The 144,179-nt window shown below is 39.2% G+C and overlaps 8 protein-coding genes and 7 pseudogenes across 11 annotated transcripts; 3 read left to right on the top strand and 12 right to left on the bottom strand.

Moving 5' to 3' along the window:
- The first annotated feature begins 17,035 nt into the window (after positions 1 to 17,035).
- LOC139446432 (uncharacterized) lies at positions 17,036 to 17,545 on the top strand. Its single transcript, XM_071227756.1, has one exon. It carries the CDS (start codon positions 17,036 to 17,038, stop codon positions 17,543 to 17,545), a length of 510 nt encoding a protein of 169 aa, XP_071083857.1.
- A 13,125-nt stretch (positions 17,546 to 30,670) lies between these two features.
- LOC139446095 (lactosylceramide 1,3-N-acetyl-beta-D-glucosaminyltransferase A-like) lies at positions 30,671 to 32,110 on the top strand (annotated as a pseudogene).
- A 2,328-nt stretch (positions 32,111 to 34,438) lies between these two features.
- LOC139446431 (uncharacterized) lies at positions 34,439 to 35,605 on the bottom strand. The gene is made up of 2 exons (XM_071227755.1): positions 34,904 to 35,605; positions 34,439 to 34,822 (listed from the first exon to the last, which is right to left on the bottom strand). Exons 1-2 carry the CDS (start codon positions 35,603 to 35,605, stop codon positions 34,439 to 34,441), a joined length of 1,086 nt encoding a protein of 361 aa, XP_071083856.1.
- Positions 35,606 to 38,031: 2,426 nt separating this feature from the next.
- LOC139445652 (beta-1,3-galactosyltransferase 5-like) lies at positions 38,032 to 43,700 on the top strand. The gene is made up of 2 exons (XM_071226841.1): positions 38,032 to 38,140; positions 42,128 to 43,700. Exon 2 carries the CDS (start codon positions 42,194 to 42,196, stop codon positions 43,370 to 43,372), a length of 1,179 nt encoding a protein of 392 aa, XP_071082942.1. The 5' UTR covers positions 38,032 to 38,140; positions 42,128 to 42,193; the 3' UTR covers positions 43,373 to 43,700.
- Positions 43,701 to 52,360: 8,660 nt separating this feature from the next.
- On the bottom strand, positions 52,361 to 54,381 carry LOC139446216 (uncharacterized). The gene is made up of 3 exons (XM_071227541.1): positions 54,348 to 54,381; positions 53,620 to 53,693; positions 52,361 to 52,558 (listed from the first exon to the last, which is right to left on the bottom strand). The coding sequence occupies exons 1-3, from the start codon at positions 54,379 to 54,381 to the stop codon at positions 52,361 to 52,363; spliced, it is 306 nt and encodes a 101-aa protein (XP_071083642.1).
- A 12,171-nt stretch (positions 54,382 to 66,552) lies between these two features.
- Positions 66,553 to 68,038, bottom strand: LOC139445937 (uncharacterized). The gene is made up of 3 exons (XM_071227187.1): positions 67,846 to 68,038; positions 67,127 to 67,200; positions 66,553 to 66,750 (listed from the first exon to the last, which is right to left on the bottom strand). Exons 1-3 carry the CDS (start codon positions 68,012 to 68,014, stop codon positions 66,553 to 66,555), a joined length of 441 nt encoding a protein of 146 aa, XP_071083288.1. The 5' UTR covers positions 68,015 to 68,038.
- A 4,901-nt stretch (positions 68,039 to 72,939) lies between these two features.
- On the bottom strand, positions 72,940 to 75,490 carry LOC139446173 (uncharacterized). The gene is made up of 3 exons (XM_071227476.1): positions 75,298 to 75,490; positions 74,603 to 74,676; positions 72,940 to 73,137 (listed from the first exon to the last, which is right to left on the bottom strand). Exons 1-3 carry the CDS (start codon positions 75,464 to 75,466, stop codon positions 72,940 to 72,942), a joined length of 441 nt encoding a protein of 146 aa, XP_071083577.1. The 5' UTR covers positions 75,467 to 75,490.
- Positions 75,491 to 94,127: 18,637 nt separating this feature from the next.
- Positions 94,128 to 98,135, bottom strand: LOC139445936 (uncharacterized). Of its 3 annotated transcripts, XM_071227185.1 has the most exons (3): positions 97,500 to 97,533; positions 96,747 to 96,820; positions 95,237 to 95,440 (listed from the first exon to the last, which is right to left on the bottom strand). In XM_071227185.1, the coding sequence occupies exons 1-3, from the start codon at positions 97,531 to 97,533 to the stop codon at positions 95,237 to 95,239; spliced, it is 312 nt and encodes a 103-aa protein (XP_071083286.1). The 3 variants fall into 3 exon arrangements, 1 of the variants encoding a protein (XP_071083286.1); XR_011651897.1 differs by lacking the exons at positions 95,237 to 95,440; positions 96,747 to 96,820 and adding an exon at positions 94,128 to 94,213 and having other exon boundaries at positions 97,500 to 97,572; XR_011651896.1 differs by lacking the exons at positions 95,237 to 95,440; positions 96,747 to 96,820; positions 97,500 to 97,533 and adding exons at positions 94,148 to 94,213; positions 97,951 to 98,135.
- Positions 98,136 to 102,434: 4,299 nt separating this feature from the next.
- On the bottom strand, positions 102,435 to 105,361 carry LOC139446158 (uncharacterized). 2 transcript variants are annotated; one of them, XM_071227457.1, is made up of 3 exons: positions 105,154 to 105,361; positions 104,412 to 104,485; positions 103,133 to 103,336 (listed from the first exon to the last, which is right to left on the bottom strand). In XM_071227457.1, exons 1-3 carry the CDS (start codon positions 105,359 to 105,361, stop codon positions 103,133 to 103,135), a joined length of 486 nt encoding a protein of 161 aa, XP_071083558.1. The 2 variants fall into 2 exon arrangements, 1 of the variants encoding a protein (XP_071083558.1); XR_011651920.1 differs by lacking the exons at positions 103,133 to 103,336; positions 104,412 to 104,485 and adding an exon at positions 102,435 to 102,511 and having other exon boundaries at positions 105,154 to 105,242.
- A 5,498-nt stretch (positions 105,362 to 110,859) lies between these two features.
- Positions 110,860 to 112,951, bottom strand: LOC139446133 (uncharacterized; annotated as a pseudogene).
- A 4,339-nt stretch (positions 112,952 to 117,290) lies between these two features.
- LOC139446010 (uncharacterized) lies at positions 117,291 to 119,500 on the bottom strand (annotated as a pseudogene).
- A 4,332-nt stretch (positions 119,501 to 123,832) lies between these two features.
- On the bottom strand, positions 123,833 to 126,042 carry LOC139446030 (uncharacterized; annotated as a pseudogene).
- Positions 126,043 to 130,360: 4,318 nt separating this feature from the next.
- On the bottom strand, positions 130,361 to 132,570 carry LOC139446014 (uncharacterized; annotated as a pseudogene).
- A 4,297-nt stretch (positions 132,571 to 136,867) lies between these two features.
- LOC139446023 (uncharacterized) lies at positions 136,868 to 139,077 on the bottom strand (annotated as a pseudogene).
- Positions 139,078 to 143,395: 4,318 nt separating this feature from the next.
- The window catches only part of LOC139446018 (uncharacterized), a 2,210-nt pseudogene continuing 1,426 nt past the window's right edge, over positions 143,396 to 144,179 (bottom strand).

Below are 144,179 nucleotides of genomic sequence, written 5' to 3'. Positions count from 1 at the left end.
ACCAGTCCTTGATTTAGCCCCTTAATGCCAAGCAAGAGAGGGTAACAACAAGTACCATCTTTTAACGTATTTTGGTATGACGCGGCAAGGTTTCGAAGCCCGGACCTTCCGCTAACGGGGGTGAAGCTCTCCCTGAATGAGTGAGTGAGTTAACACGACTGTAAGTCTTCTTATATAAAAACACGAAGCACGCATTGTTGGTTTTAATGTATCCTTTTCACGCACATATTTCTCTTCATCCATTAAACAACCCGTGGATATCCGGGGTAGAATAGGTCTTCGGCAACCCATGCTTGCTGTAAGAGACGATTATGCTAGTTGTGAGAGGCGACTAACGGGATCGGGTGATCAGACTCACTGCCTTGCTTGATGCATGTCATCGTATCCCAAATGCATGGATCTTTGCTCATAATATCAATCACTGGGTGGTGGCCTGGTCCAGACTCGATTATTTACAGACCGCCGTCATATAGCTGGAATATTGCTGAGTGCGGTGTTAAACAAAAAAAACAAGTGAACAAACAAAACCATAAAGTAATACAATATCAAAATGATCTCATATAGTCCAGGTACATTGAATGATGACTTCTGTGTCAGGTTAAATTTTTATCCTTGTTTCAAATATGAGAAGAAAAAAATAAAGACATCTAATTCATTTTGTTTTTATTTTTTTATGACAAGCTTAGAAATGTTCTATTACATAACGTCTACGCCATACCAATTTTCGCATTGGTATTCCCTGATTTTAAGTAGCAATGCAGAGTTTAAGGTCGATGCAAAGTTTAATTTATAGCAGGGCAAACGTATATACATGTACTAAGAACGGGAGGAATTCTACGAATTGTTTTACTATATTTCTCTCCTCCTCTTTGATTTCCCTATTCTTCCATGTTGTCCGAACATACTGTACATATATTCGTAGAGGGTCTAGTTTATCATGATGCATTTCATATAATCGTAGAGGGTCTAGTTTATCGTGATGCATTTCATAAAATCGTAGAGGGTCTAGTTTATCGAGATGCATTTCATATAATCGTAGAGGGTCTAGTTCATCGTGATGCATTTCATCATTGAAAACACTGTGGAATCATTGGAGGGACGTTGTCGCGTTTATATTACATATTCAATAGGTAATCTTTTCCTTTAAAGCACAATTCCCATACTGAAACTCAACCGACCTTTGCATTTTCTCGAATCTATACTCGTATTCTAATTACTTACCTTTTTACTATGACCGGTCCTGCTTGGTGCTTCTAGTCGCCTTCAGCGCACGGTGGTACTTACACAAATATGTCTGTGGTCAGAGATGCAGCATGTAATACCGTGTCACCTATAAACTCTCAGATCAGGATTAGTAAACACATGATGAATGGATGGTCCATTGGCTAAACTGACTCAAACTGAATTTGAATAGTAAGAAGATCCATTGTGTAAAAACAATATCAGGGCAACGATTTCACAATGTTGAAACTACAAGAAAGGGAGCTATAACAGCCGAACAGGTGTTCACAACTGGTTATTGTTCTGAACACTATTCTATCCTTGACAAAGGAATCATAAGCCATTCAGAAAGTGATACGCTTTTATTATTTAACTTTATTCATTAGTCATGTAATGCTGATTGAAATACGGCAAACAAATATATAATTCACACAGTAACCACACTATGAAGTACCAGTAATGTGATGGATGAGTCACGGAAGAGTTAACATGTGTGACAGGATCCTAATGTACACATGGGACAGCGGCCTATCGATGGCAGAATTGTCGATGTTTGTGATAGTTTTATGATAAATCTATATGCTGACAATTTGCGGACATCAGATGTTTCCTGTTCAAGTTATTCAGACCATCGCCAGAGATATAATTCTAAAGACTTGATTTTGAAGATTTCTTGCCCCTCAGTAGGAAACCATTGGAGCTGTTTGTTTGTTTGTTTGTTTGTTTTATTTCGTGTTTCTTGTTTAACGCCGCACTCAGCAATATTCCAGCTAAATGACAGCGGTCTGCAAATGATCGATTCTGGACCAGACAATCCAGTCATTATTATCATAAGCATCGATCCACGCAACTGGGATACGATGACAAGCACTCTGACCGCCCGATCCCAATTAGATTTGACCTCTTAAACAAATTGGGTCATCATCAAGATTGGAAAATTTCAGCTTCACTGCATCATTTCTGTCTCGGGTGATGATGCAAAAATATAATATAAAACGTAAACCACAAGAGAATATTATCTGACAAAAACAGATTCTATTGGGCATAAAAGGCCAAATAGCAGTGAAAACTATAGGAATGGATCACCGAAAATCAGTGGTCATGCCAGGTGTTCGCGAAAAGGGCATTTTTTTCAGAGAATGCATTTGCAAAGAATTTAGGAGTATGGTCCAAATATAGGATAATTCAAGTTCACAAAATAAACTTTGCAAAACATTCTCTTAATTATCATGTCTCATTGAAAGCTTGATTGGTTCAGTGATGTCTTAGGAGAAGATGTCAGACCAGATGGGCTAATCATGTCATAGAGCATCGATCTACGCGTACATTATTGGGATACGATGACATGCATCTACTAAGACAGCAAGCCTGACAAACTGATCCCGTTAGTCGCCTCTTACGACAAGCATGGGTTGCTGAAGACCAATTACAACGACGATCGTCACTGGTTTATTGGGAATGTGTTGTTGAAAGAAATCAAATGACGCCAGTCACATTTGCTGATGAATGGGTCTACAAAGAGTCAGAGACTACAGTATCGACTACTAAGTATAGTCCTTGATACTGCTTTCAAAAAATAAATGGCCAAACCAGAAATAGACTGCACTTAAACTACCTTAAACTAAAGTAACATTCTCAAACAACATTCATTTCCCTAAATGTCCCTCAATATTTCAAATTTTAAGAACCACCAACTGTTCATTTTTCTATACGAAAACTATTTCTAACTAAAACTATTAGGAAAACGTTGCAGAACGTGGACTTGGCAGCTCCATGATACTGCCACCAACCTGTTGGTCACATAATAACAAGTGACTTCTCTGACAATAACAACCTTCGTCAGTTTATGAAAATCTGGACCAGAATATCGTGAACCACTTGCAGCTAATTGGGATCACCATCATTAGTTATGCAGTGCAAGCGTTTGCAAAAACAGGGCCAATAGAGAAGATACATTTTTGAATGGGTCGGTTAAGTCAGTGTGTGTTGTCGTCTCTGGTAGAATGCGATGAAAAGTGAAAACAGAATTTGTAATAAACCCATTCTGTATCTGTCGGTTAAATTTAAGGCCAGGCTGTCCAACAGGAAAGATCTTTTGTAGTTGTTCCCACTGACATGGACAAAATAACATAACAATTATATGTAAGCATCACGACATCATTGTTTGAAAAATAAAAATAAATGGTATAAGTGACCTATCAAATATTGCAACAACATATAAAATATTGCCACATATAAGGCCGATTTGTTAACTGAGGAAAAATAAAAACACGGGCATTAGTACCATCAACTTTTGGCTTGACCATAAATCCTGTACAAAGTTCAATTAATATAGTAGTACAAAAAGAAAGAAATACATTACTTGATCCAGCAATTGCTCCACCAAATCCCTGTCTCAAAGGTTAACCACAATCCTAAATACAATCAGGTGAGGACTTGGGGATGGGCATTCTCAAAAACTCAAATGATTTGCTTTAGTTATTACAATCTCAGAAAAAAAAACAAGTTTAGTTATGTCAAACCATTTTATTTTTTAAACTTTGCACACCATTATCTCAGACGACAAACTTGGAGGAAAACTTCATTCCTTGACCCATGAGGCTTTTGTTACTAAACGCGGTGACTATAGATATAGTTCCATCTTCAAAGATTCAGGATAATTTGTCAATAGCAATGCCATGGGCACCATTACCACTTGTGATCTTCACCTTTTAATTCGAGTTAAATCCATACAGCTCCAGCCTTTTGTGGAGGAGATCAGACAACCCTCTTACACTGGTACAGGTCACTGATCTGCTCTAAACTTGAGTACGGATCCATCGTCTATGGTGGAGCCTGTAAAAGTAATTTACAAAAAGCTTAATACTATCCACCATCGACTTTTTTGTCTGTTCATAGTCTATATGTGGAGTCGAGTGAGCCTTCCCTTAAACAACGCCGTCTGAAATATCATTACAATACATCACTAAACTATATTCTAATCCGTCAAATTAAGCTTTTGATTGCGTATTTAATCCTCTACGAAGATATTTACAATAAGAACATCTCTTGTTCCACCGCTCGATATCAGAATGAAATTTGCTATTTCTGCAGCTAAAATTAACCTTCAAGATCTAACTTCTTCCATCCATCTTTTGTCATAACGTCATTGGCAGGCCTCACAAATGTAGACCTCACATTAATTGAACTTAAAAAAACAAGACACAAACCCACTAATTTATCAACAAGAATGTAATCAATTAAAAAACGCAGATGGCACTTATAAATCTATATTTACAGATGGATCCAAGGATGATGGCGCAGTTGCTAGTGTCACTGTCACTGGATCCAGAACAGTAACTTCAGGATTACCAGATAACAGCTCCATATTCACAGCAAGAGCAAACACCATTTTTACAGTCCAAAAATGTTTGAATAACAAATATAAACATAGAAAATTTATATTTTTTCAGATTCCCTTTTTAAATTTATCATTTAAGTGTCCACATTTACTCGAAATTGTTGAACCACTGGCCAATACGACATCGTATTTTGTTGGCTATTCAGCCATGCTCATTGGTAACACACTGACCATGGTCAACAAAACTCTCATCACTCCTTATGCCACACTCTAATTATAAACCTGTTTATTACAAGTTAAAGATCAAAGATCTAATTTTAAAGAAGTAGGACACCCAAATAGGTATCAATAAGTAACATGAAAAATGTAATTAATTTGTTTTGTTAAAAAGATGTCGATTAAAGATTGGTAGATTAAATTAGCAACTGAGATTGTCAGTGGCGTTATCATTGAAAGGGGTTAAGGTACTGTAAAAAAAATGTCCCCCATAAGACAACGTAAGTTCCACATGTTTCAAAATAAATTTAGAAATATCGAAAAAAATTAATTGTAAAATATGTGTTGTTTTTATGTTAGGCTAACTTTGTCGATAATCGCCAGCACTTTGAGGTATGGTTTAAATCCTGCTGAGGTTCATGCAGGTTGAAAACTTACTGTAAGTTCCCTTGGTCTGCCTTCAGTCGCTGGCGATCAATAGCCCGTTTTTATCATGTTTTGTTATGTTTAGTGCTATCCTTTTTATGATTACATACTAGTTTTAAATCTTTTTCTGTGATATGTCTAGTTATTTTACTGTTATTTTTTATATAATCTAAATGTATTTATTATGTATAACTCTTGATAGTCACGATATGGTTCAAATATTGCTAATGTGACTTTGAATTTTAACTTACTCACTCACTCACTCACTCAGTCTTTTGTGTCTACATTTCACAACTTTATAGGTAAACTTTTAAAAGAAGATTTCAAAGAGCGTCATACGAACCTTGCTGTCAGATGTTGTGTGATCAGGGTCACAACATTCAAGGAATTGACAAAACTTCAAAAGTTATTCTGGTGGACATGTGAAGGACATTTACAAATCTGACGCATCAGTGACAAAAATGACGTCCGATGCAGTTCCATGATTTGACTTCAGCCCTATGTTCCCGTGTTTTTACGGGTAAACAATTGACTTGCCTTGACATGTTTTTATGACAGGAACCACCAATGGGGCAGGATACCCTCACCTTTTCGCGAAAACCTGGTATCATCACAATTTGATAGTAGTTCATAAACACTTGCTTATGATAAAGTTTGAAACGTACTATGGACTCCACTGGGCAGTGATTTCTCATAGTTATGAGAGGGGTTTCGTCACGTTTATGTCCACACCGGGACGGTCTCAATATCTGTCCATTTACTGGTGACCACAGATATCAACTTTAAAGTGTGACCTGTGGTAAATAGACATTCCCATCTACATTTGTTGAAACATGTTAATTGTTCAAACAGATACAAACTTTATTGAAAGACGCTCTATACGTAATTACTCGTAACGCAAACAAGCCGATAAGAATATTTTTATTCATATACCATCAACAATGGGTAAAACTTTATACATGTATCATCAGCATATTGGTGTAAGGACATCTATGTAGCATCAGCATATGGGTATACAATCATACATGTACCGTCAGCATACTGGTGTAAGGACATTTATGTACCATCAGCATATGGGTATACATTCATACATGTACCATCAGCATATTGATGTAAGGACATCTATGTACCATCAGCATATAGGTATACATTCATACATGTACCATCAGCATATTGGTGTAAGGACATTTATGTACCATCAGCATATGGGTATACATTCATACATGTACCATCAGCATACTGGTGTAAGGACATCTATGTACCATCAGCATATGGGTATACATTCATACATGTACCCACAGCATACTGGTGTAAGGACATCTATGTACCATCAGCATATGGGTATACATTCATACATGTACCATCAGCATATGGGTATACATTCATACATGTACCATCAGCATATGGGTATACATTCATACATGTACCATCAGCATACTGGTGTAAGGACATTTATGTACCATCAGCATATGGGTATACATTCATACATGTACCATCAGCATACTGGTGTAAGGACATTTATGTACCATCAGCATATGGGTATACAATCATACATGTACCATCAGCATATTGGTGTAAGGACATCTATGTACCATCAGCAAATAGGTATACATTCATACATGTACCATCAGCATATGGGTATACATTCATACATGTACCATCAGCATGTAGGTATACATTCATACATGTACCATCAGCATATGGGTATACATTCATACATGTACCATCAGCATATGGGTATATATTCATACATGTACCATCAACATACTGGTGTAAGGACATTTATGTACCATCAGCATATGGGTATACATTCATACATGTACCATCAGCATATTGGTGTAAGGACATCTATGTACCATCAGCAAATAGGTATACATTCATACATGTACCATCAGCATATGGGTATACATTCATACATGTTCCATCAGCATATGGGTATACATTCATACATGTACCATCAGCATACTGGTGTAAGGACATTTATGTACCATCAGCATATGGGTATACAATCATACATGTACCATCAGCATATTGGTGTAAGGACATCTATGTACCATCAGCAAATAGGTATACATTCATACATGTACCATCAGCATATGGGTATACATTCATACACGTACCATCAGCATATGGGTATACATTCATACATGTACCATCAGCATATTGGTGTAAGGGCATTTATGTACCATCAGCATATGGGTATACATTCATACATGTACCATCAGCATACTGGTGTAAGGACATTTATGTACCATCAGCATATGGGTATACATTCATACATGTACCATCAGCATATTGATGTAAGGACATCTATGTACCATCAGCATATAGGTATACATTCATACATGTACCATCAGCATATGGGTATACATTCATACATGTACCATCAGCATATTGATGTAAGGACATCTATGTACCATCAGCATATAGGTATACATTCATACATGTACCATCAGCATATGGGTATACATTCATACATGTACCATCAGCATACTGGTGTAAGGACATATATGTGCCATCAACATATGGGTATAAGTAAATACATGTACCATCAGCATATGAGTATAAGTACATACATGTAGCATCAGTATATGGGTATAACTTCATACTTGAACAAACATGTGTAAGAATGTAGCTCACATAGACCTTGACTCTTCGTGAACACTATTTACGAACAAGTGGAATGTAGTGATACATTTAGGATCAGTTTAGGTCCGCTTTGTGCATTCAACAGTGTGGTGTTTCAACTCAAAAGAGAAGTGACAATGGCACATCCGTACATCCACTTTGTCAATTACATCTCTCTAGAATTCAGCCATGTGTAGGGCTGGTGTAGGTCATCGTGGTTATATCGTTCTCGGGTGACAAACCTGAGCTTGATTGCACACATGGGCGCCGTGTGTAAGACCATTAGATAATGCTAGAATGTTGCTAAAAGTTTAGTCTAGTGATTAAAGCGTTCTGTCGTCACGCCGAAGACCCGGGTTCCATTCCCCACATGGGTACAATATGTGGAGCCCATTTCTGGTGTTTCGGCCGTGATATTGCTGGAATATTGCTAAAAGCGGCGTGAAACCAAACTCTCTTTCTCATTGCTAAAAGCATTGTAAAACCCCATCGTTTACTCGAAACACGTTAGTCTGATACAGCGATAGAATCTCTTTGTCCACTCTTTTTCTTTGTCTGATTATTCAAATTAAATGATAGAGAAAAATGTAACATTAACAGGTAAGAGCCTGACAAGACAATAAGCTCTTAACTAAATTTCTACAAGATTGTATGTTAGAAGGAAACATAGACAATCTGTGGATACGAGTGTTTTAGCCACTTACATCGTATACCTAATCATACGTTATGCCTGTAAAGGGTCGGGGTAGGATAGGTCTTCATCAACCATGCTTGCCGTAACAGGCATAAACGCTTGTAGTAAGAGGCGACAAAAGGATCGGGTGATCAGGCTCGCTGACTTGGTTGATACATGTCATCGTATCCCGATTGTGTAGATCGATGCTCATGATGTCAATCACTGGCTAGTCGGGTCCATACACGATTATTTACAGACCGTGGCATGTAGCTGGAATAGTGCTTGGTGCGGCGTTAAACAACAACCAAACAAACAAACAAAAATAATTATACGTTATGTAAAACAAGGGGAAATGTCAACCTGTTTGTATACTTTGTAGAGACCGCCTCCGTGGTCTTGTGGTAGAGCGTCCGCCCGCGTCATACCAAAAGACGTTTAAAGATGATACTTGCTGTTACCCTGTCTGGCGCTCGGCATTAAGGGGCTAAAACAAGGCCTGGTCGGCTCGGAGTCAGTATACTTGTAGTCAGCAAGGACGCCATGTTCAACCCCATTTCACTTCACCTCACTCATCGTCAGATAATTATGCCTCATTTATGCCTCGCTTCCTCACTTGAAAGCCCTTTCTGTTCGTCTTAGAAATCCACGTTCGTAAGAGCACATACGGACATGATTGATTTAATAACCAGTTGATTCACATTTGGAGCAAGGCAAATTTGTCGATGTAAAGTTAAGGATATCACAACACCACACACACACACACACACACACACACACACACACACACACACACACACACACACACACACACACACACACACACACACACACACACTATAGAGAGAAATACAATTCGTGAAAGTATTCAGCTGGGCCACCTTGCTCGTCACACCGAAGACCCGGCTTTGATTTCTCAAATGGGTAACGGGGCGGTCGGGTAGCCTCGTGGTTAAAGCGTTCGCTCGTCACGCCGAAGACCTGGGTTCGTTTCCTGACATGGGTACAATATGTGAAGCCCATTTCTGGTGTCCCCCGCCGTGATATTGCTGGAATATTGCTAAAAGCGGCGTAAAATCAAACTCAGTCACACTCAACCAAATGGGTAACAATGTGTGAAGCACATATGTGGTGTCTCCCGCCGTGATATTACTGGAATATTGCTAAAAGCGGCGTCAAACTATCCTCACTCACTCACTCTAATTTTAGAAACAATGACACTTGAGGGTTCATTAATACGCGAAGGTTCCGTTATAGAAGTTTTTAACCACCCACATAACTTTCTTTAGGGTTCCTCGTTTGTTAATGAACCCTGACAGCATTTTTAGATTAGATTATTAAGGGACTCTGATTTGTCCTTTTAATGAATGGTACAAAATTGCTTTATATAAGGAATCGCCCACGTTTGAAAGGAGTGTTTACAGCATAAAATATCTTTTATGTCGAAACATTTGAATGATAAATGATCAAAACAATGGAAAGGAGGCCTGCCTGAATGGTTAGTCCCGCAAAACATCGCCATGCATCATGGCGCGCACACACGTTGGAGATGTGGACAATTCGTCAACGAACAGGTGTTACACAAGGTCAGACTGTTCCAGCTACCGATCAATAAAATATTCAGCTTAAATGGGTTTTTTGCCAATTTGCTGGCAAATGCAGACAAAGAGACTAATCGGCTAATGTAAGCCAGTTGAACCAGACAAAATGGATCGTTGTCAAACTGGAGTAACTCGGTATGTATTATTACACAACAAATCGACTACAACCGGTCTTTTTTCGGCTCCACTGCTCTTCTGTTGGTTGATAACACTCTACCTTCATATAAGAGGCCGTCTAACTCGATGGAAAGTGAAGGCGAACTGAATTGGTTAAATGACCCCAACAGTATAAGACACCTTAGTGGTTAGACATATACGCAAAAGGTCCACTGTCTTGGTGTGTGTGCAAATCACCTTAGAGCAACGCATAAAGGTTTGAGAGAGATAAATTCTTGAAACCGAATCCAGTCACATTTAACATTTAGCTCAGTTTTCAAAATATGAAGCTATGAACCAATTGATCTTGCATGTCTTAAAATTACATATATTATTGTCTTGGAAACGCAAAATCTCAAAATTAAAAATATTATGAAAAAGGCATGCACCAGTCAAGTTTATATCTAATTTTGTTTACGTTTCACATAAAGACTGAAGTCACATGAGTTTTATGATGTCATTAAAGAGCCCTTACTTGATGGATAAGAATCTAATGTTCTCAAACATCACTCTTGACATGAAATGGTCCCAGATCTCCAGGTCCAGATCTCGGAAATATCAAAGTACAGATTGACCATGGCGGAATGCTGGTAGGTGTTCAAGTTAAACAAGAACAAGAACATATCGGACATTTCTGTAATACGGTGGGGTTTTTTTATTTTTGCAACTAACGACGAGAATCTTTTACAAAAATGAATTGTTATACCAAGAGACATTTAGCCCGTATTCTGATGAATTGGACGGACGGTCGTTAACTCGTTACGTCCCTCTTTACTGCATTTCCTAGCTGGGCAACTTCTAAATTAGATCCTAGTCAGCTGGTATCATCTCCCCAATAGTGAAAAAAAGTGTTGTGCATGAAAAATCTTCAGGTCTCTATCCCAATAGTGTACATAACAGAGTACTCTGATAAACATTCCAAGAACTCTTCTCATGTGAAAACTCTCACCGATTGGGTGAGATATATTGGGAACCGCAATATATATATTAAAATGTTTACTACCCAAGGACGAGTAAACTTTCATTTATACAGTCACATTTGTGTTTGAGCTTGCCAGGTGACAGAAGTTACTGAAACGTTCATAACATCCTCACAACAAACGTACAGTTTCCACAGCTTGTCGCCTTAACCCAACTGTCGGAGTCAGCAATCTTGATATCGATTTCCAGATGGGACACGTTTTAGATTTTCTTGTTTTCTTTTTAATTCACTCCAGGTGTTAAAATCCTTTTACCTTTGATAAAAATTATCAATTCTAATATAAACACTCAAATACAGCTCGCTTCGGTGGCCCAACACGTTGAAACACCATTAAAAGTTCCCGTGGAGACCCAGGCCAGCAAAGGCCCAGGCATTCTGTTGTTTGGGTGACCAATGTGTGAGGAGTGGTACGGCTTGGCTGACTGCGTGTCATCGCACCCAAGGGGCATACATGTACACTTCTCATAATGTCAGTCAGTAGTTAGTACACACCACAAAATAATAATTATCAGCAGAATAAATACGTTTCTTCTGCTGACGTCACTTCCTGTTGGTGCATTCTGGTGACGTTGTATTACGGGAATAAAGGCTATAACGATTATTTTAGTTTTGTGGTGTGTTGATAACGTGGGTTTCAGTAAACAGTTAATATTGCTTTACAAATTCTAACTTTTAATCTCATTACAGTGCAATGGAAGTATCTCTCTTTGATCCAAAATTGTACATCAATTACCTACCTGGTTGATGCATGCCATCGATCCCAATGTCTGGTCCAGACTCGATTATTCATAGACCGCCGTCATATAGCTGGAATATAGCTGAGTTTGACGCTAAACAATAAACCAACCAACCAACCAATAACCTACAGGATCGAAACCTACGAAGAGTTTCCGTAAATTTAGAATATCCTTTCATAACTTTAAGGTAAATAGGTCAAGACAATGTAAAATGTCCGATACTCTATGAACACATTTTAATTTAATAATTTTGTAATTAGGTATTTACCCCATTCTAGTTTTACAAGAACTCAGTCAATGGTAAATTTGCTAAATACTAGGAATATAAATCTCGTTAAATCTGTTGCTCTGTTCATAAAACATGGTTTTTTTCAATTATGGACTCTAACGTTACCACTTATATTGTCACGTTAAACTGTACTTTAGCCCACGTGACCATACTACTGAATAAAGTACTAATACTTATATTGCTCCGAGCGGCGTCAAACAAAATATCGACCCGTGTAGGAAGACCAACATGTAACCATGCGTGCTGTTTGCACGTGCAAAACTAGCACCCCGCCCTTGTGCAAAGTAAAACACATGATTAGTCACGCCTGTCCTGATGTTCGTCTGGATGATAAACCCTAGTTGTTAAAGTCCAGTGACAAGAAACGGTTTTAGTCATTACACAAAGTAATTATGGTTTAGGCCAAGCCTGAACATGAATTTGGTTTGTTTGATGTTTAACGCCACACTCACCAATATTCCAGTTCTACATAGTAGGTAGGTATACTTGTTGTTGTACATTGTCACATCCAGTTAATTCAAAGAATGTGTGGGTATGGTTTTATCACGACGGGGCACACCAGAAATGGGCTTCACACATTGTACCCATGTCGGGAACCGAACACGGGTTTTCGGCGTGACGAGCGAACGCTTTAACCACTAGGCTACCCGACCGCCCCTTATACTAAGAGAAAAAAAACATCAGTGGTACATGGGCATTTACATATATCTATATGAAAATACAAACAATATCAACAATTCTTTCTCATTAACTTGCATACACATGCAATGATTAATGGGTGATTAAATATTTAGCTAAAAGTAGTATTTTATTGAAATATACAGAGTTCTTTGTCGGAGAAGAGCATAGCATCTTAAATGATAGTGAAACTCATCTCCTACTGAAAGTTTCGTTGTTGTTTTTGTTGTTTAACACCAACACTCAGCAATATTCTATCTGTATGACGGCGGTCTGTAAATTGACGAGTCAGGACCAGACAATCCAGCGTTTGATATCATGAGCATCGACCTATTAGGATACGATGACATGCATCAACCAAGTCAGCGAGCCTGACCACCCGATCCCGTTAGTCGCCACTCACGACAAGCATGTGGTTGCTGAAGAGCTCTTCTAACCCGGATCTTCACGGGTCTCCTACTGAAATTCAATCACTGAATTGAGAGAGTCTCCCTTCTCTTAGTACTCTGCCATCGGCCAGTCTCAGTTATATTTTGAAGTACGAACAATTAATATCAGCATGTTCTTGCTTTTAGGGAGTAACAGATAATTTTCAATAGTGTTTATAGTAGATACCCTTCGGTATCCTGATCCTTAAATCTGTTCTACCGTTGACAGTAGCCATATTTGTACCGCATATGTATGGTTTATGAAATATTTTTCAGTTGATGTAACATCACTTAAATAGTATCTTTTGAACACACACCGTCCAGGGACAATTAGTTTTGTTTTCAGCTGGCTTCGAGATGATGTAACGGTACAAAGTCTCCGTTTCCCCAAAAAGACCTTACCCTCTGCATGGTGTACATTTCTCAGAGGCAGCACGGACTCGAACAACTCATGACTTGTGATCCTTCTGGACAATTTCACCGTGGCCGAATTCGATTTCAAAACGTCTGCAATTCTATTAATACACATCCGGGTTGGAAAAAGTGGCCTAAGGGGTTTTCAAGGACTAAAGTTCAATCCAACAATGTGTGTGTGTCTGCTATTTCAACTATTAGCAGCGATTGATGCAAAGGCCTGCTACCAGAGAGAAGCTTTGCGTAACATGTAGTTAGCTTTGTGTAACATGTAACTAGCCTTGTGCAACATGTAACTGGCCTTGTGTAACATGTAGCTAGCCTTGTGTAACATGTAACTAGCCTTGTGTAACATGTAACTAGCCTTTTGTAACATGTAACTAGATTTGTGTAACATGTAACTAGCCTTTTGTAACATGTAACTAGCCTTGTGTAACATGAAACTAGCCTTTTGTAACATGTAGCTAGCCGTGTGTAACATGTAACTAGCCGTGTTCAACATGTAACTATCCTTGTGTAACATGTAACTAGCCTTGTGCAACATGAAACTGGCCTTGTGTAACATGTAGCTAGCCTTGTGCAACATGAAACTAGCCTTGTGCAACATGTAGCTAGCCTTTAGTAACATGTAGCTAGCCTTGTGTAACATGAAACTAGCCTTGTGTAACATGTAACTAGCCTTTTGTAACATGTAACTAGCCTTGTGTAACATGTAGCTAGCCGTGTGTAACATTTAACTAGCCATGTTCAACATTTAACTAGCCTAGGGTAACATGTAACTAGCCTTGTGCAAAATGAAACTAGCCTAGGGTAACATGTAACTAGCCTTGTGTAACATGTAGCTAAGCTTGTGCAGCATGTAACTTGCCTTGTACAACGAATATCTAGCCTTGTGGTCGACTGCTGGACATAAGGCTATAATGAGTGAGTGAGTGAGTTTGGTTTTACGCCGCTTTTAGAAGTTTTCCAACAATATCAGGGCGGGGAATACCAGAAATTGGACTGGCCCATTGTACCCATGTAGCCCAGGTTTTTGGTGTGATGAGCGAAAGCTTCAACCATGTATTCACGGGATGTGGACGTGTACACTTGAAGTATTGACGTTTCACTCATTCACTCATAACTAGAGCAAATATGATTTTCATCATTTGTATTTCCAGCTTATAGATGCCTTTGGCACATAACAACATTGATTATACAAGGCATACATCTATCTTTTGTGATAATATAGTTAATTGATAAATGCCGTATTTACGAACTGCGCGCGATGTTACCAAAAGAGGTTTGCATACCGGTAATCGTATATGGCTCTGAGAGGTCCTATCATGTCTGCATCTCAACGGAATCCCATCGACCCCTAATGTTAACAAATATACGCAAACCGCTCCTCTTCTTTGGGCTAGAATCAACATCTGACAGAACCCATTGATTTGGTAGACGTTTGTGAAGGTGAAAAGACAATGAGGTTAATTGTCTTGCCCGCTTTGAAGAAAACATAATTAACCATATTATTTCCTTAGTAACCACTAGTTACATGGGCAGACTCCCTGTGAACCAACAAGCGCTATAGTAATGCAACACTACACAAACCGTGTTGGTTAGTGAGGTATCAGTTCATCATTAAAGTCAAGGAGAAAAATCAATGTTTGCCATTTGTTGACGTTCCAAATATTTTTGTTTGACGGACGTCTATTGAAGTGTACATGATCAAATCAATTACACCGTGGTAAATGTCTGTGTTAAACAGGCTTCTTCTTTTTCGTTTGAGCTGAAATGTGAAACCATGTTTTCAAATCAATGTGGTAATACCGATCTGGCCGATGTCTATTGTGTGATGGATTTGATGATGATCGTAAGGGTAACCACGGTAACAAAGACTCACGAAGGCAACCCCCGAAGTGGCAGTTTAACATTTACATTGGATGTGCCTAAACTCTATGTGCATAATGTTCCCCATGATGGCATTGTGTCAAGGTTCATTGGTTGTCGTTAGTTGTCTCTTGTTTCTAAGTGCTGAAACATACACAAAACATACAGTTACAATGGCGGTGGTGACAGCGTCTCCAGCTGTTCTGTCTCCAGTGATTGTGTCTTTAATGCTTGTGTTCCCAGTAACTGTGTTTCTAGTGTTAGTGTCTCTGGTAATTGTGTCTATTGATTGTTTCCTTTCCTTGGTATTTTGGTGTCTGCTGACTGTGTCTCAAGTTATTGTTTCCTTGGTAAGTGTGTGTCTGCTGACTGTGTCTCAAGTTATTGTTTCCTTGGTAAGTGTGTGTCTACTGACTGTGTCTCAAGTTATTGTTTCCTTGGTAAGTGTGTGTCTACTGACTGTGTCTCAAGTTATTGTTTCCTTGGTAAGTGCGTGTCTGCTGACTGTGTCTCAAGTCAGTGTTGCCTTGGTAATTGTGTGTCTGCTGACTGTGTCTCAAGTCATTGTTTCCTTATAATTGTGTGTCTACTGACTGTCTTTCAAGTCATTGTTTCCTTGGTAATTGTGTGTCAACTGACTGTGTTTCAAGTCATTGTTTCCTTGGTAATTGTGTGTCAACTGACTGTGTCTCAAGTCATTGTTTCCTTGGTAATTGTGTGTCAGTTATCAAGTCATAGTCGCTGTAGTAATGTATCCAGTGATATAGTTTTTATCTGGTGGTATTTTCTTTCTAACGACACAGGTTGGTAATGACATAAACGACACAGCTTATTAGTGATTAACGACACTGTTTGATAGAGGCTCCAACGACACTGCTTGTCAGTGACTCTAACAACACTGCTTGTTACTGACACTAACGACACTGTTTGCTAGTGACCCTAACGACAATGCTTGTTAGTGACTCTAACGACACTGTTTGGTAGTGACTCTCACGACACTGTTTGGTAGTGACTCTCACGACACTGTTTGGTAGTGACTCTAACGACAATGCTTGTTAGTGACTCTAACGACACTGTTTGGTAGTGACTCTCACGACACTGTTTGGTAGTGACTCTAACGACACTGCTTAATGGTGACTAACGACACTGCTTGTTAGTGACTCTAACGACACTGTTTGTTAGTGACTCTAACGGCATTGCTTGTTAGTGTCTCTAATGACACGGCTTGTTAATGGCCTAACGACACTGTGAGCAAAAGTCGTTTGTTCCAGGAAAAAACATGTACATGCCTCAAGTTCAGCTACAAAACGTAATCGCTGGGTATGCTGGTAGCCGGGTTGTGAAACTAAATGTTTGCCTCCTCCTCATACAGAAGCAATGCCAGCATTAGGGCCAAAGACCAAGTCATACCCACTCCCAGTAACCCTCACAGACCAACCCACCACCAGCAATCCCCACAGACCCAAGCACCCCTACCCCCAGCAACCCCAACAGACCCAAGCACCCCTACCCCCAGCAACCCTCACAGACCCAAGCACCCCTACTCCCAGGAACCCCGACAGACCCAAGCACCCCTACCCCCAGCAACCCTCACAGACCCAAGCATCCCTACCCCCAGGAACCCCGACAGACCCAAGCACCCCTACCCCCAGCAACCCTCACAGACCCAAGCATCCCTACCCCCAGCAACCCCCACAGACCCAAGCACCTCTACCCCCAGCAACCACCACAGACCCAAGCACCCCTTCCCCCAGCACCCCCAACAGACCCAAGCACCCCTACCCCAAGGAACCCCGACAGACCCAAGCATCCCTACCCCCAGCAACCACCACAGACCCAAGCAGCCTCCCCCCGGGCAACCCCCACAGACCAATCCACCCCTATTAACTGCTGGGTCCCTTTGTGTCTGTCACAAAGACGTTTGTGAGGGCAATTAGTAGTATAACAACGAGGCAAAATCATTAAGAAGATATTGATATTTACAAACAATTTGAAACAGTCAGTGATATTCAGTTGTGTGTATTCCAACTCAATATGGTTGTTAGTTATAAAGGCATTCAGTTCATCAGTTCATAAGTGCAAGTCATCGTGATCCGGTCGTTTCTTCTGCTTTCAGTTAAAACAATTATCGATACAACCATATATAGGGTCTCTACCAAACTGAAAGATATGGGTCTTGGCCATACATGTTAAATGGACTCTGATCATGAAAGCCGTCTGTTAATAAGAGCAACGAAAGAAGCAGTTTTTCAAGAGCATGAGAGGGGACAGGTAAACAAACTGACGGCTGGTACTGCAGGACGAGGAATGGAAGAAATAAACTACAGATATATAGGCTGTATAAACACGACTATATTAGAGTTTTTTAGTCAGTGTGTTAAGAAATTGGCGAACTTTTATAAAACTATGCACATGTTTATATGTTTATCGTCCAACCAAGACCTTCCCTGTTACGCTTCCAACGCCTGCAATGACACTTTATCCAAAAGACGTCAACTCACATGTATATGTATTTAAGTATCGAAATTACGTTTTGTGGTTATTTATTTGGTATTTTTAATAGTATACTCTCTCTCGTAAATCGCTGGGCGATTGGTCATAGGTATTTCACTGTGTGTACAAATTATGTTATGCATGTATCCTACGAGTGATATTAAATTTGTTGTTTCTATGGAGTCTTTTGTACACGTGGGATTCCGGGTACGAAAAGATGAACTTTGTTATTTATTTAATTCTCACAAACCGATGGTATACTATATACTTAATTTTACTGAATATAATCTTAAAACATTTCATTATTATGAACACACGATAGATTACCACGGCCCGACACCAGGTGCGGTGATTGCATGCCATTATTCGTACATCGTTCGTCGGAAGGACAGAATGTCGCGAGAGGACGATCTGCAGCTCGTTCCACATGTGTTCGATAGGGTCGAGGTCTGGTGACCAGGCTGGCCACTCCATGCGGACAATGGTCTCCTGCTCCAAGCAGGCATCAACAACCCTGGCACGAGGTCGTGCGTTGTCGTCCATGAGGATGAAGTCTGGTCCGATTGCACCAGGATACGGTCTCGCGGACACATCAAGAATGTCATCCTGTCACTGTGCCCCGCTACAGGGCACGGAAATCAGTTCTTCCAGCTCTACTAATCCCATCCCAAATCATGACTGTGCCCTCTCCATATCGGTCATGTTCGGTAACTTTGAAATCCTTGTATACGCCACACTCGTGCACGACCATCCGTGAATTATAGACAGCATCTCGATTCATCAGTAAAAAGTAGCGGAGGCCAGTCCTTGGCCAATCAGTTTACCTGACATGCCTTCCTGTCATGTCAGGTCAGAGGGATGCGGATGCATGACCTTCGTGACCAGAGACCATCCTCGCGGAGACGATTACGCTTTGTCTGAGTAGAAACGTTAACGCCAGTGGTGGCAGTCAGGAAGTGTGTGTTGTGGAATGTTGTCCACCACCTGCATGTCGCTGGAATACACGCGACCTATTATTATAATGAAAATATTTTAGACAATAAATATCATGTTCAATCGTGTACAGTTTGAATTAATAATTTACTGCATAGATGTTAAAGTGAGGTTCACTTATTTGTTTTTAGGTGTTTAAAGAATTGTGTTTTTTTATGGGTGTAAGCGATTGCTTTTCTGCTACAATGGTAGTTTCACCCCTGATAGGGATTACCCAACCATTGTGTACCGGGATATTTCAAACATTATTTGTTGAATGATTTATGTCATCCAAACTTAATCTTTAGCAAATTCTGAGTAGTATATATCAAAATATTTTGAACTGATATCGCCACGCTGATAATTAAATTAAAAGTTTAAAGTTGTCTGGTGCAAAACGTATTGGCCAAGAGACCTCGGTCTGTCTGTAGTCTACATTGGCATGGCAAATGGATGTAGCTCGATTGTATTATGTCTGTAGTAGGTCTATGAAGACTAATACAGAATGCAAAGCGAATTTGAAGCGCGGGGTGTGCTTATTTAGTTTAATGAGGAGATTAATAAATAGAAGAAATCGCGTCATGTGACGTTTTATGTTTGACCGAGATCACGGTTATCCAATCAAAACGAAAAGAACGTCAACCTTGTTCGACACACGTGTGATTTAGCATCTCATCCCATGGTGGGTCACACGTGATAACCACCTGAGTTACCACCCTTTGACAATTTTACTGAGAGAAAAAATTAAATAGGTCATAAACTACTCGGAACATATTCCAACCCAGGGGGATCTCGAGACAAAGATATATCAATACTTTGGTTTACATTACATTATTTTGACGTATCAGTGAATCGTCTATAAGTTGCTTTACCAATCCTTTTGGTGAAATAGTGGTAGTGAAGAAAGCCGCCTTGCAAAGTAGATTATTTATACATGTAGCAATCACTTAGAGAATAACTTGGGAAGTTTACCAAGGTGGAATTGTTTTAAAATCATTAAACTATTTGCTGTGTCAGGTGGATCGTTTTCACTCAGCAGCTCGCTGTTATTTCCTAATGGACTGCCGCAATGAAATTATTCCACCAACAGTTGTATCCGAAAATCAATGGTGTCACATCGCCCGAATGCAACCGATCTATCATAACAATAGCGTGTTAACATGGCATTTACCTGATTTTGTCTTCAGAAAGTGGCGGTCGCTGGCGACTCTGGCTGGAGTATGGTACACCGTCCGAGCGACCGTTGGTTGGGAAGGTGAGTGACCTTTATTGTTTCAAACTGATAAAGGGGACACGTAGGTTGCGATGTTTGACGGATTTGAGGTTATAGTTCATTCAATCTGTGCGAGAGATTAGCAAGGAATCACTTATTGATGCAGTGAACGAGATGACGTGACGTTGAACGTATTCATTCCCAACCGACTGCCTTCGGGTCTCGATCCAGACCTTGCTGTGGGAAAATATACACACCCGTCAACGCTGACTTATAGACAGTTTGTGAAGAAGCCAGGGTGTATTTGTATTCAACTAGAAACTAGAACTAGAAAACTAACAGTGGACTGAAATACTTTTTCTTTCAAACTAAAAGTCTTCAAGTATTATATCAGAGAGAGAAATTCCGCCATCTCCTCCTCATCCTCCTCATCCTCATCCTCCTCCTCCTCCGAGAGAGAGAGAGAGGGGGGGGGGGGGGGGGGGGGGGGGTAAAGGAGGAGAGATCCGCAGTGCCTCATGACTGTCGGGGAAGCGGACTTCATAATGGATCGTTTAGTTAGTCTGAGGCTGAGTAATTTGTGTAAAAATAAAGTGGAATAATGAAGAATTAAAATTATTGAGTTTCAAGGGTAAGATTCCAGGATACCAATCAGCAGTTGTGTATTATGCGAGTTTAAAAAAATAACATTTTAAAAACTAATGTCATGTAGAAGTATTCTTTAAGAACTAACAAAGTCCTAGTACAGTTGTTTTTTTAGATATTCAGATATTTTCAATTGAAAGTCAAACATATGATTAAATCAACTGAGCGGTATACTTTCTTTTGTCCATTTGTCTATATCAAAACGGCAACCTGTACAAGACACGTAATGTCTCCCGCCGTTGGGGTTCAATGACACGAAATCACTAAGTCACCCACCAAATACAGTTAGTCGCCTCTTACAACAAGCACACAGGACTTGTATAACATTGACTTACAACGCATGTGCAAGTTACGTGTACTCATATAGACCGGCCTGGTCCAGCAAGTGTTATACTGCACATATGTACTGATGTAGTCCGGCCTGGTCCAGCAAGTGTTATACTGCAAATATGTACTGATGTAGACCCACCTGGTCCAGCAAGTGTTATACTGCACATATGTAGACCCGCCTGGTCGAGCAAGTGTTATACTGCACATATGTACTGATGTAGACCGGCCTGGTCCAGCAAGTGATATACTGCACATATGTACTGATGTTGACTGGCCTGATCCAGCAAGTGATATACTGCACATATGTACTGAAGTAGACCGGCCTGATCCAGCAAGTGTTATACTGCAAATATGTAATGATGTAGACCGGCCTGGTCCAGCAAGTGATATACTGCACATATGTACTGATGTAGACCGAACTGGTCCAGCAAGTGTTATACTGCACATATGTACTGATGTAGACCCACCTGGTCCAGCAAGTGTTATACTGCACATATGTACTGATATAGACCGAAATGGTCCAGCAAGTGTTATACTGCACATATGTAGACCCGCCTGGTCCAGCAAGAGTTATATTGCACATATGTACTGATGTAGACCCGCCTGGTCCAGCAAGTGTTTTACTGCATATATGTACTGATGTAGACCGGCCTGGTCCAGCAAGTGTTATACTGCACATATGTACTGATATAGACCGAACTGGTCCAGCACGTGTTATACTGCACATATGTACTGATGTAGGCCGGCCTGGTCCAGCAAGTGTTATGCTGCACATATGTAGACGGGCCTTGTCCAGCAAGTGTTATACTGCACATATGTACTGATGTAGACCGGACAAGTCCAGCAAGTGTTATACTGCACGTTTGTAGACGGGTCTGTTCCAGCAAGTGTTATACTGCACATATGTACTGATGTAGACCGGCCTGGTCCAGCAAGTGTTATACTGCAAATATGTACTGATGTAGACCGAACTGGCCTAGCAAGTGTTATACTGCACATATGTACTGATGTAGACCGGCCTGGTCCAGCAAGTGTTATATTGCACATATGTACTGATGTAGACGGGCCTTGTCCAGCAAGTGTTTAACTGCATATATGTACTGATGTAGACGGGCCTGGTCCAGCAAGTGTTATACTGCACATATGTACTGATGTAGGCCGGCCTGGTCCAGCAAGTGTTATACTGCACATATGTAGACGGGCCTGATCCAGCAAGTGTTATATTGCACATATGTACTGATGTAGACGGGCCTTGTCCAGCAAGTGTTTAACTGCACATATGTACTGATGTAGACGGGCCTGGTCCAGCAAGTGTTACACTGCACATGTGTACTGATATAGACCGAACTGGTCCAGAAAGTGTTATACTGCTCATATATGTACTGATGTAGACTGGCCTGATCCAGCAAGTGTTATACTGCACATATGTACTGATGTAGACCGGCCTGGTCCAGCAAGTGATTAACTGCACATATGTACTGATGTAGACCGGCCTGGTCCAGCAAGTGTTATACTGCACATATGTAATGATGTAGACCGGCCTGATCCAGCAAGTGTTATACTGCACATATGTACTGATGTAGACCGGCCTGGTCCAGCAAGTGTTATACTGCACATATGTACTGATGTAGACCGGCCTGGTCCAGCAAGTGTTATACTGCACATATGTACTGCGTGGTGCCGTCAATGGAAAACCCACACGTGATAACGTACACTCACAAGCTTTCTGCATGAAAAGAAAAACGCTGACTTTGTTAATGTCATGGTATACGGGCTTCAAAGATCCATACAAATCAGAACTCTTTGTTAACTGTATCACTGAAAAGGCCTCAGCTTTACAAAATGTATTGCTTTTGCCCTTTGGATGCTCATTAAAAAGTCATATTCACTGCATGGGTGCATCTGCCAATTGAATGTATTCAAGTTGTATGCAAACGGTTTGAAAAGTAAAGTGTCCATGGCAGGGATAAAGTTATAGAAATCAGTTTTATTTGAATCATGAAAATACAAGTGATACTGGGACTTGATAGTTCAATCAGAATCGCGCAACGAAATCGATATCCGGTTCGTAAAATGCCGTGCAGATTTCGGTCGATTGAAAGATCTGTAAAACATGTGTACCGCCAACTCGGCGTCAGCAGATATTTTCCAAATCTTTTCATGTTTTGATGCACTTGGACACTTTGAAGTTAGACCCGTTTTATCACAATAAAGATTTAGATTACCTATCAAATTAAATCGTCTTGACTGGGCGACGCAATTTGTTTGAAGCAAATGCAAGTCATATATGAGAGGTGCAATCTTTTGATTGGTCAAAGGGAGCGACATAGAAGGGACGTAACTCGCAATAGCCCCTGGTGGCTCTACTATCGAGCTTAGACATTCCAGCCTAGTTCGGCAAGGGTGGAAACTGGACTTATGCACATATGATTTATGCCCATAACTTGACACGATTATACAGTGAGTAGCCAATCAACGGAGAGTAGGATCAAAACAATGTTCATAGGACCTGCCAATCAAGGCTAGAGGAGAGAAGAACTGCAACAGTCAGTCTCTAACGAACCGAAAGAAATATGTCCAGGAGACACCAGTTACCACCAGATTCAAACATTACTTCCCTGAAAACGGGTTGGAACAGTTGGAAAAATGCTAGTTAGAAATGAAACCCGCAGACATGAAAGTTGAACCGAGGCGTGCGGGATAAAAACAGGCGAGCGAGCCTGCACGTTTGCTGTTTCATTCCTTCTCGGCCTTCAGTTTCAAGAGGTAGGTTGGATAATGAATATGCATGAAAATCGCTAAAGGTCCTGTGCATGACGATACACGTGAGCAGAAAGGAATTCCCTCGACAGTAATATTGGGATTCCCCGACATTATTCCCCGACATTCCGCAGTGATAGAAGTTGTGCGCCTCGGTGGGCGTGGCTTAATTTTTTACATTCATTGGGAAATGAATGCAATAACACGTGACCAATTCAACTAATCAGAATGCAGGAATTCCAATGAACACAATGAAACTTTAATTATATAACTATAAACGTACTTTTTTCAAAAGTAAAGTGGACAAACAGTTGGAGAATGAACACCCTTAAGAGCCTAATGCACTGAATGATTCACAAAATAAACGTTGGTTCTTTTAAATGGAAAAGGGAGTGATCAGTCGTAATAAAAAGGAAGGGGGCAAACTGTATTATTTACAATTGTTATATAGGTCAAGGTGAAAGCAGTGACACAAGCGTATAGTTCAAGGTCATAATATAGGTCATAGAATAATATATAATAGCTAGCCAAAGGAAATATTAATCGTTGATTGAGTGAACAGTTAACTCCAGTGACCATTGAGCGTTATTGAGTATAACATAGACTAACATTTAGTCTCTGAAATCTTATATTACACAATATCCTTCTTGACTCTAAAAATAAAAAAGAATTCCCTATGCTGATGTCAGAGTTTGCTTTTGTACGCGTTTCTAGATTATTATATTTTCATAAAATAAATATATTCCACGGTCATGATGCAGGACTAAGTATAAAACAACGTTGCCTGCAAGAACCTACCTCACAGGAAACCGATTTTTGTTGTAAACATCCTTAAGAAATCCATTTTAAATTGAGTGTTACGATTGCCATCGCATGTTAAATTGTGTAGTACTGTTAAATGAGCTGTCTATAGGTGTGTATAATGTTGGCTTACAACCCGATCACCAGGATATGCCAAACCTCGCATCGCCTTTCAGGAGTCAGTCGACACGTTATCAAGTTCAATCAGGTTTTTCCCACTCAATGAATGCATTTTGTTTAATCAATACATGAAACCAAATAAGATCCACTTTGTGTGTTTTGGTTTCTCGGTAAAGATCCATTAATGTGTTTTCGAGCACTGCTATCTGTATCAGATAATCGATATCACTAAACAGGTATAACAGCGAGATAATTGCTCAACGATATGCATGGCTGAGAATTCCGTGTCGAATGCAGTCAATCAGCGCGAGCACGGTGTCATTGCTGGTTCACTGATGGTGCGTTGGACACACGGGGTCTGGGATAGACCACGAGACGATGTTAAAGGACGTCCAGATGCACGGGAGAAAGGCAGACTGACTACCATGTACAAGTGAGTGAATGTTGTTTAACGCCGTGCTTATTATTGTTCGAGCTTTATCACGGCCGCCTTAAGATAACGTAGACCACGGTGAGTGAGTGAGTGAGTGAGTGAGTGAGTGAGTTAGGTTGGATAAACGTCGCTATGAACAGTATTCCAGTTATATCACGGTATGTCAGCTCGATGTGGGAGGAAAGCCCGAAGTGATGCAGGCCTCAGACGTTTACCACTTTGGTGAAACCCACGAGCACGAGTATGGTGCTGTCAAACCTAGAAACGTAATCGGGGCGAACCGGGATTCCAACCCACAATCATCGGTTTCTTCCGTGTCCAAGGGACGCAACCCTGCACAGCGAGTTGCGGCGCCTTAGACGACAGAGCTACCAGTGTCCCAACCTTGGCTCAGAAACCAATGACTGAAAGCATGAGCAACGGTACACGGCGTTGGGTTGGGATGACACGCAGTCAAATAGTTAACAAGCTGACCATCCGATCCTCAATGTACCTTGTTCTCACGGGGCCAGAGGGGTCTATTCTTGCCTTGAATCCCGCGGTATTTAACAGGTACAAGAGCGGGTTTCAACCTGAACAATCCGGTTCTGCTCTCCACCGGTGTGGTACTGACTACTTATGTTGTATTTGTATTTTCATTGCTTTCAAGACATTTCCACATCAACACGCTGTAAGTCCAAACTTATAGAAACAAAACTCATTCACTTTGTCCGCCGTCCGCCGTCCGCCGTCCGCCGTCCGCCGTCCGTCATCGTCTTCGCGCGTAATTGGAAAGATTCACTTCATATGGACCACTAAAAATAATCAAGATGTTCCAACCCAGTTTTCAATACAACAGCAATCATTGTATATTATACAGATTTGGGATTCGTCCGCCGGTCCTCCCGTCAAGCCGACTTCAGTCAGGACAAGTGTTTTCCGAAACTGCTGTGCTACAAGAACGACAGTTGGCATACATATATATTTTGATCTAGTTCGAATTCCATCATCATAAATGCAGTTTTACAGAGTTATGGCACAGGACCCCCAATCGAAACAAGAAACCGGGCAAAAAAAACCACAGACCAATGTTGGTGGATAAAAATGAAACAAACAAAAAATGGTTATTCGAATGTGATGTATTTGATACGGGTATCATAATTGTATTTTAGACCCTTGGTTTCAGTGTTTCAGCGACGGTTTAAAGCGTTTTGTTGTTTGTTCAAATTCAAGTTTCAAGTGTATATTGTATTTCATGGCAGTTTACAAGAATGCTTCGGGGGCCTCGGGTGGCCCAGTCGCCTAAGGCGCCGCGATTCGCTATGCAGAGTTGCGTCCCTTGGGCACGCCAGAAAGCTATGATTTTGGGTTCGAATCTCGGTTCGCCCCGATTATGTTTCTAGGTTTGACAGCACCATACACGTGCTCGTGGGTTTCACCGACGTGGTAAACGTCTGAGACCTGCATGACTTCGGGTTTTCCTCCCACATTAAGCTGACACGCCCCGATATAACTGGAATACTGTTAAAAGCGGCGTTAAACCCAACTCACTCACTCACTACAAGGATGATTAAGTTTCAAACTCAGCTTCTTCTTTGTAAGTGTACGGAATATTGGCCATCGATTTTGTCTCTTTGCGAACTAATGCACGGTATAGATTTGTTTGAAAACCGCCATCGAAAATATATATTTTAACGTCCCAATTAAGTTCATACAAATGCGGCGAGAGTAGGGCGTTAAATATGTAACGCGCAGTTCAACGTGTGTGATTCCTTTATGTTTCTACCACAATAAAGTGACCGACACTATATATAATATCAGCAGTTAATAGCACCGGCCCTAGTGACCGGGCTAATAGGTGCTTCATTAATATTGGATTTGTGGGGGTATTGTTCATACATAGTAGGATTCTATACTAATTTAAATCTAAGGTCGTTCCGTTGGTAGATTTTTCTTGTACAACCTAATGTCGTCGATACCTAACGTCCACATGTATCAAATATTCATCATGGTAACCCACCGAAGACCTGCTTCCCGCGGCCTGAAGGGAAACTAGCCATGCGTTGCTAAAAGCCCACAAGACAGTCTGTAGTCAGTGTTTTGTGGTTAGCAGACACTGCAGTTCTGAAACATTTCGCCTGAGTTTGGTGGAAAATGATATCAGAGGTCAGTGAACGGTAAATGTCAAGGTCAATTAACGGGTTCATGTCAAGGTCAGTGAACGGTAAAGGTAAAGGTCAATGGACAATACAGACGGTTCGCTCTCTCGCAAAATGTACGATTCAAAGGTCGTTGAAAATGTTATTGCTATTAATTATTTGTTTCAGAAACGCAAAACACACCATATGCATTCACTAGCATCCTGGTAATGGTTTTAAAGAAACAAAACCTAACTTACAGTTTCCAACAGTTTTCCAATGTTTTGTTGACATTCATCATGTCTGGCGAACAATTACTGTTTTTGTTTTAAAAAAACCGGAGGTAAAACAAGCCCTTTGTGTAACAAAATATTTTTTTTAAAAAGAGCCCCAATGTGTTAAATAAATTACGGCAAGGCTATGGCACGTGTTTCACGAGAAATACTGCCGATCTAAGCTGAGCGCTCATTGGTCAGTGCGCGCGCTGGTTTGATTGACTTGAACCAGGCCAAGGTCGGATTCGATTGCACAGCTATATGACGGCGGCCTGTAAATAAATCGAGTCTGGATATCCAGTGATTGATATCATGAGCATCGCTCTACGCAATTGGGATACGATCACATGTGTCAACCAGTTCAGGGAGCCTGACCACCTTATGGCCTCTTAAGACAAGCATATGCCCTCTTACGGCAAGCATGGATTGCTGAACACCTTTTCTACCCCGGATCTCCACGGTTCTCCACAATTGTTTAGTGTTGGTGGCGATCGCTTCTAAACCTAGCCGACCACTCCACCAGCCTAACTGTGCAGTTATTCCGCGCCCTGGGCATGTGGAGGCTGCGGGTGTGCAGCTAAGGTTTCTCCAAATACACGCCCCTTACTATCTGCGAGCATTCGTATCTGAGTAAATGATCTGCTGTGTATTATTCCCCAGTAAGACAAGGGTACACATGGACACAGAAATGGAAAAGGACGAATACCGATGAGTCATCAAGTTTTTTACTTTAGAGAGAGGTACTCCCCAAGAAATTCCTGTCCGCATGCCACACATGTATAGAAACAAGTGTCCCAGCTAATCCACTGTTAAAATATTGGGGAGCTAGGTTTAAGGCTCAGAGAACAAGTCTAAGACATGGATCCATTGAAACTGTTATTCATGAACATTTACAGATGATAAGAATTCTGCTCGTTTGGTCCCAAAGTTCCTTAGTTCTGATCTTAAGGAAAAGAGAACTGACATTACCAGAGACCTAATTGAGGAAGATTTCGACAAATTCAAAAAGAGATTAGTAACGGGTGATGAAAAATGGGTCTACCACTATGATATGGGGTCAAAACGTCACCATTCCACTTCTCCGGCATCAATGGAACTCAAGTCTTCAGTGAAGAAGGTTATGACCACTGTATTCAGCAATGCAAAGACCCTTGTTGATTACTTAGAAACTCAAAAGACGATTACCAGTGCCTACTATACTGATTTGCTTCATCGCCTATAGATACTATCAAAGAAAAGCGGCGAGGAATGCTGACTGCTGGAGTTCTACTACTTCATGATAATCATAGTGCCGCTTCTCACACCTGACATGCAAAGGCTGCTATGCGTCAGTGTTGGTTAGAAGAGCTTTCCCACCCTCTATACTCGCCATACCTGGCACCAAGTGATTTCCACCTGTTTCCTAAACTGAAAGAACAACTTCGTGAGAAGCGCTATGACGACAACGATGACCTCAAAGGTGCCGTGAATGGGTTTTTAAGGGTGGCTTCAGAAAACATCTTCCTAACTCAGAGTAAAGGGTTAAATAATATTTGATGCTTGTTAGAGAATCTGTTGTCCTAGATTGTGATGGTTCTTGAAGCAAACACGAGACCCTTGGTCAGAATGGGTCTCCAGTACGCCATGCTTGTAAACACTGGCTAAAGTTGAGATTGCCTTCAGACATTGCTTTTCCTGTTTAAAGGGTTATCATTAACAGGAGGACGCGATAAGACTAATATATCTAGGGTGCGCAAGTGTATCCGTGTTCAGTAAAATTACTGTGCCAAACACGACAGAGGTACATCCCGTGTCTTCCATTCGTTCTGTAATGTCCGAATAATATCTCTCTTTATAAACCACTTGATTTTGCCAGGCTGATTCAGTGTCCCAGATACACAGTATCTAATCCATGTAACACGAATGGCTGTCACGGATTCTGCAAAGAGAATCGGGAGCAGTCATTTAATTGAAGGGGCGGGGGCGACACTATCTTTTAAAATGTGCATAAGTTAAGCTTCACTCGTCAGGATTGTCTCCCGGGTGCCTGATTGATAAAGATTTACGATGAACGATCCTGTGTCATAAGTAATTTATGTCATGCTGCAACTGGAGTGACAACGCTTGACTGCAGGCAACTTATAAGCGGGCGGTTCCACAGTGCGAGAAATCAGTTGCATGTGACTGTTCTCATGCGTCGATATATCAATAACTAATCATACTTCATGTCCATGATTAGTATTATTACCCTAGAGTAGCTGCGGCAGACACAAAAGAAACTGAATACGGCCATAGTTCGGTCATACCAATGTCTTTGTACAGGCCTTTCTTATAGAGAAAAGAGAATGTAGAAACATATTAAAAAAAGTGTTGCTTTGTACTGGATAAATGGGTTATGTATAATAGTGTGAAGAATTAGATTTGAGAGACCGTACCCCCTCGAAGCTCCCCAGCCTTCATAAACGATCAATAACCAATATCCATGCATATTGCATCAACTTTATCTTAAAAACGACATTGATCGACGGCATGAATATTCATCGGTCGTCACTCACCACCTGCTGCTGAATGTATAGGGTTAAATGATATTTGATGCTTGGTAGAGAATCTCTGTACTGGACTGTGATGGTCAGGACTGTTTAAGAAGAAGACATGAGACCCTTGGTCAGACTCGGTCCCCAGTACACTGAAAATGAGTTCGTTGTGTTTCCAGTGTGAATTTACAGGCATATTGTAACACAAATGCTTTACCATCAAGTACAATTCGTTCAGAATCTTTGCAGTGAAGTTGTCATTAATTTGTTGATATGTTTTCAGATCCTCCATGCCGACATCTCCTTACAGGCTTGTGTAAAAGCGAAGGTTTCTTGTCCGATGTTCCGTACTGGACACTGGGGTGTCGATAGGAACTACTGACCCATGCCGCATGTTTCAGCGTTCTCTGTGTGTAGCGGTAGAATGAAAAGGTGTTTGAAACTGATTGTGACAACTGTGCTTGTTCTCGCTGCTCGAGAGCTCTTTTATTATCGTAATGGTTTCCATAACAACGACGTGCGACATGGTGACCAGAGGCTCCACTCACAAGCATACGTAAGTCAGGGTACGAATCAGACGGAACAAATTTACAGGAGAGGTCATATAAACTATGCTCCTAAACTTGTGATTACCACAAACGTCAACCGCACATCATCGGTGGATGACCGTTTCATTCAGCGGAATAAATCAATGAATCTTCACGAAAACGACACATTAAATGGCGTGGCTGGAAATGTTACCAATACATCAGCAACGGAAAGAATGAACATCCGTATAAACAATTTTTTTCACATTGATAACGAATCTGAAAAAGATCCATTGCTTAATTTACATAAATTTGCATACGATATTGATTCAGCGGTATGCCAAAAGTACAAGCCAGACATTATTACCTTTATCCATTCGGCCACTAAGCACTATGAGAGACGGATGCTAGTGAGAAACACGTGGGGCAGGTCGACAGTCATTCGGGGTTTCGTGTTGTCACACGTGTTTATGGTCGCGCGGACAAATGATGCAACCATGCAGAAGAAAATAGACAAGGAGAATGAAACGTACGGAGACATAGTTCAAGGACAGTTTATGGACAGTTACAGGAATCTGACATATAAACATGTAATGGGAATTCATTGGGTGCTATCTAACTGCCCATCTGCCAAATTGATTGTCAAAGCTGACGATGATGTACTCATCAACGTCTTCAACCTCGTTGAATACATTTCCAAAAACGAGTTCCGTCAAAATTTCTTATACTGTGAAATTTATTATGAAGGACTTACACGGAGAGAGACATTAAACAAGTGGTATGTGAAGAGGAATGTTTATCCATTCGACAACTATCCGACATATTGTTCAGGAATGGCCTATTTAATGTCACCGGATGTTGCAAGGAAATTGTACAAAGCGTCTGAAACTACGCGATTCTATTGGGTGGATGACGTTTACGTCACCGGTATCCTTGCGCTGAAAGTAGTGCCGACGTTTCGGCCCATGGTGGAACATCACGGCTGGCGACAGATGAGGGTCTATTACAGGCGTCATATGAATCAGTTCATGTTTCTGCTAGGAACTCGTTTGTGGAAAATGCTTTGGAAAGCAACTTTGAACTTGACGCCAGAAAAGTGGAAAAGCGAAACGTAGATTTTCGAGGATTGCGTGTTTGCTTAACAGTGTTCAACATTGTGTTTTATTTTTGTTTTTTACATTGGTCGTGTGTTTTTATCTGTGGTCATGAAAGGTTTATAATGTTTAGAGTGATTATTTAATCTGCGGGTATGTCGAACTTGTTTTTTATAGTAGATGGCAATTTTCCAATAGGTAGTTTTATTTAAATGAAACGTTGATCAGTTTAGTTAATTCTTCTGATGATATAAATATTTTCAACAACATTTCTTAGAAATGTATTGTGATAAACGGGTTTATTTGTTATGCTATGACGGGGGTCTGTCAAAGGTTATCGCTTCCTACGACACGCATAGGAGAAAACAAGCAATCCCAACGGGACTTACTGTCAAGTACTATATTTTCTGAAAACAAGAAAATTTGAACGTTGACATGGCTACTTCACAAACATTTAATTAATAATGAAAATGATAATAATATGTGCATCGATAACAAGTAGATGCTCGCAGCGCTACACTACTATTACCCCGATCAATGGATAGGTGTGAACTCAGCTATTCTCAGCTCTCTGGCAGTATTCAAACCAAGCTGTCTGATAGGCGCTAGATTGTTACCAGCCACAATACCATCTCATCCTACCGGGTACCCATTCACCGCCGTCATATAGCTAGAATATTTCTGAGTGCGGCGTTAAACAACAAACAAAACATGTCATCCATCCGTATTACCTCTGAAATTAAACCGACGCATATGAACACGCCTACCTATTAAATTAATAAATTAATACTGATTCGTTTCATAGACCTATTTGTCAATATGTTAATGGCAACTTTACGAGCCGACGCTCCTGACTAGAGTAAGTCAATCCCTCAGTTATAATGCCAAGTTTTGGATAATTTCCTCTTATTTCTACACTGGACTAGTGTGTCCGTAGACAGATTAACCCCAGAAGGTTAATAAACTTTATGACATAAAGTTTTATGTCGTACCTTCATGCTACACAGAGAACTGTCAAGTGACAATGGCCATGTCATTATGAACATTAAGTATCAAGTATGTCAATACCTCAACAGCTCGGTTAACAGTTGCTCGGCTCGATGTGGTCATATACCAGATACATGTCAGGTGAAGGTCGCTGGTGGACGTTGGGGATGCTGTGGAGGTGGTTGGTGAGGTAAGTTACAAGGATGATGTCGACGTATTAGTTTTAATAGACGAGTTTCGGATTTTGAAGATGGGTAGTGTCGATCTATGTAGGGCCATGTGACTTGTATGAACAATGATACATGAAACAGCCAAAGCAGGTCTGTTACTGCACTGAGCATTACTGTCGAGTGGTGTATTGAATGAAGTGCTATACAGTAGAAGACTGCCACGCCATGTCTGCTACCAGCCTGAATCACACTGCGGTGCACTACGCTACACTATACTGCACTGCACCGCTTGACTCCTGGGAGTTTCTAGGGCTTCTTTCGTGCACCACACTGAAGCACATGTGATACACGTGGTGTCTCCTTAGTCAAGTGATTGATGGACATATGTGTCCATTCAGAGCTGTGTATGGTACCCGGTAGGATGAGACGGTAGTGTGATCGTTAACCGTCTAGAGCGCAACAGCCTAGGATATATCCTCCCCAGGTGACTCTGTTTGACACTCTCTACTCTACTGTCTAGTCGACCGAAAACATACAGTTCGACACTGTGTATTCTACTCCCTGCCTACATCAGTCTACATAGCCACGCTACACTACACAACGCTCGTTCTCCTTTATTGGCGGTGTGGCTTGCTACTCTTCTCGACACGTTCACATCAGTACCGTTATTCAGTCGATGAGCCAGATGGTACGTACCGCTATTCAAGGCCTGTGTTGTACACACGCCACCTCGGTCAACGACCTAACCATCGTATATCGTTATGTCGAAGACTTCCAGATACCATACCGCGTTACGGGGAATGTTATACGTACACAGACTCGAGCGATGTTTTGAGAAACACAACACAGTGGAAATCGCAAAATATCGATTATGTGCTTTCGACGCGAGTCTTTTACTGACGCTTCGCATGCTCTCTAATGATGACCGCGCGGTGTCGGCGGAGTGAGTGAGTTGGGCTTAACACCTCTGTGGACATAAGCACCACACAGATGAAACCCTCGAGCACCACATGAAACCCTTGAACACCAGACTAATGAAACCCTTCAACACCAGACTGATGAAACTCTTGAGCACCACACTGATGAAACCCTTCAACACCACACTGATGAAACCCTTGAACACTACACTGATGAAACCCTTGAACACCAAACTGTTGAAACCCTTGAACACCACACTGATTTAACCCTTCAACACCAAACTGATGAAACCCTGGAACACCACACTGACGAAAGCCTTGAACACCACACTGATGAAACCCTTGAACACCACACTAATGAAACCCTTCAACACCACAATGATGAAACCCTTCAACACCACACTGATGAAACCCTAGAACACCACACTGATGAAACCCTTCAACACCACACTGATGAAACCCTGGAACACCACACTGATGAAACCCTTCAACACCAAACTGATGAAACCCTTCAACACCACACTGATGAAACCCTTCAACACCTGGCTGATGAAATCCCTGAACACCACACTGATGAAACCCTTGAACACCAAACTGATGAAACCCTTGAACACCACAATGATGAAACCCATCAACACCAACATGATGAAACCCTTTAACACCACACTGATGCAACCCTTCAACACCACACTGATGAAACCCTTCAACACCACACTGATGAAACCCTTCAACACCACACTGATGAAACCCTTCAACACCACAATGATGAGACCCTTCAACACCACACTGATGAAACCCTTGAACACCAAACTGATGAAACCCTTGAACACCAGACTGATTTAACCCTTCAACACCACACTAATGAAACCCCTGAACACCACACTGATGAAACCCTGGAACACCACAATGATGAAACCCTTGAACACCACACTGATGCAACCCTTGAACACCACACTGATGAAACTCTTAAACACCACACTGATGAAACACTTCAACACCCGACTGATGAAATCCCTGAACACCAAACTGATGAAACCCTTGAACACCAACATGATGCAACCCTTGAACACCACACTGATGAAACCTTTGAACACCACACTGATGAAAGCCTTCAACACCAACATGATGAAACCCTTTAACACCACACTGATGCAACCCTTCAACACCACACTGATGAAACCCTTGAACACCACACTGATGAAACCCTTGAACACCATAATGATGAAACCCTTCAACACCACAATGATGAAACCCTTTAACACCACACTGATGAAACCCTGGAATACCATACTGATGAAATCCTGGAACACCACACTGATGAAACCCTTGAACACCACACTGATGAAACCCTTGAACACCACACTGATGAAACCCTTGAACACCACACTGATGAAACCCTTGAACACCACACTGATGAAACCTTTGAACACCACACCGATGAAACCCTTGAACACTACAAGAATGAAACCCCTGAACACCACACTGATGAAACCCTCAAACACCCTCGAGCACCAGACTGATGAAACCCTCCTCAAAGCAATCTTACTGCTAAGATGATCGTAACTCCAACACTTCAACATAGGGTTATGATAGTAGAAGTGCTTCGACGACCACTTTGTGGAACAGCCACCTGTCACGGTTCATGTAAGGCACTCAAAACCACTTTAATGTACTACTATATTTCCTGTACCGATCAATGTATCAGTTAACAATTACCCTAACTATACACACGCGCGCACGCACACGATATATATAGATATGTAATTTTGGATTTATATAGCGCTAGAATCCAGTAAACGAAAAAGTATATAAAACTGCTAAAAAAACTGCTCCAGTCTGAACGAGAACACATCCGAAACACGTATATGGACATCTTGACGTCTTCCTTCTTCTTCTGTGTCCTACATCTAGACAAGGTTCCTGTGCTGGGTCTCAGTCCATATAGGCACAGCTCTGTCCATGACGAGTCGACCTGGCATAACGTGATGGATGGTACTCAGTACAAGATCTGACATACCCTCTTCAAAAAAAAGAAACGCACAGGTAGTATGTCGTTCATTGAACCTGACTAGTAAACAAAAAACAGTATATGAATTGGATATATGTTATTGGAAAATGTTGGTGACCTGATATTCGACAAACGGTGCGTCAAAACGCAGCCATTGTCGATTTGAAATGACTTAAACGGCATTGCTATCAAACTTGTCATGGAGGAAAACAGTAAAGCAAAAACCACATGCAAGTTATGGCATTTGTAACTCGTGGTAGTGGTAGTTCCTTCGTTTTGCCCTAGCCGTCGAGATCTCCAGATCTCAACCCAATCGAACACCTCTGATATGAACTCGATCGACGTGTAAGTCAACGTAAGTTGATAATCTTGATCTGTCTAAATGAACCTGTTTTGGCTTTATGCTTTTTTTTAGTATTTGTACTCTTTCTGGATAACTCTTTTATATCACAAAGCGTATTTCTAATACTGTATTTCGGTATGTCTCGTCTATATCATAAAACCGTATGCATTCACGGCTAACCCATCGATTTGGGGCGCGAGGAACCAACAGTAGAATCTCGTTAACTGTCAATGCATACAATCTGTCAAACTTTGTGTTCGATGTCAGAATGTTGACAATTGTAAGTGTTGGGTTAATGAATACGTCTTCGAATATCTACAGGAACTGAGGGTAAGCTCAACAGTACACTTTGATATTGATTAATATTGACGTCTCGTGAGTATGTTGACGTTCAGATAAGTAGTAGCATTTCAGCATCATTACAAACATCAGCATCAGGACAGTCAAACATCAGCATCAGGACAGTCAAACATCAGCATCAGGAAAGTCAAATAACAACACAATCAAACATCAGCATCAGGAAAGTCAAACATCAGCATCAGGACAGTCAAATAACAACACAATCAAACATCTGCATCAGGACAGTCAAACATCAGCATCAGGACAGTCAAATAACAACACAATCAAACATCTGCATCTGGACAGTGAAACATCAGCATCAGAACAGTCAAATAAAAACACAATCAAACATCAGCATCAGGACAGTCAAACATCAGCATCAGGACAGTCAAGCATCAGCATCAGGACAGCCAAATAACAACACAATCAAACATCTGCATCAGGACAGTCAAACATCAGCATCAGGACAGTCAAACATCAGTATCAGCATAGTCAAAATTAAACATCAGCATCAGCACAGTCAAACATCAGCATCAGCGCAGTCAAAAATCAAACATCAGCATCAGTGCAGTCAAACATCAGCATTCAGGACAGTCGACACCTACCTACAATCACCCATGTACCTCTCGACATCTATCTACAATCAACCGTGTATAACTCGACATCTATCCACAGTCAACCGTGTATAACTCGACATCTATCTACAATCAGTCATGTATAACTCGACATCTATCTACAATCAGCCATGTATAACTCGACACCGATCTCGTCATTAATTAATATTTATATGTTCAAGCATGAACCTACAATACCCCCACTAGTACAAAAAAAGCAAAAACAATAGAATACAGCTGAAAACGTAACTGTATAGATTCATAGCTAGAAAACGGTTCGCAACAAAACATGTTAATCTCGGCCAAACTCGAAAGGTACCCCCGGATGGATTCCGGGTAGGAAAAGGTCCCCGATACCCCAAATACTGAAATGTAGGAGTTGGCACAATGTGTGATCAAGCTGAATGCATGGCTCAGTCTCAGTTATTAATGAAGGCCTATACAGCTGGCATGCGATGTAAAACAACAATCATTTATCAAGTTCACTCACTCATACATGACCAAATCCCACGTGTACATTAACACTTCATAGCTACACCTTCACAACCCCTCATGTCTCTCACTCCACTGTATGTATGTCGTATATACCATCGACCGTTACAGAATACATATCCTACATTCACAATCGATGTAGCTGCAAGCGAACAAATAAACGGACTTAGCCACATCTCGCCATCTGCAGTTATGTCGATACAGACTCTCGGCGGACAAGATTACATGTCACAGTTCTTCACCGGGTTTTCATGTCAGTGAATCGCCGGCGGTGTGTGAGAGCGCACGACGACCTGACTGCGACTGAAATACAGCACACGTAAGTACTCAAGGCTTGTATAATATCAAGGCACCGATGCCACCAAACCCGTGGGAACACAGGCTCAGAATACAGGTCAGAAGCAACGTATGTTTGTCACAAGAGGCGACTAAATAGACTAAAATGGCCTTGGTTGATGCATGTCATCGTATCCCAATTGCCTTGATCGATGCTCATGATGACAATCACTTGATTTTCTGGTCCAGACTCGATTATTTACAGACAGCCGTCATATAGGTAGAATAGCGCGGCGTTAAACAGCAAACAAAATAAACACTAACAATATCTAGAAGGGACATGGACCGCAGACTGCCGAGCATAGCCCGCTAAGTTCCGGAACCTGAACGGTTGATCGTAACAGTGGTCCGTATGTACGGCATGGTCCGTATGTACGTATGGTCCGTATGAATAGTAATCGACGTCGCACACCTATCTTCGCGTTGTTCTGCTTCGCGGTTCTTCTACATGTCAATGTGAAACGTGTTATTTAGTGTAGCAAATATTGACTAAAACCTCTTTTAAGATTAGTTGATTGATTTAGCAATATGCAGTAGGTTGAAGTGGAATTTCATCAGTCCGATATCACCTTGCTAAACAACCATTACATTACAAACGAAAGATAGCTCAAATACATGTAGTGAGTGTCATGGGTCTAACGCCGCTTTGAACAATACTCTAGTGACATCACGGCGTGTCAGCTTGATGTGGGATTATAGCAGATCAAATAGACTTACTGTTTAATCCGACTGTTTAACATTAAACCTAGGGACGTACAACTGTTTCGCGTGTTCTGCACTTTTTATTCCCCACAAAATAGGCCAAATAGTCACATGACAGTTTCGATAAAACACTTTCAACTGCTACATAATAAATTCAGCAGTTTTCGAGCTTTTATTTTTTTGGAGGAAAAAAAATAAGCAACCTGACAGTTTTCCCCACCGTATCGATGTTTGTTTATTGTTTGTCTCAACAAGATGTGTATTTTCAACACCAGACACCAGTTGCCAATTTCTGTTCTTTGCCATGCGCACCCATTTATAACATGCAGTACAACTAGACAGGCACCCAGTTGTAACATACAGTACAACTAGACAGGCACCCTCATGTAACATGCAGTACAACTAGACAGGTACCCAGTTGTAACATACAGTATAACTAGACAGGCACCCTAATGTAACATACAGTACAACTAGACAGGCACCCAGTTGTAACATACAGTACAACTAGACAGGCACCCTCATGTAACATACAGTACAACTAGACAGGCACCTCGTTGTAACATGCAGTACAACTAGACAGGCACCCAGTTGTAACATGCAGTACAACTAGACAGGCACCCATTTGTAACATGCAGTACAACTGGACAGGCACCCTCATGTAACATACAGTACAACTAGACAGGCACCCAGTTGTAACATACAGTACAACTAGACAGGCACCCTCATGTAACATGCAGTACAACTAGACAGGCACCCAGTTGTAACATACAGTACAACTAGACAGGCACCCTCATGTAACATGCAGTACAACTAGACAGGCACCCAGTTGTAACATGCAGTACAACTAGACAGGCACCCTCATGTATCATGCAGTACAACTAGACAGGCACCCAGTTGTAACATGCAGTACAACTAGACAGGCACCCTCATGTAACATGCAGTACAACTAGACAGGCACCCAGTTGTAACATACAGTACAACTAGACAGGCACCCAGTTATAACAGTTTTTATGTTTGTATGTTTGTATGAACTCTGGAAACATACAATGTAATGTAACCTCGTGAACTCGAAGTGATTCGTGGAATCCGGGACAGTAACGGTCCCCAATATCCAAGACGATTAAACTGAGCATCGGATCTTTGCAATGGCCAATAACCTACATGTCATTGTCCCCGGGTACTGTTTGGGTGGCTGGCAGTGAATGGCGCTGACAGTGGCCTAAAACAATATTCATACATTGGTTTCGATATTTGACAAGCAATTCATATGAAACAAATCACATAATAAACGTTACAATATGATTCGAAGTCAAGTGTTTTTTTGTGTGAATACATGCCTTCACATTCTCTCACACTAATTCCAGTGTATGTTTACAAATGAATGCCAAACTATATATTCAACTGGACAAAAGTTAAGCAAAGCAATCTACATTTGAAATTTATCTCATAAGTCCAAGATACCCCCGACACCTCTTGGGCAGGAGGTACAAGAACACAGTATGTTCCTCCAGGTGGTTGCAAGTACTGGGTCACACAATATGTTTTCAAAAGGAGAGGACAGTCAAACAATTATAACTGTTACAGAACATGTCTTTTGACAATCGAATTTGTTTTCAGTAAACTATTACAATACATACACTTTAGAAATATATATATAGATATATATATAGAATGAGGACCGCATTTTTTTCCATGTGTATATTAACACATACTTTGTTATACTAGCTGTGTAGAATATCATGTGATCTGTTTAAAAAATAAATTATGTGACGGCTTCAACAGCTGTCTTTTTAGGATGGTTAAGCTCTGAATTGTCATACATAGTAGTTACATTATGAGGGCGAAATAATAGACGACAGATGATGTCAAAACACGTTTCGATTCTTTTAAATGTTTGTTTTTCTTGTACAATGATTTCATTAGACTTACAATTTCATTACTATACATATCCAAACACATGCCCTTTCAACTGATTGTGCCCTGAATCCAACAAGTTGAATTCCAAGATATCAGCTCTCAACACCTACCTTGTTACATGTACGTTAACTGATAATTGTTCGGCTTTTGTAACTGTAGCTTTGACAACGCCGTTAGCGACGGCTTGTGGCAGCGTTATTACTAATCGTTTGTAACTATAACTTTGGCAAGGCCGTTAGCGACGGCTTGTGGCTGTGTTATTAATCGTTTGAGGATAGTAGTTAGGTTGTCTGTTTCAGCTGTTACACCATCGAGTCATACAATCAGACAACCCATATATCAAGCCTAACACACACTAAGGATTCAATATATGAGACAAAAGCACTGAATGTTTAGATCCATCGCCTCTTCCGACAAATCGACTCACCCGACGTTGTGTTCTGTGGAAACAAATATATTTCTCTATATTTCACTTTTGCTAATTTTCACTATTTTCGTAATCAGTGAAACCTAATATTATAAACTCCTTTTAACTCGATATATCGACGATTATCTTCACATTCCAGCAGTATCCATATCATCAGTATGGTTCTAAAATGGAGACTCTACTACTAGTAACTACGACTCTCCTAGTAACTCGACATATATATACAACGAGTAACTCGACATATATATATATTACTAGTAACTACGACTCTCCGAGTTACTCGACATATATATACAACTAGTAACTCGACATATATATATACTACTAGTAACTTGACATATATATACCACTAGTAACTCGACATATATATACTACTAGTAACTCGACATATATATACTACTAGTAACTACTACTCTCCAAGTAACTCGACATATATCTACAACTAGTAACTCGACATATATATACTACTAGTAACTCGACATATATATACTACTAGTAACTCGACATATATATACTGCTAGTAACTCGACATATATATACTACTAGTAACTCGACATATATATATACTAGTAACTCGACATATATATATACTTCTAGTTACTCGACATATATATACTACCAGTAACTCGACATATATATACTACTAGTAATTCCACATATATGTTATGATCCGGTTTTCCAGTTAACCAGGTATGAAAAACGTCTTTCAGTACCGATAGAAATATTTAAAAATTATTTTTTTTTTATAAAAAATATATTTTTCCAGTTTATTCAATTCATTTACAATGCCTTGGATTTATTTTATAAATATATTTGTTGACCAGAGACTGTTCTAGTTCAGGTCACATGGTAATTCCAGGTAACATCGTCTCTGTGCAGTAATATGTCGAATTACCTGTACTCCACACCATTTATCTATTTCAGCGATCTGCCCTGACAGATGACCATTGTTACACCGGAAGTCTGAATGCCTGTTAAAATATAGGCATAATGAACAGACGCACAATAAATATGTTCCCAAAGTTTCTCCTGAGAAGATGGCACATGTTCTTTTGGATGATAACAGCGACATCGGTTTTCTTCTGGGTTATTTTGCTGGCTAAACGACGTCATGAGACGCAGGTTGTCTTGAACAATGGCTTATATGGGCGGAAACTGAGAGACGAAGGCCATCAGCCTGGCAACCCTCATTTAAAGAAACCTTTGATGAAAATTGAGAATTCGGAACTTCACAAAACGATAATGAATGCCAGCAAATTGTTAACGAATCAACTTTTTGAAAATCTGCCTATGGATAAGATAGGATTGATATATAAAGACATTCTCAACTGGAGTCATATTGTCAGTGATGATGAATTGGACCCGCTGCTGAACCGTCATAAATTTGCCTACCATCTGACAACAAGCACGTGTAGAGATGGTTCCCCAGACATTCTAATATTTGTCCATTCGGGGTGTGATCATTTTGCCAAGCGACAGCTGGTGAGGAAAACATGGGGGTCGGTCAAGACGGTCAGAGGTCTGTCTTTTCGAACTGTCTTTATGCTCGGTGAAACTAGAAATCAAACTTTACAAAAGGTCATTGAAACCGAATCCTTACTCCGCGGTGATATAGTTCAAGGGAATTTTGCAGACACCTATAAAAACCTAACTTACAAGCATATAATGTCATTAGGTTGGATCCTGAAGGAATGCCCGGCAATAAAATTGATTGTAAAACTTGACGATGACACCATGCTGAATACATACAATCTGGTGGACTACTTTCATCTTCCTGGGGCAAAGGACAGACTGTTATACTGTTCTGTGTATTACCGACAAGGGCCGTTGAGGCACAACAGAACTAAATGGTACGTCAGCCCAAGCGAGTACCCTTTTCAGAAGTTCCCGAATTATTGTGAAGGATTTGGTTACGTCATGTCACCGGATGTCGCAAGATCACTGTACAAAGCGTCTGAAGATGCGCGATACTTCTGGGTGGACGATGTGTACGTCACTGGTATCCTTACGTTGAAAGTAGGCCTGACTTTGTCCGACTTCATCGGCGGTTTTTCGTATAAAAGGGATGCAACAAGTAACATGAATATCAAAAGAGCCATGTTTATGTCGGGAGTGAGGAACTGGGAGTCCATGTGGAATGACATCTTTCCGAATGTTACTTCTGTCTAGAAGCAATCCAGAAGAACGAATGCTAAATCTACGTATGCATTATCGGTGAGATTAACTGTGGGACATAAACTGCCCATGTTTGACGGTGGCTCAAAATGACTGTTTTCAGTTTTATAACGTTTGAAGCGTTTTGGTCAAGTCCAATTTTCAAGTGTATACTTTCTTTTGCCCAGCAGTTGTTTTTTTGTCTTCTGCAGACGTAAGCCGTCTATTGAAAGTCCCTCTCTAGATTCTGCTGAAGTAAAGTTGATTCTCGGTGATGAGCATATCAGGGACAGAACTACAAATATATATGTATGTATTGAATTGAAAGTGTCTGCGTTTCCATTTTGTTCTTACAACTTTCGATTTGGGAAATTATATTTATGGCATTTCAATGGGAAATAAAGCAAGTATTTTTTGTTACAAGAACCGTGTCATCTGGATGAAGGAAAATCTTCAACTTCTTGAAATTCAGCAAATGTTCAGTTAAGCTATTCTGCTCTTTTCTTGAACATGTGCTGAATGTATTCAATGTCTAAGTAGAGCACATTCTTCACCGACCCGCGAAGAGAATAGGTCTTCAGCAACCCATGCTTGTCCTAACAGGCGACTAACGGGATCGGGTTGTCAGGTTTGCGTGGATCGGTGCTCATAATGTCAATCACTCGATTGTTTGGTCCAGACTCGATTGGTTCCAGACCGCAGTCATATAGCTGGGATATTGCTGACTGCGGCGTTAAACAACAAACCAACATAGCAACAGAAGGGAGACACAGGTTCAGTCGTTTGAGTTGCCACAGTACGACAAATAAAAGATACCGAAATCATTAACGATTTCCAGGTCAATAATTATATGTACACAGTTATAATGAATATTGAACTATCATATCTAACCGATATGGAACAAAATGTTTAGCTAATTGAAGATATGGGTTTTATTTTAGACATTGTAACAGTTGTATTTTCATAAGTAAGTCGACGTGAACAGTGGATACATTATATACTGAAGCAAATTAAAAACTTCACAATCCTAAAAATTTAACATTATGACAGTTATCATTGTGGGTCCTTATTGTGTATTTAAACAGTAATGGCCACGTATTGTCTCCAGATAACAACCGTTTTTGTGCAGATGAATCGATCAAAATCATGTGCACAGCACTATAGTGGCAAAAGTGTTTTTTCACGTGCAACTGGTCACGTGGCCATACTACCGCACGTGTTTTCAGCCATACTTGTTAGCAGTCATTAACAAAAAAAGAAAAACACAAGAACACAAAAGTCTTTACGGCCATTTGCCATGCCACGCCTTTCAAATGTGCAACGTGAACGTGCCATCGGCATGTTGCAGACGGGAACGTCCGTAGCTGAAGTCGCAAGGACGATGGGTTGTAGTCGACGGACTGTTTATGATTTACAGACGCGTCTACAGCAAACGGGTACCACCGCTGATCGCCCTCGGCCAGGTCGACCACGTGTGACGTCACATGCAGAGGATCGTCAGATTGTCTAACGTCACCTCCGTAACTGATTTTTGAAGGCTACACCAACCAGAAATGAACTGTTTAGGGGTAGACTGAGTGCGCAAACTGTTCGAAACTGTCTGAGAACTGCTCACCTTCAAGCACGACGGCCATACTGCGGGCCGATTCTGACTCAATTACACAGACGTCAATGTCAGTTGTGGGCACAGCGACACTTACGATGGACGCAGAGGAATTGGAATCAAGTCGCCTTCAGTGATGAATCCCGATTTGATCTTCGATTTGCTGATGGTAGGGCGAGGCTGTGGAGGCGCCGTCATGAACGTTACGCCCAGTGTTGTGTACAGGAAGTTTACAGATTTCGAGGCGGAAGTGTCATGGTGTGGGGTGCTTTCTGTGGCAATGCACGTTCCAGGCTTCTTGTCATCCGTGGCAACCTCTACGCTGCTGCTTACCGCGACCAAGTACTGGCACCAGAACTTCTGCCTTTTATGGCAGCACATGGACCCGGTTTGATCTTCCAACACAACAATGTCAGACCCCACACGGCAATTTTGACAAGGAATTTGCTTCAGAATGCGGGAGTCAACGTCATGGACTGGCCGTCAAGGTCTCCCGACCTCAATCCCATCGAACACGTCTGGGATGCTCTTGGCAGAAGCCTGCGCACTCTCCAGAATCAACCACAGAATTTGCAAGATCTTGGCACCATTTTGCAGCAACAATGGCGTCGTCTTCCGAATCATGTGTTCACAAGCATCACAAGGTCCATGCGGAGGCGTTGTGTGGCAGTTGTCAACGCACATGGTGGCCATAAACGCTATTGAACTTGTGTGCCATCAGATTCTCGTGCTTGGGACTTATGATTTAAACTGTTGATGTTATTACCGAATACCGTAGGTGCTTGGAATAAATTATGGTTACCACCGTTATTTAATATCCTTCTTTAGACATTAATGATAAAAATTACCTTCTCTGATACATTTGTCCGTTGTATATCATATATGGGATTCCTTTTAAAAATGTAAGGTTTTTTAATTTGACTCAGTATATTATATTACATCACCTCAGTAAACTGTTTCTTCATATCCAATTCGCTTAAGTATGAGCAGATGTCAAAACCTTAGAAACTTCAGTAGTGTTATTATGGTTTCGTGGTGCAATTATTTAATTATGAGAATTGAACAATTGCGTTGAATTAATGATCGATGTGACAGTTTGGTTAAATGCCTCTTTGAGCAGTATTCCAGTTAAATCACGGCGTATCAGCTTAATGTGTGAGGAAAGCCCGAAATGATGCAGGTCTCAGACGTTTACCGCTTCGGTGAAACCCACGAGCACGGGTATGGTGCTGACAAACCTAGAAACATAATCGGAGCGGGTCTCGGATTCTAATCCACAATTATTGGTTTCTGGAGTGCCCAAGGGAAGCAACTCTGTACAGCGAGACGACTAGGCCACCCGTGCCCCCGCCTATGCTAGAGCATGCTCTTATCACCTTATTATTTCCTATGCGTGCTCAGATTATCGACATGGGTGTTCAGAGAATTCTGTGAGTTTAACCCTAATTGCGTGTCTACAAAGGTGAGGTCAGGTGAAATGGGGTTTTACGTCGCGTCCAAGATTATTGCACATATATATAGCGACGTGCATGTACGTGTGTGTGTGTGTGTGTGTGTGCTTGTACTCGTCTGGACAAATGTTGATTTTGTGAGATATCATGCCGCAGTTTAACATGGATACCCATTCAGACACAGTATACTGACTCCGAGCCGACCAGTCCTTGTTTTGTCCCCTCGATACTTAGCGCCAAGCAGGGTACTAGTACGATCTTTTAACGTGTTTTGGTATGACGCGCCCGGGGATCGAACCCCCGACCTTCTGCTCTCCGGTCAGACGCTCTACCACTGGGCCACGGAGGTCGGTTGGTTGGTTAGTTGTTTTACGCCGCACTCAGCAATATTCCAGCTATGTGACGGCGGTCTGTAAATAATCGAATCTGGACCAGACAATCCAGTGATTGATATCATGAGCATTGATCCATGCAATCAGGATCGATGGCTTGCTTCAACCACGTCAGCGAGCCTGACCACCCGATCCCGTTAGTCGCCTCTTACGACGAGCATAGTCACCTTTTACGGCAAGTATGGGTTGCTGAAGTTGCTATTCTACCCCGGATCTTCACGGGTCGGGACATGGAGGAGGTCGTGTCTATGAAGAGAAAAAGATCTCCGCACACTGCATTTAATACAACCTCTAGACCTTCAGATTGACGATTGTAAGCATTGGTTAAGAGGCCAAAGACACGCGAGTGTGATATCGAAATATATAGAGGGCCTTCAACAATCCGCAACTATCCGAGGCACATTTGACGCTACACATGCTCTGCAAATCCTGGACACAACAGTCGCCATGTTGTTTATGAAGCGATTGTCGATTTCCTTCCCTCGATTTTGATTGAACTATGTATAGACTCGTTACTCCAGCCAAAAGCTTAAGATAATTCCAGCCCAGGTTCGGCAGGTTGGGAACTGGGATTTTATTGTCAGTTAAGTCCCTTGCCTCGGGAGGATAACCAGTGTGAAATACTTGACCTAGGCTGGACAGGGGACCAGGCCATAAAGCATCTCGGTATGTTAATAACGGGGCTTAGTAACGACATTTCGAGTCGAATAAGTATTTGATTATAAATCAAACGTTCATAAACCAACATATTAGCGTGACGAAAACGACTTCAATCCGCTGGACAACGTGACGATATGCGACTTGACAACGTACAAACTACATTATATTTGTGGTGTTCTATAGATATAATAAAAAATAATCTTTCACATTTATATGTATTTTAGAATATGAGTATAAGATATCTTATTCATAATCAAATGAGACAATTCATCATTAGGCTTTGTCAGCAGTCCCCGGAACAATAATGATTTTACGTCCGCTTTGTACGCTGCGCGTTTCATGTTGTTGAACAATACATGATTGTTATTTTGTTTGTTGTTTGTCGTATTGCTGAGTGAGGCGTTAAAAAACAAACAAACACTCGTTTAAAGTCATTAACAAGATATTTTGCCTATCAAAGACGGTCGAATAAATCTAACTTAGTATGAATTAAAAAGATCAACCTTCTATTCAACAAAATCAACTTTTCAGAGTCCTTCCAGTTCACGTCAATAAATAGCATCTCTAAGCGTCATATTTTCACAAGATGGGGGATGGGGTCACAAAACTAAATTAATTTCGTTCTTATCCAACATCGAAAGTTTTGAACCGATCTCTATATCTTTGATTATTATGTTTATCAGTAGGCATGATTGAAGGAGAAAAACTGCAGCATGGAAACATGGAATTATTTGTTATTTGTTATGAGTCCCGACATTGTAACCATCTGATCCTCATTCTAATCGCCTCTTAAATAATGACTGGCCGGCTTCATCGACTGCTTTGCGTGGAGTCATTAGGCGGTGAGCTCGACCTTTTTGCCAAATTTGTTTTTTTTGTCTATTTCTGAAGAATACATAGCTGTAAATCTACAAGATATATATCAATGTATCTTTCTCCTTTGTTTGTTTGTTTTTTGTTGTTGTTTTTGGTGTTGTACCGTTGGGGTACGATGACCCGCAACTGATCAAGTCACAGAGTCGGACCACCCGATCCATTGTGTAGTCTCGGGCTGCCAGCCTAGGTTCCGCGGTTTGCTCTCAATTAAATGTGTAATATGTACCGAAAAGTAAATGAAAAAAAGGATATATTTTTTAATGTGAAATTTACACGATCATACGGTTTTTACATTGGGCGAGAGGTCAGTCACATGACCGCGAATTTGACGTTCATAAATTATGAACGACACAATTAGACGTTCATACGTTTTCCACTAGACTGTATTCTTGAAATGACGTAAACACTGACGGACTACTTCCACATTTCTGGGGGAACCCCAGGGGATTCCCTGGCACTAAAACATACAAAAGCGTTTGTATTTTTTATTTGGACCCTTTAATCTTGAACTCAGCGTTTAGCATACACTTGTCGTGAGAGGCTACTAGCGTGATCGGGTGGACTTGGTTGATGCATGTCATCGGTCCCAATTGCGTGGATCGATGCTCATGATGTCAATCACTGGATTGTCTGGTCCAGACTTGATTATTTTCAGACCGACACACACATTGCAACAATGTATCTTTGGTGGCAGACAGTTTCCAACAGTCTGAAGTATAATTCTTCACGAATTGTCTGAGACAAATTCTTTTTGGCGATAAAAATGGTCGTAGATGATACATCTATGAGGATGATACTATATTTTTTTATAAAGGGGATTACTTTAATAGTGTTAATTTAATTAAATGTTTGGGAGCATGTTGGCTGTTTTTTTCAACATGTCAAACTATTACCGCTAAAATAAAAAACACAAACTGCAGAATTGTACCTTCAGTGCTTTATAGGATGATGACGAGTATTGGTTTGATATAGGTTTATAGTTTGAGTGAGTCTCATCCATTCACTTCACGGTCTACCTCTTAACCCTATTTTCCGTCATGGAGAAATCACGAGGGTCAACATATTCCTCCAGCTTTAACCATGTTATGGTTGATATATAATTTCGCTAAAGTTTTGAATAATGATCTATAGCTGTTTATTTGTTTGTAGTTTGGAGAACATGTTGTGCTCTCCTATCTTTATTACGGTTGTAAGAGAGTGTGGCGTGTGTTTTTCTCCAGTAACTTGAAATGAAGATTTACTTTATACAATGTGTAGATAATACCTCAGTAAAGACGTGTCAGTGTAGAAAGTCAAACAAATGGGTCATTATTTATTAAGCCAGTGGTTATATATAACTGACCCGGAACTAGCGTTGATCACTCGAGAAAATATTGATACCTAGATGAAAGCAGTATCATCATCAGTATCATCTACGTAGATAATAGTATCTTCATACTAAGGCCTCGTGCGATTACACTGAGAATTTCTGCTAACTAATTATACGTGTAAACATGTTGACGTCTAATCGCTGTGGTCTGATATATGTGTAAGAACATTACTTGGAATATTTTTATGAAGAAAGAAACACGTATCCTACACGTATCTGCATGTGGTAAGAAAAGTTATATCATGTATTGAATTCAAACTTTTTCCAATTTTTCCAATTTTCATTACAACTATCAACTTGGTAGAATGTGTATTGATGATATTTCAATGGAAAATTGGCAAATATCTTTGTTAAATGAATACTGTAATAAAATGTCATCTTGATGTATTATTAATATAATACCGTATTAATGTGAACAGTATTCCTGAACTTGTGAAACATATTGTACCAACTGCTTATATACCAGCATGCTTTGGGGAAAATCTCCAACTTATTGAAATGAAGAATGGGCCAGTGGCCTTACATTACTGAAATACATCTATGTCTATGTCTGTGAAATCGTCAACCTCTTCAACTTCGGCAATGTTAAAGGTAAGCTTTTCAGCTCTTTCTTCACAAGAAGGGAGACACGGGTGACCCAGTTGTCTAAGGCGCCGCAGTTCACTGTGGAGAAATGCATACCAGAAACCCAACATCGTGGGCTCCAATCCCAGATTCGTTCTGATTATATTTCCAGGTTTGTCAGCACCACACCCCAATCTCATTAAAATCAGATCTTAGTTCTCGCTACTGCTAAACAAAGGTCTGGGGACATCCTATTGCGGGTCATAACAGAATGACCTTTCGAGAACTTTGACCAATAAAATGACTAACAAGTCGACATTAGCCATTTAGAAAGCCGCTTTCTCGAGCAAAACAGCGCTAGTTTCAAACGGACGACTACACTTTCAAAAATAGTTTGACAAAGTTCTCGATTCGAAATGTGAAAACTTAACAAAAGAACATACTGGACTGTCCAAAAGATGGCCTAGATTATATGGCACTACTTCCCACGGACAATGCAAAGTCTCTTCCGTTCAAATGTTCATCTCATTGAAGCTGGGTGTGTATATAGAGACCTCTTTGTATTGTTTCCCTGCATTGAATCGACAGATATACGATGTTCTTGACTGATTCAATCGTAAAGCCTGTAACTATCGTTCTGAATATCCCCTGTTTAGCATTTAGACTGGTCGATAATTTCTAGTGGATGAACTAAGAAAATAAATGGATGCTGCCACTAGTCATAAAGCTTGACAAAATATATACCAGAGCATGGAGACGAGATTTCGCGAAAATGTATCACAAAGATCTACAAGTAGCGAACGTCGAAATACAGAAGGATCACACAACAAGGAGATAAAGTTCAATAATGAGTTTATTAATTAATCACTGAACTGAAAAATCTGTACAAAGTATCGAGATCGCGAGACAAGATACCGGCTGTCAACTTTACTGGAAACATCAGTCGCTCGTCATTGTCCGTCACATCGTCGCTCTGGAATCCGGTACTTGTCTGTATCCCACCCTCCACTGACATTTCTGAACTGTTAAAATAATGAAATTGTACCAATTAACTTTGAAACTTCAAAATGTATAAAGTTGGCAGAAAACAGAACTGGATCCATATAATGTAATGAATACATCCCGGAAGTCGCGTGACCCAGAATGAATGCCGAGGACGCCACATCTCCTACAGCTGTCGAAGCGATATAAGTAATTAAAGCATGGGAATACTTAATAATCATATAGGATCGATTCTAGAACGATCCCTGTAGACATTGGTAGGTAAAAGCCCTTGACTGTGGCGGTCGGAATGACCTTGGGCCCACGGATTAAAAAATCTGTAAACTGTAATATTTTATAGGGACCACAAATCACTAAAGACTTGTGATAACTGTAACTTGTATACTTGAATCATTACAATCTTGGAATATTTTGGTGAGGTAACAAAACATAATTAATTCAGCTATATTCATTTTTTAACTGATGTTTTCCATCAATAATAGCTGTTCAGATTCACTCAGCAAGATTTTTGTTTACCAACAGGCATGATACGTGGGAGTTCAACGTTCACATTTCAACCTCCGGGCTCTGTAAGAGATAATTGCAGTATGGGATACATGAGTTATTTCAATTAGGAGTTCCGACAGTGTAACCATCCGATCCTCATTGTAATGATCTCTTAAATAACGAGTGCTTGGCGTGGAGTCTTTGGGCGGGAGCTCGACCTTTGATTTTTCTGTGCTGACATACTGAACAAATCCTTGAAAAATCAAACAACATTTCATCTACCCGATCCCCATTTTGACCAACTCTTAAAAAAACAATAGTTTAGTTGAAGCAACAATTTGACATGGACCGCCTATGAAGCCATCTCTCGCTTTCAGTTTTCATAACAAGGAATGCAGAAAACATGAATGTATAAGACAAATTCTTCAAGCAACAGAGTTTATCACATACATTTTAAGCAGAATATTATATAAATTTTAATTCATGTATGAAACAAAGTGTATGTTATCAAAAATAGTCCAAAATAGTCCAAATGGTTCATCCGAAAGGTCCTAAAACTAGTAGTTCACACAACACTGGCACAGAAAACAAGTCCAAGGTCTATCTCTCCGTGAAGAAACTTTGGAACATGTATTTCACACAGGACACAAGGACGGCCGAGCACGACTGGGGCTGCTTGGATTCTTCACCAAGATCTATCTCCACAACTTGAGGGCGGGCTCTGGGGTTGGGGAGGGAGGTCTGGGGGTCGGGCTGGGATGAGAGGGGGTTGACGGTGATCGTGAAGACACTGGAGCGCTTTTAGAGAGGAAATAGATTTCTTTAAATCATTGAAATTAGTATCAATCGACAGTTTAGCGTGTATGAAAAAAACATGAAAAGGTCGACCATTTTGCACCTACTTTATCTGGATATTTAAACAAATAGCAAGTGAAGTGTACCACCTACCGACTAACATAGAGAAATGTGACAAAAACATTTCTATAATCACAGAACATCTGTATTTGTACGCTTCCTAGAGTATCACGAGAGTCAGGGCACGATTTAGGAACTTGATATAGCTTGCACCTAGTGCAAGTTGACACCCCTACCATTTTTCACTAGACTAAACCGATTGCTTTCATAACAGAACCTATTACATAATAAAGAAAATATCATCCAAATCCCAGAATGAAATCAGTGTCGATAATGATATGAAATTTACAGTTCACTGACAAGATCACTTTGAATGGGATCACTTATACATTCGTTTGCATTCTTGCTTTTATCATAAGACTGACCTGATAAGATTCGTGGCATCAAGCCCAAAGGACAATATAAAATTACATACAACACTGGGAATGTGATGAAGTATGATACACAAAGTGTAGAGAATTCATAGATTTACGTGTAGAAACCTTATTTAGTAAGGCAGTAACGAAGTTGTACACATAATATTTTGACATGCACTGGTTGCATATAGAGATAAATAATAGGCTGCATTTTTCAATATCAGGTGGCACTTGTGCCTTTATTTTTGTTAAATCGAGCCCTGGTCATGAGCATGTGTTTTTCAATCACTAACAAATAGTGGTGATAACTGTTGTTTGTGAAAAGGTCATGTATCGGGAAACTTAAGTAGTTTTATCATATATATTACAGAATAAAGGAGTGGTAAAATAATGCAAGTCACCTTTCTTGTGTTGTTTGTTAGAAACGACTCCTGATTATTGAAAGCTTCATGAATATATAACATGTATAGTTGTCTAAATAACGTTTAACACAGATGACTTGTTTCAAACTATTGCCAGTTAAAATGGTTCTCGAATTGTTTTTCTAATAGGACACATTCAAACAACTTGAACCTAACGATGACCTACAGGATCAGGGACAAGAAGAGTCTTTTGGGAGGCGGGGGCCTGGTAGTTCCTAAACCTGTGGAGATCGTCCTGAGCTAAAATGGAAGAAATAAAATAAAAAAACAACATCATCATTGTGTAGACTTTAACATAGACTTTGTTTTTTTTATTGAAACATGATTCCTGTGTGTTTTTAAGGAGATTAAGCAAATTATGCCAACGTTGCAGGGTTCTGTGCCAGGAAGTCCGGTTTAGGTAAAATGGTCTCTGGACATTTTGGAACAAGAGAGACCTATTCTTTACAAGTCCCACCCCTTGACAACAAATATGAAAACCTACACAAATCATGTTTCACTTTGTGGATCCCATTGCCACGGGAAGGAAAGGGGAAACATAGAACTATTGTTACTTTGATCATATATCATGATACGTTGACAGTGATTAATATGATTTTACCATAGGAATTTAATTGTGCAATTCATATTAATAACACCCATACACATTCACTGCACAAAAGATCAATTGTAAAACACAGAGTACATAAACATATACGCGGGACCGGCGAAGTACATATGAAATGTCCCAGCTGTGAATGAGTCTGTTCGTCATTCTCTTTCACTTAAATGTTACCAAATGTTTACGACAGATTCAAGTCTGGGAATACAATCCGTCAAAAGGTATCAATCTGTAAGCTTTGAAATCAAGAAAAAAAACAAAAATAATTTAACACTGAGAGCTCTGCTAGATACCTTGATGATAAGCCAAAGCAACAGCGGCATACATCGTGCAGAACGTGAGATACGTGCGGGATAAAGAGCAAAATGCAAACACAGACGTGGAAACAAAGTGCAGGAGCAACAACCAAAATGGCGTCGTTTGTGAATAACGGAAGTAGCAACGGTCTCCAAGGAGATCTATCAGCGATCGCTGCCTCTCGCTGCTTTCCGTAAACAGACCCTTTCCGTAGCCTGCTTGTCCCGGAATTATTGTCACAAATGATATCCCTTTGATCACGACTGGGAAATCTGTTATACCCTGAATACATGGTGCATCGTGAGTTCTCACGCGATGATTCCATACACAGTTATTTTCTGTGTCGATACTAGACTGGGGTCCTGTCTACTGAAACTAGTATATCGTGCTAAGCTTGCATCGCGTACCAACAGTGGAACCAGTTTATATCGACACAAGACGATGCACTTCCTAAACTTACCACTCGTTTAATGAATCCAACTGTTTTGTCAGTTAAATATCGCAAAACGTGTTCAAGTTAGCGTTTCAAGTTCACTACTAAAATAGCGGCTTCGAACATGTGTTTTACCTTTTGAACCTGCCCGGTAATATTTCTAGTCAAGAGTTTTCTACGCGATTTGACTAAATATGGGTATCACATTCCGTATCTTATTGTGACCTAATATGTATCTAGATAGTATCGTATAGTGACCTTGCTGTATGACCCCTAGATCTATATTGTGGGTTCTACTGTACATTTCTGGCCACAAAACCGAGTGGTTTCCACACCACGATTATGACTAATGAGCAATAGCGATTTGTTTGATATGCATTACTTAGAAGTTGGCGGATGACAAGATAGACACAATTTTATGGATAACAACTTCTTTAATACTGTAAAAAGCGACGTTTCGGTAAAGATCCTTATATCGTTGTCAAGCAAGACTGAATTAGGGTTACTTACTTACTTATATTGGAGATTTAACGTGCGCTTTCGTACTGCAAGCGTATGTCGCACACGGGCCCGGCCAGGCCATTTAATGTGTTTCCAAAAACGGGAAAAGTGAGTTTGTGCAACCCAGGAGGGGGGCTTTAGGGGTTGGTTATATAGTAATTTTGAAATTTTGAGATTTGGAAAGAATGCCAAGAGTGGGTAGGGAACGAACTAAGGGAGCTGTGTGTGTTGGATGGTTATCAAATAAGGTAGTTTTGGTTTTAATATTTTATTTGGGGTTTAAATGCGGCTAATTAGTCCTGTTTTTATTAGGTATATGCCTAAGGCTTTGAATATTTCTAATTTATTCTGTGGATTTAGGATTGATTCTAGTGTAAGTCCGGTTTTAAGATTTAGGGTGGTCTGTAGTGTTGTTCGGTTTGTTTGGTAGTGTGTGCAGTGAATGAGTACGTGTTCTGGTGTTTCTTATTGTTTGCAATGTGGGCAGTTTCCTGTTGTGTGTAGATTAGCTATTTTACGGTGATTATTTAGTTTGGTATGGCCCGTTAGTAGTTTGGTAATTATTCTGTCGATTTTTTTGGATGGGTGTAGTATTTTTGGTTTATTTAGGTTTTTTTTGAGTACTTTCCTGATTTGGCTATTTGAGTTTTGGTATATATTTTGCCATTTTTTGTTGATTTTTTGTTTAGTGACACTTTTGATTTCTGATTTTGAGCTGGGTAAGTTTAAGCTTATTTCTGGGAGTTAAAGGGATAATTTTGCTGCTTTATCTGCCTTTCCATTTCCAAAGATTCCTACGTGGGCGGGGATCCAAATGAACTCTATTTGTTTACCTACCTTAGTTAAGTTGTTTGAGCTATTGAGTATTTGATTTATTAGTTTGGGGCGGTTTTTATTTTTTTTATTTTTGAGGGCTTGTAGTCCACTGAGGGAGTCGGTTTGGATGAGGATTTTTTGGTGTTTTTTGGATTGCTGATTGTGTAGTGCTGAGGCCATGCCCATTAGTTCGGCCGTGAATATGGATTGGTTGTTTGGGAGTCGGTAAGATTGTGTGTCTTTGGTTGGTTGTGCGATGTGGACTCCGAAACTTGTGTGTTTTGAGATCGGATCTGAGGATCCGTCTGTGTATATGTGACACCAATTTGGCCAATTTTCATGTATGTATGCTAGTGTGGTGGTTTTAGCGATGTTAGGATCGGTCTGTTTATTTAGTGTATCGGCTAGTGTTGTGTCTATTTTTGGTATTTTAAGTTTTGGAGTGAAGATATTGGATGATTTATTGTTTTGTTTAAGATTATTTATTTTGTGTTCATTTAGGTAATTGGTTATTCTTTGGGAAATTGGAGTAAGTAGTGGATGTTTCCGGGCTAGGGCTTGGTTTCTAGGGCTAATATTTTTTTTTATTAAGTTTTCGATTAGTGTGTTTGATTGGGACGCGGCCCAGAAGTTTAGGGTAAGTTGTTCCCTACGTAGTTTAAGTGGCATTTCTCCTGTTAAGGCCTGGAGTGAGGTGGAGGAGGTGCCATGTTGAGTTCGTGTGATTAGTTTTAGGGCCTGATACTGGATTGAGTCTAGCTTTTTAATGAGAGAGTTGTTTAAGGTGTCGTAAATGGCACTGCCATAGTCTAGTTTGGATCTAATTAGTGATATATAGAGTGAGAGGAGGGTGTTTTTGGAGGCCCCCCAGTTGGAGCCGGTTAGGCATCTTAACCTGTTTAGGTCTTTGCTGCATCTGGTTACAAGGTTTTTAATGTGAGCATCCCAGGTGAGATGTTCATCGAAGATTAATCCTAAGAATTTGGTTTGTTTTTGGAATTTGATTGGTTTGTTGTTTAGTTGGAGGTTTAGGGAGGCGGGTTGCATATTTTTGTGTTTAAATACTATACCTGTGGTTTTTTTTAGGGAGAAGTCCCATTTGTCAGCCCATTTTTGTATTTTATTTAGAGATTTTTGTAGTAAGTTTTGGGCCATTTTAATGCTTTTAGTGCGGATCCAGAGGGCTCCATCATTTTCACTAATTTTGATGTGTTTACTTTGGGGGATAGTCCCTCGAATAGATCGTTAATCATGATATTGAAGAGTGTTGGGCTTAGGATGCTGCCCTGGGGAGTGCCATTTTCTAGGTCCGATAGCGTTTGGTCTATGCCCACGGTGATTTTGCGGTTTGTTAGGAAACTTGGGATGTAGTTAATCATTTGACCTCTAAGACCTATTTTTTTTAGTTTTTGTATTAGCCCGTTATGCCAAACCATGTCGAATGCTTTGGAGAAGTCTAGAAAGATGCCTGTAGTATATTGTTTGTTAAGTTGGCCTGTTTTAATGTCCTGCTCTAGTCGGGCGAGGTTATCTAAGGTTGAGCGTCCAGGAGTGAAACTGCTGTGGTCTGGATTTATTATGTTGTTTTGTTTTAAGTAGTGTTGTAACCTGTTTTTTGCCATTGATTCCATTACTTTGCATAAGTTAGAAGTTAGGGAGATTGGTCTGTATGAATTAGCCTGGTCAGCTGGTTTATTGGGTTTGGGGATTGGTATGACCAGGGCTTGTTTCCAAGGTGATGGGACCTGTCCGTTTAGATATATGAGGTTATAGAGTTTCAGGAGAGTTTGGAGTAGTTTGGGTGGTAGTTGTTTAATTATCTGATATGAAGTAAGGTCTAAGCCTGGGGCTATGCCCTTTTTCCTATTTTGTAGGACGTGGAGTAGTTCTTCCATTGTGAAATGGAGATTAATTTCTAGGTTATGATCTTATGGCTCTTTGGTAAATTTGGTTTCTGATTTTAGTTGTTCCTGGAATTTTTGGTTGAAGTTGCTATTGCTACTGACGGCCGAGAAGTGATTTGCTAGGTTATTAGCTTTTTCAGTGGGGTTTGTTGAATTGTTTATGTTGGGAGTTTTTTTTATGACGTTTAATGCCCCTAATGGCGTGGATTTTGCGCCAAACTGTTCTGGCGTCTGTATGATGGTTAATTTCTTCGCAATTTTTTTTCCAATCTCTTATTTTAGCTGTTTTAACTAAGCTTTGTACTTTGTGATTTAGTTCATGTGCTATCTTAAGGTGTTTGAAGTCACGTTTGGCTTTATTGAATGCGGATTTGCGTTTACGCCTAGTTTGTGCTATCTCCTCGTTCCACCAAGGAACCGAGGGTTTGCCTATGCTGGTTGTTTTGAAAGGAATGGAGTTTTTAGCTGCGTTTATTATGTAGTCAGTGAGGTTTTTACAGTAGATTTCGGGGTCGTTACTTTCTAGGTCTGTTAGGTTAGCCTGGTTGCAAATTTCCTGAAATTTGTCCCAGTCGGCTTTCTGGTTTTGGGTTGGTGTTGGGATGTTTACGCCTCCTATAGTTATATTTATGGGGAAGTGGTCACTACCTAGTGGTACCCCGTGTACTTCCCATTGAATACTTTGGGCTAAATCTGGGGTACATATGGTTAAGTCGATAGCCGACATTTTGTGGTGTATTTTGTCGTATCTAGTAGGTTGGTTGTTATTCAGTAGTATTAGGTCATTTTGTTCTATCCATTCTGAGATGAGTTTTCCGTGTTTATCTATTTTATCTTCTATTCCTGGTAGGGTGGTGGGCATTAAAGTCTCCTAGGAAGATTGTAGATTTATTGCCTATTTGGAGGAGGGTGTTTAAATCCTCAGGTTTGACCTGTTTTTCTACCCAGTGGTATATATTTATGATATTAATTTTTTGATTGTTATTTGTTATTTGGATACCGTTTGCTTCTAGGTTTGGTGTGTTTATTTTTAGTTCTTTGTAGCTTAAATCTTCCCTGACGTATATGATTAGGCCGCCTCCGACTCTACCTGGGTTTGTTTTGGCTCGGTCAGTTCTTATTGAGTTATAGTTTGGTAGGGTAAATTTAGATCTGGTAGAGAATTTATTTAGTTTCCTGTATACAGACTATGTGTGGACCTTTGTCTCGTTTGAATTTAGCTTCCTGGCCGTGGGAGGCTAATCCGTTGGCGTTCCACTGAAATATATTTAGTCCTTCCATTTTGGGGGATGAGAGGTTATTAGTTTGTTTTGAGTTTTAGGTTTTGTTTAATTGGTAGCTTCCCTAAGTTGGGAGAGAAATAACTCAAGGGAGAGAGTTGTGAGTTTTAGTTTTTGCGCTACTGAGTGAAAAGCTTTAGTACTAGCATTTGGTGAGTTTTGCTTATGCATGTAGGCTAGGAGTAGTGTGAGGTTATTAAGAGTTTTAGTGCTAGTTAATTGAGGATTTTTGCGCCTGAAGTTTTTGTTGGTTCTAGGGACTGAGAAAGTGATTTCATTTATTTCCTCGGTGGAAGAATACTCGTCTTCGTCGGTTAGGTTGTTTTTTATTGTTTGAGTTTTCATTGGGGAGGCTTGTGGAGGTGTTTGTGGTGTGGGGTGTTGAGTTTGTGCTTGCGTGTTGGGTGTAGCTGTGGTTTCCTCAGTGTTTGAGTTTTTTTGTTGTGCTTGCTTGTGGGGAAGTGTTGTTGCCTTGTGGGCTGTAGAGTGTCTGGCTGAGGGTCGTTGTGTGTCTGTGGTTTTGCTGTTTGCTTTGCATGCGGGTGTTGATGTTATGGGGGAGTTGGTAGGTAGCTGTGTGAGGTGATGTGTGGAAGTGGTGGGTGCGGTTTCTATGTGGTTGCCCCAGATTGAATCCGAGAGTTGACCTGTTTGATGTATGGTTTAACTTCTAGTTTAGTGTGGGCACCGAAAGAGATGTGATTAGGGGCTTCAGGAAATTTAGCAGTTTTTTTTAAGTTTACAATAACGATTGATGTAGGGACCGTTTTGCCGTTTCTGTTTGTTGTTATCCTGCGGGTGCTGGTTATTTGGGGTTGAGGGTATTGTGTTTGCTTCTTCGGTGTAGAGTTCTAGGTCTTCGGCTGTTTCTCTAGGGTTTACTCTTATTACCCCTCGGGTGAATTGCTGCCAATTTGGAATTTGTTTTGTTACGGTTACGTGAAATATTTGTACTAATTTTTTTAGCTGCATTGAATGAATCTTGATTTGGGAAGATTATTTGGTAACTTTTATTTGCTTTTTTGATGTTGCTGTAATGGATTTTTTCGCGTTTAAACCTATCCTGTCTGCTGAGAGTTGTTTAGTTAGGATTGATGCTGAGCCTGCGGCGAAGAAGTATAGTGCGAAGGTGGTGATGAAGGAAGCCGGGGTTGGTTTGGGAGAAGGTGGTGGAGTCGAGCTTACGTTTTGGGGGGTTTGTGTATTGTGGAGGCGAGTTGGCTGGTTTGGTGGGGGTGGTATGTTCCATGTCTGAGCCATACTCGTCCGGAACAATGTTTTCGACTGTCCTCCCGGAGGTGTTGTGCACTTCCGCGGGTGTGGGTAAGTCAGGATCTGGGGTGTCTGCGTGTGAGATGATGCGTGTGTCTGTCATGTTTTGGGGTGTTTGGTTTGGGTGAGTTGAGATGTGTGGTGCCTGAACCCTTACTTACTTACTTACTTTGGAGATTTAACGTGCGCTTTCCGACTGATGCGTATTTCGCACACGGGCCCGGCCAGGCCATTTAATGTGTTTCCGAAAGGGGCGAAGGTGGCCTGTGCAACCCTAAGAGGGGGCTTTAGGGGTTGCTTATATATAATTTGGGAATTTTGAGATTTGGAATAGATGCCGATGGGGTTGGAGAGGAGAACTAAGGGAGCTGGGTATGGTGGATGTTTGTTTATGTGATTTTGATTTGGTAGGTTATTATGTTTTTAGATGCGTTTTATTAGTTCCGTTTTGATTAAGAATACGCCTAAGGCCTTGAAGTTTTCTAATTAGTGATATGTAGAGAGAGAGGAGAGTATCTTTGGAGGCTCCCCAGTTAGAGCCAGTTAGGCATCTTAGGGTGTTTAGGTCTTTACTGCATTTAGTTGTTAGGTTTTGGATGTGAGCATCCCAGGTGAGATAATAAGTCCTAAGAATTTGGTTTGTTTTTTAAATTTGATTGTTTGATTGTTTAGCTGGAGGATTGAGGAGGCGGGATTCATGTTTTTATCCCCTTATGTTTGAATACTATTCCTGTTGTTTTTTTCTGAGTTAAGGGAGAAGCCCCATTTGTCAGCCCATTGTTGTATTTTATTAAGAGATTTTTGGAGTAAATTTTGGGCCATTTTCATGCTTTTAGTGCGGATCCAGATGGCTCCATCATCCGCGAATTTTGATGTGTTTACTTTAGGGGATAGGCCCTCGAATAGATCGTTTTTTTGTCATTATATTGAAGAGGGTGGGTGTGTTGTTTTGTTTTTTAAAGATTTAGGGTTTTTGTGATTAATTTGGTGAGAGTGATAAGAGTATGTGAGTAAGGATGGAAGGATAACGTGATAATTACCGATGGTGGAGTTTCCTTGGCTGGCTATCAGGCAATGCTCTGTGCTGGCTTGGGAAGTGTTGCTCGCTTGAGGTACACACTGCAACTGATTGTCTGGCCAAGACTCGATTTTTTACAGACCGCTGTATTATAGCTGGAATATTGCTGGTTTCGGCGTTAAACAACAAACAAACAAACGGTGAGAGTGATTTTAAGAGTATGTGAATAAGGCTGAAAGGATAACGTGATAATTACCGATGGTGGAGTTTCCTGGGCTGGCTATCAGGCAATGCTCTGTGCTGGCTTGGGAGGTGTTGCTCGCTTGGAGTACAAACTGCAACTGAGAGACATAGTGCAGAATATATATAGCAAGTGGAGGATTAACAATAGAGGATTAACAGTAACAACAAGGGCATACATGAGTGGGATAACATAGGTAGGTGTGACAACAAGGATGATGCTATCACAACACGATGGACAGAAAACACATAGCTGGAAGCCAATGGGGCATGAAGCCAATAAACAGGTGATTATTGTTTGATGAGTTCATAGTAGGCGGATGGGATGAAATAGCCTTGATCTCTGTTGATTGATGGTTTGTGGCGGCGAATGTGGACAAAATGTGTTACAAAATGTACCTGGAACAAATACCTTGTTTGTGTATTTCTGTTGTAAGGCGTGCTGTGTTTAGCATCCCAGCACAATGACCGTGACCTTTTCCTGTCAAGGGCAGTTAATTCATATAGAGAGTCGAGTGGTTTCCCTTTGACTACGAGTACACAAGCTCCTTCCCAGCGCGTAACGCCTTCGTTACCCTCTCGGTAAAATCACTGCCCATTCATCGCCACTCGCACCTTTCCGTAACCTGCAATTCGGTTTGTCCCGGAATTACACGAGATGGTCTAGAATGATCACTGTAGTCAGTGTGGAAGCGGCCATTAAGTACAGCGATAAGTTGAGGTGAGATGAAATGGGGTTAAGGTCGCGTCCAAGATGACGTGTGTGTGTGGCTGCTTGTACTAGTCCTGACTCTATGCCGATTTATAGTACTAGCCCACTGAGATACCATACCGCACTTTAACATGAATACCCCATTCAGACACAGTATACTGACTTGGAGCCGACCAGTCCTTGTTTTAGCCCCTAAATACCGAGCGCCAGGCAGGGTAACAACAAGTACCATGTTTTAACGTCTTTTGGTACGACGCGGCCAGGGATCGAACCCTAGACCTTCGCTCACCGATAAGGAATATTACTTACAGTAATGACAAAGTGAGCTTTTCAAGAAATATACATTTTGTTGGCGATATCATTGAGTTTTGATCACGTGGATAATTCCTGATTTTGTCCACGCCTGGGATTTTGTATGGAGGCTGGGTATTTTTTCAGCTACAGCTGCAAAACCAAAACTTTTTTTAAAAGAAATCTATGAGCGTAAATATTTGGGGGTTTTAAAACACATCTTGGAACAATATATTTTTTGTGGCAGACAATTTCTTTCTTACCAAACAGTCTGAAATATGAATTTAAACGCATTTTCTGAGACAATTTCTTTATGACGTTAAAAAAGATCAGTGCCTTAGGTATGGAAGTGTATCAGCGCCACAGTCTAGAAAAGATTGACCATCTACGTAGGTCGTACTTTAGTCCCCGTATGTGATATTATAATCGAACGTATCGTTTCTCAGACAGTGATATTGTCCGATGAAGTTGCAATACCAGTTGGATACAAAAATTGGTATTTAAAATCAAGGTGATTACTTAAATACTGTTAATTCAATTCAATGTTTCGGAGGATGTTGGTTGTTGTTTTCAACGTGTCAAACTATTACCGCTAAAATAAAAAAAACACAAACTGCAGAATTGTACCTTCAGTGCTTTATAGCATGATGACGAGTATTGGTTTGATATAGGTTTATAGTTCTCACCCCTTCATTTTCACGTCTTACTTCTTAAACCTAATTTCCGTCATGGAGAAATCACAAGGATCAAAATATTCCCCCAGTTTTAACCATGTTATGGTTGATATATAATTTCGCTTAAATTTTGAATAATGGCCTATAGCTGTTTATTTGTTTGTAGTTTGGAGAACATGTTGTGCTCTCCTCTCTTAATTACGGTTGTAAAAGAGTCTGGCGTGTGTTATTCTCCAGTAACTTCGACATATTTACATGAAGATTTACTTTATACAATGTGTAGATAATACCTCAGTAAATACGGGTGAAACAAATGGGTCATTATTTATCAAATATTTATTATTTATTGATAAAGCCAGTGGTTATATAAAACTGACCCGGAACTAGCGTCGATTAGTCGAGAAAATATTGACACCTAGATGAAAGCAGTATCATCATCAGCATCATCTACGTAGATGATATTTTTTTTTAGACTGTTGCACTAATACCCTTCCATACTAAGGCCTTGTGCATTACAATGCAGAATTTCTGCTAACTAATTTTACGTGTAAACATGTTGACGTCTAATCTCTGTGGTCTGATATATATGTAATAACATTACTTAGAATATATTTATGAGAAAAGTAACACGTATACTACACGTATCTGCATGTGGTAAGAATAGTTATATTATGTATTGAATTCAAACTTTCTGAGATTCCAATTTTCATTAATGTGTATTGATGATATTTCAGTGGAAAATTAGCAAATATCTTTGTTAAATTAATACTGTAATAAGTTGTCATCTTGATGTATTATTAATAATAATACCGTATTAATGTGAAAAATATTCCTGAACTCGTGAAACATATTGTACCAACTGCTATTATACCAGCATGCTCGGAAAAAAACCTCCAACTTATGGAAATGAAGAATGGGCCAGTGGCCTTATATTACTGAAATACATCTATGTCTATGTCTATGAAATCGTCAACCTCTTCAACTTCAGCAATGTTAAGGGTAAACTTTTCAGCTCTTTCTACACAAGAAGGGAGACACAGGTGACCCAGTCGTCTAAGGCGCTGTGGAGAAATGCATACCAGAAACCCAACACAATGTGCTCCAATTCCAGATTCGTCCTGATTATATTTCCAGGTTTGTCAGCACCACACCCCAATCTCATTTAAATCTGATCTTAGTTCTCGCTACTGCTAAACAAAGGTCTGGGGACATCCTATTGCGGGTCGTAACAGAGCGACCTTTTACGAACTTTGATCAATGAAAGGACTAGCTTGAGCTATACGCCACTAGTTTCAAACGGATGACTACACTTTCAAAAATAGTTGACAAAGTTCTCGATTCGAAATGTGAAAACTTAACAAAAGAACATACTGAACTGTCTAAAAGATGGCCTAGATTATATGGCACTACTTCCCACGGACAATGCAAAGTCTCTTCCGTTCAAATGTTCATCTCATTGAAGCTGGGTGTGTATATAGAGACATCTTTGTATTGTTTCCCTGCATTGAATCGACAGATATACGATGTTCTTGACTGATTCAATCGTAAAGCCCGTAGCTATCGTTGGGAATATCCCGTGTTTAGCTTTTAGACTGGTCGATATTTTCTGGTGGTTTAACTAGGAAAATAAATGGATGCTGCCACTAGTTATAAAGTGTGACAAAATAAATACCAGAGCTTGGAGACGAGGTCTCGCGAAAATACATCACAAAGATCTACAAGTAGCGAACGTCGAAACTGTCGAAACACAGAAGGATCACACAACAAGGAGGTAAGGTTCAATAACGAGTTTATTAATTAATCACTGAACTGAAAAATCTTGTACAGTGTCTCGAGATCGCCAGACATGATACCGGCTGTCAACTGTCTTGGAAACATCAGTCGCTCGTCATTGTCTGTCACATCATGGCTCTGGAATCCGGTACTTGTCTGTATCCCTCCCACGATTGATATATCTGAACTGTTAAAATAATGAAATTGTACAATAAACTTTGAAACTTGAAAGTGTACGAAGTTGTCTGAAAACAGAACTGGATCCATGTAATGTAATGAATACATCCCGGAAGTCGCGTGACCCAGAATGAATGCCGAGGATGCCAGATCTCCCAGAGCTGTCGAAATGGGATATAAGTAATTAAAGCATGGGAATACTTAATAATCATATAGGATCGATTCTAGCACGATCCCTGTAGACATTGATAGGTAAAAGCCCTTGACTGTGACGGTCGGAATGACCTTGGACCCACGGATCAAGAAATCTGTAAACTGTAATATTTTAAAGGGACCACAAATCACAAAAGACTTGCGATAACTGTAACTTGTATACTTGAATCATTACAATCTTGGAATATTTTGCTGAGGTAACGAAACTAAATTAATAAGCTTTTATCCATTTTTTAACTGATATTTTCCATCAATAATAACTGTTCAGATTCACTCAGCAAGATTTTTGTTTACCAACAGACATGATACGTGGGAGTTCAACGTTCACATTTCAACCTCGGGCTCTGTAAGAGATAATTGCAGCATGGGAAACATGAGTTATATTAATTAGGAGTTCCGACCGTGTAACCATCCGATCTTCATTGTAATGATCCTTAAATAACGACTGCTTGGCTGCAGCAACTGCTTGGCATGGCGTCTTTGGGCGGAGCTCGACCTGCTTCGAGGTTTTGATGTTTTGATTTTTATGCGCTGACATACTGAACAAATCCTTAAAAAGTCAAGCAACATTTCATCTACCCGATCCCCATTTTGACCAACTCTTAAAATAACAATAGGTTAGTTAAAGCAACAATCTGGCATGGACCGCCTATGAAGCCATCTCTCGCTTTCAGTTTTCATAAAAAGGAATGCAGAAAACATGAATGTACAAGACAAATTCTTCAAGCAACAGTGTTTATGGCATATATTTTAAGCAGAATATTATATAAATTTTAATTCATGTATGACACAAAGTGTATGTTATAAAAAATAGTCCAAAATAGTCCAAATGGTTCATCCGAAAGGTCCTAAAACTAGTAGTTCACACAACATTGGCACAGAAAACAAGTCCAAAGTCTATCTCTCCGTGAAGAAACTCTGGAACATGTATTTCACACAGGACACAAGGACGGCCGAGCACGACTGGGGCTGCTTGGATTCTTCACCAAGATCTATCTCCACAACTTGAGGGTGGGCTCTGGGGGCGGGGAGGGATGTCTGGGGGTCGGGCTGGGATGAGAGGGGGTTGACGGTGATGGTGAAGACACTGGGGCGCTTATAGAGAGGAAATAGATGTCCTTAAATCATTGAAATCAGTATCAATCCAAAGTTTAGCGTGAATGAAAAAAACATGAAAAGGTTGACCATTTTGTACATACTTTATCTTGATAATTAAACAAATAGCAAGTGAAGATATACCGCCTACCGACTAACACAGAGAAATGCGACAAAAACATTTCTTTTATCACAGAAAATCTGTATTTGTACGATTCCTACAGTATCATTGAAAGCTTAGTGACTATATAACATGTATAGTTGTCTTAATAATGTTTAACACAGATGACTTGTTTCAAACTTTTGCCAGTTAAAATGGTTCTCGAATCTGTTTTTTAGGACACATTCAAACACTTTGAACCTAACGATGACCTACAGGATCAGGGACAGGAAGAGTCTTTTGGGAAACGGGGGCCTGGTAGTTCCTAAACCTGTGAAGATCATCATGAGCTGTAATGGAATAAAAAAAAAACATCATCCATCCTCATTGTGTAGACTATAACATAGACTTCGTTTTTTTATTGAAACATGATTCCTGTGTGTTTTTAAGGAGATTAAGCAAATTATGCCAACGTTGCAGGGTTCTGTACCAGGAAGTTCGGTTTAGGTAAAATGGTCTCTGGACATTTTGAGACAAGAGAGACCTATACTTTACAAGTCCTTCCCCTTGACACCACATACCACAAACCTACACAAATCATGTTTCACTTTGTGGATCCCATTGCCACGGGAAGGAAAGGGGAAACATAGATCTATTGTTACTTTGATCATATATCATGATACGTTGACAGTGATTAATATGATTTTACCATAGGAATTGAATTGATACAATTCATATTAATAACACCCACACACATTCACTGCAGAAAAGATCAATTGTAAAACACAAAGTACATAAACATATACGCGGGACCGGCGAAGTACATGAAATGTCCGAGGCTGTGAATGAGTCATTCTCTTTCACTTTTATTGTTACCAAATGTTTACGACAGATTCATGTCTGGGAATACAATCCGTCAAACGGTATCAATCCGTAAGCTTTGAAATCACGATAAAAGACAAAAATTATTTAACACTGAGAGCACTGCTAGATACCTTGATGATAAGCCAAAGCAACAGTGGCATACATCGTGCAGAACGTGAGATACGTGCGGGATAAAGAGCAAAATGCAAAAACAGACGTGGAAACAAAGTGCAGGAGCAACAACCAAAATGGCGTCGTTTGTGAATAACGGAAGTAGCAACGGTCTCCAAGGAGATCCATCAGCGATCGCTGCCTCTCGCTGCTTTCCGTAAACAGCCCTTTCCGTAGCCTGCTTGTCCCGGAATTATTGTCACAAATGATATCCCTTTGATCACGACTGGGAAATCTGTTATACCCTGAATACATGGTGCATCGTGAGTTCTCACGCGATGATTCCATACACAGTCATTTTCTGTGTCGAGACTAGACTGGGGTCCTGTCTACTGAAACTAGTATATCGTGCTAAGCTTGCATCGCGTACCAACAGTGGAACCAGTTTATATCGACACAAGACGATGCACTTCCTAAACTTACCACTCGTTTAATGAATCCAACTGTTTTATCAGTTAAATATCGCAAAACGTGTTCAAGTTAGCGTTTCAAGTTCACTACTAAAATAGCGGCTTCGAACATGTGTTTTACCTTTTGAACCTGCCCGGTAATATTTTTAGTCAAGAGGTTTCTACGCGATTTGACTAAATATGGGTATCACATTCCGTATCTTATTGTGACCTAATATGTATCTAGATAGTATCGTATAGTGACCTTGCTGTATGACCCCTAGATCTATATTGTGGGTTCTACTGTACATTTCTGGCCACAAAACCGAGTGGTTTCCACACCACGATTATGACTAATGAGCAATAGCGAGTTAACAACAGATGGGGGGGGGGGGGGGGGGGGGCGGTAACAATCATTCCATACAAAATGTACCTGGAACAAAATACCTTGTTTGTGTATTTCTGTTGTAAGGCGAGCTGTGTTTTAGCATCCCAGCACAATGACCGTGACCTTTTCCTGTCAAGGGCAGTTAATTCATATAGAGAGTCGAGTGGTTTCCCTTTGACTACGAGTACACAAGCTCCTTCCCAGCGCGTAACGCCTTCGTTACCCTCTCGGTAAAATCACTGCCCATTCATCGCCACTCGCACCTTTCCGTAACCTGCAATTCGGTTTGTCCCGGAATTACACGATATGGTCTAGAATGATCACTGTAGTCAGTGTGGAAGCGGCCATTACAAGAGCATTGAAATTTGGCCCCTAACCTCAAATGTAGTCGTTTATATTTTGGTTAATGTCTTTGGGAATGCCATCATAATGACTTTTGATATTATGACTGACTAGATTTCCCAGATGAATTTAACTCTAGGCTGCTTGTACTAGTCCTGACTCTATGCCGATTTATAGTACTAGCCCACTGAGATACCATACCGCACTTTAACATGAATACCCCATTCAGACACAGTATACTGACTTGGAGCCGACCAGTCCTTGTTTTAGCCCCTAAATACCGAGCGCCAGGCAGGGTAACAACAAGTACCATCTTTTAACGTCTTTTGGTATGACGCGTCCAGGGATCGAACCCTAGACCTTCGCTCACCGATAAGGAATATTACTTACAGTAATGACAAAGTGAGCTTTTCAAGACATATCCATTTTGTTGGCGATATCATTGAGTTTTGATCACGTGGATAATTCCTGATTTTGTCCACGCCTGGGATTGTGTATGGAGACTGGGTATCTTTTCAGCTACGGCTGCAAAACCAAAACTTTTTAAAAAGAAATCTATGAGCGTAAATATTTGGGGGTTTTAAAACAAATCTTGGAACAATATATTTTTTTGTGGCAGACAATTTCTTTCTTTCCAAACAGTCTGAAGTAGGATTTTAAACGCATTTTCTGAGACAATTTCTTTATGACGATAAAAACGATCAGTGCCCTAGGTATGGACGCGTATCAGCGCCACAGTCTAAACAGATTGATCATCTACGTAGGTCATACTTTCATCCCCGTATGTGGTATTATAATCGAGCGTATCGTTTCTCAGACAGTGATATTGCCTGGTGAAGTTGCAATACCAGTTCGATACAAACATATATATTTTAAATTAAGCTGATTACTTAAATACTGTTAATTTATTTAAATGTTTGGAAGCATGTTGGTTGTTGTTTTCAACGTGTCAAACTATTACCGCAAAAAGACAAAAAACACAAACTGTACAATTGTACCTTCAGTGCTTTAAAGGATAATGACGAGTATTGGTTTGATATAGGTTTATAGTTTGAGTGAGTCTCACCCCTTCATTTCACGGTTTACCTCTTAAACCCTATTTTCCGTCATGGAGAAATCACGAGGATCAAAATATTCCCCCAGTTTTAACCATATTATGGTTAATATATAATTTTGCTTAAATTTTGAACAGTGGCCTATAGCCTCTATTTATTACGGTTGTAAAAGAGTGTGGCGTGTGTTATTCTCTATGTAACTTCGACATATTGAAATAAAGATTTACTTTATACAATGAGTAGATAATACCTCAGTAAAGACGGGTGAAACAAATGGGTCTTTATTAATTAAATATTTATTATTTATTAATTAAGCCAGTGGTTATATATAACTGACCGCGTCGATTAGTCGAGAAAATATTGATACCTAGATGAAAGCAGTATCATCATCAGTATCATCTACGTAGATGATATTTTTGTTTAGACTGTGGCACTAATACCCTTCCATACTAAGGCCTTGTGCGATTACATTGCAAAATTTCTGCTAATTTTACGTGTAAACATGTTGACGTCTAATCACTATTGTCTGATATATGTGTAAGAACATTACTTGGAACATACTTATGAGGAGAGAAACACGTATCCTACACGTTTCTGCATGTGGTAAGAATAGTTATATTATGTATTGAATTCAAACTTTCTGAGATTCCAATTTTCATTAGAACTACATGTATCAACTTGATAGAATGTGTATTGATGATATTTCAATGGAAAATTGGCAATTATCTTTGTTAAATTAATACTGTAATAAGTTGTCCCCTCGATGTATTCTTAATAATAATACCGTATTAATGTGAACAGTATTCCTGAACTTGTGAAACATATTGTACCAACTGCTATTATACCAGCATGCTTGAAAAAAAACCTCCAACTTATTGAAATGTAGAATTGGCCAGTGGCCTTATATTACTGAAATACATCTATGTCTATGTCTATGAAATCGTCAACCTCTTCAACTTCAGCAATGTTAAAGGTAAGCTTTTCAGCTCTTTCTTCACAAGAAGGGAGACACAGGTGACCCAGTTGTCTAAGGCGCCGCAGTTCACTGTAGAGAAATGCATACCAGAAACCCAACATTGTGGGCTCCAATCCCAGATTCGCCACTAGTTTCAAACGCACGACTACTCTTTCAAAAATAGTTTGACAAAGATCTCGATTCGAAATGTGAAAACTTAACAAAAGAACATACTGGACTGTCTAACAGATGGCCTAGATTATATGGCACTACTTCCCACGGACAATGCAAAGTCTCTTCCGTTCAAATGTTCATCTCATTGAAGCTGGGTGTGTATATAGAGACATCTTTGTATTGTTTCCCTGCATTGAATAGACAGATACACGTCTTTGACTGATTCAATCGTAAAGCCCGTAACTGTCGTTGGGAATATCCCCTGTTTAGCTTTTAGACTGGTTGATATTTTCTAGTGGATTAACTACGAAAATAAATGATTGCTGCTACTAGTTTTTAACGTGTGACCAAATAAATACCAGAGCTCCGAGACGAGGTTTCGCGAAAATACATCACAAAGTTCTAAAAGTAGCAAACGTCGAAACTGTCGAAACACAGAAGGATCACACAACAATGAGGTAAGGTTCAATAACGAGTTTATTAATTAATCACTGAACTGAAAAATCTTATATAATGTCCCGAGATCGCCAGACATGATGCCGGCTGTCAACTGTACTGGAAACATCAGTCGCTCGTCATTGTCTGTCACATGCTGGCTCTGGAATCTGGTACTTGTCTGTATCCCTCCCACGATTGATATATCTGAACTGTTAAAATAATGAAATTGTACCAATTAACTTTGAAACTTGAAAGTGTACGAAGTTGGCTGAAACCAGAACTGGATCCATGTAATGTAATGAATACATCCCGGAAGTCGCGTGACCCAGAATGAATGCCGAGCACGCCACATCTCCTAGAGCTGTCGAAATGGGATATAAGTAATTAAAGCATGGGAATACTTAATAATCATATAGGATCGATTCTAGAACGATCCCTGTAGACATTGGTAGGTAAAAGCCCTTGACTGTGACGGTCGGAATGACCTTGGACCCACGGATTAAAAAATCTGTTAACTGTAATATTTTATAGGGACCACAAATCACTAAAGACTTGTGATAACTGTAACTTGTATACTTGAATCATTACGATCTAGGAATATTTTGGTGAGGTAACAAAACATAATGAATTAAGCTTTTATCCATTTTGTAACTGATATTTTCCATCAATAATAACTGTTCAGATTCACTCAGCAAGATTTTTGTTTACCAACAGGCATGATACGTGGCAGTTCAACGTTCACATTTCAACCTCGGGCTCTGTAAGACATAACTGCAGCATGGAAAACATGAGTTTTTTTAATTAGTTGTTCTGACCGTGTAACCATCCGACCCTCATTGTAATGATCTCTTAAATAACGACTGCTTGGCTGCAGCAACTGCTTGGCGTGGAGTCTTTGGGCGGGAGCTCGACCTCCTTCGAGGTTTTGATGTTTTGATTTTTATGCGCTGACATACTGAACAAATCCTTAAAAATAAACCAACATTTCATCTACCCAATCCCCATTTTGACCAACTCTTAAAATAACAATAGGTTAGTTGAAACGACAATTTGGCATGCGGCACCTATGAAGCCATCTCTCGATTTCAGTTTTCATAACAAGGAATGCAGAAAACATGAATGTACAAGACACGTTCTTCAAGCAAACAGCGTTTATCACATACATTTTAAGCAGAATATTATATAAATTTTAATTCATGTATGAAACAAAGTGTATGTTATCAAAAATAGTCCAAAATAGTCCAAATGGTTCGTCCGAAAGGTCCTAAAACTAGTAGTTCACACAACACTGGCACAGAAAACAAGTCCAAAGTCTATCTCTCCGTGAAGAAACTCTGGAACATGTATTTCACACAGGACACAAGGACGGCCGAGCACGACTGGGGCTGCTTGGATTCTTCACCAAGATCTATCTCCACAACTTGAGGGCGGGCTCTGGGGGTGGGGAGGGAGGTCTGGGGGTCGAGCTGGGATGAGAGGGGGTTGACGGTGATGGTGAACACACTGCAGCGCTTATAGAGAGGAAATAGATGTCCTTAAATCATTGAAATCAGTATCAATCCACAGTTTAGCGTGTATCTGGATATTAAACAAATAGCAAGTGAAGATATACCACATACCGACTAACACAGAGAAATGCGACAAAAACATTTCTGTAATCACAGAAAATCTGTATTTGTACGATCGCGACAGTATCATGAGAGTCAGGGCACGATTAAGGAACTTGATATAGCTTGCACCTGGTGCAAGTTGACCCCCCTACCATTTTTCACTAGACTAAACCGATTGCACTTCTAACAGAACCTATTCACTGAAAAGATCACTTTGAATGGAATCACTTATACATCCCACATATTCATTTGCATTTTTGTTTTTATCATAAGACTGACCTGATAAGATTCATGACGAAATGCCAAAAGGACAATGTCAAATTACTCAAAACACTGGGAATGTGATGTAGTATGGTACAAAAAGTTTATTGATTTCAAAGATGTAAGTGTAGAAAGCCTTTTTAATAAGTCAGTAACAAAGTTGTAAAATTTTGACATGCACTGGGTTAAATCGAGCCCTGGTCATGAGCATGTGTTTTTTAAATCACTAACAAATAGTGGTGATACCAGTTGTTTGTGAAAAGGTCATGTATAGGGAAACGGAAGTAATTTTAGACTTTTTTTTTCTAATAGGACACATTCAAACAACTTGAACCTAACCTGTCCTTAAATCATTGAAATCAGTATCAATCGACAGCGTGTATGAAAAAAAACATGAAACGGTCGACCATTTTGTACAAATAGCAAGTGAAGATATACCGCCTACCGACTAACATAGAGAAATGCGACATAAACATTTCTGTAATCACAGAACATCTGTATTTGTACGATTCTGACAGTATCATGAGAGTCAGGGGACTATTTAGGAATTAGATATACCTTGCACCTGGTGCAAGTTGACATCCCAACCATTTTGCACTGGACTAAACGGATTGCACTCATAACGGAACCTTATTGACTATTAGTGTGGATGTATATAATTAAGAAAATATCATCTCAAATCCGAGAATGAGATCAGTGTCGTTAATATTTCGAAATATTTAGCTCACCGACATGCACTGGTTGCATATAGAGATAAATAATAGGCTGCATTTTTTAATATCAGGTTGCACTTGTGCACGTCTTATATAGTCAAATCAAGCCCTGTCATGAGCAAGTGTTTTTGAATCACTATCAAAGGGGGTAGTTTTATCATACATAACAGAGTAAGGGAGTGGTAAAATAATGCAAGTCACCTTTCTTGTGTTGTTTGTTAGAAACGACTCCTGATTATTAAAAGCTTCCAGACTATATAATATGTATAGTTGTCTTAATAATGTTTAAAACAGATGACATGTTTTCAAACTATTGCCAGTTAAAAAGGTTCTCGAATTTGTTTTTTTCTGATAGGACACATTCAAACAACTTGAAACCAATGATGACCTACAGGATCAGGGACAGGAAGAGTCTTTTGGGAGACAGGGGCCTGGTAGGTCCTAAACCTGTGAAGATCATCCTGAGCTATGATGGAATAAATAAAATAATAAAACAACATCATCCATCCTCATTGTGTAGACTATAACATAGACTTTGGTTTTTTTTATTGAAACATGATTCCTGTGTGTTTTTTAAGGAGATTAAGCAAATTATGCCAACGTTGCAGGATTCTATGCCAGGAAGTTTGGTTTAGGTAAAATGGTCACTGGATATTTTGGGAAAAGAGAGACCTATACTTCACAAGTCCCTCCCCTTGACACCAGATATGAAAACATACACAAATCATGTTTCACTTTGTGGATCCCACTGCCACGGGAAGGAAAGGGGAAACATAGATCTATTGTTACTTTGATCATATATCATGATACTTTGACAGTGATTATTTTAATAACCGCCATACAAATTCACTTCTCAAAAGATCAACCGTAAAACAAGTACATAAATATATACGAGGGACCGGCGACGTACATGAAATGTCCCATCTGCTAATGAGTATGTTTGTCATTTTCTTTCACTTTTATTCTTACCAAATGTTTAGGACAGATTCAAGTTGGGAATACAATCGGTCAAAAGGTATCAATATGTAAGCTTTGAAATCAAGATGAAAAGCAAACATAGGTTAACACTGAGAACACTATTAGATACCTTGATGATAAGCCAAAGCAACAGTGGCATACATCGTGAAGAACGTGCGATACGTGCGGGATAAAGAGCAAAATGTAAACACAGACGTGGAAACAAAGTGCAGCAGAAACAACCAAAATGGCGTCGTTTGAGAATAACGGAAGTGGCAATGGTCTCCATGGAGATCCATCAGCGATCGCCGCTTCTCGCCGCTTTCCGTAAACTGCCCCTTTCCGTAACCTTCTTGTGCTGGAATAATTGTCACAAATGATATCCTTGCATGTCCAAACCACGATTAAGACTAATGCCTGACAGCGAGTTGACAACAGATGATGGGTTAACAATCATTCCATACGAAATGTACCTGGAACAAATACCTTGTTTGTGTATTTCTGTTGTAAGGCGAGCAGTGTTTTTGCATTCAATCACAATGACCGTGACCTTTTCCTGTCAAGGGCAATTAATTCATATAGAGAGTCGAGTGGTTTCCCTTTGACTACGAGTACACAAGCTCCTTCCCAGCGCGTAACGCCTTCGTTACCCTCTCGGTAAAATCACTGCCCATTCATCGCCACTCGCACCTTTCCGTAACCTGCAATTCGGTTTGTCCCGGAATTACACGATATGGTCTAGAATGATCACTGTAGTCAGTGTGGAAGCGACCATTACAAGAGTATTGAAATTTGGCCCCTAACCTCAAATGTAGTCGTTTATATTTTGGTTAATGTCTTTGGGAATGCCACAATGGTGAATTTTGACATTTTGACTGACCAGATTTCCCAGATGAATTTAACTCTAGAACAAACGTAGGACAATATCTGAATAGCAAAATACACTTTCAGCACATTATTGGTGTCCATACTGTAATGTCTAGTAATGAAGACACGTGGCTGGCACTTTATTCGGAGTGGTCTCCCCTTACACGTATTATGCCAAGCTCCTTCCCAGCGCGTGACACCTTCGTTACACTCTCAGTAACATCGCTGCCACCAGTGTGGGCGCGGCCATTTCAAGAATCTTGAAATTTGCCCTCCAACCCCATATGTAGTAACGTTTATACTTTTGTTTATGTCTCTGGGAATGCCATCATATTTCAATTTGAAAAGGTTTACGACTGACCATGTTTTCCAGATGAATTCACTTTGTTGTTTTGATAATCGGATTGGTTCGAGATTGCAGACTAACGGAAAATCAACCAACTTCTCCCTTACATTCTTACTATATCAATAACACGATAGTTTTAATGAAACAGAAATTCAAATTGACAAACGAAGAAAGTAATTTAGCAGCGATAAGTGTATTCGGCGTCACGACAGTCGTCACTTGTTTGTAAACATAACGGTCATTCGGTTGCGAGTTCAACTCCAAGCATGGTTGTGGCCACCTATTCACAGTGGGGAGTTTTGACTGGTGGCAGCGATAGTATAGAGAGCTCCGGGAACGTACTATCGCTGTGAGGAGCTTGGTATTATGCTTGTGGGGATAATGGGACTAACATGGGTACTTTAGGAGTGCTTCACAACATATATTACATCCCTCTTTTTCTGACAAACACACGTTTTTAACAGTCCAGTACTGAAATTAATATATATTTAAATGCAACATTAAACCGATGATAATGAATTGCATTAAATGCAATATTAAAATGCCACTGCTCAATAACTTGTTTGTTGTTATTCACTGTTTTAAAGTCTTTCTCAAAGTATCTGAGCACACTTTATAGACCATTCTTAGCCAATATGCATGACCTCGAGGTCAAATCGAAAACGAGGGTAACGTAGGCAGTCACTCCCTGGAAATAGCGACCTCGAAAAGGAAAGATTACTGCTGTGTGCCGTTGTGTAGAAGTGATGCCCACAGGGACTTTACAGTGTATTTCCACCGCATTCCTATGGATAAGACCGGAAGGCAGTGTTTGGCGAAAATACGCAGAGATCCTGGAAAGTCATTCACAGTAAGTACTTACTAGGCCTAATAATGATACCGTATTTCCTCTATTAGACGCCCGGGCTTCTATTTATTTCGGACAAGCCTTTGACCCGGCGTCAATTAGAGGCCCGGCGTCTATTGGAGGCCCGGCTTCTATTAAAAACCCCATTTCACTATGACCACGAATGTCCCGAATCGTCACGAAATGAAGATATTGTGTGTTAGTAGATATCCGTAGATATATCTTAAAGGGGAAGTGTACACGCAAAAATCACTTTCTTTCTTTTTCTAAACAAAACGCAATTTTAGAATAAGTTAGTATCTGTGTTTGAAAATATACACTCATTTTTTTTCACAGTGAAAGTAGGAAGCTCACAATAGTGTGAAAGTGATATGCCGTTATGAGGCCTTCGTTTTACGAGCGAAATAGGCCTGAGTTATCCCCCTTAGATTATGACGTAATTGGTGCCAATTCAACTGGGTCCCTGTCTATTCTCAACGCAAACGATATCAAGGACCAGTTTGCGGTAAAACAACATGGTCTACGACACACTCCGGCGCAGTGGTGACTCAGCATAACACAATTCTGGCTGGCATCTGAGATGCTAGAATCACAAAACTGTACCTACACCACGTGAAGCGGCTCTAACAAAGCATGATGACGTCATAATGTTTATCAATTGGCACCAATGACGTCATATTGCAAGGGACATAAGCCATGGTGTTTTTGTTATGGAAATAGAACACTTGGTAAATGTGAAAAATATAAATCGTTTTAGTGCAAAAAATATGTTAATTAAATATGATGTTTTTATATTTTTGTCTATGTCACTTCTAGGTTAACACTTTTAATGTGGAAAAAGTACAAGAAAAAAAGGTTCATTTCCGTGTGAACTTGCCCTTTAATCAGTTCTCGAAGTCCGTACTTGAATCGTGACACTCTATACGAGTTGCACTCGTGACATATCGGATCGAGGACCGTTTTCCGACACACGTGGGGTTACCGGAAGAGAAAGGAAGTCCACATTATGTAATTTAGGTCCCCAAAAGGGATCATTAATTGTATCATTTGATTGACCCGACGTCTATTAGAGGCCCGGCTTCTATTTTTGCACTGAACAATTGACCCGGCGTCTATTAGAGGCCGGCGTCTAATAGAGGAAATACGGTATGTCACGTAGACATCGCGAAACATATTCAAACTGTTCAATATTCAAGATCAAAATGACATTCATCCACCCAAAGACATGTTATTTTATATAGTCTATAAGCTGACATAAAACATAATGAAATTCGTTTTTCAGTAGTTTGTGAACATGTCATACAAGTAAATGTGGAGAAATGCCGATTCTGACGAGTATGTGTAGGTGGTCTAGACCTGTGTAATGTTTAGGCCAGTGTTGGTAGAAAAATCCTATTTGTGTTAGGCCAAGTGAATTGTAAGTACTAGGTACGCCTAGTAGCTACATAGACATTTAAGCCTTTGGTAAATATAAAATAAGATGCGAGATAACATGGATTTTCGGATGTATTGCTGTCACCGACCTAATAAATGTTTTTTATTGAATTGAAGGTTTTATTTTAACTTAATTAAGTATAGTTTGTATAATAGTAAAGTACATTATGTACAGGCCTCAAAGTTTATTTTTTTACCAAGTAGCCATATTGCTACAAACATTTTTTTCCAGGTAGCCAGTTGTAAAATCAAGCAGTCTAGCCAATTTTGTAGGTAGCCAAAAACATCTTTTATCAAATAACTATTTTAATATGTACAAGTCATAGCACTAGTCTTGGAATTGTATATTAGTGGAAACTGTACTTGATTTTTGTTATTGGTGACTCAAACCATGATGCAATTTATGTTACAATACTATTTAAGTGTATCATTGCTTATCAAACTGAAATAAAATACTAATTCCATTAATATTTATGTATTTCTGTTCATAGTCGACTATAGAGGAATTATACATAAGAACAATTATCAGCAGACATGTTTTCCACAATCAGCTTTAATTTATTTTTTTGACTTCAGATGTGAAGCAATAGAATTTAGTTGCCACAATATATTTTTCAAGGTAGTCATTTGGCTACCTCTGCATTTTAGACAGTAGAAATTTGAAATTTAGGTCGAATTTGCGACCGTTTAGTCGCAACTTTGAGGCCTTATATATCTACATTGATATTGAAGACATTGATATTTTCACTAGATACATCTATAACATGTGTTTACTATCTTATTTTTTTATTCAAAGATAACCACAAACACAGTTGTGTGCAGCAATCATTTCATGAAGGATGACCTCAAATGGACACCTAACAGTAAGACTCTGTAGCCAGGTGCTGTTCCCTGAGTGTTTCAGCGGACTGTGAACAGTGGGGCTGCTGGCAGGAGGCCACCCTCTTGGATACACTCATGCCATAGAGGTAAGGAAATGTTAATTGTAACCAGTCTGTATATCAGTGAAATAAGATTTGCTGCAAGTCTTCGTAATATTTCAAGTACATATGACACACATGTAGGTAATAAATAAACTTTACTAAATACCCTAAATACACTGACCAGTGACCACTACTTCAGCAATATAGGAAATATGATAGGGCAAGTTAGTGACCGTAACAGAAATATATTTACTTTTCAAATATGTATTTCAGATGATGTTGATCAAGAGATTCAGAAAATTTCACCACCTGAGGAAACTCCCACAAGAAACCCACCACAGTCACCATCAAAGATATAGTAAGAATGACAATCATATTAAATTAATTTTGCCTTATTTGTAATTCCAGAAACATATTTATTGTTATTTGTGTGTTTAAGAAGTAATAGGGATCCATCATAATTGGTGTGTTACAGTGAAGCAGAATGTGATGCAACGGTCTCTGACCACAAGGGTACATAGACCAACTCAATGAAAAACTATGTGAACAAGAGAGGCAACTCAAGGAAAAGGATGACAAGATTGAAAAACTAAACAGACAACTTGAACTTGAAAAGTTCGGAGTTCGTAAATTCATGTATGATGATAAATTGCTGGAACATTACACAGGATTTCCATCATTTCAAATATTGCAAGCATTCATTTTATTTTATCAAACCTACAGCATCTAACATGAGAGGTATGTATTATCAAGGTGAATCCTGTCTTCCAAAACCAAACAATTCTCACTCTATTCCATTATTTGAGGAGTTATTCATGTTTCTTGTCAGAATTAAGCTGGGTTCAAGTGAAGTAGGTTTATCATGTCTCTACCATAAACAGAAGGGGTTTGACTTGGTGCAGTTATCTCTATTTTGTTTTGGGTAGCATTAACATTTGGCCTCCTGCCTGAAGACTTCCGATTATTATACCCTAGAACTCGAGTCATCATTCACTTCACAGAAATGTATACCGAGAGACCCTCCTCTGTACATTTAGGTTCCCAAATGTATTCTCATTACAAGAGCAGGAACACATGGAAAGGCCTGGTGGGTATTGCTCCTCATGGGGCATTAACCTTTGTATCTGCCATGTTCTCAGGTTGTGTGTCTGACATTGAAGTCACTGAGTGGACTGCTGGGATTGCTTCAGCCAGGGATGTCATCATGGGTGACAAGGGTTTTCGTATAGGGAAGCTATTGGAAGGAACTGGTGTGTCAATAAATACTCCTCATTTCTTGAGTTCTGCTGGTCAGTTTGAGCAAACCGAAATTGAAGAAAATCAACAAATTTCCAGTCATAGGATCCACAGTGAAAGGCATATCAAACGAGTAAAAGAGTACCATCTACTAAATGGTACAGTTCCCTTATCAATGGCTGGGTCAATAAATCAGCTGTGGAATGGAGTAAACTTACTAACTCTGTTTAGAAGGCCCCTTATAGCCAAGTGAGACAAGCAATATCCAGCATGTTACATCTCTTAGCCTTGAACATCAAATGTTGATATCTGATTGTTTTAACAGCAGTTTCACCAACATTTTGTTCATGTGATATTGGGTAGCTGGTACATATACTCTTGTACTCATGGAATATCACCCCAAGTATGAGTAATACCTTGCCCAAGGGTACCAGCACAAAGCGAGGTAGACATATAAATGTAAATGAATTTCTTCTGTAATATAAAGTCTGAGATAACTGTTGTAATACATTGATGGGTTAGATGAGTATTAATCATGTTAATGAAAATGTCACTTTGTTTGATATGTAACGTACGTGTTGTTCAATTTCAACTTCATAAAATAGATAATTCCACCTTTTGTATTTGAAAAGAATTTGGTTGGGAATCGGAAGAATTTCATTTATATGAAAGAGATTATGATGTGGTGTAAGGGGAGACAACCTGTGATAAATTATGATTTGTTGATATTTTCACTAATAGTAACAGGCCCATGAAACCAGTTGTAATTGTAATTTATCTGATCAAGACGAATGTATGGCAGATTTTATATTTTGTTTCACAGACAAACATTTGCTATGAAGTATTATTACATGTGCTCACACTGTGTTTCAGCAAATTATGTATTGTAAAATCCAACTTGACTGTCACTTGAGCTATTGTGTAAGTGTATTGTTGCTTAATGTCAGCATTTTTTCTGCTATTTGCAGTTAACAAAGTTTAATTATGAATAATAATGGGCTTATGAAGATGAAACACTGCATTATGCTAGCTGTACATGACATGTAATTTCAGATCTTCAAGTCCTTTATGATGATTGTCTATTAATGCTATTAATGCTGTTTTTTGTCAATTATTTTGTATTTCAAAACAGTGATTATGTTTACACATGAATGTTTGTCCTGCTTTGTTTTGCGATACATTGGTAAGCTGGGTCCATACATTTTGCTTTATTGCTTACCATTTCTTAATCATGGATGAAAGGAAAAGCCTGAGAAGTGCTGATGGAAGTTATCTCCCCTGGGTAAAACATTTGTGATTTAATATTTAAGATGACATTTTTCAATTTTCGAATATTTGTACCCAAAATAAACTCTGAGAAGTAATTGCAATTTGTATCCTGAAAATTAGATTGTTATTTATCAGTAATTCATATACAGTGCTTTCCTAGTGCAAGTGTGTCTATTGTTATTACACTGTTGTTAATACACAAATTAGAAATAAATGTGTATTTATTGTACTTCATGTGTTTGTTATTTATGCTGGTTAATTGTATTGCTGTATGTTACTGAATCCTGTTATTTTGATCTGATATCAGTTCTCTTCAAAAGGTTTTAGTAACTATGCTATAGAATAACTGAAAGAATTCAAAAATAAATCAATTTAATAGTACAGTAAAAGAGTATTTACAATAATTTTAATATTCCGCATGTGGGTATCAAGTCCATTCAGGTAAAATTGCTTTTCAGTTGCCAAGTAATAAGACATTGGCGGGGGGGATTGGAAACAAGTTGCTACAATCATCTACTAGAGTATTTCTAAGATTAAAGTACTTGATAGAAATTATATGTTTGTGTAATCAAGGTAGAATATTTTTATTCTCACATCAGCATAGGTTTTGGTTGCAGTTGGCTCACATGCTAAAACATGTCTCATTGGTGCTGTCGTGATCTTCTTTCCAGTTTTTAAGAAGGTGGCATAGCTATCAAATCCTGAAAGTTAGTTATGAATAAAGATCAGGATGATTTCTGTTCACTGATAGTCATTGTTTAATGTTTCTCCTAAGCACATTGACATGACAACATATACAAATAATAAAAAAAATGTTTAAATTTACCTCTCTTTTTCTTTATTTTGCACCAGCAACAGATGCAGTTAATCTGGATTGTCTGACTTTGTGCCACTTGGGAAGAGATGGCACTGTCCGAGTTGATTTCTCAATCTCAATACTTTGATCAATAGTCACAGAGAGAGCTTCTAGGTTGACTGTTTGTGAATCACTGAGATCTGTTGGAATACTTGAGGGACCAATACTGTTTTTGGGTGGAAAGTCTGGAAAGGTTGTGTGACTATCATCATTAATAATGGTACCCTTTGTAAGTCCTTGCTGATACGATAACACACTACCTTTTGGAAACATGCCAAATTTTGTTAACACTTCAGACTTGGAATTTGGTACAGCGACTGTCAGAAGTAACAGATCTGGTCTAATGTCACTTAGTAAAACAACTTAGTTTTGGATTGGTGGTAGAGGTGATTGCAAAGGATTGTAGAGGTTCAAATGGACACCTTTAGTGACACGAGTAGGGTTCTCAGTGTCATACCCTTGAACAACTCTGTTATCTGACTGAGCTCCCTTAATTTTTCTCCTCTTGGAAGATGCCAGGTTTGGGGAAGTGAAGTTTTGCAGACATCATCTGGAATGGCAGTAACACCAAGACACTTGTAGTTTGCTATCTGGTACATCACACCTGTGATGAGGCCACAACTCTGACTCTGGCAGTAACACCAAGACACTTGTAGTTTGCTATCTGGTACATCACACCTGTGATGAGGCCACAACTCTGACTCTGGCAGTAACACCAAGACACTTGTAGTTTGCTATCTGGTACATCACACCTGTGATGAGGCCACAACTCTGACTCTGACAGTAACACCGAGACACTTGTAGTTTGCTATCTGGTACATCACACCTGTGATGAGGCCACAACTCTGACTCTGACAGTAACACCAAGACACATGTAGTTTGCTATCTGGTACATCACACCTGTGATGAGGCCACAACTCTGACTCTGACAGTAACACCAAGACACATGTAGTTTGCTATCTGGTACATCACACCTGTGATGAGGCCACAACTCTGACTCTGACAGTGACACCAAGACACATGTAGTTTGCTATCTGGTACATCACACCTGTGATGAGGCCACAACTCTGACTCTGGCAGTAACACCAAGACACTTGTAGTTTGCTATCTGGTACATCACACCTGTGATGAGGCCACAACTCTGACTCTGGCAGTAACACCAAGACACTTATAGTTTGCTATCTGGTGGCCACAACTCTGACTCTTACAGAAAGTGGATGACAATCGAAATATATCTGGAAGAAAAAAATGAAATAAGAATTACTATTTATAATTTTAATCACATTCCTTTTCACAATCATTTAAAAATAGATTATACCACAGTAACCAGTAGCAACTGATTTCAAAATGCTGAGTTATAGATCTAATTATTAACACAGTCACATGAATTGAAACAAAGTAAGTATAATCCTGGTGAAAGTGACAAAAAATCACTGATGAGTATTGTAAATAACTTTAACTGATACAATATGAATGTAGGCCTGTTCATTATATATGCAGGGATAATTCTAGGCTGGGGCCTTGTTCCTAAATTTGAAAAAAGGCCCACATTTTCAAATACGATGGGTCATTTTAACATGATGTATGGGCAAGTGTGGGTGTCTCTGGACATTTGAAATTTTCACATTCATTTCAGAAAATTCCTAGAGTGAACCCTGTACGGTACATGTCTTCAAATAAAATTAACATTACTTTAACACCATATGTTATAAATACCTCAACTTGATGAGGGGATTCGTTTTTCCTCTATGATCTGTAACAAGATGCTGTTACACGAACAACGTCATCACCTGTAGGAACCACTGAAAACAAAATGTGCAAAATGGCTGAAATATTTAAACAGGAAAAACAAAAACAAATAATTGTACCACATTAAGAATACAAAATATCTACTGGAGTAGAGCTATCTTGATCAAGCATATGCTTATGCTTACTTATGATCTCCATTATCCAGCTCAATCAATATACTGCTTGCTTGAAGAATTTCGAATCGGAATTGAAGGATTCGAAACCTGGACAAATTTTCCGCTTTGACCTCAAATCACGAGGGCGATGTCCACATGTATAAAGACAAAAAGGGGAATAACTCCGCAATTCTTAACCTAAGTCATTGTAAAACTTGGTATCCGTCATGTCCGCGGTGAGCATCTGCTTTTGATCAGGACAACATTTCAGATTTCGTTTTAATATAGAAGAATGACCTACAAAAATCCTGAAAGTGCCCTTTTGCCAGTTGAAACCAGATACTTTTAGCTTATATCCCAATTTATAAGAAACGTTAATATCGGTACCACAAAAAAGTAACAGTATATTACCACTAATATTCGTTCATAGAATAGAGACCGACTCCGTGGTCTAGTGGTAGAGCGTCCGCCAGGAGAAGGTCCGGGGTTCGATCCCCGGCCGCGTCATACCAAAAGACCTAAAAAGATGGTACTTGTTGTTACACTGTCTGGTGTCCCACACTCCACCCCCACCCACCAACGCACACCCAAACCCCAACAGACCATGACCCACCTCCACCCTGGAATCTCAAATGGTCGGCCCCTATTTTGAAACGCGCACCTGATGTACTCTTTAGCTGTCAATGTTCCGCCAATTAAACGATAAAATCCAAATGTAAAACAAATAGTTGTCCACACATACATTAATAAAAATATATCGTATAAATATAATGAAGGGCATGTTTTATTCAACCTGTCTATATAAATTTGCCACAATTAATATTTCACAATTCTCCAAAGGAAGTATGTATATGCTGCAGTGTGGTACATTCGCAAAGCAACCTATGGGAACACGATGAATGTCAATTTCTGTGATTAAAAAAACCCTGATTATTATGAGTTTCATAAATTCTATGGCATTTTAGATAAAATATTAGTAACAGTACTACATACATGTACCCATTTTGCAGCAGTGCATTAATTTACTGGGTGAAAAGAAAGATATAGAAGAGTTATTCAAATTATGATTGAAGATTAAAAAAACCAAAAAACTTCATGAACTGAATGCGTTGTGTACTAGTTTACCCGCACCTCAAAGGAAGTAACAAATATGTACAACGATGTTGATGTTGATGTTGACGTATACTGATATGACATCACTACCGGTAACTTCCCGTCATAACATAGCGAGTTCACTGATAGCAGTACGCGGAATGTTTGGAGTAGGTTTTACCGTGATGCTGGGATCACATATATACATAAATGAGTCAAGTAAGTTAAGAAATCAGAGTCAATCTGAAATCAACAAGTTCTGGGTTTTTTTTATGTTCCATTCTCGCCTTGATACTACGTGGAAGGCAGACCGTCGTCAGTGTGTGTGATTTTGCGTCAATATCATGGCGTCACGTGGAACGATTTCTGTTGACTTTTCCAAGAAAAGTATCTAGACTCTAATTATTCATTCCTCAATTTTTGCAAGGATTGCATATTCGTAATAATCCGAGCTAGTGTAGGCAACAAATTGACGACTAAATCTCTCGGAATAATAGAAAATTTTATTAAAATCAGACCTTAGTTCTTGCTACCGCTAAACAAAGCGTTAGCGAGAACTAAGGACTGATTTTAATGAGATTGATGTTAAGTAAAACTAGAAATTTGCTTTGTTTACATTTTTTTAAATGAGAAGGCCCACTTGGTAGGTTTCAGAGCACAGGGTTTTGTTTCACACTTGAATATTGCGGTTGATTTCATTTGGACCGTTTGTATTAGTGACTTAGACAAAATGTCAAATGATTCTTAATGGTATGATGAATTCGGGGATGTATGTATCGTAGCGTGTGTGAAATACATGTGATGTGATATAGGCATCTCGTCTAACGCGAAAGGAACCGTGATTTTCCAACGCTATCAACATGGCGGTTCGGTTTTTATGTTTCGAAAACGAATAGAGGGTTATTGGAGTCTTTTCGGAATGATGATTGGTGTTTTGACAAAGAGCAGACACCCAATGGTTTTGTAATTGAAATTCTCATGTAGCTAGACTATATACCTTATTTGAATAAATAATTACATTTAGAACAGTGAATTGGTAACATGCGAAAATTTCAATATTTTCGCTGTACACTATTTTCAGATGTCGTTAATGATACAGATGCTTTGCCTAAAATAGTTGTTAATGGCATCACATAATAGATACTTTCACACAGAATCTACAACTGTGACGTGTATTTGTGTGTGTGATGTATTTTAAGTTTTAGAAACGTATTATGGACCTAATCTAATCTTGGTCTACACTACAGTACACGTACAGTCACATAGCCTGTCGTTTCAAATAACACTATGAACTGTTTAACCTGGAGAATTAGACCGATGCAAATGTCAAAATATATAATAATAGGGATCTATATGATCTTTTTTTTAACAATTTGTACACACCTTTACGCCTTTCCATTTGATTGGAGCTAGTGCGGGCTGCTTGTTGTGTGCTTGAATACACACTGTTTAGCATGTTTAGCGAACTTGTCAAATTAACTGCTTGAATATTGCGGACCATTGGCGCTTAGGTATTCCATACCTTGACATTTGACTATTCCGATAGCTGCATGAGCTGAATTTGTCTCATTTTCCAGTTTAGCCATTTCTGGCCATTTTGAGAAATAATCCACTGTCAACAAGTAATGATAACCTTTGTGTTCAAACAGATCTGTAGCAGTCTTGGACCATTGTCTATCAGGTAACTCAGCTGGTATCATAGGTTTCCTGGTGTTTGATTTCTTATGGATTCCACAGGTTTCACATTTTGACACCATATCTTCAATTGCAGTGGACATACCTAGCCAATATAACACATCTGTGCATTTTATTTTTCACAATAACCAGGTGTGGTTCATGGATAATATGAAGCATTTCTCGCCTCATACACTTCAGAACGATGAGCTTGTGTCCCTTGAACAACAGACCATTTATACTGGAGATTTCATCTCTGTAGGCCCAGTTTGCATTCAGTTCAGTTGAAAGTTCTGCTTTACTTTCTGGCCATCCACTTTGAATTACTCGCTGTAACTCTTGGAGAACTGTATCTGCTTTCGTCGCTATCTGAAATTCTTCTTGTTTTTGAGAGACAGGTAATTATGAAAACAATGTGACTGTATTCACGTCAACTTCTGGAACTAGATTCTCTGTTGTCTCATGTAGATAGAACCTGCTCAACATGTCTGAAATCTTCATTTCTTTACCCGGCTTGTATTTCACCTTTATGTCGTATTTCTGTAGTGCCAAAGGAAGTCGTAGTCATGCTGGTGCGTCAAGGAGTGGTTTCCTGAATGTTGACTCCAGCGGCTTGTGATCAGTCTCAACTCGTAGTGATCTTCCGAACACATAGTGATGGAACTTGATACACCCAAATACAATCGTTAATGTCTCTTTTTCATCCTGGGCGTACAACTGTTGTGCTGCTGTCAACGCTCGTGAAGCATAGGCTATTGGCTTTGACTTCTGTAGCAACACTGCACCAAGGCCTTTTGAACTTGCATCTACATTCAGTGTGAGCTCTTCAGACTCATCATAGTATGACAATACTGGAGCGTTTAATTGTTCTTTGTGTATGGCGTTGCTTAAGTCTTTTGGATCGATGCAGATTCTTACTTTGTTAGGCTTGATAACTGTCAGCATACTGTTCACCCATGGAGCAGGTTCATTCTGCTGCACGATCATACCTAGTTATTCCATCCTCTCGATTTCTTGTTTAATCTTGACCTTGAGGACGACTGGAACTTTCCGAGGTGGATGAATTACAGGTTTGACGCTTTCATCCAGTGTGATTGTGTGTTCTCCGGGTAGACATCCGATACCATTGAACCCGTGAAGATTCCAGGATAGAAAAGGTTTCCAGCAACCCATGCTTGCCGTAAAAGGTGACTCTGCTTGTCGTAAAAGGCGACTAACGGGATCGGGTGGTCAGGCTCGCTGACTTGGTTGATGCATGTCATCGATCCCAATTGCTTGGATCGATGCTCATGATATCAATCACTGGATTGTCTGGTCCAGACTCGATTATTTACAGACCGCCGTCATATAGCTGGAATATTGCTGAGTGCGGCGTTAAACAACAGACCAACCAACCAACCGTGGAACAAATCTGGGTGAGCTGCTGGAATGTCTTCTCGTATCAATGTATCTTTGTCTTGAATGTGATATACTCGCTTGACCAGTCCAATTTCTTAACAGGACTTGGCTCCGATAATGGAAGGGTAAACTCAATCCACAATGTGAAACATTATGTGATTACATTATGGATTTCACCTTTATAGTCACCTGGTAACTTCACTGACCCTACCGACTCTATCACGTGACCTGAAAATGACTTGAGACAGACTGTAGGCTTCTCAAGAGTGTCTAACTGCAATGTCACTTTTCTGCCAAAGTTCTCATATCAATCATTATTCTCTGCATGTTCATTTGCTTTGTTTACCATTCCCATGAAGACTGTTTCTACTTCAGTTTCTGTTTTTTCTTCAGTTTCTGTTTTTTCTTCAGTTTCTGTTTCTTCTTCAGTTTCTGTTTCTTCTTCCGCCGGAGTTTCAGATTCAACACCTGGCAGCTCTTCAACATGATGAACTTTCGTACTTGATTTCTTCTGTGGAGCTGGATACTGCTTAATTTTACTGTATTTGCACACAGATGCAAAATGTCCAATTTTTCTGCAAATTTTACATTGTTGACCTTCACCTGGACAATAATTATCTCTGACATGTTCATAACCACATTTATTGCATTCTCTATCAACTTTTCTGTGTGTTGATTTGCTTCTGTAACCAGTTTTTCATCTTACTTCATATTCTGACTTTTGTTTCTTCTGCTGTTTATGAACTGCACTTTCTGCAGGTCCCATAGCCTTTAACTGCTCTTGTGACATTTCCTGTGTCTGCACAATGTCTATGGCTTTATCTAGCGATAAATCAGATCCCTCGGATCAGTTTTTCACACACTCTAGAGGAATTAACACCAAAAACAATTCTGTCTCTGATCATTTCAACCATATGATCTCCACAGTCAGCTGCAAGCATTTTCCGTTCTGTTATAAACTGAGAAACTTTGTCCCTGCACTTTACACTGGAACTTGCATCTTCAAAATACTCTGTTGGATTTTGGTTTCACAAAACTCTCAAACCGATCATAGTAGCTTTTAAGTACTTTACAGTCATCTGCATTCATATTCCAAGTTTCTAATACGGTTCTGCCTTATCTCCAACCCATAACATCAAGAAATTACATCTTTCTGCTTCTGCTTTGCTTTTCAGAGGGCCACCAAACATGAAATCAAAATACGTTTTAAACTGTTTCCATGTTGTCGGCAAATCTCCACTGTCCCAGTTCATAACTGGGTTTGATCCAGCCATTCTAGACATTTTGATCACATTTTCATAGTAAAACACATCAAACTTTTTTAAATTTGTGTGAGATACTGTTAAATAGATCCTAAAGTTTATACCTGTCCATGTATTTTACCCATGTCATCGATGGGTTCGGATTTCGGACACCATGTAATGTCTAGTAATGAAGACACATGGCTGGCACTTGCAAGACCCTTTATTCGGAGTGGTCTCCCCTTACATGTATTATGTGGGGATAATTGGGCTAACATGGATATATCAGGAGTGCTTCACAACATATATTACACATACTAAGTTTGACGAGTTGCCTTCTAATAGGAATGTTCTTGCAAGAAGTGGCGTTAAGCTAACAACAATCGTCTAGACTGGGAGCCGGAATTTGTTTAAAGCAAATTCAAGTGATATGAGAGGTTGAATTTCCATTGGTTAATGGAAGGGACATAACTCGTATTAGCCACTGGTAATACTACTAGCCCAGAAATTACAGCCCAGCTCGGCAAGAATGGAAAATGAAGTTTTACATTCAGTTAACTCCCTTGCCTCGATAAGATGCGAAGATAGCTGCATGTGTAATAATGCTTATTAAGTGAACAGATTTTTTTAAAAAGTCCAGCGATAAAGTGAGCGGAGGTGAAATGGGGTTTGACGTCGCGTCCAAGATGCTTGCACTCATATAGCGACGTGCATGCACGTATGTCTCTGGCTGCTTGTACTAGTCCGGATTGATGCCGATTTATAGTGCTAGCCCACTGAGATACCGCAACAGTTTAACATGAATACCCCACTCAGACACTGACTCCGAGGCGACCAGTCCTTGTTTTAGCCCCTTTATGTCGAGAAATATCCTTTTTGTTGGCAATATCATTGAGTTTTTATCAAGTGGTTAATTCTTGATTTTGTCCACACCTGAGATTTTGTTTGGGTATTTTTTCAGCTACAGCTATGAGCCTAAATATTTGGGGTTTTTAAAACACACATCTTGCAACAATGTATATTTTGTGGCAGACAATTTCTATTTTTTCCAACATTCTGAAGTATAGTTCTAACCGCATTTTCTAGTGCTACAGTATAGAAAAGATTGATCATCTACGTATATGACACTAAATTCTACGTAGATGATACTTTCATCAACGTAGATGATACTTACATCTACGTAGCCGATACTTAGATCTACGGAGACGATACTTACATCTATGGAGACGATACTTAGATCTACGGAGACGATACTTACATCTACGGAGACGATAATTACATCTACGGAGACGATACTTACATCTACGGAGACGATACTTACATCTACGGAGACGATACTTAGATCTACGGAGACGATACTTACATCTACGGAGACGATACTTACATCTACGGAGACGATACTTACATCTACTTAGGTCATACTTTCATCCCCGTATGTGATATTATAATCGAACGTATCGTTTCTCAGACAGTGATATTCTCCGGTGAAGTTGCAATACCAGTTGGATACAAACATATATATCTTAAATTAAGGTGATTACTTAAATACTGTCAATTTAATTAAATGTTTGGGAGCATGTTGGTTGTTTGGTTTTGTTTTCAACGTGTCAAACTTTAAGCGCTAAAATAAAAAACCACAAACTGCAGAATTGTACCTTCAGTGCTTTATAGGAAGATGACGAGAATTGGTTTGATATAGGTTTATAAATTAGTTTGTGTGATTCTCACCCCTTCACTTCACGGTCTACCTCTTAACCCTAATTTCCGTCATGGAGAAATCACGAGGGTCAACATATTCCTCCAGCTTTAACCATGTTATGGTTGATATATAATTTCGCTAAAATTTTGAAGCGTCGATTACTCGAGAAAATATTGATACCTAGATGAAAGCAGTATCATCATCAGTATCATATCATCTACGTAGATGATATTTTTGTTTGGACTGTGGCACTAACACCCTTCCATACCAAGGCCTTGTGCGATTACATTGCAGAATTTCTAACTAATTTTACGTGTAATCATGTTGACGTCTAATCAATGTGGTCTGATATATGTGTAAGAACATTACTTGGAATATTTTAAAGAAGAATGAAACACCTATCCTACACGTTTCTGCATGTGGTAAGAATAGTTATATTATATATCCAGTTTTCATTACAACTATCGACTTGGTAGAATGTGTATTGGTGATATTTCAATGAAAAAATGGCAATTATCTTTGTTAAATGAATTCTGTAATAAGTTGTCATCTTGATGTATTATTAATGATACTACCGTATTAATGTGAACAGTATTCCTGAACTTTTGAAACATATTCTACCAAGTCCTAATGTACCAGCATGCTTGTATTTGGTTTGTTTTGGCACTCAGCAATATTCCAGCTGTATGACGGCGGTCTTTAAAAAATCGAGTCTGGACCAGACAGTCCAGTGATTAATATAAGGAGCACCGATCCACTCAATTGGATTGATGACATGCATCAACGAAGTCAGCGAGCCTGACCACCCGATGCCGTTAGTCGCCACGTACGATAAGCATAGTCGCCTTTTACGGCAAGCATGGGTTGCTGAAGACCTATTATTGAAATGTACTTATTGAAATGTAGAATGGGTCAGTGGCCTTACATTACTGAAATACATCTATGTCTATGTCTATAAAATCGTCAACCTCTTCAACTTCGGCAATGTTAAAGGTAAGCTTTTCAGCTCTTTCTTCACAAGAAGGGAGACACAGGTGACCCAGTCGTCTAAGGCGCTGCAGTTCACTGTGGAGAAATGCATACCAGAAACCCAACATCGTGGGCTCCAATCCCAGATTCGACCTGATTATATTTCCAGGTATGTCAACACCACAACCCAATCTCATTAAAATCAGATCTTAGTTCTCGCTACCGCTAAACAAAGGTCTGGGTACATCCTATTGCGGGTCATATCAGAACGACCTTTCGCGAACTTTGACCAATGAAATGACTAACAAGAGTTTCCACTAACGTGGCTATATCCCCCTTGTTGCAGAATTTATGACATTATTAAATCTAAACAAACCCTTACCTTTTTTAACCGAGGTGGAACTTGTCATTGAAATTGTAAAAAAAAAGAAGAGTTTGGAACCTAAGTCCATCTTGCTGCCATGGAAACGTAAAAAATAATAATTTCTTAAATTTCTAAATAGCAAAAGGCAAAGTTTGATGAAAAAGAATTGTACGGTTTCTGAGTTATGCTCCTGAAACGAAACGTGACGGACGAAGGAAGCCCGTTTCTCTATCGCCCGCATACTTTGTTGGGCGGGGGATAAGTCGACATTAGTCATTCAGGAAGCAGCTTTCTCGAGCAAAACAGCGCTTGTTTCAAACCGGTGACAACACTTTCAAAAATAGCCTGGCAAAGTTCTCGATTCGAAATGTGAAAACTTAACAAAAGAACATACTGGACTCTATGAGATGGCCTAGATTGTATGGCACTACTTCCTACGGACAATGCACAGTCTCTTCCGTTCAAATGTTCATCACATTGAAGCTGGGAGTCTACATAGAGACCTCTTGTGTTGGCTCCCTGCATTGAATCGACAGATAGACCATGTTCTTGACTGATTCAATCGTAAAGCCAGTAACAGTCGTTCGGAATTTTCCGTGTTTAGCTTATAGACTGGTCCATTATTTGTGGATACTACGAAAATAAATAGATACTGCCACTTAGCGAAAATACATCACAAAGATCTACAAGTAGCGAACGTCGAAACTGTCGAAATACAGAAGGATCACACAACAAGGAGGTAAGGTTAAATAACGAGTTTATTAATTAATCACTGAACTGAAAATCTTGAACAGTGTCTCGAGATCGCCAGACATGATACCGGCTGTCAACTGTCTTGGAAACATCAGTCGCTCGTCATTGTCTGTCACATCATGGCTCTGGAATCCAGTACTTGTCTGTATCCCTCCCACGATTGATATATCTGAACTGTTAAAATAATGAAATTGTACAATAAACTTTGAAACTTTAAAGTGTACGAAGTTGGCTGAAACCCAAACTGGGTCCATGTAATGTAATGAATACATCCCGGAAGTCGCGTGACCCAGAATGAATGCCGAGGACGCCACATCTCCTAGAGCTGTCGAAATGTGATATAAGTAATTAAAGCATGGGAATACTTAATAATCATATAGGATCGACTCTAGAACGATCCCTGTAGACATTGGTTGGTAGGTAAAAGCCCTTGACTGTGACGGTCTGAATGACCTTGGACCCCCCGGATAAAAAAATCTGTAAATGTATTATTTTATAGGGACAACAAATCACGTGCGACTTGTGATAACTGTTACTTGTTTACTTGAATCATTACGATCTTGAAATATTTTGGTGAGGTAACAAAACTAAATTAATTAAGCTTTTATCCATTTTTAAACTGATATTTTCCATGAGTAATAACTTCAGATTCAGACAGCAAGAATTTGTTTTACCAACAGGCATGATACGTGGGAGTTCAACGTTCACATTTCAACCTCGGGCTCTGTAAGAGATAATTGCAGCATGGGAAACATGAGTTACTTTAATGAGGAGTTCCGACAGTGTAACCATCCGATCCTCATTGTAATGATCTCTTACATAACGACTGCTTGGGCGGGAGCTCGACCTCCTTCGAGGTTTTGAATTTTCTGCGCTGACACAGTGAACAAACCCGATCACTCTTAAAATAGCAATAGGTTAGTTGAAGCAACAATCTGGCATGGACCGCCTGTGAGGCCATGTCTCGATTTCAGTTTTCATAACAAGGAATGCAGAAAACATGAATGTACAAGACACGTTCTTCAAACAACAGCTTTTATCACATACATTTTAAGCAGAATATTATATAAATTTTAATTCATGTATGAAACAAAATGTATGTTATCAAAAATAGTCCCAAATAGTCCAAATGGTTAGTCCGAAAAGTCCTAAAATTAGTAGTTCACACAACACTGGCACAGAAAACAAATCCAAAGTCTATCTCTCCGTGAAGAAACTCTGGAACATGTATTTCACACAGGACACAAGGACGGCCGAGCATGACTGGGGCTGCTTGGATTCTTCACCAAGATCTATCTCCACAACTTGAGGGCGGGCTCTGGGGGCAGGGACGGGGAGGGAGGTCTGGGGGTCGGGCTGGGATGAGAGGGGGTTGACGGTGATCGTGAAGACACTGGGGCGCTTACAGAGAGGAAATAGATGTCCTTAAATCATTGAAATCAGTATCAATCCACAGTTAAGCGTGTATGAAATAAACATGAAAAGGTCGACCATTTGTTCCTACTTTATCTGGATATTTAAACAAATAGCAAGTGAAGATATACCGCCTACCGACTAACATAGAGAAATGCGACAAAAACATATCGATAATCGCCAAAAATCTGTATTTGTACAATTCCTGCAGTATCATGAGAGTCATGGCACGATTGAGGAATTAGATATACATGTAGCTTGCACCTGGTGCAAGTTGACATCCCAACCATTTTTCACTAGACTAAACCGATTGCACTCATAACAGAACCCATTACATAATAAAGAAAATATCATCTCAATTCCTAGAATGAAATCAGTGTCGTTTATAATTTGAAATTTTCATTTCACTGACAAGATCACTTTAAATGGAATCATACATCCAATATATTCGTTTGTATTCTTGTCATTTATCATAAGACTGACCTGATAAGATTCATGACGAAAAGCACAAAGGACAATGTCAAATTACACAAAACACTGGGAATGTGATGTAGTATGGTACAAAAAGTTTATTGATTTCAAAGATGTAACTGTAGAAAGCCTTTTTAGTAAGTCATGAACAAATTTGTAAAATTTGTACATCCACTGGGTGCAAGTACAGATAAAAAATGGAATCACTTATACATCCCATATATTCGTTTGTCACTTATCATAAGACTGACCTGATAAGATTCATGACGAAAAGCACAAAGGACAATGTCAAATTACACAAAACACTGGGAATGTGATGTAGTATGGTACAAAAAGTTTATTGATTTCAAAGATGTAACTGTAGAAAGCCTTTTTAGTAAGTCATGAACAAATTTGTAAAATTTGTACATCCACTGGGTGCAAGTACAGATAAAAAATAGGCAGCATTTTTCAATATCAGGTGGCACTTGTGCCTTTATTTTTGTTAAATCGAGCCCTGGTCATGAGCATGTGTTTTTCAATCACTAACAAATAGTGGTGATAACTGTTGTTTGTGAAAAGGTAATGTATAGGGAAACGGAAGTAGTTTTATCATATATGTTACAGAATAAGGGAGTGGTAGAACAATGCAAGTCAACTTTGTTTGCCAGACATGAGTTCTGATTATTAAAAGCTTCGTGACTATATAATATACACAGTTATCTTAATAATGTTTAACACATATGACTTGTTTCGAACTAATGAAAGTTGCAAAGGTTCTCGAATTATTTTTTCAGATACTAATAAGACAAACTCAAACAACTTGAACCTAATGATGACCTACAGGATCAGGGACAGGAAGAGTCTTTTGGGAGACGGGGGCCTGGTAGTTCCTAAACCTGTGGAGATCGTCCTGGGCTATAATGGAAGAAATAACATAAAAAACATCATAGCCGTCCTCATTGTATAGACTATAACATAGACTTTGTTTGTTTTTATAGATACATGATGCCTGTGTGTTCTTTTAGAAGCCTAGGCAAATTATGCCAACGTTGCAGAGTTCTGTGCAAGGAAGTTTGGTTGAGGTCACTGGACATTTTGGGACAAGAGAGACCTATACTTTACAAGTCCCTCCCCTTCACACCACACTAAGTTAGGATAATCCGATATGGTATATGAAAACCTACACAAATCATGTTTCACTTAGCTGATCCCATTGCCACGGGAAGAAAAGAGGAAACATAGATCTATTGTTATTTTGATCACTGATCATGATACTTTGACAGTTATTAATATGATTTAACCATGGGAATTGAATTGGTACAATTCATACTAATAACATCCATACACATTCACTGAACAAAAGATCAACTGTAAAACACAAAGTACATACACATATACCAGGGACAGGCGACGTACATGAAATGTCCCATCTGCTAATGAGTATGTCTGTCATTCTCTTTCCCTTATATTGTTACCAAATGTTTACGGCAGATTCAAGTTGGGAATAAAATCGGTGAAAAGGTATCAATCTGTAAGCTTTGAAATCAAGATAAAAAGCAAACATAAGTTAAAAATTGAGACCACTTCTAGATACCTTGATGATAAACCAAAGCAACAGCGGCATACATCGTGCAGAACGTGCGATACGTGCGGAATAAAGAGCAAAATGCAAACACAGACGTGGAAACAAAGTGCAGGAGCAACAACCCAAATGGCGTCTTTTGTGAATAACGGAAGTAGCAACGGTCTCCAAGGAGATCCATCAGCGATCGCCGCGTCTCGTTGCTTTCCGTAGGCTATAATTGAAACAATAATTGACACAAATGATATCCTTTTGATCACGACTAGAAAATCTGTTATACCTTGAATACATGGTGCACCGTGAGTTTTCATGCGCCGATACCATACACGAAACGTTAAAATCTGTGTCGATACTTGACTGGGGTCCTGTCTACTAAACCTAGTATATCGCGCTAAGCTTGCGTCGCGTACCAACAGTGGAGCCAGTTTATATCGATACAAGACGATACACTTGCTAAACTTACCACTCGTTTAATGACTCCCACTGTTTTGTGCCAGTTAAATATCGCAGATGTGTTGAAGTTAGCGTTTAAAGTTCACTCACAAACATAGCGGCTTCGAACATGTGTCTGCTGCAACTGTTACCTTTACAACTATTTTTGTTGTAACACGAGCCGTGTTTTTGCGTTCCATTACAATGGCCGTGACCTTTTCCTGTCAAGGGCAATTAATTCATATAGAGAGTAGAGTGGTTTCCCTTTGATTACACAAGCTCCAAGCTCCTTCCCAGCGCGTGACACCTTCGTTACACTCTCGGTAACATCCCATTCGTGACCAATTCGTGTTATTCCGGAACGAGCCGAATAGCGACTCGTGCCCCGCTCGTGGTCATTTTTGCAACCTGGTTCCGTCTTAGCGCAAACGGGGATACCTAAAACAATAGTCAACTCGTTGCGTAATGGTTCACATATATTTTCCCCATGTATTATAAATATTTCAGATGCTATTTAAAACGCATCGGGACATGCGGAATTTACAGTATGATTGAACACATTTATCTGTGTTTTGGCTATATTTTTAGATGCAAGACATATGTAAAATCAAATATTATTTCTGAAGGATTCGTTGACGAAGAACTTGAAATCATACGCGCATTCTAATTGGTTTGTCGTATTTTCGCACATTACATACACCGATAGGGGGACGAGTGTTCTTTGCGGGTTACAGAAAGGAGCGAGTGGTGACGAATGCACCCATGCATCGCCACTGGCCACTTTCCGTAACCTGCAATTCGGTTTGTCCCGGAATTACACAAATGATCACTGCCATCGGTGTGGAAGCGGCCATTACAAGTTTTTTTAAATTTGGCCGTTAACCGCAAATGTAGTCACGTTTATATGTTGGTTTATGTCTTTGGGAATGCAATCATAGTGAAAAAAATAACTTCCCCTTTACATTCTTACTATACCAGTTACATGATAGTTAAAATGAGAAAATGATTCAGCTGGGGTAAGAGTATTCGGCGTCACGGCAGTCACAACACCACCACAACAGGCTAATTTGCATATCACACGACCCGACTTTTCTCTTATTATGAAATCAGAACTGATTTGCCTAATGCAAGTTTTTTGGGCGCTTTACATGTTGTTTTACATAACTACATACATATCTTCCTACAACTGAGACATTGAGGTGCATGACAATATATCTTTATACATCAAATTGGCCGTATTGCTCTCTCTCGGTACGGGTTTGATGACAGCACAACCAATGTAAACAAAGGATAATTACGCAAATGGAAAGTTCTTTACGTATTAGGACGTTTTCTTAATGAAATTAACCATTCCATGCCAAATGTTTATCTAGATGTGAAGACTTGTCAAAAATAAAATTGAACGGACTGTGTAATACCCCGAACACCTCTCTCCATATGTATGTATATTTGCACACGTGTGTTATATACATACGTGACTATACTTGTCATGTGATCGCGTTTACTCACGTATGTATATTAACACCAGCAGCAAATTTACATGATGTCTGGAGCAGGTGCAAATGTAAATGTAAATTTGCCCTGTATGGATATGTTGTAATGTGAATGTTTATGCCAACGTCAGAGGATGATCAAATTACTATATATCTGTTGTTTTGCCCATAACAAACACGTTGTAAACAGTTCTCCATTCTGAAAATGACACTTTTCAGACTACAGCAATGCCAACCTTTATGCTGACATTCAGAGCTGGGTGGACGGTGTTAATTTATGTAAGGCAACTCTCTTATCATGATTCGAAAACAACTTTTTCATGTTGAAAGTCGTGAACAAACCCATGAATATGTGTGCTTTACGCAATTTACATACCTTATTTACACACTTAAGTTACTTTTCATGTGAACGCATAGTAAATTTAGTTACACATGTGCAAAATTACTTATGTGAGTACTATACTGGCGGAAGGAGCTCTGGGTAGGACAGTCGGTCAGTCGGATGGGAGTTCAACTCCAAGCATGAAACCTCTAGCCACCTATCATGGTAGGGAGCTTTCGTGGCAGCCATAGTATAAGAGAGCTCCGCGAACGGGCTATCGCTGTGAGGAGCTTGATTAGTACAACGTATGGAATCTAGTGTCTAATGGTTGGTTGTTTAACGCCGCACTTACCAATATTCCAGGTATATGACGGCGGTCTGTAAATAGTCGAGTCTGGACTCGACAATCCAGTGATTAATATCATGAGCATCGATCCACGCAATTGGGTTCGATGAAATGCATCAACCAAGTCAGCGAGCGTGACCACCAGTTCCAGTTTGTCCCCTCTTACGACAAGCATAGTCGGCTTTTACGGCAAGCTTGGGTTGCTGAAGAACTATTCGACTCAGGATCTTCGCGGGTCGATCGCGTCTAATGGAATGAGTACTCTACCGATTGTGTTCAACTGGGAGGCATGCTGTTTGAAAATCATTTAGTCCATGAATGAATTTAGATTATGAATGATACTAAAAACCCGATGGAAGTTTATTGTCAACAAAAATATTCAAGACATACGGTTTGCAATCTAAGTAGGTTGATTCCGATAACATTTCTTACCAAATTATCGATTGCATAAACCATTGACGCAAAATTGAAAGAAATATTTGATACAAAACAACGCCTGTCATATTAGGAGAGATAGAGAGTAAAAGAAATATTAAAATATATACAGTATACACATAAAAGTGATTTCCATATGATAAGGCAACAGTATGTATGTAAAACAATATGACATATAAATAATATAAAATCACACATAATGATATATACTACCATACACCTAATTCAGGAATGTTCTGGCAAGAAGTGGCTAAGTTAACAACAATCGTCTTGACTGGGCGCCGCCAATTTCTTTGAAGCAAATGCATGCGACATGAGCGGCGGAACCGCACTGGTCACTGGAAGTACACTCAGTTAACTCCCTTGCCTCGGGAAGAGTTGGGTGGGTTTAACGCCGCTTTTGACATTATTCCAGTTATATCACGGCGTGTCAGCTTAATATGGGAGGAAAGCCCGAAGTGATGCAGGTCTCAGACGTTTACCACTTCGGGGAAACCCACGAGCACAGGTATGGTACTGACAAACATAGAAATCGGGGCGAACCGCCTTAGACGACTGGCCCACCCGTGACCCTCCCTCGGGAAGATGCGAAGATAGCTGCATGTGTAATACTGCTTATAAATTGAACAGATTTTCAAAAAGTCATTCCAGCGATAAGGAATGTTACCGACAGTAATGATAAAAATTGCAAAGTGCGCTTTTCAAGAAATATTCGTTTTGTTGACGATATCATTGAAATTTTATCACGTGGCTAATGCCTGATTTTGTCCACGCCTGGGATTTTGTATGCAAAACCAGATACTTTTTAAAAGTATTAAATATTTGGTGTGGGTTTTTTTAAACACACATCTTGCAATAATGTACTTTTTGGAGGCACATAGTTTCTTTCTTTTCCAACAGTCTAAAGCATAATTTTTCACGCATGTTCTGAGACAATTTCTTTTCAATAAAACGGTCGGTGCCTAAGGCCTTGTGCGATTACGTTTAGAATTTCAGCCAACTAATTTTACGCGTAATCATGTTGATGTCTAATCACTGTGTTCTGATATATGTGTGATGACATTATTTGGAATATATTTATCCTAAACGTATCTGCATGTGGTAAGAACAGTTGAAATGTAGAATGGACCAGTGGCCTTACATTACTGAAATACATCTATGTCTATGTCTATGAAATCGTCAACCTCTTCAACTTCAGCAATGTTAAAGGTAAGCTTTTCAGCTCTTTCTTCACAAGAAGGGAGACACAGGTGACCCAGTCGTCTAAGTGCCGCAGTTCACTGTGGAGAATCGCAAACCAGAAACCCAACATCGTTGGATCCAATCACAGATTCGACCTGATTATATTTCCAGGTTTGTCAGCACCACACCCCAATCTCATTAAAATCAGATCTTAGTTCTCGCTACCGCTAAACAAAGGTCTGAGAACATCCCATTTGAAATGTAAAACTTAACAAAAGAACATACTGGACTCTATTAGATGGCCTAGATTGTATGGCACTACTTCCTACGGACAATGCACAGTCTCTTCCGTTCAAATGTTCATCACATTGAAGCTGGGAGTCTACATAGAGACCTCTTTGTGTTGTCTCCCTGCATTGAATCGACAGATAGACTATGTTCTTGACTGATTCAATCGTAAAGCCCGTAACTGTTGTTGGAATATCCCGTGTTTAGCTCTTAGACTGGTCAATATTTTCGAGTGGATAAACTACGAAAATAAATGGATGCTGCCACTTTGCGAAAATATATCACAAACATCTACAAGTAGCGAACGTCGAAACTGTCGAAACGCAGATGGATCACACAACAAGTAAGTAAGGTTCAATAACGAGTTTATTAATTAATCATTGAACTGAAAAATCTTGTACAATGTCTCGAGATCGCCAGACATGATACCGGCTGTCAACTGTACAGTCGCTCCGCATTGTCTGTCACATCGTGGCTCTGGAATCCGGTACTTGTCTGTATCCCTCCCACGATTGATATATCTGAACTGCTAGACCAATGAAATTGTACCAATCAACTTTGAAACTTTAAAGTGTACGAAGTTGGCTGAAACCAGAACTGGATCCATGTAATGTAATGAATACAATCCAGAAGTCACGTGACCCAGAATGAATGCCGGGGACGCCACATCTCCTAGAGCTGTCGAAATGTGATATAAGTAAATGAAACATGGGAATACTTAATAATCATACAGGATCGACTCTAGAACGATCCCTGTAGACATTGGTAGGTAAAAGCCCTTGACTGTGACGGTCTGAATGACCTTGGACCCACCGGATTTCATCTACCCGATCCCCGTTTAGACCAACTCTTAAAATAGCAATAGGTTAGTTAAAGCAACAATCTGGCATGGACCGCCTGTGAATCCATCTCTCGATTTCAGTTTTCATAACAAGGAATGCAGAAAACACGAATGTACAAGAAGACACGTCCTTCAAGCAACAGCTTTATCACAAACATTTTTAGCAGAATATTATATAAATTTTAATTCATGTATGAAACAAATTGTATGTTATCAAAAATAGTCCCAAATAGTCCAAATGGTTAGTCCCAAAGGTCCTAAAACTAGTAGTTCACACAACACTGGCACAGAAAACAAATCCAAAGCCTATCTCTCCGTGAAGAAACTCTGGAACATGTATTTCACACAGGACACAAGGACAGCCGAGCACGACTGGGGCTGCTTGGATTCTTCACCAAGATCTATCTCCACAACTTGAGGGCGGGCTCTGGGGGCAGGGACGGGAAGGGAGGTCTGGGGGTCGGGCTGGGATGAGAGGGGGTTGACAGTGATCGTGAAGACATTGGGGCGCTTAAGGAGAGGAAATAGATGTCCTTTAATCATTGAAATCAGTATCAATCCACAGTTAAGCGTGTATGAAAAAAAAACTGAAAATGTCGACCATTTTGTACCTACTTTATCTAGATATTTAAACAAATAGCAAGTGAGGATATACCACCTACCGACTAACATAGAAAAATGCAACAAAACCATTTCTTTTATCACAGAAAATCTGTATTTGTACGATTCCGACAGTATCATGAGAGTCAGGGCACGATTTAGGAATTAGATATAGCTTGCACCTGGTGCAAGTTGACATCCCAACCATTTTTCACTAGACTAAACTGATTCCACTCATATTGGAACCTATTACATAATAAAGAAAATACCATCTCAAATCCCAGAATGAAATCAGTGTCATTAATATTTTGACATTTTCAATTCACTGACAAGATCACTTTGAATGGAATCACTTATACATCCCACATATTTGTTTGCATTCTTGTTCTTATCATAAGACTGACCTGATAAGATTCATGACGAAAAGCCAAAAGGACAATGTCATATTACACAAAACACTGGGAATGTGATGTAGTATGGTACAAAAAGTGTATTGAGTTCAACGAAATAAGTGTAGAAAGCTTTTTTAGTAAGTCAGTAACAAATTTGTAAAATTTTGACATGCACTGGGTGCAAGGATAGATAAATAATAGGCTACATTTGTCCATATCAGAAGGCACCTGTGCCTTTGTTTTTGTTAAATCGAGCCCTGGTCATGAGCATGTGTTTTTCAATCACTAACAAATAGTGGTGATTCAAGTTGTTTGTAAGAAGGTCATGTATAGGGAAACGGAAGTAGTTTTATCATATATATTACAGAATAAGGGAGTGGTAGAAAAATGCAAGTCAACTTTCTTATGTTGTATGTTAGAAATGAGTTCTGATTATTAAAAGCTTCGTGACTATATGATATGTATAGGTGTCCTGTTAATGTTTAACACAGATGACCTGTTTCGAACTAATGAAAGTTGCAAAGGTTCTCGAATTTGTTTTTTCTGATACTAATAGGACACATTCAAACAACTTGAACCCAATGATGACCTACAGGATCAGGGACAGGAAGAGTCTCTTGGGAGACGGGGGCCTGGTAGTTCCTAAACCTGTGGAGATCGTCCTGGGCTATAATGGAAGAAATAACATAAAAAACATCATATCCATCCTCATTGTATAGACTATAACACAGACTTTTTTTTTTTTTTATAGAAACATGATGCCTGTGTGTTCTTTTAGGAGCCTAGGCAAATTATGCCAACGTTGCAGAGTTCTGTGCAAGGAAGTTTGGTTGAGGTCACTGGACATTTTGGGACAAGAGAGACCTATACTTTACAAGTCCCTCCCCTTCACACCACACTTAGTTAGGATAATCCGATATGGTATATGAAAACCTACACAAATCATGTTTCACTTAGCTGATCCCATTGCCACGGGAAGAAAAGAGGAAACATAGATCTATTGTTATTTTGATCATTGATCATGATACTTTGACAATGATTAATATGATTTAACCATGGGAATTGAATTGGTACAATTCATACTAATAACATCCATACACATTCACTGAACAAAAGATCAACTGTAAAACACAAAGTACATAAACATATACCAGGGACAGGCGACGTACATGAAATGTCCCATCTGCTAATGAGTATGTCTGTCATTCTCTTTCACTTATATTGTTACGGCAGATACAAGTTGGGAATACAATCGGTGAAAAGGTATCAATCTGTAAGCTTTGAAATCAAGATAAAAAGCAAACATAAGTTAAAATTGAGACCATGTCTGGATACCTTGATGATAAACCAAAGCAACAGCGGCATACATCGTGCAGAACGTGCGATACGTGCGGGATAAAGAGCAAAATGCATACACAGACGTGGAAACAAAATGCAGGAGCAACAACCAAAAGGGCGTCGTTTGTGAATAACGGAAGTAGCAACGGTCTCCAAGGAGATCCATCAGCGATCGCCGCGTCTCGTTGCTTTCCGTAGCTTGCATGTCCCGGAATAATTGACACAAATGATATCCTTTTGATTACGACTGGGAAATCGGTTATACCTTGAATACATGGTGCATCGTGAGTTTTCATGCGACGATACGATACACGAAACGTTATAGTCTGTGTCGATACTAGACTGGGGTCCTGTCTACTATACCTAGTATATCGCGCTTAGCTTGCGTCGCGTACCAACAGTGGAGCCAGTTTATATCGATACAAGACGATACACTTGCTAAACTTACCACTCGTTTAATGACTCCCACTGTTTGTGCCAGTTAAATATCGCAGATGTGTTGAAGTTAGCGTTTAACGTTCACTCACAAACATAGCGGCTTCGAACATGTGTCTGCTGCAACTGTTACCTTTACAACTATTTTTGTTGTAACACGAGCCGTGTTTTAGCATTCCATCACAATGGCCGTGACCTTTTCCTGTCAAGGGCAATTAATTCACATAGAGAGTAGAGTGGTTTCCCTTTGACTACACAAGCTCCTTCCCTCCCGGTAAAATCCATTCGTGACCAACTCGTGTTATTCTGGGACAGGCCGAATAGCGACTCGTGCCCCGCTCGCGACCATTTGTGCAACCTGGTTCCGTCTTAGCGCAAAAGGGGATACCTAAAACAATTGTCAACTCGTTGCGTAATGGTTCACAGAGTGGTGACGAATGCACCCATGCATCGCCACTCGCCACTTTCCGTAACCTGCAATTCGGTTTGTCCCGGAATTACACAAATGATCTCTGCCGTCAGTGTGGAAGCGGACATTACAAGATTTGGAAATTTGGCCTCTAACCGCAAATGTAGTCACGTTTATATGTTGGTTTGCGTTTGGGAATGCCATCATAGTGAAAAAAATAGCTTCCCCTTTACATTCTTACTATACCAGTTACATGATAGTTAAAATGAGAAAATGATTCAGCTGGGGTAAAAGTATTCGGCGTCACAGCAGTCTCAACACCACCACAACAGGCTAATTTGCATATCACATGACCCGACTTTTCTCTTATTCTGAAATAAGAACTGATTTGCCTCATGCAAGTTTTTGGGGCGCTTTACATGTTGTTTTACATAATAACATACATATCTTCCTACAACTGAGACATTGAGGTGCATGACAAATATCTTTATACATCAAAGTGGCCGTATCGCTCGCTCTCAGTAGGGGTTTGATGACAGAACAACCAATGTAAACAAAGGATAACTACGCAAATGGAAAGTTCTTTACGCATTAGGACATTTTCTCAAAGAATGTGTATATTTGCACACGTGTGTCTATATGCATAAATGACTATACTTGTCATGTGAACGCGTTTACTCACGTATGTATATTAACACCAGCAGCAAATTTACATGATGTCTGGAGCAGGTGCAAATGTAAATGTAAGTTTGCCCTGTATGGATATGTTGTAATGTGAATGTTTATGCCAACGTCAGAGGATGATCAAATTACTATATATCTGTTGTTTTGCCCATAACAAACACGTTGTAAACAGTTCTCCATTCTGAATATGACACTTTTCAGACTACAGCAATGCCAACCTTTATGCTGACATTCAGAGCTGGGTGGACGGTGTTAATTTATGTAAGGCAACTCTCTTATCATGATTCGAAAACAACTTTTTCATGTTGAAAGTCGTGAACAAACCCATGAATATGTGTGCTTTACGCAATTTACATACCTTATTTACACACTTAAGTTACTTTTCATGTGAACGCATAGTAAATTTAGTTACACATGTGCAAAATTACTTATGTGAGTAAATGGTGTGCATGTGAACGGGGTATAAGATGTGACTACTAAATCGTCATATGGCGCTGGCCTGTGGCAGAGGTACTATACTGGCGGAAGGAGCTCTGGGTAGGACAGTCGGTCAGTCGGATGGGAGTTCAACTCCAAGCATGAAACCTCTAGCCACCTATCATGGTAGGGAGCTTTCGTGGCAGCCATAGTATAAGAGAGCTACGCGAACGGGCTATCGCTGTGAGGAGCTTGATTAGTACAACGTATGGAATCTAGTGTCTAATGGTTGGTTGTTTAACGCCGCACTCACCAATATTCCAGCTATATGACGGCGGTCTGTAAATAATCGAGTCTGGACCAGATAATCCAGTGATTAATATCATGAGCATCGATCCACGCAATTGGGATCGATGACATGCATCAACCAAGTCAGCGAGCCTGACCACCCGATCGCGTTAGTCGCCTATTCTTGACCTATTCTACTCAGGATCTTCGCGGTACTTTGAGTACTTTGCCGATTGTGTACAACTAGGCGGCATGCTGTTTGAAAATCATTTAGTCCACGAATGAATTTCTATTATGACTGATACTAAAAACCCGATGGAAGTTTATTGTCAACAAATATATTCAAGACATACGGTTTGCAATCTAAGTAGGTTGATTCCCATAACATTTCTTCCCAAATTATCGATTGCATAAAACTCGTCGCAGTTACGGGACATTCTGTAAATGAATCCAAACTTCATTTCCACATGAAATCAACTTAATTGTTGCCTTAGAAACGTAGAATGCCTTAAATGGTTTCAGCACATTACGTGTATGCATACAAAGTTTGACGAGTTGCCTTGTTTTAAGAATTAACGCCGGTGAACTTACACAACATTGACGCAAAATTGAAAGAAATATTTGATACAAAACAACAAAGAAATATGAAAGTGTCGCACGTCGTATCTTTTACATAGAAGAAATACGTACATACTGTATACACATAAAGTGATTTCCATATGATTAGGGAAACAGTTTATTTAAAACAATATGACATAGGGTCATAACTCGTTACACTCAGTTAACTCCCTTGCCTCGGGAAGAGTGAGTGAGTGAGTTGGGTTTAACATTATTCCAGTTATAACACGGCATGTCAGCTTAATGTGGGTGGTAAGCCCGAAGTGATGCAGGTCTCAGACGTTTAACACTTCGGTGAAACCCACGAGCACGGCTATGGTGCTGACAAACCTAGAAACAAAATCGGGGCGAACCGACTTAGACCGTGCCCCTGCCTCGGGAAGATGCGAAGATAGCTGCATGTGTAATAATGCTTATAAAGTGAAAGGATTTTTAAAAAGTCATTCCAGCGATAAAGAATGTTACTTACAGTAATGACAAAAATTGCAAATATTCGTTTGTCACGATGTCATTGAAATTTGATCACGTGGCTAATTCCTTATTTTGTCCACGCCTGGGATTTTGTATGCAAAACCAGATACTTTTTAAAAGGAAATTATGAGCCTAAATATTTGGTGTGTGTTTTTTAAACACACACTTTTACTTTTTGGAGGCACATAGTTTCTTTCTTTTCCAACAGTCTAAAGCATAATTTTTCACGCATGTTCTGAGACAATTTCTTTTCAATAAAAAGGGGCGGTGCATAAGGCCTTGTGCGATTACACTGAGAATATCTGCTTACTAATTTTACGTGTAATCATGTTCACGTCTAATCACTGTGTTCTGATATATGTGTAATAATATTATTTGGAATATATTTATGAGGAAAGGTAAGAACAGTTGTATTTATGTTTTGAATTCAAACGTTTTGAGGTTCAAATTTTCATTACAACTATCAACTTGTGTATTGATGATATTTCAATTGAAAATTGGTGATTATCTTTGTTACATGAATACTATGATTAGTTGTCATCTTGATGTATTATTAATAAAATACCGTATTAATGTGAACATTATTGCTGAACTTTTGAAACATATTGTACCAACTGCTAATACATGTATACCAGCATGCTTGGAAACAAAACCCACCAACTTATTGAAATGTAGAATGGACCAGTGGCCTTACATTACTGAAATACATCTACGTCTATGTCTATGAAATCGTCAACATCTTCAACTTCAGCAATGTTAAAGGTAAACTTTTCAGCTCTTTCTTTACCAGAAGGGAGACAAGGGTGACCCAGTCGTCTAGGTGCCGCAGTTCACTGTGGACAATTGCAAACCAGAAACCCAACATCGTTGGATCCAATCACAGATTCGACCTGATTATATTTCGAGGTTTGACAAGCACCACACCCCAATCTCATTAAAATCAGATCTTAGTTCTCGCTACCGCTAAACAAAGGTCTTAAGACATTGCGAGTCATAGCAGAACGACCTTTCGCGAACTTTGACCAATAAAAGGACTAACAAGTCGACATAAGCCATTCAGAATGCAGCTTTCTCGAGCTATACAGCGCTTGTTTCAAACCGTTGACTATACTTTCAAAAATATTTTGACAAAGTTCTCGATTCGAAATGCGAAACTTAACAAAAGAACATACTGGACTGTCCAGTAGATGGCCTAGATTGTATAGCACTACTTCCAACAGACAATTTAAAGTCACCTCCGTTCCAATGTTTATCTTATTGAAGCAGGAAGTCTACATAGAGACCTCTTTGTATTGTTTCCCTGCATTAAAACGACAGATAGACTATGTTCTTGACTGATTCAATCGTAAAGCCCGTAACTGTCGTTGGGAATATCGCATGTTTAGCTTTTAGACTGGTCGATATTTTCTTGTGGATAAACTACGAAAATAAATGGATGCTGCCACCAGTCATAAAGTGTGACAAAATATATACCAGAGCTTGCAGACGAGGTCTCGCGAAAATATATCACAAAGATCAACAAGTAGCGAACGTCGAAACTGTCGAAATGGAGAAGGATCACACAAGGAGATAAAGTTCAATAACGAGTTTATTAATTAATCATTGAACTGAAAAATCTGTACAAAGTCTCGAGATCGCGAGACACGATAGCGGCTGTCAACAGTACTGAAAACATCAGTCGCTCGGCATTGTCTGTCACAATCCGGTACTTGTCTGTATCCCTCCAACGGTTGATATATCTGAACTGTTAAAATAATGAAATTGTACAATAAACTTTGAAACTTGAAAGTGTACGAAGTTGGTTGAAACCAGAACTGGATCCATGTAATGTAATACATTCAGGAAGTCACGTAGCCCTGAACGAATGCCGAGGACCCCACATCTCCTAGAGCTGTCGAAATGCAATATAAGTAATTAAATCGTGAGACTAAACAATCATATAGGACTACTTGGCGTGGAGTCTTTGGGCGGAAGTTCGACCTCCTTCGAGGTTTTGATGTTTTGATTTTTCTGCGCTGACATAGTGAACAAATCCTTAAAAAATCAAGCACCATTTCATCTACCCGATCCCCATTTTGACAAACTCTTGAAATAGCAATAGGTTAGTTGAAGCAACAATTTGGCATGGACCTCCTGCGAAACCATCTCTGGATTTCAATTTTCATAACAAGGAATGCAGAAAACATGAATGTACAAGACACGTTCTTCAAGCAACAGCGTTTATCACATACATTTTAAGCAGAATATTATATAAATTTTAATTCATGTATGAAACAAAATGTATGTTAACAAAAATAGTCCCAAATAGTCCAAATGGTTAGTCCAAAAGGTCCTAAAACTAGTTGTTCACACAACACTGGCACAGCAAACAACTCCAAAGTCTATCTCTCCGTGAAGAAACTCTGGAACATGTATTTCACACAGGACACAAGGACGGCCGAGCATGACTGGGGCTGCTTGGATTCTTCACCAAGATCTATCTCCACAACTTGAGGGCGGGCTCTGGAGGCAGGGACGGGGAGGGAGGTCTGGGGGTCGGGCTGGGATGAGAGGGGGTTGACAGTGATCGTGAAGATACTGGTGCGCTTATAGAGAGGAAATAGATGTCCTTAAATCATTGAAATCAGTATCAATCGACAGCGTGTATGAAAAAAAACATGAAACGGTCGACCATTTTGTACAAATAGCAAGTGAAGATATACCGCCTACCGACTAACATAGAGAAATGCGACATAAACATTTCTGTAATCACAGAACATCTGTATTTGTACGATTCTGACAGTATCATGAGAGTCAGGGCACGATTTAGGAATTAGATATACCTTGCACCTGGTGCAAGTTGACATCCCAACCATTTTGCACTGGACTAAACGGATTGCACTCATAATGGAACCTTATTAACTATTAGTGTGGATGTATATAATTAAGAAAATATCATCTCAAATCAGAGAATGAGATCAGTGTCGTTAATATTTCGAAATTTTTAGCTCACCGACATGCACTGGTTGCATATAGAGATAAATAATAGGCTGCATTTTTTAGTATCAGGTTGCACTTGTGCACGTCTTATATAGTCAAATCAAGCCCTGTCATGAGCAAGTGTTTTTGAATCACTATCAAAGGGGGTAGTTTTATCATACATAACAGAGTAAGGGAGTGGTAAATTAATGCAAGTCACCTTTCTTGTGTTGTTTGTTAGAAACGACTCCTGATTATTAAAAGCTTCCAGACTATATAATATGTATAGTTGTCTTAATAATGTTTAAAACAGATGACATGTTTTCAAACTATTGCCAGTTAAAAAGGTTCTCGAATTTGTTTTTTTCTAATAGGACACATTCAAACAACTTGAACCCAATGATGACCTACAGGATCAGGGACAGGAAGAGTCGTTTGGGAGACGGGGGCCTGGTAGGTCCTAAACCTGTGGAGATCGTCCTGAGCTATAAAGGAATAAATAAAATAAAAAACAACATCATATCCATCCTCATTGTATAGACTATAACATATATGGGTTGTTTTTATAGAAACATAATTCCTGTGTGTTTGTTTAGGAGCCTCAGCAAATTATGCCAACGTTGCAGGGTTCTGTGCCAGGAAGTTAGGTTTAGGTAAAATGGTCACTGGCAAGGTTAGAAACAGTTTTTGTCCACTAGTCCTTATAATGATAACAAATAACAAAACCCTTAAAATGGGCCAATTTCTACTCGTCCTTAGGATACCTTTACTATTGGGCAGTTTGGTAAGGACTACAGAACTAGTGCCAATTTCTAACGCTGCACTGGACATTTTGGGACAAGAGAGACCTATACTTTTCAAGTCCCTCCCCTTGACACAACATATGAATAGTTGAAAACCTACACAAATCATGTTTTACTGACTGCATCCCATTACCACGGGAAGAAAAGGGGAAACACAGATCTATTGTTACTTTGATCATATATCATGATACTTGACAATGATTAATATGATTTTACCATAGGAATTGAATTGGTACCATATTAATAACATCCATACACATTCACTTCACAAAAGATCAATTGTAAAATACAAAGTACATAGACATATACCAGGGACCGGCGAAGTACATGAAATGTCCCATCTGTAAATGAGTATGTCTGTCATTCTCTTTCACTTTTATTGTTACCAAATGTTTAGGACAGGATTCAAGTTGGGAATGCAATCAGTCAAAAGGTATCACTCTCTAAGCTTTGAAATCAAGATAAAAAACAAAATTAAGTTAACACTGAGACCACTACTAGATACCTTGATGATAAACCAAAGCAACAGTGGCATACATCGTGAAGAACGTGCGATACTTGCGGGATAATGAGCAAAATGCAAACACAGACGTGGAAACAAAGTGCAGCAGCAACAACCAAAATGGCGTCGTTTGTGAATAACGGAAGTAGCAACGGTCTCCATGGAGATCATCAGCGATCGCCGCGTCTCGTTGCTTTCCGTAGCTTGCATGTCCCGGAATAATTGTCACAAATGATATCCTTTTGATCACAACTTGGAATACCTTAAATATATGGTGCACAGTGAGTTCTCACGCGACGATACGATACACGAAAAGTTATTTTCTGTGTCGATACTAGACTGGGATCCTGTCTACTAAAACTAGTATATCGCGCTAAGCTTGCGTCGCGTACCAACACTGGAACCAGTTTATATCGATACACGACGATACACAAAAGTCTTGCTAAACTTACTACTCGTTTAATGACTCCCACTGTTTTGTGCAGTTACATATCGCAGATGTGTTGAAGTAAGCGTTTAAAGTTAACTCACAAACATTGCGGCTTCGAACATGTGTCTGCTGCAACTTTTACCTTTAGAGCCTGCTCTGAAATATCGAGTTTCCACGCGATTTTGACCTAAATATGGGTATCGCGATACGTATCGTATCGTGACCTAATATGTATCGTGATACGTATCGTATAGTGTCCTTGCTGTATCGTTTGACCCCGATATTGTTGGTTCTACTGTATATATTTCTGGCCACTAACCGAGTGGTGTCCACCTTGCATGTCCAAACCACGATTATGACTAAAGCCTGACAGCAAGTTGACAACAGATGATGGGTTAACATACATGGGTTCCATACCAAATGCACCTGGAACAAATTACCTTTTTTTGTGTATTTCTGTTGTAACACGCGCCGTGTTTTTGCATTCCAACACAATGACCGTGACCTTTTCCTGTCAAGGGCAATAATTCATATAGAGAGTGTAGAGTGGTTTCCCTTTGACTATGCGTACACAAGCTCCTTCCCAGTGCGTGACACCTTCGATGTCGCTGTGAGGAGCTTAACGAGTACAACGTTTGCAATATATATGTAGCATCTAATGGATTGAGTACTTTGCCAATTGTGTGTAACTGGATGTCATGCTGTTTGAAAATCATTTAGTCCATGAATGAATATTCCATTATGAATGATACAAAAACAAAACAAAAAACCGATGGCAGTTTATTGTAAAAAAACAATATAAAAAATACTCAAGATATATAAGGTCGGTTTGCAATCTAAGTAGGTTGATTCCCATAACATTTCTTCCCAAATTGTCGATTGCATAAACCACGTGGCAGTGACGGTACATCCTGTACTTTATGTGTGTATGTTTCATATAATGCCATATAATGCACGTATTTCTTGTGCTGGTAGATCGTGTATCTACCCTGTTAAGCACTTGCTTAATAAGTATGTGAAGTTTTATATGAATATTAAACAGATTATGACTACTGCTCCGGAAAAGAATCCAAACTTCATTTCCGAATGAAATCGACAGAAATTGTTGCCTTGGAAACGTAGAACAAAATCTGAATAGCAAAATACATTTTCATCACATTACTTGTGTATATACTAAGTTTGACGAGTTGCCTTGTTTAAAGAATATACGCCGATGAACTGACTCAACATTGACGCAATATTGAAAGGAATATTTGATACAAAACAACGCATGTCATTTATTAGGAGAGATGGAGAGTAAAAGAACTATTAAAGTGTCGCACGTCGTATCTTTTACATAGAAGAAATACGTACAAACTGTATACACATATAAGTGATTTCCATATGATAAGGCTTCAGTTTATTTAAAACAATATGACATATAAATAATATGAAAATATAATATAGATAATATTACCACAAACCTAATTCAGGAATGGTTTTCCAAGAAGTGGCGTTATGCTCACAACAATCGTCTTGACTGGGCGCCGCTATTTTGTTCGAAGAAAATTCATGTGATATGAGATGTGGACTCTCACTGGTCAATCGAAGGGACATAAGTCGTAATAGCCACTGGTGGCTCTACGATCGAGCCCAGAAATGCCAGCCTATTTTCGCAAGGCTGGAGAGTGGAGTGAATGGAGTGTAATAATGCTTATAAAGTGAAAGGATTTATTAGAAGCCATTCCAGCGATAAGGAATATTACTTATATTACAAAAATTGCAAAATGCGCTTTTAAAGAAATATCCATTTTCTTGGCGATAAACATCACCATTGAGTTTTGATCACGTGGTTAATCCCCGACTTTGTTTGTTGTTTAACGCCGCACTCAGCAATATTCCAGCTATATGACGGCGGTCTGTAAAAAATCGAGTTTTTTGTGGCAGACAATTTCTTTTTTTTACAGTCTGATTCATACACTTTCACGCATTTTCTGAGTCAGTTTCTTTTCTTCGATAAAGAAGATCGGTGCCTAAGGCCTTGTGCGATTACATTACATCTCTGCTAACCAATTTTACATGCAATCATGCAAGAAATAATATTAATTTGTGATACAATAATGACTGATTTCCAGAACCTGTGGTATTTAGCCATGGACCCTTCGTACAGTAAACATTTTTTAACGTTGAGTAAGTGATACATTTTGTTTTGGACAAGACTTGATGAATATAATAGGATTTATCATATAATGGGTGGGTTTCTCGGCAGGAAACTATGTCCGCTGGGGTCATATGCGGATAGAGATGCAAGTAGGGACTACTTTCACTGTTTATAAACGATTGTGCAAGCCAACTTTATGTCATAATAAGTTTCTTTGAGAGACATTTAGAAGTATGAGTACCAAGTAAGGACAAGATATAATATGGATGAACAACTTCCTTATTACGATTAGGAGCGACGTTTCGGTGTAGGTTCTAACACCATTATCAAGTTTAGTATTTCATAATAAGTTGATTTCCTACAACTCAGAATGACAATCCAAAGGAAGCAAACTTTTTTTCATATGAAAGCTTATGTACTTTTTCAATTTCGCAACATCTTTGATAGCCTGAAACCCACATTGCTACTTGTAGGTATATTTACATGGGTATCTGGGATACTGGACATAGAACGACCTTTCGCGAACTTTGACCGACAAGTAGTCGACATTAGCCATTCAGAAAGCAGCTTTCTAATGTTTCTCATTGAAGCAGAGAGTCTATATAGAGACCTCTTTGTATTGTCTCCGTGCATTGAATCATATTTTCTAGTGGATAAACTACGAAAATAAATGGATGCTGCCACAAGTTATTAAGTGTGACAAAATAAATTCCAGAGCTTGGAGACGTGGTTTCGCGAAAATATATCACAAATATCTACAAGTAGTGAACGTCGAAACTGTCGAAATGCAGAAGGATCACACAACAAGTAGGTAAAGTTTAATAACGAGTTTATTAATTAATCATTGAACTGAAAAATCTTGTACAGTGTCTCGAGATCACAGGACACGATACTAGCTGTCATCTGTACTGGAAACATCAGTCGCTCGGCATTGTCTGTCACAACGTGGCTCTGGAAACCGGTACTTGTTCGTATCCCTCCCCCGATTGATATATCTCAACTGTTAAAATAATGAAATTGTACAATAAACTTTGAAACTTGAGGACGTCACATCTCCTAGAGCTGTTGAAATGCGATCTAAGTAATTAAAGCATGGGATTAAATCATCATATGGGATCGATTCTAGAACGATCCCTGTAGACATTGGAAGGTGACTGTGACGTCGGAACGACCTTTGACCCCCCGGATAGAAAAATCTGTAAACTGTATTATGTTATAGGGACTTGTGATAACTGTAACTTGTTTACTTGAATCATTACAATCTTGGAATATTTTGGTGAGGTAACAAAACTAAATTAATTAAGCTTACATCCATTTTTGAACTGATGTCTTCCATCAATAATAGCTGTTCAGATTCTGACAGCAAGATTTTTGTTTACCAACAGGCCTGATACGTGGGAAATCAACATTCACATTTCAACCTCGGGCTCTGTAAGAGATAATAGCAGCATGGGAAAGCATGAATTATAGTAATAAGGAGTACCAACAATGTAACCATCCGATTCACATTGTAATTATCTCTTAAATAACCACTGCTTGGCCGCAGTGACTGCTGAGTTTTTGTGCGGGAGCTCGACCTCCTTCGAGGTTTTGTTTGTTTTCATTTTTCTGCACTGACATAGTGAACAAATCCTTAAAAAATCAAGCACCATTTCATCTACCCGATCCCCATTTTGATCAACTCTTAAAATAGCAATAGGTTAGTTGAAGCGACAATTTAGCATGGACCGCATGCGAAGCCATCTCTTGATTTCAGTTTTCATAACAAGGAATGCAGAAAACATGAATGTACACGACACGTTCTTCAAGCAACAGCGTTTATCACATACATTTTAAGCAGAATATTATATAAATTTTAATTCATGTATGAAACAAATTGTATGTTATCAAAAATAGTCCCAACTAGTCCAAATGTTTAGTCCAAAAGGTCCTAAAACTAGTAGTTCACACAACACTGGCACAGAAAACAAATCCAAAGTCTATCTCTCCGTGAAGAAACTCTGGAACATGTATTTCACACAGGACACAAGGACGGCCGAACATGACTGGGGCTGCTTGGATTCTTCACCAAGATCTATCTCCACAACTTGAGGGCGGGCTCTGAGGGCAGGGACGGGGAGGGAGGTCTGGGGTTCGGGCTGGGATGAGAGGGGGTTGACAGTGATCGTGAAGACACTGGGGCGCTTACAGAGAGGAAATAGATGTCCTTAAATCATTGAAATCAGTATCAATCCACAGTTAAGCGTGTATGAAAAAAACATGAAAAGGTCGACCATTTTGTACCTACTTTATCTGGATATTTAAACAAATAGCAAGTGAGGATATACCGCCTACCGACTAACATAGAGAAATGCAACAAAACCATTTCTGTAATCACAGAAAATCTGTATTTGTACGATTCCGACAGTATCATGAGAGTCAGGGCACGATTTAGGAATTAGATATAGCTTGCACCTGGTGCAAGTTGACATCCCAACCATTTTTCACTAGACTAAACCGATTGCACTCATAATGGAACCTATTACATAATAAAGAAAATATCATCTCAAATCCCAGAATGAAATCAGTGTCATTAATATTTTGACATTTTCAGTTCATTGACAAGATCACTTTGAATGGAATCACTTATACATCCCACATATTTGTTTGCATTCTTGTTCTTATCATAAGACTGACCTGATAAGATTCATGACGAAAAGCCAAAAGGACAATGTCATATTACACACAACACTGGGAATGTGATGTAGTATGGTACAAAAAGTGTATTGAGTTCAAAGATATTACTGTAGAAAGCTTTTTTAGTAAGTCAGTAATAAATTTGTAAAATTTTGACATGCACTGGGTGTAAGGATAGATAAATAATAGGCTACATTTGTCAATATCAGAGGGCACCTGTGCCTTTGTTTTTGTTAAATCGAGCCCTGGTCATGAGCATGTGTTTTTCAATCACTAACAAATAGTGGTGATTCAAGTTGTTTGTAAAAAGGTCATTTATAGGGAAACGGAAGTAGTTTTATCATATATATTACAGAATAAGGGAGTGGTAGAAAAATGCAAGTCAACTTTCTTATGTTGTATATTAGAAATGAGTTCTGATTATTAAAAGCTTCGTGACTATATGATATGTATAGTTGTCCTGTTAATGTTTAACACAGATGACATGTTTCGAACTAATGTAAGTTGCAAAGGTTCTCGAATTTGTTTTTTCTGATACTAATAGGACACATTCAAACAACTTGAACCCAATGATGACCTACAGGATCAGGGACAGGAAGAGTCGTTTGGCAGACGGGGGCCTGGTAGGTCCTAAACCTGTGGAGATCGTCCTGAGCTATAATGGAATAAATAAAATAAAAAACATCATCCATCCTCATTGTATAGACTATAACATAGATAGGTTGTTTTTATAGAAACATAATTCCTGTGTGTGTTTAGGAGCCTCAGCAAATTATGCAAACGTTGCAGGGTTCTGTGCCAGGAAGTTAGGTTGAGGTAAAATGGTCACTGGACATTTTGGGACAAGAGAGACCTATACTTTACAAGTCCCTCCCCTTGACACCACATATGAAAACCTACACAAATCATGTTTTACTGACTGCATCCCATTACCACGGGAAGAAAAGGGGAAACACAGATCTATTGTTACTTTGATCATATATCATGATACTTGACAATCATATATATGATTTTACCATAGGAATTGAATTGGTACCATATTAATAACATCCATACACATTCACTTCACAAAAGATCAATTGTAAAATACAAAGTACATAGACATATACCAGGGACCGGCGAAGTACATGAAATGTCCCATCTGTAAATGAGTATGTCTGTCATTCTCTTTCACTTTTATTGTTACCAAATGTTTAGGACAGGATTCAAGTTGGGAATGCAATCAGTCAAAAGGTATCACTCTCTAAGCTTTGAAATCAAGATAAAAAAACAAAATTAAGTTAACACTGAGACCACTACTAGATACCTTGATGATAAACCAAAGCAACAGTGGCATACATCGTGAAGAACGTGCGATACTTGCGGGATAATGAGCAAAATGCAAACACAGACGTGGAAACAAAGTGCAGCAGCAACAACCAAAATGGCGTCGTTTGTGAATAACGGAAGTAGCAACGGTCTCCATGGAGATCATCAGCGATCGCCGCGTCTCGTTGCTTTCCGTAGCTTGCATGTCCCGGAATAATTGTCACAAATGATATCCTTTTGATCACAACTTGGAATACCTTAAATATATGGTGCACAGTGAGTTCTCACGCGACGATACGATACACGAAAAGTTATTTTCTGTGTCGATACTAGACTGGGGTCCTGTCTACTAAAACTAGTATATCGCGCTAAGCTTGCGTCGCGTACCAACACTGGAACCAGTTTATATCGATACACAAAAGTCTTGCTAAACTTACTACTCGTTTAATGACTCCCACTGTTTTGTGCAGTTACATATCGCAGATGTGTTGAAGTAAGCGTTTAAAGTTAACTCACAAACATTGCGGCTTCGAACATGTGTCTGCTGCAACTTTTACCTTTAGAGCCTGCTCTGAAATATCGAGTTTCCACGCGATTTTGACCTAAATATGGGTATCGCGATACGTATCGTATCGTGACCTAATATGTATCGTGATACGTATCGTATAGTGACCTTGCTGTATCGTTTGACCCCGATATTGTTGGTTCTACTGTATATATTTCTGGCCACTAACCGAGTGGTGTCCACCTTGCATGTCCAAACCACGATTATGACTAAAGCCTGACAGCAAGTTGACAACAGATGATGGGTTAACATACATGGGTTCCATACCAAATGCACCTGGAACAAATTACCTTTTTTTGTGTATTTCTGTTGTAACACGCGCCGTGTTTTTGCATTCCAACACAATGACCGTGACCTTTTTCTGTCAAGGGCAATAATTCATATAGAGAGTGTAGAGTGGTTTCCCTTTGACTATGCGTACACAAGCTCCTTCCCAGTGCGTGACACCTTCGATGTCGCTGTGAGGAGCTTAACGAGTACAACGTTTGCAATATATATGTAGCATCTAATGGATTGAGTACTTTGCCGATTGTGTGTAACTGGATGTCATGCTGTTTGAAAATCATTTAGTCAATGAATGAATATTCCATTATGAATGATACAAAAACAAAACAAAAAACCGATGGCAGTTTATTGTAAAAAAACAATATAAAAAATACTCAAGATATATAAGGTCGGTTTGCAATCTAAGTAGGTTGATTCCCATAACATTTCTTCCCAAATTATCGATTGCATAAACCACGTGGCAGTGACGGGACATCCTGTACTTTATGTGTGTATGTTTCATATAATGCCATATAATGCACGTATTTCGTGTATCTACCCTGTTAAGCACTTGCCTAATGTGTATGTGAAGTTTTATATAAATATTAAACAGATTATGACTACTGCTCCGGAAAAGAATCCAAACTTCATTTCCGAATGAAATCGACAGAAATTGTTGCCTTGGAAACGTAGAACAAAATCTGAATAGCAAAATACATTTTCATCACATTACTTGTGTATATACTAAGTTTGACGAGTTGCCTTGTTTAAAGAATATACGCCGATGAACTGACTCAGCATTGACGCAATATTGAAAGGAATATTTGATACAAAACAACGCATGTCATTTATTAGGAGAGATAGAGAGTAAAAGAACTATTAAAGTGTCGCACGTCGTATCTTTTACATAGAAGAAATACGTACAAACTGTATACACATATAAGTGATTTCCATATGATAAGGCTTCAGTTTATTTAAAACAATATGACATATAAATAATATGAAAATATAATATAGATAATATTACCACAAACCTAATTCAGGAATGGTTTTCCAAGAAGTGGCGTTATGCTCACAACAATCGTCTTGACTGGGCGCCGCTATTTTGTTCGAAGAAAATTCATGTGATATGAGATGTGGACTCTCACTGGTCAATCGAAGGGACATAAGTCGTAATAGCCACTGGTGGCTCTACGATCGAGCCCAGAAATGCCAGCCTATTTTCGCAAGGCTGGAGAGTGGAGTGAATGGAGTGTAATAATGCTTATAAAGTGAAAAGATTTATTAGAAGCCATTCCAGCGATAAGGAATATTACTTATATTACAAAAATTGCAAAATGCGCTTTTAAAGAAATATCCATTTTCTTGGCGATAAACATCACCATTGAGTTTTGATCACGTGGTTAATCCCCGACTTTGTTTGTTGTTTAACGCCGCACTCAGCAATATTCCAGCTATATGACGGCGGTCTGTAAAAAATCGAGTTTTTTGTGGCAGACAATTTCTTTTTTTTACAAGTCTGATTCATACACTTTCACGCATTTTCTGAGTCAGTTTCTTTTCTTCGATAAAGAAGATCGGTGCCTAAGGCCTTGTGCGATTACATTACATCTCTGCTAACCAATTTTACATGCAATCATGCAAGAAATAATATTAATTTGTGATACAATAATGACTGATTTCCAGAACCTGTGGTATTTAGCCATGGACCCTTCGTACAGTAAACATTTTTTAACGTTGAGTAAGTGATACATTTTGTTTTGGACAAGACTTGATGAATATAATAGGATTTATCATATAATGGGTGGGTTTCTCGGCAGGAAACTATGTCCGCTGGGGTCATATGCGGATAGAGATGCAAGTAGGGACTACTTTCACTGTTTATAAACGATTGTGCAAGCCAACTTTATGTCATAATAAGTTTCTTTGAGAGACATTTAGAAGTATGAGTACCAAGTAAGGACAAGATATAATATGGATGAACAACTTCCTTATTACGATTAGGAACGACGTTTCGGTGTAGGTTCTAACACCATTATCAAGTTTAGTATTTCATAATAAGTTGATTTCCTACAACTCAGAATGACAATCCAAAGGAAGCAAACTTTTTTTCATATGAAAGCTTATGTACTTTTTCAATTTCGCAACATCTATGATAGCCTGAAACCCACATTGCTACTTGTAGGTATATTTAAATGGGTATCTGGGATACTGGACATAGAACGACCTTTCGCGAACTTTGACCGACAAGTAGTCGACATTAGCCATTCAGAAAGCAGCTTTCTAATGTTTCTCATTGAAGCAGAGAGTCTATATAGAGACCTCTTTGTATTGTCTCCGTGCATTGAATCATATTTTCTAGTGGATAAACTACGAAAATAAATGGATGCTGCCACAAGTTATTAAGTGTGACAAAATAAATTCAAGAGCTTGGAGACGAGGTTTCGCGAAAATATATCACAAATATCTACAAGTAGTGAACGTCGAAACTGTCGAAATGCAGAAGGATCACACAACAAGTAGGTAAAGTTTAATAACGAGTTTATTAATTAATCATTGAACTGAAAAATCTTGTACAGTGTCTCGAGATCACAGGACACGATACTAGCTGTCATCTGTACTGGAAACATCAGTCGCTCGGCATTGTCTGTCACAACGTGGCTCTGGAAACCGGTACTTGTTCGTATCCCTCCCCCGATTGATATATCTCAACTGTTAAAATAATGAAATTGTACAATAAACTTTGAAACTTGAGGACGTCACATCTCCTAGAGCTGTTGAAATGCGATCTAAGTAATTAAAGCATGGGATTAAATCATCATATGGGATCGATTCTAGAACGATCCCTGTAGACATTGGAAGGTGACTGTGACGTTGGAACGACCTTTGACCCCCCGGATAGAAAAATCTGTAAACTGTATTATGTTATAGGGACAATAAATCACATGCGACTTGTGATAACTGTAACTTGTATACTTGAATCATTACAATCTTGGAATATTTTGGTGAGGTAACAAAACTAAATTAATTAAGCTTATATCCATTTTTGAACTGATGTCTTCCATCAATAATAGCTGTTCAGATTCTGACAGCAAGATTTTTGTTTACCAACAGGCCTGATACGTGGGAAATCAACGTTCACATTTCAACCTCGGGCTCTGTAAGAGATAATAGCAGCATAGGAAAGCATGAATTATAGTAATAAGGAGTACCAACAATGTAACCATCCGATTCACATTGTAATTATCTCTTAAATAACCACTGCTTGGCCGCAGTGACTGCTGAGTTTTTGTGCGGGAGCTCGACCTCCTTCGAGGTTTTGTTTGTTTTCATTTTTCTGCACTGACATAGTGAACAAATCCTTAAAAAATCAAGCACCATTTCATCTACCCGATCCCCATTTTGATCAACTCTTAAAATAGCAATAGGTTAGTTGAAGCGACAATTTAGCATGGACCGCATGCGAAGCCATCTCTTGATTTCAGTTTTCATAACAAGGAATGCAGAAAACATGAATGTACACGACACGTTCTTCAAGCAACAGCGTTTATCACATACATTTTAAGCAGAATATTATATAAATTTTAATTCATGTATGAAACAAATTGTATGTTATCAAAAATAGTCCCAAATAGTCCAAATGTTTAGTCCAAAAGGTCCTAAAACTAGTAGTTCACACAACACTGGCACAGAAAACAAATCCAAAGTCTATCTCTCCGTGAAGAAACTCTGGAACATGTATTTCACACAGGACACAAGGACGGCCGAACATGACTGGGGCTGCTTGGATTCTTCACCAAGATCTATCTCCACAACTTGAGGGCGGGCTCTGAGGGCAGGGACGGGGAGGGAGGTCTGGGGTTCGGGCTGGGATGAGAGGGGGTTGACAGTGATCGTGAAGACACTGGGGCGCTTACAGAGAGGAAATAGATGTCCTTAAATCATTGAAATCAGTATCAATCCACAGTTAAGCGTGTATGAAAAAAACATGAAAAGGTCGACCATTTTGTACCTACTTTATCTGGATATTTAAACAAATAGCAAGTGAGGATATACCGCCTACCGACTAACATAGAGAAATGCAACAAAACCATTTCTGTAATCACAGAAAATCTGTATTTGTACGATTCCGACAGTATCATGAGAGTCAGGGCACGATTTAGGAATTAGATATAGCTTGCACCTGGTGCAAGTTGACATCCCAACCATTTTTCACTAGACTAAACCGATTGCACTCATAATGGAACCTATTACATAATAAAGAAAATATCATCTCAAATCCCAGAATGAAATCAGTGTCATTAATATTTTGACATTTTCAGTTCATTGACAAGATCACTTTGAATGGAATCACTTATACATCCCACATATTTGTTTGCATTCTTGTTCTTATCATAAGACTGACCTGATAAGATTCATGACGAAAAGCCAAAAGGACAATGTCATATTACACACAACACTGGGAATGTGATGTAGTATGGTACAAAAAGTGTATTGAGTTCAAAGATATTACTGTAGAAAGCTTTTTTAGTAAGTCAGTAATAAATTTGTAAAATTTTGACATGCACTGGGTGTAAGGATAGATAAATAATAGGCTACATTTGTCAATATCAGAGGGCACCTGTGCCTTTGTTTTTGTTAAATCGAGCCCTGGTCATGAGCATGTGTTTTTCAATCACTAACAAATAGTGGTGATTCAAGTTGTTTGTAAAAAGGTCATTTATAGGGAAACGGAAGTAGTTTTATCATATATATTACAGAATAAGGGAGTGGTAGAAAAATGCAAGTCAACTTTCTTATGTTGTATATTAGAAATGAGTTCTGATTATTAAAAGCTTCGTGACTATATGATATGTATAGTTGTCCTGTTAATGTTTAACACAGATGACATGTTTCGAACTAATGTAAGTTGCAAAGGTTCTCGAATTTGTTTTTTCTGATACTAATAGGACACATTCAAACAACTTGAACCCAATGATGACCTACAGGATCAGGGACAGGAAGAGTCGTTTGGCAGACGGGGGCCTGGTAGGTCCTAAACCTGTGGAGATCGTCCTGAGCTATAATGGAATAAATAAAATAAAAAACATCATCCATCCTCATTGTATAGACTATAACATAGATGGGTTGTTTTTATAGAAACATAATTCCTGTGTGTGTTTAGGAGCCTCAGCAAATTATGCAAACGTTGCAGGGTTCTGTGCCAGGAAGTTAGGTTGAGGTAAAATGGTCACTGGACATTTTGGGACAAGAGAGACCTATACTTTACAAGTCCCTCCCCTTGACACCACATATGAAAACCTACACAAATCATGTTTTACTGACTGCATCCCATTACCACGGGAAGAAAAGGGGAAACACAGATCTATTGTTACTTTGATCATATATCATGATACTTGACAATCATTAATATGATTTTACCATAGGAATTGAATTGGTACCATATTAATAACATCCATACACATTCACTTCACAAAAGATCAATTGTAAAATACAAAGTACATAGACATATACCAGGGACCGGCGAAGTACATGAAATGTCCCATCTGTAAATGAGTATGTCTGTCATTCTCTTTCACTTTTATTGTTACCAAATGTTTAGGACAGGATTCAAGTTGGGAATGCAATCAGTCAAAAGGTATCACTCTCTAAGCTTTGAAATCAAGATAAAAAAACAAAATTAAGTTAACACTGAGACCACTACTAGATACCTTGATGATAAACCAAAGCAACAGTGGCATACATCGTGAAGAACGTGCGATACTTGCGGGATAATGAGCAAAATGCAAACACAGACGTGGAAACAAAGTGCAGCAGCAACAACCAAAATGGCGTCGTTTGTGAATAACGGAAGTAGCAACGGTCTCCATGGAGATCATCAGCGATCGCCGCGTCTCGTTGCTTTCCGTAGCTTGCATGTCCCGGAATAATTGTCACAAATGATATCCTTTTGATCACAACTTGGAATACCTTAAATATATGGTGCACAGTGAGTTCTCACGCGACGATACGATACACGAAAAGTTATTTTCTGTGTCGATACTAGACTGGGGTCCTGTCTACTAAAACTAGTATATCGCGCTAAGCTTGCGTCGCGTACCAACACTGGAACCAGTTTATATCGATACACAAAAGTCTTGCTAAACGTACTACTCGTTTAATGACTCCCACTGTTTTGTGCAGTTACATATCGCAGATGTGTTGAAGTAAGCGTTTAAAGTTAACTCACAAACATTGCGGCTTCGAACATGTGTCTGCTGCAACTTTTACCTTTAGAGCCTGCTCTGAAATATCGAGTTTCCACGCGATTTTGACCTAAATATGGGTATCGCGATACGTATCGTATCGTGACCTAATATGTATCGTGATACGTATCGTATAGTGACCTTGCTGTATCGTTTGACCCCGATATTGTTGGTTCTACTGTATATATTTCTGGCCACTAACCGAGTGGTGTCCACCTTGCATGTCCAAACCACGATTATGACTAAAGCCTGACAGCAAGTTGACAACAGATGATGGGTTAACATACATGGGTTCCATACCAAATGCACCTGGAACAAATTACCTTTTTTTGTGTATTTCTGTTGTAACACGCGCCGTGTTTTTGCATTCCAACACAATGACCGTGACCTTTTTCTGTCAAGGGCAATAATTCATATAGAGAGTGTAGAGTGGTTTCCCTTTGACTATGCGTACACAAGCTCCTTCCCAGTGCGTGACACCTTCGATGTCGCTGTGAGGAGCTTAACGAGTACAACGTTTGCAATATATATGTAGCATCTAATGGATTGAGTACTTTGCCGATTGTGTGTAACTGGATGTCATGCTGTTTGAAAATCATTTAGTCAATGAATGAATATTCCATTATGAATGATACAAAAACAAAACAAAAAACCGATGGCAGTTTATTGTAAAAAAACAATATAAAAAATACTCAAGATATATAAGGTCGGTTTGCAATCTAAGTAGGTTGATTCCCATAACATTTCTTCCCAAATTATCGATTGCATAAACCACGTGGCAGTAACGGGACATCCTGTACTTTATGTGTGTATGTTTCATATAGTGCCATATAATGCACGTATTTCTTGTGCTGGTAGATCGTGTATCTACCCTGTTAAGCACTTGCCTAATGTGTATGTGAAGTTTTATATAAATATTAAACAGATTATGACTACTGCTCCGGAAAAGAATCCAAACTTCATTTCCGAATGAAATCGACAGAAATTGTTGCCTTGGAAACGTAGAACAAAATCTGAATAGCAAAATACATTTTCATCACATTACTTGTGTATATACTAAGTTTGACGAGTTGCCTTGTTTAAAGAATATACGCCGATGAACTGACTCAGCATTGACGCAATATTGAAAGGAATATTTGATACAAAACAACGCATGTCATTTATTAGGAGAGATAGAGAGTAAAAGAACTATTAAAGTGTCGCACGTCGTATCTTTTACATAGAAGAAATACGTACAAACTGTATACACATATAAGTGATTTCCATATGATAAGGCTTCAGTTTATTTAAAACAATATGACATATAAATAATATGAAAATATAATATAGATAATATTACCACAAACCTAATTCAGGAATGGTTTTCCAAGAAGTGGCGTTATGCTCACAACAATCGTCTTGACTGGGCGCCGCTATTTTGTTCGAAGAAAATTCATGTGATATGAGATGTGGACTCTCACTGGTCAATCGAAGGGACATAAGTCGTAATAGCCACTGGTGGCTCTACGATCGAGCCCAGAAATGCCAGCCTATTTTCGCAAGGCTGGAGAGTGGAGTGAATGGAGTGTAATAATGCTTATAAAGTGAAAAGATTTATTAGAAGCCATTCCAGCGATAAGGAATATTACTTATATTACAAAAATTGCAAAATGCGCTTTTAAAGAAATATCCATTTTCTTGGCGATAAACATCACCATTGAGTTTTGATCACGTGGTTAATCCCCGACTTTGTTTGTTGTTTAACGCCGCACTCAGCAATATTCCAGCTATATGACGGCGGTCTGTAAAAAATCGAGTTTTTTGTGGCAGACAATTTCTTTTTTTTACAAGTCTGATTCATACACTTTCACGCATTTTCTGAGTCAGTTTCTTTTCTTCGATAAAGAAGATCGGTGCCTAAGGCCTTGTGCGATTACATTACATCTCTGCTAACCAATTTTACATGCAATCATGCAAGAAATAATATTAATTTGTGATACAATAATGACTGATTTCCAGAACCTGTGGTATTTAGCCATGGACCCTTCGTACAGTAAACATTTTTTAACGTTGAGTAAGTGATACATTTTGTTTTGGACAAGACTTGATGAATATAATAGGATTTATCATATAATGGGTGGGTTTCTCGGCAGGAAACTATGTCCGCTGGGGTCATATGCGGATAGAGATGCAAGTAGGGACTACTTTCACTGTTTATAAACGATTGTGCAAGCCAACTTTATGTCATAATAAGTTTCTTTGAGAGACATTTAGAAGTATGAGTACCAAGTAAGGACAGGATATAATATGGATGAACAACTTCCTTATTACGATTAGGAACGACGTTTCGGTGTAGGTTCTAACACCATTATCAAGTTTAGTATTTCATAATAAGTTGATTTCCTACAACTCAGAATGACAATCCAAAGGAAGCAAACTTTTTTTCATATCAAAGCTTATGTACTTTTTCAATTTCGCAACATCTTTGATAGCCTGAAACCCACATTGCTACTTGTAGGTATATTTACATGGGTATCTGGGATACTGGACATAGAACGACCTTTCGCGAACTTTGACCGACAAGTAGTCGACATTAGCCATTCAGAAAGCAGCTTTCTAATGTTTCTCATTGAAGCAGAGAGTCTATATAGAGACCTCTTTGTATTGTCTCCGTGCATTGAATCATATTTTCTAGTGGATAAACTACGAAAATAAATGGATGCTGCCACAAGTTATAAAGTGTGACAAAATAAATTCCAGAGCTTGGAGACGAGGTTTCGCGAAAATATATCACAAATATCTACAAGTAGCGAACGTCGAAACTGTCGAAATGCAGAAGGATCACACAACAAGTAGGTAAAGTTTAATAACGAGTTTATTAATTAATCATTGAACTGAAAAATCTTGTACAGTGTCTCGAGATCACAGGACACGATACTAGCTGTCAACTGTACTGGAAACATCAGTCGCTCGGCATTGTCTGTCTGGAAACCGGTACTTGTTCGTATCCCTCCCACGATTGATATAACTCAACTGTTAAAATAATGAAATTGTACAATAAACTTTGAAACTTGAGGACGCCACATCTCCTAGAGCTGTCGAAATGCGATCTAAGTAATTAAAGCATGGGATTAAATCATCATATGGGATCGATTCTAGAACGATCCCTGTAGACATTGGAAGGTGACTGTGACGTCGGAACGACCTTTGACCCCCCGGATAGAAAAATCTGTAAACTGTATTATGTTATAGGGACTTGTGATAACTGTAACTTGTTTACTTGAATCATTACAATCTTGGAATATTTTGGTGAGGTAACAAAACTAAATTAATTAAGCTTATATCCATTTTTGAACTGATGTCTTCCATCAATAATAGCTGTTCAGATTCTGACAGCAAGATTTTTGTTTACCAACAGGCCTGATACGTGGGAAATCAACGTTCACATTTCAACCTCGGGCTCTGTAAGAGATAATAGCAGCATGGGAAAGCATGAATTATAGTAATAAGGAGTACCAACAATGTAACCATCCGATTCACATTGTAATTATCTCTTAAATAACCACTGCTTGGCCGCAGTGACTGCTGAGTTTTTGTGCGGGAGCTCGACCTCCTTCGAGGTTTTGTTTGTTTTCATTTTTCTGCACTGACATAGTGAACAAATCCTTAAAAAATCAAGCACCATTTCATCTACCCGATCCCCATTTTGATCAACTCTTAAAATAGCAATAGGTTAGTTGAAGCGACAATTTAGCATGGACCGCATGCGAAGCCATCTCTTGATTTCAGTTTTCATAACAAGGAATGCAGAAAACATGAATGTACACGACACGTTCTTCAAGCAACAGCGTTTATCACATACATTTTAAGCAGAATATTATATAAATTTTAATTCATGTATGAAACAAAGTGTATGTTATCAAAAATAGTCCCAAATAGTCCAAATGTTTAGTCCAAAAGGTCCTAAAACTAGTAGTTCACACAACACTGGCACAGAAAACAAATCCAAAGTCTATCTCTCCGTGAAGAAACTCTGGAACATGTATTTCACACAGGACACAAGGACGGCCGAACATGACTGGGGCTGCTTGGATTCTTCACCAAGATCTATCTCCACAACTTGAGGGCGGGCTCTGAGGGCAGGGACGGGGAGGGAGGTCTGGGGTTCGGGCTGGGATGAGAGGGGGTTGACAGTGATCGTGAAGACACTGGGGCGCTTACAGAGAGGAAATAGATGTCCTTAAATCATTGAAATCAGTATCAATCCACAGTTAAGCGTGTATGAAAAAAACATGAAAAGGTCGACCATTTTGTACCTACTTTATCTGGATATTTAAACAAATAGCAAGTGAGGATATACCGCCTACCGACTAACATAGAGAAATGCAACAAAACCATTTCTGTAATCACAGAAAATCTGTATTTGTACGATTCCGACAGTATCATGAGAGTCAGGGCACGATTTAGGAATTAGATATAGCTTGCACCTGGTGCAAGTTGACATCCCAACCATTTTTCACTAGACTAAACCGATTGCACTCATATTGGAACCTATTACATAATAAAGAAAATATCATCTCAAATCCCAGAATGAAATCAGTGTCATTAATATTTTGACATTTTCAGTTCATTGACAAGATCACTTTGAATGGAATCACTTATACATCCCACATATTTGTTTGCATTCTTGTTCTTATCATAAGACTGACCTGATAAGATTCATGACGAAAAGCCAAAAGGACAATGTCATATTACACAAAACACTGGGAATGTGATGTAGTATGGTACAAAAAGTGTATTGAGTTCAAAGATATTACTGTAGAAAGCTTTTTTAGTAAGTCAGTAATAAATTTGTAAAATTTTGACATGCACTGGGTGCAAGGATAGATAAATAATAGGCTACATTTGTCAATATCAGAGGGCACCTGTGCCTTTGTTTTTGTTAAATCGAGCCCTGGTCATGAGCATGTGTTTTTCAATCACTAACAAATAGTGGTGATTCAAGTTGTTTGTAAAAAGGTCATTTATAGGGAAACGGAAGTAGTTTTATCATATATATTACAGAATAAGGGAGTGGTAGAAAAATGCAAGTCAACTTTCTTATGTTGTATATTAGAAATGAGTTCTGATTATTAAAAGCTTCGTGACTATATGATATGTATAGTTGTCCTGTTAATGTTTAACACAGATGACATGTTTCGAACTAATGTAAGTTGCAAAGGTTCTCGAATTTGTTTTTTCTGATACTAATAGGACACATTCAAACAACTTGAACCCAATGATGACCTACAGGATCAGGGACAGGAAGAGTCGTTTGGCAGACGGGGGCCTGGTAGGTCCTAAACCTGTGGAGATCGTCCTGAGCTATAATGGAATAAATAAAATAAAAAACATCATCCATCCTCATTGTATAGACTATAACATAGATGGGTTGTTTTTATAGAAACATAATTCCTGTGTGTGTTTAGGAGCCTCAGCAAATTATGCAAACGTTGCAGGGTTCTGTGCCAGGAAGTTAGGTTGAGGTAAAATGGTCACTGGACATTTTGGGACAAGAGAGACCTATACTTTACAAGTCCCTCCCCTTGACACCACATATGAAAACCTACACAAATCATGTTATACTGACTGCATCCCATTACCACGGGAAGAAAAGGGGAAACACAGATCTATTGTTACTTTGATCATATATCATGATACTTGACAATCATTAATATGATTTTACCATAGGAATTGAATTGGTACCATATTAATAACATCCATACACATTCACTTCACAAAAGATCAATTGTAAAATACAAAGTACATAGACATATACCAGGGACCGGCGAAGTACATGAAATGTCCCATCTGTAAATGAGTATGTCTGTCATTCTCTTTCACTTTTATTGTTACCAAATGTTTAGGACAGGATTCAAGTTGGGAATGCAATCAGTCAAAAGGTATCACTCTCTAAGCTTTGAAATCAAGATAAAAAAACAAAATTAAGTTAACACTGAGACCACTACTAGATACCTTGATGATAAACCAAAGCAACAGTGGCATACATCGTGAAGAACGTGCGATACTTGCGGGATAATGAGCAAAATGCAAACACAGACGTGGAAACAAAGTGCAGCAGCAACAACCAAAATGGCGTCGTTTGTGAATAACGGAAGTAGCAACGGTCTCCATGGAGATCATCAGCGATCGCCGCGTCTCGTTGCTTTCCGTAGCTTGCATGTCCCGGAATAATTGTCACAAATGATATCCTTTTGATCACAACTTGGAATACCTTAAATATATGGTGCACAGTGAGTTCTCACGCGACGATACGATACACGAAAAGTTATTTTCTGTGTCGATACTAGACTGGGGTCCTGTCTACTAAAACTAGTATATCGCGCTAAGCTTGCGTCGCGTACCAACACTGGAACCAGTTTATATCGATACACAAAAGTCTTGCTAAACGTACTACTCGTTTAATGACTCCCACTGTTTTGTGCAGTTACATATCGCAGATGTGTTGAAGTAAGCGTTTAAAGTTAACTCACAAACATTGCGGCTTCGAACATGTGTCTGCTGCAACTTTTACCTTTAGAGCCTGCTCTGAAATATCGAGTTTCCACGCGATTTTGACCTAAATATGGGTATCGCGATACGTATCGTATCGTGACCTAATATGTATCGTGATACGTATCGTATAGTGACCTTGCTGTATCGTTTGACCCCGATATTGTTGGTTCTACTGTATATATTTCTGGCCACTAACCGAGTGGTGTCCACCTTGCATGTCCAAACCACGATTATGACTAAAGCCTGACAGCAAGTTGACAACAGATGATGGGTTAACATACATGGGTTCCATACCAAATGCACCTGGAACAAATTACCTTTTTTTGTGTATTTCTGTTGTAACACGCGCCGTGTTTTTGCATTCCAACACAATGACCGTGACCTTTTTCTGTCAAGGGCAATAATTCATATAGAGAGTGTAGAGTGGTTTCCCTTTGACTATGCGTACACAAGCTCCTTCCCAGTGCGTGACACCTTCGATGTCGTTGTGAGGAGCTTAACGAGTACAACGTTTGCAATATATATGTAGCATCTAATGGATTGAGTACTTTGCCGATTGTGTGTAACTGGATGTCATGCTGTTTGAAAATCATTTAGTCAATGAATGAATATTCCATTATGAATGATACAAAAACAAAACAAAAAACCGAAGGCAGTTTATTGTAAAAAAACAATATAAAAAATACTCAAGATATATAAGGTCGGTTTGCAATCTAAGTAGGTTGATTCCCATAACATTTCTTCCCAAATTATCGATTGCATAAACCACGTGGCAGTGACGGGACATCCTGTACTTTATGTGTGTATGTTTCATATAGTGCCATATAATGCACGTATTTCTTGTGCTGGTAGATCGTGTATCTACCCTGTTAAGCACTTGCCTAATGTGTATGTGAAGTTTTATATAAATATTAAACAGATTATGACTACTGCTCCGGAAAAGAATCCAAACTTCATTTCCGAATGAAATCGACAGAAATTGTTGCCTTGGAAACGTAGAACAAAATCTGAATAGCAAAATACATTTTCATCACATTACTTGTGTATATACTAAGTTTGACGAGTTGCCTTGTTTAAAGAATATACGCCGATGAACTGACTCAACATTGACGCAATATTGAAAGGAATATTTGATACAAAACAACGCATGTCATTTATTAGGAGAGATGGAGAGTAAAAGAACTATTAAAGTGTCGCACGTCGTATCTTTTACATAGAAGAAATACGTACAAACTGTATACACATATAAGTGATTTCCATATGATAAGGCTTCAGTTTATTTAAAACAATATGACATATAAATAATATGAAAATATAATATAGATAATATTACCACAAACCTAATTCAGAAATGGTTTTCCAAGAAGTGGCGTTATGCTCACAACAATCGTCTTGACTGGGCGCCGCTATTTTGTTCGAAGAAAATTCATGTGATATGAGATGTGGACTCTCACTGGTCAATCGAAGGGACATAAGTCGTAATAGCCACTGGTGGCTCTACGATCGAGCCCAGAAATGCCAGCCTATTTTCGCAAGGCTGGAGAGTGGAGTGAATGGAGTGTAATAATGCTTATAAAGTGAAAAGATTTATTAGAAGCCATTCCAGCGATAAGGAATATTACTTATATTACAAAAATTGCAAAATGCGCTTTTAAAGAAATATCCATTTTCTTGGCGATAAACATCACCATTGAGTTTTGATCACGTGGTTAATCCCCGACTTTGTTTGTTGTTTAACGCCGCACTCAGCAATATTCCAGCTATATGACGGCGGTCTGTAAAAAATCGAGTTTTTTGTGGCAGACAATTTCTTTTTTTTACAAGTCTGATTCATACACTTTCACGCATTTTCTGAGTCAGTTTCTTTTCTTCGATACATTACATCTCTGCTAACCAATTTTACATGCAATCATGCAAGAAATAATATTAATTTGTGATACAATAATGACTGATTTCCAGAACCTGTGGTATTTAGCCATGGACCCTTCGTACAGTAAACATTTTTTAACGTTGAGTAAGTGATACATTTTGTTTTGGACAAGACTTGATGAATATAATAGGATTTATCATATAATGGGTGGGTTTCTCGGCAGGAAACTATGTCCGCTGGGGTCATATGCGGATAGAGATGCAAGTAGGGACTACTTTCACTGTTTATAAACGATTGTGCAAGCCAACTTTATGTCATAATAAGTTTCTTTGAGAGACATTTAGAAGTATGAGTACCAAGTAAGGACAAGATATAATATGGATGAACAACTTCCTTATTACGATTAGGAACGACGTTTCGGTGTAGGTTCTAACACCATTATCAAGCTTAGTATTTCATAATAAGTTGATTTCCTACAACACAGAATGACAATCCAAAGGAAGCAAACTTTTTTTCATATGAAAGCTTATGTACTTTTTCAATTTCGCAACATCTATGATAGCCTGAAACCCACATTGCTACTTGTAGGTATATTTACATGGGTATCTGGGATACTGGACATAGAACGACCTTTCGCGAACTTTGACCGACAAGTAGTCGACATTAGCCATTCAGAAAGCAGCTTTCTAATGTTTCTCATTGAAGCAGAGAGTTTATATAGAGACCTCTTTGTATTGTCTCCGTGCATTGAATCATATTTCCTTATGGATAAACTGCGAAAATAAATGGATGCTGCCACAAGTTATAAAGTGTGACAAAATAAATTCCAGAGCTTGGAGACGAGGTTTCGCGAAAATATATCACAAATATCTACAAGTAGCGAACGTCGAAACTGTCGAAATGCAGAAGGATCACACAACAAGTAGGTAAAGTTTAATAACGAGTTTATTAATTAATCATTGAACTGAAAAATCTTGTACAGTGTCTCGAGATCACAGGACACGATACTAGCTGTCAACTGTACTGGAAACATCAGTCGCTCGGCATTGTCTGTCACAACGTGGCTCTGGAAACCGGTACTTGTTCGTATCCCTCCCACGATTGATATAACTCAACTGTTAAAATAATGAAATTGTACAATAAACTTTGAAACTTGAGGACGCCACATCTCCTAGAGCTGTCGAAATGCGATCTAAGTAATTAAAGCATGGGATTAAATCATCATATGGGATCGATTCTAGAACGATCCCTGTAGCCATTGGAAGGTGACTGTGACGTCGGAACGACCTTTGACCCCCCGGATAGAAAAATCTGTAAACTGTATTATGTTATAGGGACTTGTGATAACTGTAACTTGTTTACTTGAATCATTACAATCTTGGAATATTTTGGTGAGGTAACAAAACTAAATTAATTAAGCTTATATCCATTTTTGAACTGATGTCTTCCATCAATAATAGCTGTTCAGATTCTGACAGCAAGATTTTTGTTTACCAACAGGCCTGATACGTGGGAAATCAACGTTCACATTTCAACCTCGGGCTCTGTAAGAGATAATAGCAGCATGGGAAAGCATGAATTATAGTAATAAGGAGTACCAACAATGTAACCATCCGATTCACATTGTAATTATCTCTTAAATAACCACTGCTTGGCCGCAGTGACTGCTGAGTTTTTGTGCGGGAGCTCGACCTCCTTCGAGGTTTTGTTTGTTTTCATTTTTCTGCACTGACATAGTGAACAAATCCTTAAAAAATCAAGCACCATTTCATCTACCCGATCCCCATTTTGATCAACTCTTAAAATAGCAATAGGTTAGTTGAAGCGACAATTTAGCATGGACCGCATGCGAAGCCATCTCTTGATTTCAGTTTTCATAACAAGGAATGCAGAAAACATGAATGTACACGACACGTTCTTCAAGCAACAGCGTTTATCACATACATTTTAAGCAGAATATTATATAAATTTTAATTCATGTATGAAACAAAGTGTATGTTATCAAAAATAGTCCCAAATAGTCCAAATGTTTAGTCCAAAAGGTCCTAAAACTAGTAGTTCACACAACACTGGCACAGAAAACAAATCCAAAGTCTATCTCTCCGTGAAGAAACTCTGGAACATGTATTTCACACAGGACACAAGGACGGCCGAACATGACTGGGGCTGCTTGGATTCTTCACCAAGATCTATCTCCACAACTTGAGGGCGGGCTCTGAGGGCAGGGACGGGGAGGGAGGTCTGGGGTTCGGGCTGGGATGAGAGGGGGTTGACAGTGATCGTGAAGACACTGGGGCGCTTACAGAGAGGAAATAGATGTCCTTAAATCATTGAAATCAGTATCAATCCACAGTTAAGCGTGTATGAAAAAAACATGAAAAGGTCGACCATTTTGTACCTACTTTATCTGGATATTTAAACAAATAGCAAGTGAGGATATACCGCCTACCGACTAACATAGAGAAATGCAACAAAACCATTTCTGTAATCACAGAAAATCTGTATTTGTACGATTCCGACAGTATCATGAGAGTCAGGGCACGATTTAGGAATTAGATATAGCTTGCACCTGGTGCAAGTTGACATCCCAACCATTTTTCACTAGACTAAACCGATTGCACTCATAATGGAACCTATTACATAATAAAGAAAATATCATCTCAAATCCCAGAATGAAATCAGTGTCATTAATATTTTGACATTTTCAGTTCATTGACAAGATCACTTTGAATGGAATCACTTATACATCCCACATATTTGTTTGCATTCTTGTTCTTATCATAAGACTGACCTGATAAGATTCATGACGAAAAGCCAAAAGGACAATGTCATATTACACACAACACTGGGAATGTGATGTAGTATGGTACAAAAAGTGTATTGAGTTCAAAGATATTACTGTAGAAAGCTTTTTTAGTAAGTCAGTAATAAATTTGTAAAATTTTGACATGCACTGGGTGTAAGGATAGATAAATAATAGGCTACATTTGTCAATATCAGAGGGCACCTGTGCCTTTGTTTTTGTTAAATCGAGCCCTGGTCATGAGCATGTGTTTTTCAATCACTAACAAATAGTGGTGATTCAAGTTGTTTGTAAAAAGGTCATTTATAGGGAAACGGAAGTAGTTTTATCATATATATTACAGAATAAGGGAGTGGTAGAAAAATGCAAGTCAACTTTCTTATGTTGTATATTAGAAATGAGTTCTGATTATTAAAAGCTTCGTGACTATATGATATGTATAGTTGTCCTGTTAATGTTTAACACAGATGACATGTTTCGAACTAATGTAAGTTGCAAAGGTTCTCGAATTTGTTTTTTCTGATACTAATAGGACACATTCAAACAACTTGAACCCAATGATGACCTACAGGATCAGGGACAGGAAGAGTCGTTTGGCAGACGGGGGCCTGGTAGGTCCTAAACCTGTGGAGATCGTCCTGAGCTATAATGGAATAAATAAAATAAAAAACATCATCCATCCTCATTGTATAGACTATAACATAGATGGGTTGTTTTTATAGAAACATAATTCCTGTGTGTGTTTAGGAGCCTCAGCAAATTATGCAAACGTTGCAGGGTTCTGTGCCAGGAAGTTAGGTTGAGGTAAAATGGTCACTGGACATTTTGGGACAAGAGAGACCTATACTTTACAAGTCCCTCCCCTTGACACCACATATGAAAACCTACACAAATCATGTTTTACTGACTGCATCCCATTACCACGGGAAGAAAAGGGGAAACACAGATCTATTGTTACTTTGATCATATATCATGATACTTGACAATCATTAATATGATTTTACCATAGGAATTGAATTGGTACCATATTAATAACATCCATACACATTCACTTCACAAAAGATCAATTGTAAAATACAAAGTACATAGACATATACCAGGGACCGGCGAAGTACATGAAATGTCCCATCTGTAAATGAGTATGTCTGTCATTCTCTTTCACTTTTATTGTTACCAAATGTTTAGGACAGGATTCAAGTTGGGAATGCAATCAGTCAAAAGGTATCACTCTCTAAGCTTTGAAATCAAGATAAAAAAACAAAATTAAGTTAACACTGAGACCACTACTAGATACCTTGATGATAAACCAAAGCAACAGTGGCATACATCGTGAAGAACGTGCGATACTTGCGGGATAATGAGCAAAATGCAAACACAGACGTGGAAACAAAGTGCAGCAGCAACAACCAAAATGGCGTCGTTTGTGAATAACGGAAGTAGCAACGGTCTCCATGGAGATCATCAGCGATCGCCGCGTCTCGTTGCTTTCCGTAGCTTGCATGTCCCGGAATAATTGTCACAAATGATATCCTTTTGATCACAACTTGGAATACCTTAAATATATGGTGCACAGTGAGTTCTCACGCGACGATACGATACACGAAAAGTTATTTTCTGTGTCGATACTAGACTGGGGTCCTGTCTACTAAAACTAGTATATCGCGCTAAGCTTGCGTCGCGTACCAACACTGGAACCAGTTTATATCGATACACAAAAGTCTTGCTAAACGTACTACTCGTTTAATGACTCCCACTGTTTTGTGCAGTTACATATCGCAGATGTGTTGAAGTAAGCGTTTAAAGTTAACTCACAAACATTGCGGCTTCGAACATGTGTCTGCTGCAACTTTTACCTTTAGAGCCTGCTCTGAAATATCGAGTTTCCACGCGATTTTGACCTAAATATGGGTATCGCGATACGTATCGTATCGTGACCTAATATGTATCGTGATACGTATCGTATAGTGACCTTGCTGTATCGTTTGACCCCGATATTGTTGGTTCTACTGTATATATTTCTGGCCACTAACCGAGTGGTGTCCACCTTGCATGTCCAAACCACGATTATGACTAAAGCCTGACAGCAAGTTGACAACAGATGATGGGTTAACATACATGGGTTCCATACCAAATGCACCTGGAACAAATTACCTTTTTTTGTGTATTTCTGTTGTAACACGCGCCGTGTTTTTGCATTCCAACACAATGACCGTGACCTTTTTATGTCAAGGGCAATAATTCATATAGAGAGTGTAGAGTGGTTTCCCTTTGACTATGCGTACACAAGCTCCTTCCCAGTGCGTGACACCTTCGATGTCGCTGTGAGGAGCTTAACGAGTACAACGTTTGCAATATATATGTAGCATCTAATGGATTGAGTACTTTGCCGATTGTGTGTAACTGGATGTCATGCTGTTTGAAAATCATTTAGTCAATGAATGAATATTCCATTATGAATGATACAAAAACAAAACAAAAAACCGATGGCAGTTTATTGTAAAAAAACAATATAAAAAATACTCAAGATATATAAGGTCGGTTTGCAATCTAAGTAGGTTGATTCCCATAACATTTCTTCCCAAATTATCGATTGCATAAACCACGTGGCAGTAACGGGACATCCTGTACTTTATGTGTGTATGTTTCATATAGTGCCATATAATGCACGTATTTCTTGTGCTGGTAGATCGTGTATCTACCCTGTTAAGCACTTGCCTAATGTGTATGTGAAGTTTTATATAAATATTAAACAGATTATGACTACTGCTCCGGAAAAGAATCCAAACTTCATTTCCGAATGAAATCGACAGAAATTGTTGCCTTGGAAACGTAGAACAAAATCTGAATAGCAAAATACATTTTCATCACATTACTTGTGTATATACTAAGTTTGACGAGTTGCCTTGTTTAAAGAATATACGCCGATGAACTGACTCAGCATTGACGCAATATTGAAAGGAATATTTGATACAAAACAACGCATGTCATTTATTAGGAGAGATAGAGAGTAAAAGAACTATTAAAGTGTCGCACGTCGTATCTTTTACATAGAAGAAATACGTACAAACTGTATACACATATAAGTGATTTCCATATGATAAGGCTTCAGTTTATTTAAAACAATATGACATATAAATAATATGAAAATATAATATAGATAATATTACCACAAACCTAATTCAGGAATGGTTTTCCAAGAAGTGGCGTTATGCTCACAACAATCGTCTTGACTGGGCGCCGCTATTTTGTTCGAAGAAAATTCATGTGATATGAGATGTGGACTCTCACTGGTCAATCGAAGGGACATAAGTCGTAATAGCCACTGGTGGCTCTACGATCGAGCCCAGAAATGCCAGCCTATTTTCGCAAGGCTGGAGAGTGGAGTGAATGGAGTGTAATAATGCTTATAAAGTGAAAAGATTTATTAGAAGCCATTCCAGCGATAAGGAATATTACTTATATTACAAAAATTGCAAAATGCGCTTTTAAAGAAATATCCATTTTCTTGGCGATAAACATCACCATTGAGTTTTGATCACGTGGTTAATCCCCGACTTTGTTTGTTGTTTAACGCCGCACTCAGCAATATTCCAGCTATATGACGGCGGTCTGTAAAAAATCGAGTTTTTTGTGGCAGACAATTTCTTTTTTTTACAAGTCTGATTCATACACTTTCACGCATTTTCTGAGTCAGTTTCTTTTCTTCGATAAAGAAGATCGGTGCCTAAGGCCTTGTGCGATTACATTACATCTCTGCTAACCAATTTTACATGCAATCATGCAAGAAATAATATTAATTTGTGATACAATAATGACTGATTTCCAGAACCTGTGGTATTTAGCCATGGACCCTTCGTACAGTAAACATTTTTTAACGTTGAGTAAGTGATACATTTTGTTTTGGACAAGACTTGATGAATATAATAGGATTTATCATATAATGGGTGGGTTTCTCGGCAGGAAACTATGTCCGCTGGGGTCATATGCGGATAGAGATGCAAGTAGGGACTACTTTCACTGTTTATAAACGATTGTGCAAGCCAACTTTATGTCATAATAAGTTTCTTTGAGAGACATTTAGAAGTATGAGTACCAAGTAAGGACAGGATATAATATGGATGAACAACTTCCTTATTACGATTAGGAACGACGTTTCGGTGTAGGTTCTAACACCATTATCAAGTTTAGTATTTCATAATAAGTTGATTTCCTACAACTCAGAATGACAATCCAAAGGAAGCAAACTTTTTTTCATATCAAAGCTTATGTACTTTTTCAATTTCGCAACATCTTTGATAGCCTGAAACCCACATTGCTACTTGTAGGTATATTTACATGGGTATCTGGGATACTGGACATAGAACGACCTTTCGCGAACTTTGACCGACAAGTAGTCGACATTAGCCATTCAGAAAGCAGCTTTCTAATGTTTCTCATTGAAGCAGAGAGTCTATATAGAGACCTCTTTGTATTGTCTCCGTGCATTGAATCATATTTTCTAGTGGATAAACTACGAAAATAAATGGATGCTGCCACAAGTTATAAAGTGTGACAAAATAAATTCCAGAGCTTGGAGACGAGGTTTCGCGAAAATATATCACAAATATCTACAAGTAGCGAACGTCGAAACTGTCGAAATGCAGAAGGATCACACAACAAGTAGGTAAAGTTTAATAACGAGTTTATTAATTAATCATTGAACTGAAAAATCTTGTACAGTGTCTCGAGATCACAGGACACGATACTAGCTGTCAACTGTACTGGAAACATCAGTCGCTCGGCATTGTCTGTCTGGAAACCGGTACTTGTTCGTATCCCTCCCACGATTGATATAACTCAACTGTTAAAATAATGAAATTGTACAATAAACTTTGAAACTTGAGGACGCCACATCTCCTAGAGCTGTCGAAATGCGATCTAAGTAATTAAAGCATGGGATTAAATCATCATATGGGATCGATTCTAGAACGATCCCTGTAGACATTGGAAGGTGACTGTGACGTCGGAACGACCTTTGACCCCCCGGATAGAAAAATCTGTAAACTGTATTATGTTATAGGGACTTGTGATAACTGTAACTTGTTTACTTGAATCATTACAATCTTGGAATATTTTGGTGAGGTAACAAAACTAAATTAATTAAGCTTATATCCATTTTTGAACTGATGTCTTCCATCAATAATAGCTGTTCAGATTCTGACAGCAAGATTTTTGTTTACCAACAGGCCTGATACGTGGGAAATCAACGTTCACATTTCAACCTCGGGCTCTGTAAGAGATAATAGCAGCATGGGAAAGCATGAATTATAGTAATAAGGAGTACCAACAATGTAACCATCCGATTCACATTGTAATTATCTCTTAAATAACCACTGCTTGGCCGCAGTGACTGCTGAGTTTTTGTGCGGGAGCTCGACCTCCTTCGAGGTTTTGTTTGTTTTCATTTTTCTGCACTGACATAGTGAACAAATCCTTAAAAAATCAAGCACCATTTCATCTACCCGATCCCCATTTTGATCAACTCTTAAAATAGCAATAGGTTAGTTGAAGCGACAATTTAGCATGGACCGCATGCGAAGCCATCTCTTGATTTCAGTTTTCATAACAAGGAATGCAGAAAACATGAATGTACACGACACGTTCTTCAAGCAACAGCGTTTATCACATACATTTTAAGCAGAATATTATATAAATTTTAATTCATGTATGAAACAAAGTGTATGTTATCAAAAATAGTCCCAAATAGTCCAAATGTTTAGTCCAAAAGGTCCTAAAACTAGTAGTTCACACAACACTGGCACAGAAAACAAATCCAAAGTCTATCTCTCCGTGAAGAAACTCTGGAACATGTATTTCACACAGGACACAAGGACGGCCGAACATGACTGGGGCTGCTTGGATTCTTCACCAAGATCTATCTCCACAACTTGAGGGCGGGCTCTGAGGGCAGGGACGGGGAGGGAGGTCTGGGGTTCGGGCTGGGATGAGAGGGGGTTGACAGTGATCGTGAAGACACTGGGGCGCTTACAGAGAGGAAATAGATGTCCTTAAATCATTGAAATCAGTATCAATCCACAGTTAAGCGTGTATGAAAAAAACATGAAAAGGTCGACCATTTTGTACCTACTTTATCTGGATATTTAAACAAATAGCAAGTGAGGATATACCGCCTACCGACTAACATAGAGAAATGCAACAAAACCATTTCTGTAATCACAGAAAATCTGTATTTGTACGATTCCGACAGTATCATGAGAGTCAGGGCACGATTTAGGAATTAGATATAGCTTGCACCTGGTGCAAGTTGACATCCCAACCATTTTTCACTAGACTAAACCGATTGCACTCATAATGGAACCTATTACATAATAAAGAAAATATCATCTCAAATCCCAGAATGAAATCAGTGTCATTAATATTTTGACATTTTCAGTTCATTGACAAGATCACTTTGAATGGAATCACTTATACATCCCACATATTTGTTTGCATTCTTGTTCTTATCATAAGACTGACCTGATAAGATTCATGACGAAAAGCCAAAAGGACAATGTCATATTACACACAACACTGGGAATGTGATGTAGTATGGTACAAAAAGTG

Source organism: Haliotis cracherodii, unplaced genomic scaffold, assembly GCF_022045235.1.
Source record: "Haliotis cracherodii isolate W230 unplaced genomic scaffold, xgHalCrac1.p SCAF_6, whole genome shotgun sequence".
NCBI classification, from domain to species: domain Eukaryota; kingdom Metazoa; phylum Mollusca; class Gastropoda; order Lepetellida; family Haliotidae; genus Haliotis; species Haliotis cracherodii.
Note: the sequence above shows the minus strand (reverse complement) of the source record. Positions and strands in the feature narration are given on the sequence as shown.

Excerpts from the sequence above, each read along its gene's own strand:
- LOC139446432 (XM_071227756.1), top strand. The coding sequence starts at position 17,036 with ATGCCAGCATTAGGGCCAAAGACCAAGTCATACCCACTCCCAGTAACC.
- LOC139446431 (XM_071227755.1), bottom strand. The coding sequence starts at position 35,605 with ATGTTGAAGTGTTGGAGTTACGATCATCTTAGCAGTAAGATTGCTTTG. Across the intron at positions 34,823-34,903 it reads TCCAGGGTTTCATCAGTGTG|GGTTTCATCAGTGTGGTGTT; the intron begins GTGTTCAGGGGT and ends TTGGTGTTCAAG.
- LOC139445652 (XM_071226841.1), top strand. The coding sequence starts at position 42,194 with ATGAACAGACGCACAATAAATATGTTCCCAAAGTTTCTCCTGAGAAGA.
- LOC139446216 (XM_071227541.1), bottom strand. The coding sequence starts at position 54,381 with ATGTATGCCGCTGTTGCTTTGGCTTATCATCAAG. Across the intron at positions 53,694-54,347 it reads TGCTTTGGCTTATCATCAAG|CTCAGGACGATCTCCACAGG; the intron begins GTATCTAGCAGA and ends CTTCCATTTTAG. Across the intron at positions 52,559-53,619 it reads CTCTTCTTGTCCCTGATCCT|CGCTCCAGTGTCTTCACGAT; the intron begins GTAGGTCATCGT and ends CCTCTCTAAAAG.
- LOC139445937 (XM_071227187.1), bottom strand. The coding sequence starts at position 68,014 with ATGGATCTCCTTGGAGACCGTTGCTACTTCCGTTATTCACAAACGACG. Across the intron at positions 67,201-67,845 it reads TGCTTTGGCTTATCATCAAG|CTCATGATGATCTTCACAGG; the intron begins GTATCTAGCAGT and ends ATTCCATTACAG. Across the intron at positions 66,751-67,126 it reads CTCTTCCTGTCCCTGATCCT|CGCCCCAGTGTCTTCACCAT; the intron begins GTAGGTCATCGT and ends CCTCTCTATAAG.
- LOC139446173 (XM_071227476.1), bottom strand. The coding sequence starts at position 75,466 with ATGGATCTCCATGGAGACCATTGCCACTTCCGTTATTCTCAAACGACG. Across the intron at positions 74,677-75,297 it reads TGCTTTGGCTTATCATCAAG|CTCAGGATGATCTTCACAGG; the intron begins GTATCTAATAGT and ends ATTCCATCATAG. Across the intron at positions 73,138-74,602 it reads CTCTTCCTGTCCCTGATCCT|CGCTGCAGTGTGTTCACCAT; the intron begins GTAGGTCATCAT and ends CCTCTCTATAAG.
- LOC139445936 (XM_071227185.1), bottom strand. The coding sequence starts at position 97,533 with ATGTATGCCGCTGTTGCTTTGGTTTATCATCAAG. Across the intron at positions 96,821-97,499 it reads TGCTTTGGTTTATCATCAAG|CCCAGGACGATCTCCACAGG; the intron begins GTATCTAGAAGT and ends CTTCCATTATAG. Across the intron at positions 95,441-96,746 it reads CTCTTCCTGTCCCTGATCCT|CGCCCCAGTGTCTTCACGAT; the intron begins GTAGGTCATCAT and ends CCTCTCTGTAAG.
- LOC139446158 (XM_071227457.1), bottom strand. The coding sequence starts at position 105,361 with ATGCAAGCTACGGAAAGCAACGAGACGCGGCGATCGCTGATGGATCTC. Across the intron at positions 104,486-105,153 it reads TGCTTTGGTTTATCATCAAG|CCCAGGACGATCTCCACAGG; the intron begins GTATCCAGACAT and ends CTTCCATTATAG. Across the intron at positions 103,337-104,411 it reads CTCTTCCTGTCCCTGATCCT|CGCCCCAATGTCTTCACGAT; the intron begins GTAGGTCATCAT and ends CCTCTCCTTAAG.